Source organism: Amblyomma maculatum, chromosome 11 (genome assembly GCF_055883805.1).
Source record: "Amblyomma maculatum isolate TAMU_Amacu chromosome 11, ASM5588380v1, whole genome shotgun sequence".
NCBI classification, from domain to species: domain Eukaryota; kingdom Metazoa; phylum Arthropoda; class Arachnida; order Ixodida; family Ixodidae; genus Amblyomma; species Amblyomma maculatum.
Genome location: NC_139354.1, coordinates 44,056,212 through 44,200,390, shown reverse-complemented (window position 1 = coordinate 44,200,390; position 144,179 = coordinate 44,056,212). Strand labels below are relative to the sequence as shown.

The 144,179-nt window shown below is 45.9% G+C and overlaps 4 protein-coding genes across 5 annotated transcripts; 1 reads left to right on the top strand and 3 right to left on the bottom strand.

Annotated features, from left to right (window-relative positions):
- Positions 1 to 58,470: 58,470 nt before the first annotated feature.
- Positions 58,471 to 82,966, bottom strand: LOC146173692 (uncharacterized). 2 transcript variants are annotated; one of them, XM_084584743.1, is made up of 8 exons: positions 82,708 to 82,966; positions 82,436 to 82,570; positions 82,204 to 82,274; positions 76,958 to 77,026; positions 73,940 to 74,024; positions 65,856 to 65,929; positions 64,868 to 64,978; positions 58,471 to 59,628 (listed from the first exon to the last, which is right to left on the bottom strand). In XM_084584743.1, exons 2-8 carry the CDS (start codon positions 82,553 to 82,555, stop codon positions 58,695 to 58,697), a joined length of 1,464 nt encoding a protein of 487 aa, XP_084440869.1. In that variant the 5' UTR covers positions 82,556 to 82,570; positions 82,708 to 82,966; the 3' UTR covers positions 58,471 to 58,694. The 2 variants fall into 2 exon arrangements, with proteins under 2 accessions (XP_084440869.1, XP_084440868.1); XM_084584742.1 differs by having other exon boundaries at positions 82,828 to 82,966.
- A 170-nt stretch (positions 82,967 to 83,136) lies between these two features.
- Positions 83,137 to 120,700, top strand: LOC146173691 (kinesin-like protein KIF18A). Its single transcript, XM_084584741.1, has 16 exons — positions 83,137 to 83,293; positions 86,116 to 86,534; positions 87,320 to 87,410; positions 88,121 to 88,389; positions 92,394 to 92,504; positions 93,074 to 93,274; positions 96,305 to 96,475; positions 99,144 to 99,218; positions 101,302 to 101,604; positions 105,904 to 105,978; positions 106,951 to 107,103; positions 110,313 to 110,543; positions 111,921 to 112,080; positions 113,870 to 114,055; positions 116,280 to 116,399; positions 118,733 to 120,700. Exons 2-16 carry the CDS (start codon positions 86,208 to 86,210, stop codon positions 118,912 to 118,914), a joined length of 2,655 nt encoding a protein of 884 aa, XP_084440867.1. The 5' UTR covers positions 83,137 to 83,293; positions 86,116 to 86,207; the 3' UTR covers positions 118,915 to 120,700.
- Positions 120,701 to 125,316: 4,616 nt separating this feature from the next.
- On the bottom strand, positions 125,317 to 127,656 carry LOC146173690 (uncharacterized). The gene is made up of 2 exons (XM_084585246.1): positions 127,331 to 127,656; positions 125,317 to 125,958 (listed from the first exon to the last, which is right to left on the bottom strand). The coding sequence occupies exons 1-2, from the start codon at positions 127,654 to 127,656 to the stop codon at positions 125,886 to 125,888; spliced, it is 399 nt and encodes a 132-aa protein (XP_084441372.1). The 3' UTR covers positions 125,317 to 125,885.
- Positions 127,657 to 135,775: 8,119 nt separating this feature from the next.
- Positions 135,776 to 143,784, bottom strand: LOC146173689 (uncharacterized). The gene is made up of 5 exons (XM_084584873.1): positions 143,352 to 143,784; positions 142,367 to 142,699; positions 140,702 to 141,165; positions 137,808 to 137,994; positions 135,776 to 136,871 (listed from the first exon to the last, which is right to left on the bottom strand). The coding sequence occupies exons 1-5, from the start codon at positions 143,736 to 143,738 to the stop codon at positions 136,497 to 136,499; spliced, it is 1,746 nt and encodes a 581-aa protein (XP_084440999.1). The 5' UTR covers positions 143,739 to 143,784; the 3' UTR covers positions 135,776 to 136,496.
- Positions 143,785 to 144,179: the final 395 nt, after the last annotated feature.

Sequence of the window (144,179 nt, the reverse complement as noted above, 5' to 3'; positions counted from 1 at the left end):
GAAAACGCCAGAACCGGAAGTTTGTGGTGTTTCTAACAATCAGATGACTCGAGGCCAGGGAGATAGCGACACTTTTGTTAACGACGCAAACTGGAATACGGACTCCATAGTCGCAGTGAGCCACTCATGCTCCAAGTGTACAGTATAAATAGCCGACCAGTATTTTCTTCTGCCAACGCCATTGAGTTGCTGTTTTCAGTATAGAGAGTAATCGTGTCTCTTGTATGCCAGAATAATTAGGCCTGTATTAAGCATGACATCATTTAGTTCACGCTGACGTCAACCTTGAACGTACATCTAAAAAAATCGAGAGCCAACATCCGGGCGCCGATTCCCCTCCATCCAGGCCCCTAAATGTAAACATACGGGCACCGAACGAGATTTTTAGGGGATTTTTCTTTGAGACTTCCGCACCATCAATAAAGATGGCGCCACGGTGCCTCACTCTCGCGCGTAGAGCGCCACCCGACGCCAACAGCCCAGGAGACAGCAGTCCGAGTAGCATCCGGGCATTTGGAGCCGAGTCTGTCACTATGTTTCGTCATCAGCCACATGGCGTTGCTCTCTTAAGCAGATGCTTGTATAAACGCTCGGGAGGAACTCTAACGTAGCTCTTCTACATTCTTGTGTGGCCAGCGGCTCTTCCTAATTTCGTAAGCATCTGCAGCGTTCTGTCGCTGATGATATCGTTAGAGCTGTTTAAGCCGAGCGATGGGGTCTGATGATGATATCGTTAGAGCTATTTAAGCCGAGCGATGGGGTCTGATGGAAGGAGATGTAGGAAACGTCTTTCGGAAAGCTACCATTTTTATTGCGAAAACAATACTACGCGCATTTTCAAGCCCTTCGCGTAACACGGCGTTGGACTATTTTGACCTTTTGCGAAGTGACGTCATGCCAGCTGCAGAGAAAAGGGGCCCTCGCTCGGCTCGTCGGAGAACAGGGCGGTGGACAGCGCCGCTCTCCGGTGGCGCTACTGCCGGTGTGACGTCAAAACAGAATGTGACGTCCCGCAACCAAAAGTAGAGCCGAAAAGGGCATAGAAGCGGAGAAACGCTAAAATGGGTGAACAAGAAGTGAAATACTGGAATGTAAAGGATGTCGCGTCAGCAACCGGAAGTATAGCCGAAAAATGGCATAGAAAGGGATTGGCGCGCAATTTGAAAGTACCAAAGACTACAATGGGCTAACAAGAGGTGAATTAAGCAAATAGAAGCAGCCAGAAGCAACCAACAGCAGCACCCGTGCTTTCGCATTACTCCAATGCAGATTCTGCAGTGCTCTATAATTTCTTTTCTAGTTGTAGGACACCGGACAGGACTGCTCGCCCCTGCTTCAACGCCATGATTATGCGCCTGCTCACGAAGGTGACAAAACCGCCAAGACTCGCAACTGCCTTCCTGACGCCGCACAAATGCAACCGGTCGCTTCGGCGAGACATAATAAAAATTTAGACGGTCAACTATCCTCGAACGAAGTCAAGACCTTTAGCTATCAGGCGGCGCTACATTCACTGCTGCCGCTTCACTCTTGGGTCGATTTCGCGCTTAGTTAGCTTCTCAGCGGTCTGTGCCTTTAACAAAAGTGACTTCCTCTATGTCACACCGCCTTAGGACGCCTCGATGTAGCTCGCTCATTGTCGTGCGCTACATTTTATAGATGTAGCGAAAGAAATGCTGCCGCTGAGCAGAAGATTATCATGACGTAGCAATAGCCCGATGCGGTCACAGGCAAAGCCACTTACTGGGTGGCTTTGTCACAGGTCACCAGCAGCTACCACTACAAGGCGCCGGAAATGTTCGTTGATCAACGGAGCAAATTTCAAAGGGGCCTTCTGTTTATCCTGTGATTTTACCTACTATTTGATACGTGTCACACGTCTGCACAAATTTCTCAACATTATTAAAACACCCTGGGCAAGTAAATTTTCTCTATAGCAGAATTTTTGTTTTCTTGATGACGAGATGACCGGACCATCCACTTGCATAACAGAAAATTGGGATGCTTGCACGATATTTTAGAAGCATCGCACGCTGGTCGCTGTGCATGCCTTTGGCGTCTTTGTACTGCCATTAAAGTAGTCCTCCACGCTCCTTCAGGACAACCTTCTTTCTCGCCAATCCTTCACTGGCATGACACCTCAGAACTTAGAGACTGCGATCGCTCGCCTCGTCAGCTGCTATGACATCCCGGTCTAACCTCTTCAGCTCAGAGAAACTGTCCAATTAAGGAGGCAATAGAGATATTTCAAATTCCTCACAGGAGTCACTAGGCGACGAGTAAGATGACTCTTTCTTTTAAAGAACAGTCATTTCGTCTGCGTCAGGATTTCCTCCGGAGGGTGCGTGCTCTTCCTCCTCCTCCGAATGATTCAAATTTGCCGTAATTTCTCGGGCTTTAGAACGTTTAAGCGCGCGTATCGAGCGGTGCCCGTAGCTCAAGCACATCATCCTTAGCTGTATCTGAGAGCGGTTAGAAAAGAGGTAAGGCACTGCTCTGGCAAGGTAACAACACGGCTTCCGTATTCAGTATTCCAAACGGGCCCTCGGTTGTGACGCGCGTGATCACAAGGCACGCGCAAACATGCTGCCCCACCTGTCTGACCCAGGCACATTGGCCAGTAAAATCTTGTGGTATGACGAGCGCTGGGTGTGCCACATCCATTGCGGTGGCAGTATCGCGGAGGATATGTTGAGGGTGGTGAGTGAAAAACTACCTTTTCAATTCGACAGCCACTCACGATATGCCCGGGTTCGTTACAGCGAAAACAGACTGCCGGCTTCATCGTCTCAAGGTCTTTATCTCGGTCCAATTCTCCCTCATTTCTTGGTCAACATCATTCGCCGTCTCGCTGGCTTATCCCTTTTCCTGTCGGCGTGGAAGTTTCTCTCTTCTCGTTCCGAAATGGAAACATCACGAACTCACTGTGGGGTTTTGCGACCGCCCGCATAAACTGCGTACCAGCATCGTACTTGAGCTGAAACTTTTCTGCGAGCTCGGCGGCGCGCTCCGAGCTTTCTTTTCGACCCTATCTTGCACCCAGAGCCGCATTTCATCATTAATACTTTGTAAACCTCTTCGAGACAGATTCATTTTACAACTTTGTCCCGTCATCGTAGACCTATTCACGGAAGGCATCGGCCGAACGACGGCATTTTTTAATCAATACAGCCTTTACTTTCTCGTAATCGTGGCGCACAAACCTTCGAACACTTTGGGGAGCGTGCTACCATTCCCTAAAGATCGACCGTCAAGAAAAAGAGCCCAAGGCATTGTCTACTAAATTCCCTGCGCTGACTGTGATGTAGCTACATTGGCGAAACAAAAACCTAAAAGAAAGAATTCGGCAACACTGGAACGATGTACGAAATTTTTCAAGAGAACACAACCCCGTAGCTGAACATTCAGAAGATTCCAACCACACAATAAATTTCGAAGAAACGTTCATCCTGGAGACCGAGACCAATTACCGGATACAGTCGACCGCAAATAACATCAACCGGACAATAGGCAACCTTCCTGCTGTATATTTGCAAGGTCTTCGCTCCCTCCAGGCTAGCTACTTCACAGACGAAGAGAAAAAAGTCGCCAGCGAGCACCCCTGAACCGGGGACACCGTAACTCGTCTTAACCCCCTCCCCTCCTTCCTTCTCCTTTCTTTCACCCCCATCTAACCCCTTCCCCCTTCTCCTCCCCCTCGACCATTCCTTTACTTATAGCTGCACGCAGCCCCGCGTCATGCACCTTTGAATAAGGAGCCGAGCCGGCTCCGATACTTCGGGTTTTGTAAAATAAAAAAGTGTTGGTTGGAGAAATTTCAAGTTTCACTTAGTTATCAACCCAACCAGGAAGGCAAATCTATTGAAATGTTTAGCTTCCAGGTTGCCGTTGTATAAATCAATTCAATCAATCAAACATTTATTACCTTATAATTGTTTTTAATTAGGGGAAGAGGAATTAGATGCTTATTGTTCTCTTGGGAACGCCCCCCCCCCCCCCCCTTATCTGAATAAAAACGATTGCGAACATGATTGCTATGTACGTAGACGCCGAATACAAGACCTGGGACGAGACAACCAGAGCGACCCCGTTCAAACTTATACACGGCAGGGAACCCGTTAGAACTCTCGATACTGTGCTACCGCATATCACAAAGACAACCTAGGCGTCGTCGCCTACCTGCAGCGTGCACGGGAGGCCTTACGACTCGCCCGGCTGCGTATTTAAGACCAGCAACGCATCGACGCTCGACGATAGAACTTGGGACAACGCGACGAAGAGTACAAGCCATCCCTACTGAAAAACGAAAAGTTCTACGGAGCAATAACCTCATACAATCTCATCTAATCACATAGACTCTCATACGGTGCACGTCATTATCATAAAATATCTTCCATAATTTATGTTAATGTACAAGAAACTATGAGATCTTACGCAATTATATGCGACTTGTATGTGATTTCTTATGTGAATTGAGTGAAACTGTGTGAAAAAATGTGAGGTTATTGCCTCATACAATCCTTTTCAGTGAAGATGTGACCAAGTGTGGGTTTGGACGCCGATTTGCCACCGTGGACTCAGTGAAAAGGTGTTAAGCCAACACTTTCACCCGTACAAGGCGATACCTTTTAAAGGATGGAGTAATGCAACGGACCTTTGTTGGTTTTCAAGAGACACCGGCACGTGGCCTTGTAATTGAATTTTATTCTGGCGGACAGACCGTTTTTAGGCTCTTTATTTATGCTCGGTATCGCGAAACTCTCTTCGTTGCTGCGCGAGATGCGCCAAGATTAGCCTGGGATGATCGCAGGCAACTGGTTTAATTAGATGTTTCTGGGCCGACCTAAATTGAGCACTGCCGAATGCAACGGGCATTCTTATAGTCCGGCGGTCGAAGAGCTCGTTTGCTGTTATCACCGCAGGAGAGTTGATTAGTTCTTTGCGGGCGCAAGTCACTAAAGAGTTCATTCAAGTGTAGTGCCAGTGTCTTCGTTAGCGGCTACCGCACTTGTCACGACTACGTGACAATATTTAAATGTTGTACTCATTTTGCATTTCCGACCCCTCAAGTTGGCACTTTTCTCGTGATGTGAAAGTGTATTTCAACAAGACGCAGGCTATGGGGACAATAAAAAAGCAATTCAAAGAACGCTTAGTCTTCCCACAACACTATTCGAATTTGTTCCCGCCACTCGTTCACGTGCCCACAGGCAGCAATAAAACAGAGCTGGAGCGTATACCATGTGATAACGGACGACTTTAGCGTGTTTTTTAACCTATTCATAAACGCGACGTAAATAAATTCGAACAGCGAGAACTGTACTCGCCGAGCTATTCGAATTTATTTGTATCGCGATAAATTATTCTCCGCAGTATACAACAAGGTTCCACTTTTAAGGCATCGAACACGCGATGGCCTTCCAACAATCAGTGTGCTTTCCATGGTGGTGGTGGGCAATTAAGGTACAGATCGAGGACATCCAGATTTGAGACCGCATTCTGAACCCGCGCTCTTTCTGTATGCTGCCTAGTGAAACATGTCCCGAACAAACGCACTTGCCGTGCATGCGCTAAAGAGGATTTCAACACTGCTAGCATAGCCGGAACCTAGAATGGCACCGACGAGCGCCTGCGTGTTGGCGGCACCTCCGTTGGTGGTGTGGATGTCAGTGCGCTGGTGGCGACGCCCGAGGCGTTTTACCATTTATGTATTTGTCGATTGCTGGGTTGGCAGAGAGTCTAGTTCAAAACATCTTTTATGTTCTGGAAGGCAAGAAGTAATGACTGAACTTCAGCCCGTAATCAATGCGCGCTGCTTCAGGCCCTGAAGAATGGGCCGCAAAAACAGTGTCAGAAAACGCACGGGCGGGGAGCGGAATACAGGGAGATGGCGCATGTGCCATGGCATCCTTTGGAACATCGTTTCCGCTCCTTTTATCTCACTGCTATTTTTATGACGCAGCACGTATGACATTGCATTGAATAGAGCGAAAGACCTATATACCGTAGCGGATATCGTTGTGCGGTTTTCAGTGAAGAGGTTATTCAGAAGCAAGGCATGTCCAGCCAATTCGCTCAGGTCAAGGGCAACTTAGATTGGAGACGTTGTTCAGGAAGAGGAGTGCCGTGACGTCGTGCCACGCCCGGTCACTTCGGATTTGCCGGCCAAGCGTCCGCTGCTTCAGCCGATTATTCCGAATGCATCGCACGTGACAGGTCACGACACTTCCTATTGGTAAGTCGCAGACCGTTCTCAAAGACGGTGGCATTGTTTGGAAACCTAAAGCACGGCGCTAGGACGACGCTATCTTCAGTCACAGACCGAAGTAAATCGCAGAGTCGGAAGGCGAAAATTGCAGCATGTGAAGCTGGCCTGAGCCTTATACCTAGCACATTCTGAGCCATCACGTGGATGAGGCCTGCGACCGAGGTAACCAGTAAATAATTGCAATGGAACGGAGATCGGTGGCAACAAGAAAAACAAAAACATTAGGTTAAAGGGCAACTCCGGTGGCTTTTTCATCATTTTGTGTTTTTAATTTAATTACATTCCTCGGCATGTCCCGACTCCAACACAAAAGCCATTTCTCGAAATTCCATTTAGAAGTATATTTAAAAAAGAAAAAAGCAAATCGAAACCGAAACTGTTTTCAAGGCCAGAAACAATGTCCCAGTTGACGAAATGGTGACGTCACACTCAGTATTAGAAAAACACTCGTACGTGTGTTGGATGGTGAAAATAAAGTATGGAAATCATGACGAACTGCATAAAATGTCTGAGGTAGTTCAATATAAGCTTCACAATTTCATAATCACGCGGGAAGTGGACAGTAACGCCGGTATACTGTTTATGACGTCAGAAACGCAGTATTACCGTATTACCCGCAGAAATACTCTCAACTTAAGTCATGAAAACGGCATATTGTAAAGCCGAGTTGCGCGTGAACGGATTATCGTACGGCGCTCAAATTTTGTAGAATGCGTCAGGACGGAGAGAACCTATAATAAAATTTTTACTCGAATATTCAAATGTCAAGAAACCTCCGGAGTTGCCTTTAAGATACAAGCAATCGCGATCACTCAAGCGTTTTAAGCTCCTGAGCGTTCCGTAAGTGGGAAAACGTTCATCCCAAGGGGGGATATTGATTCTCAAGCACGTTTATGAGGCCTTTATCTGCGCAGTGCAGATGAATGCCAATTTAAAGTTACGCGGGAGCTCCCATTTCTTTCAAGGGGGTTCCCCCGAAGAAAGGATTTGCCAAAACTCTATTTGAAATGTATTGTATTTACTTCATATTAGTTCAGTATTTTTTAACCCGGTACTTAGAATGTAGGATGAACACATTATAAATATACCAGCAGTATAACACTGCATGCTTTTCTAAATATTTTAAAAATACATTTTTCCTGTATAATGTATTTATAACATATATTTTTACTTTGTAAAGTTCGGCTTGTTCTGCAAAAATGAATGTTCCAACAACAGACTAACAAAGTACTTTAAAAGCATTACCAATGTACGTAGCAGAAGGTATACAAATAATGTGCCAAAAGTATATTTACAGCATGCTTCGAATGTACTCAAAATGCATCGAAAATGGAATGCACTTTTTGAAAGGGAAACGTATACAGAAAATGCGCCACGAATATACTGATCAATGCTCTAGGGAATTAAAAATACGCGAAGCATTTTCAGAGCTTTATAGGGACCGGACAGCTGAACGGGTGGCGCCGCCTCTCGGCGCATCGCTCAATCACAGGAATGCGCCGGCCCGGCCGGCGCATTGCCAGCGCATTGGAGGGTACTGTTTGTCGTTGGTTTGTGTGGAAACTGGAAATCCTAAGGTCTAGATGACGTTGTGCCTGAATATATCCTGAAGAGAACAGAAAGTTGGGCTAGTTAATTGTGTGAATATGTTCAGTGAAATGAAGTCTGGTCGAACAAGGCTGGCGAAACGCGGTGCGTTGTTGGCTCCACTGGCAGCTACACAAACTCGTCGGACGTTTTTAAGTCGATTCATTTCTACGGGTTTCCACAGAAGCATGAGTGGCGGGTGACCTAAGCATGGTTCTTTGAAAGGCAAAGACACGAATCTACGTATTTGGTTACTGTGTGGTCATGGAAAGCTCCGAATTTTTAAAATTCCGCTTGCTACCGGATGCTCTGTGCCTTCTGTTCCCCACGAGTGACGGCACGAGAGTCTCGGAGCCGAAGCCGCACTCCTTCATCTGTAGTCACTTTATTGACAATCGGAAATCGAAGTAACCCAACAGCGTAAGTTACAACGCTAGCATTTCCCCGCCTGTGTACAAGAAAGCCCCAGCACGGAAAAAGAAAAGGCAGCTCCACCATCGTCGTTGGGGCTGCGTTACGACCTTCAGTGATGGGTAGAGACAATGTTTGTGCGCATACTTACGCTGACATAGTCAGATAATTTACTTTTTTCTCTTAACAGAAAGAGCAGATAGGAGACATGAACAATCCCTGTTGCCATGATCTTGTCATTTCTCCTCTTTTCGTTTGTCAACCAATGAAAATGCGCTGAGAGCTAGCTCTGCGTTGATACTCTTGGAATTTGTTAACATTTGTTTGTGGCATGTCCATTTCACCTAATAAAATCACTCATTTCACAGCTCAGTCAATACCGTATGGTCACAAAATCTGCTATCGGCTTCATATAAAAGTCGAACAAGAAAAAAAAATACAATTTAATTTGTGGAAACGAGCATAAACGTAGCATTTTTTTTTTCGCATTCACGTTGCATCTGACACGGCTTTACGTATTTTCTCAGCAGTGTCCATTTCCTGGCCCGCCTAAATACACGTGTTTCTCATCGGCGTTTTAGTGAATGTGAGATTTCCTGATTGTGGCGTAGTATATGACAAGACCGTTTTACCTCTCTCAGAAATTGATTCTAGGTATGGCCAATATAAACCGATTTAGCAACAGTCCGGCAAGCTGCAGTGACAAAGTTGTAAAAGGAATGGCTTTCAGTTATCCTGATCCCTTTACGTGCAAATAGAAAACTACATACATGGTCGTGTCCCCTCACACTCATCAGGTATCGTGGTCAGCTAGGTATCGGCCCCTCAAGTTCGTGGTACGCTGAGAAAGTAGACCACCTTAGCGAACGAGCCATCAGAGGGATTCATTTAACAATAGAACGCTTTCTTAGTTGTCGGTGGCTTATCTTACAACACATTACACTGTGTTTTTTTTTTCGATTGTATTTGACAGTTTAACAGTATTGGACTATTGCCTTCAGATGTTCAAGGCAGGTGCGGTCAATCGCACTGAACTTCCTGCGCTGAGAGAACGCTAGCAGGAAATTTAATTTTTGTTTCTTTTCACAACCTCCGCAGCATGTCGAGAGAAAGGCATGCATAGTATAATATTTTCTAAGTCAATTATATGTAGCAGCTCCGACGTGTTCAACAAGAGCATTGCCGTATATGTGAAAATGATGCTGAGGTGGTATTACTCATTTGGCTTATATTATGATTAAGTTTGATGGTCTCAAGGCCGGGTTCAGTGAGCTATTGTAGCGTTATTGTGCAGGAAGTCCTGGAACTATATGTGTGTTTGCTATTCCAACCATAAATAGGATCCTACTTTTGTCTTGCTTGTTTATTTTTCTCCTTTTACAGCTCTCGTTGCAAGGTTGAAACTGGAATGTCATTTGCTATTATTCTGCTCTGAATCGTTTGAGCCTAGCTATTACCAAAAAAAGACAGGTGCAGAATCTTTTTCATTTTACATGAACCCTTACCATTACAACTACCATGCTACACGGCTCGGCGGTATTTGATCTTCAGGCAGATTCAGACTATACCTAATATAAGATAGACGCGCAGTGCAGGCGCAATTCCCGCCTTCGAAGTCGCCTTAACAAGTGCCTAACGAAGGTGTTCCTAGCGCATGGTGAAATCACGCGCGTGGCATTTTCGAGTATATAACAGAAATACCATGCGCCGGGCGGTTTCAAAAAAAAAAAAAAAAAAAATCACGCACGCCCTGCCGAGAACGGCCCTTTTCTTTTTCAAGATTTCCCGGTCCAAAAATACTCCTTGCGATTACTCAACGCAGCTCAAAGCTCTCATTGCCACACCGCAAAACGACGGGTATGGACAGGCTCAAAAACGCCTCGCAGGACGGAAACGACTGCGCCGCTCAGCTGCCTCGCCATTCCGCTGTTTCGGCACTCCGCCGCGGGCGGCGCTGTTCCACCGAGGCGACGGTGGCGCCATACAACGGGCGCCCGGTCCCTATATAACCATGAATCAAAGAAGGGTATTATTCACTATTGTCCAAATAAGCGTACCCCTTGCTATCGAGCTTTGCAGTTTACGTGAGTTCGCATTACAAGAATTTTCAGGCGAAAGTCTATATTAAGCCTTGTTAGCCCCTTTGGCCATTACGCGATAAATCATCCACCTGTTTGCGTGCATGTGGGAACTTTATGGCACATAGCGGGAGCAATAGGCATCGTGCAAATATAGATCACATCCCTGGCGGATGTCTATGTCGCGCCAGATGTTGTTGTTCTCATCTAAATTGTTGGCACATGTCGCGCCAATATATGAGATATTTATTCCTCAAACACTCTTAGCGCCGCCTTCCCAGTATTGTCACGGTTACTCGTCTAAAGTAGCATACAGCTGTTAGTCAATTAGTCAGACGCTGCTACCGAGAGAAACTAGGGCTGAAGAAATTAATGTACATTTTAGAGATAAGTTCTAATGTGGAGGAATATTCGAAATGTACTTCGCACACATTATTTATAGTTACAAAATTACATTTCATTTTCATTTCATTTATTTAATATTTTTCAAATTACAATAGTGAGAGGAATACGTAGTCAAAAAGCCAGATTAAAGGGTTGACTAGGGCTATGCACCTTGGTCAGGCAGCTGTGGCAACGAATGTGTTGCTACAACAAAGTAGTTAGGGACGACTGACAGTACTGAAAAAAAAAAAAGAAATCCTCGCGATATATGAGGAGAAAGCAGTGCGAAATACTTATGCAACACATTAAATGGTAGAAAAGTAGAAACATGATCAGGAAGAGCACTCAAACGTCATCTGTAAATGCAAACAATACACTCAGACAATGTTTCACCTAGAAATACGCTTGAAGCAATTAGCAAGAAACAATGGCGCGTTAAAACTTTTATGCACACACGGTTGATCAAATGTAGGAGTAATACAACAGAAATTGAACTTGAAAGATAACATAGTGATACATTTTAAAGCACCTGTTAATACAAAGACAATTGCAAACTGTTTAATAATTGGGGAATCCTAAATCGAAGCCTTTGATACCCGTAGTTCGTTCGGCAATGTGGTATGTTCCAAACTTCAGCGAAGCGTACAGATTAGGGTTTAATACAACGTGTTAGTTGTGCAACGTCGTCAATGAATGGGTGGTTGTGTTTTCGGTTCGCTTCCTATCGGCATATAAGCGTTGGGTTGTAAATATCAGTGGCATGGTAGTACTCCCCTGATGGGGCTGGGACAGGTAGGTCACCGCCGCTTGCGGCGGGGGCTTGCCTGCCACCAAATTTTTATCTGTTGTAGGCCGTCATTGCACCCGCCACCGCTTCGGTGGTGGACGACGGCTGTTGTTGCGGCGCGCGTATTTCTCTCCCTCTTCCTTTTCTTTCTTCTCTATTTTCTCTTCTGTCTGCACGAGGCAGCGGAGGTGGCTCGGCTACAGAGCCAGTAGCAGGCCCGTGCATTTTCTTTTCCTTCTTCGTACAGCCACAACAACAACAACAGTAGCTGGTGTTATACCGAGTGAATTGGAAAGCGGCGATCTGTGACTATCAAATGGAGCATTAGCGATTACTCTGACTACTTTTTTCTGCAATTTATGCAGGTTAGATATATTAGTAGACGTCGAAGGTGCCCAGATCAAGTGGCAATACTTGAGTTTAGATAAAAACATGGAGTTATATAATAACTTCTTGACGCCAGGAGGCAAGCGTACTCTGGAAAGCATACCAAGCAAAATGCTCAACTAGTTAGAAGGCAATTCATATGGCTGTCCCAGGACACGTTTTCTTCAAACAATATCCTAAGACATTTTATAGAAGAAACTATTTCTGTACGCGCAGTTCCAAGTGTGGGGTAGACAAAGGTTCAGGGTGCTTATTTTTTGGTCGAAAAAAAAACTGCTTTCGTCTTTGTAGTGTTAATAGAGAGTTTCAGCTTACCGTGAACCGCGATCCGCTACCGTGATCCGCCACCGCGCATTCCACTGCGCACGCCCAGACCCCACTTGACGCCGATAGATGGCGCCCCATACTGGATGTCGGCACACAGACCTGCCGCGTCAGGACTAATCAGCTTGAGCACCCCGCCCACGCGCGGTAGAGAGTCACGGTAGCGGATCGTGGATCACGGTAAGCTAAATCTATCTAATTTTTAGTGATGCGGTTCTGCTCCATGTTAGTAGTTTACTCAGTGTTCTGTTGGCACAGGTAGTTAGCTCTGGAATGGTTGGCGCTGTGTACAGTACAGTCGCATCATCTGCGTAGATTACATATTTATGACCGTCGTCTATGCGAGTAACGTCGTTGATATAGAGACTAAACAATAAGGGGCCAAGTACATGATTCCCTTCGGTACACCTAACTGGATGAATTTTAGATCAAAAAAGCAATTGTTAATTATTACTTTTTGTTGGCGGTGCTGTAGGTATGTTTTAATCAGTGTAACCAAAATACCGCGGAAGCCATAATGTTAAAGTTTTTTTTAGCAATATGCGGTAATTAGGACTGTCGAACGCCTTAAAAAAGTCAACGAAGATCCCAAGTGTAAAGCATTCTTTCACAAATGATTCCAAACTAGACCCTTTTTGAGTTAAAAGAACCATTTCAGTTAATTTGCCTTTTACAAAGCCAAACTGAAACGTGATATTATGCTGTGTCTCTTAATAAAATCTAACATGCTTTCATAGATTAATTTTTCTATGCACTTAGAAAAGCTAGAAATTAATTATATTGGTCGATAGTTCGATAAGGTATGCTTCTCTCCGTTTCTAAATATAGCACTTCAGCTATTTGTAATCTGCTCGGAAAGGTGCCAGAAGGAAGCATTAGGTTGATTATATGTTCCAGAGGTGAAGCTATTATACTTTATACATGCTTTCTTGGATCTAACTGCAGCCCATCGGCATCAAAGCTACTAATATTTCCTAGTGACTGGACATTCTCATGAATTTCTTGAGCTGTAGTGGGCCGGGTGAATGCGCTTCCTAAAGCCTTAGGGCAGTTGTGCCGAAGGGAGTATGGCCCGTAGCTCCCATAACCCGTTTCGAGAACGAGAGCTGCCTGCTCCCTTGGCAACAGCGATGAAACCGAGTCAGCGTCGAGGAGGGAACACAAGTCGTTTTTATACGTTATACACAGGGCATATTTACAGCAAAATCGGCACGGGAGCCGAGGACTAACAGCTATACACGAAACTCTAGCCCCAAAGTGACGCGTAATTCCGTCTCCTCAACGGTGGGTCCCGCAGCTTCTTTCTCCTCACTGGTTGCCTCTGAGCGGGTTAAATGGTGTTTGTTACCAAGAGGTGTCTCTGAACGAAACCTAAAGGTAACATACACTCACTCAAGGCAAGAAATGATTACGGTTAAGCTAATTGTATAGTGTTACCACTGTCATGCCGTCCCCTCAAGGCACGGCTGGTTTTGCGGCCATTAAGAATTAAAAACATCACATAATACAACCTAAAGGGCAACAGCTCCCTGGAAAGATCTAGGTAGCGTATTTTAACGTTGCAAATTAAAAAAAATCAGAGAATGTTGAGTCAGAGAATCAGAAAAATAGGACTAGAACAGATTTTTATTCACTCAGTGCGAAGGTAAGTAGTATCATTGCATTGAGCCACTGATTTTTTTTTTCTTTATTGCATGAATTGGTACATCATCAGTAAAAGATCGTGATTGCGATGCCCCTTGGCTGACAACCGTGTCTAATGGACTTTCATTACCACAAGTTCGCCAATCAGACTCAAGACCTCCTCCGCAGGGTCTTGCTGCTTCAAAATTTAAAATGCATTGAGCCACTGAAGCAACGGAACGGCATGTTTTAAATGCGCTCTTATTCATTTTTACAATATTTGCGCTATCTGTCGCCACGTGACGCTGCTCAGAGAACCCTACCGTTGAGAGAACGGAATCTCGAGCCGGGGAGACTGCGACGCGTCCCCTCCTGGCGAGCGGCACTGCACTCGACGAACGCTCCTTGATGTCTCGCTCTCCGGAAGCAATGCGCTCGCTGTGCTTTCGTTTTTTCTACTAAGAAATTATTTAAACGCTTCCAGACTACATTTGTTTGTTTGTTTTTCCAATACTTTTTCATTGAACAAATTATCAGTATAGAGCATTTTGCTTTGCGAATAATGGCGCTGGTCTTATTTCTACATTCCTTAAACTTTTCAGGTGTTCTCAATTTGAACAGATTTTAAAAATATATTTTGAATATGAGCTAAACTTAAAATGTACTTGAAACGAATTATCATATTTACAAAAGTACATTTTCAATACACTCCCGACATGCTAAAACACGTATGTATTTGGAACGTATTCGAAGTATCCACGAAGCGTACTATCAGGTCTGGCAGTTTCGACAGGTATGAGCAATATATTTTTAATATCGAGCAAGACTTGGAATGTACTGAAGGCGAAGAATTTTATATTTATAAAATTACTTTTAATGCATTGCCAACATGCTAGAAACGGGCATGTATTTTCGCCTATTTCGAATATGATCGCAGTGTACGTTCATATATGGTATTTCTGGCATATTTAAAAAATATATTATGAATACTGACTGACGGATTTAATAGACCTATTTACATATTTTGAGCGTATTCCTGCATGTAACTTATATTTGAAAAACATTTTGAATATACCGCCGTACATTCCAAACATATTACTTTTGCTAAGGGTGCGACCAAGCACGGGAAAAAATTTGACGCTAACCGACCTTGCTGCGGAACGACCGCGTACTGGGTTCACTGATTCCGTCCACAATACTCATCAAGAATTGTGCTTTAATATTCTAACGCAACAAAACGTCAATGCCTATCAACGAGCTTTTGAGCCATGCAAAGCTCCTAAACTACTTTACACAAATAAGAGTCCCACAAGCAAAAAATTAAGCTTCAAATTGATGCAGTGAAACCGTTATTTCTTCTTCCTCAAGGTAAACTGATTTTGTTATCAATCAACGAAGCCGACTGAGAAGCTAGCTTCCTTCGCCTACAAATGTACTGCTTGGAATATTTCTGCGTGCAAAGCATAAAACAACTTTATAAAGGTCTACATTGCCAGTATCAAAAATATTGTCACCTTTTTCTTCTCGATAGCAAAAGCGATTTAAAATGAGAAGGACGAATGGCTTGCACCGAATAACTTGGGTTACACCGGCGAAGAAGAAGACTTTGTTCGTACCGAGGCAGAAGCATAGTTTCACGGCGGCTCCCAATTCGGTTGCTTTTGGCACTCGTTACTTCAATTCGTCCAGAAAACGTCGACGGGAGCTTCGCTAGGATGGACGGGGAGTGGTACTTTCCAAAGACACAAGACATTGTGGAGGAGATGCCTCTGACGACTCCACCCGAACCTCCACCGCCCCGAAACATACTGAGTGGCCGTTCAGGACGAAACGCACCACGGAAAAGGCAACCGTCACTTGCCCGAAAAAATGTTACGTCTCCACAAGTCCATCAGTCGTCCGATCAAGAGGCACCCGAAAAGACTGGTTCCAAGCCATTTTTAAGCCCTAACGAAGAAACAGCTGTTCGAAGGTCCCCAGACGTCTTGATATCTGGAGCAGGCCAATCGTTGAACGTCTCGGTCCTCCGTGGGCCATCAGAAGAGCAGCGCAGGAGACGCTCATCGAGCGGCCAGAAGAGACAAAGTGATCCTCACCCAGTAACGGCATCAAGCCCTCAGGACAAACAAGAAATTGCCACGAATGTGAGATCACCACCGGATCCCAAGTTTCGAGTTCTGATTTTCTCGAAACAACGAAAATCGTCCACGTCACCGCAGCGCCACGCTGGCTTCCCAGGCATTCCAACTAATGCTGCAGAGCCAAACGTTATTCTCTTTGTGCCGCGGTCGCCGACTCAGGAAGCGCAAGAGCGACCGGCACCTGCACACGTTCAAGTCAACAACCTCCCACGAAGGCAACTGGAGTCAAGCTCGGATAAAGCAGGCATGAGCTCACCCTTCTACTCCGCGGCTCCTGCACAATCCAGTGAAGATGAGCAGCCTGAAACTATTCAGCCAACACGCAGAATCAGTTCTCTTCATGCGTGGGTCTTCTGCACAGTGTTGACCGGGACTCTCATCTTGCCAACCGGGCTTACTATCGTGTCTTACTTTTCGACCCCTGGAGCGACACCAAGAATGCCATCAGTGAGTAGCAGTTCAGGCACATTACAATATGTCTTAACGATGTCCAATCTGCCACCCACGACGCCTACGGCCGCACCTGCATCTGCGTCTTGCGTTGAAAGAGTTCAGGTACAAGATGTGAACGTCGTGAATTTTACGGCCAGTGAACCATATCTTTCCGAGCCACCAGAATTCAGGAACATGTTCTGCATCTTTAACAACTCCCGTGTAAAAAAACGAAGCGGCCTATATTTTACGCCGGATAACATCCCGCTTAACTATTGCAAAAATATTATCTACTGGTCCTTCGCAATCAGGGATGGTAATATTGAGAGCCGAACTCCACTATTCGATGAAACGCACGGCCTGGCCAAATTACGCCAGCTGTTGAACACCGGTAACCCCAGCGGAAGTATACTTCTAGCCATCGGTGGCTACCAGCAAGACAGCCCGGAATTTTCAATCTTGGGCCGAGACACCACTGCCATGTCGCGCTTCGTAGCCGCCACTTTGAGTATCATAACTAGATACACATTAGACGGCATAGCCATCCACTGGGTACCTCCTGAACAGCAGTGTGTGGACCCCGAAGACTCTGTAACGCTATGGCACATTGTGAAGACGACTCGGAGATTCTTAGCGCTGAACGGCAAGTCTTTCACCATTGCCGTCTTTCTGCCGCCAAATGCTTCTACGGCAAAGAGTATGTGGACGTCTCTTGAACATGATGTCGACTATTTTTTTGTTGAAACACAGGCTTTTCAGCCCCCGGCACAGTTAGACTTGTCAGTGTGTGCCAATTGGACTCGGCGAGCAGTGAATTTGCTGAAAGCATTGCCGAATGGAACTTACAAGTCATCAAAGTTGTGCATCGGAATCTCCTTGGCGCCCTGGAAAGTACATGTGAACGGCACTGAACGTGCTCATATATTCCATTCATATTGGCCAAACTTTTCGGACATATCCAGGAGGCCTCCGCTTCGAGGTGCTGTTTACGATCTCTGTAGAGGGCCTGTCTGTACTGCAAGGCCTTACCGTTCACAATGCCTCATTATGTCCCGCCAATCCGAATACGTATTGAATTGGCGGGCGGTTCCCCTTTATATCTTCATGCATTCGTCTTCAATGTACAATCTCATGAGTTATGCACGGCTAAAGAACACGTGCTTTGTTATGTACGATATTGATCAGGACGCCTACAATATACCATGTACCAGTGGTAAGCGAGGAAGAGGTTGGTTTGGTTTGTACACCATCCAGTACGCATTCTCGAGACTTCCCAGGAATGTATCGCACATTGACATGCACGTTCGGTGCCCAAGGATTTGACTCGGACCCCCATGGCAAAGTATTGGCGTCCACACGTTCTGGATAGTGGTGACAGTGTAACCACAAACTGCACGGCAGCTTTTCGATTACCTTCTGCCTTGTGGGGTAACTTGTGTCGCCATCTGAGACCTGGGGATTTTTTTCATTCGAGCTTTCTTTCGCTGCCCAAGATAAACTGTTAATCGTTGGATTATTCGAGAGACTTCGACGAGCGTTGACAAACATTTGCATGCTTTATAAATGTGAAATAGATCTGATTGGCTCAGGTATCGGTCTCACTACGGTCTCAAATTCCTGTCATTGAGGGAGATGAGATTATGCTCGGCAATAGACTGTAGTACTGAAGCTAAAATGGAGGGCTTATTTTATACAAAAAAGAATAATTGCTGATTTTTGTATGAAAAATGTACAACAGGGAAATTGTAACAGCAGGATGATTTTTTAAACAATCCAAATAAATTAATGGCATAGTGCTATAACGCCGGATGTCTGTTACCTATCGCCGAGAGTGAGAGAAGTGTGCTTTTATGGTACTCTTTTTGGATGTCGGTAATACAGGTAAGGAGCAGAGGTATCGACTGCAGGGGTGATGTTAAGAGGAGTAATTGCATTGACAAATATTCCAGGGGCATTTCACGATAAAAACTATCATTCATTAGAAAATGTTTTAACATTTTCCTGTATTGAACTAATCTAAACGCAAGCAAACTCGCTGCATTCCTCCACGGAAAGGAGCAAATGTCGAAACTCGATCATCTGGATTGAATATGAAGGACATGTGCTAGATAATCATGGGCTGCAGTGGCGATATGCCTATTGGCGTTTACAAATTTGAATCCCCCACAGTAAAGAATGAACGTGCAATGGAGAAGCGCCGCCTTGCCCCAGGGCTCTCGGTTCCGGTTTAAGCTGTTTTTGATTGCTCGAAGCTCCGACCATTGTTTCACTAATGACTCGACTTGATTTCATTGTTTCTCCAAAACGACTCGCCGTATTCAGCCATAGCCATGAACTGATCTTTCCTGGACCAGTTCGCGGAAGCATTTGTTCTTTACTATCTATGTCTTCATTCGGCAGCGCGCTTAGGTTTTCTCTTACTTTTTATTAAATTGTCGTTAACGCCACACGGCACTCCACACGGCAGCCATTTTGCCCCCGGAGAACTCGCCCGAGAGATTTGCGCTGCTTTCTGCCTAGAGAGTACTTGGTGTTGTCCAATGAGCGCCGTGGGGAACGAAAACCTCATCAGCTCATTATCCTCTTATTCGTAAATTGACTAAATGGAAAAGCAGGCAAACGGCCTTGCGTTATTTCCGAAAAGAACGCAGCTTTGGGTGCACACACTGTGGATTGTCAAGCCAGTAGTCGCGGCGACATTAGTGTGTTTGGCAGGCGAATACTATTATTAATTTGTCTTTACTGGAGTGAAAGACTGCAATAAAAATCGTAGTGGCTAGTTGTAAATCACTGTCGTTGTAATATTGTATGCTGCCGTACCCAAAGCCGTACCTAACCGTCATCATTTATACTTTTGCCGCTCCGCGCTTTTTAATTTCACATTGAGGCATTGTTATTCCGACAATTCTTGTTTTATGGAACCGTGAATTTTTTTTTTATTTATCACATACTGCGGACCAAACATGGTCCAAGCAGGAGAGGCACGGTACAAAAGAAAGTACAAAAAACTGACCCTGGACAGCAATGGTATTGACAGAACACGCACAAAAAAAAAAACGAACAATGAATACTTATACAAAACTAAATGGGGTGAAATCATGCATGAAATTATAACATGAAAGCGAACAGGCCTGAACAGCGCGAAATAATGCATTTAGGGAAGCTTTCGAAAGGACCGAAATAAGTGTTACTGCGAATGAGACTGAATTAAATCGCCACAAAGGGATAGTTTTGAATTACTTGTCACTGTCTGACTGGCATTAAGTTTCACGGTAAGGTCTCGCAGTTCCAAACTGAAGTTACACATTGATTATTCGGTTTACACTTTGTGCCGCATTTTTAACTCTTGTATTTGCGACACCGTGTTCTGCAACAGTTCTTTGTGCTGGGTCCGTATTTTGAGTTTGCGACGTTCTGGGAAGTCCCATTCTTCCTGACTTCGAGCCATATGATTCGTGGAAACGACGGAACCGGAAATGGCTATTACTTCCGGTTACAGTGTCCCCACAAATCAGATTACTCCAGGCCAGGGAGATAACGACATTTTTGTTAACGACAGAAACTTGGAATACGAACCCCATAGTCGCAGTGAGCCACTTATGCTGCAAGCGGGGTAATATTGTCACCCTGTAATTTTCCTGGCCAACACGATTTGAATTGCTGTTTTCCCTATGGAAAGTAATCGTCTGTTGTAACTGCCAGATTTATTAGACCTGCACTAAGCATGAAATTATTTACCTCCTGGTGACGGCGACCTTCAACGTACGTCGAAATAAAATCGAGAGCCAACATCCGGGCACCGATTCTCCTCCAGCTGGGCCCCGAAATGTAAACATGAGCGCACCGAGATTTCCAATTATTAAACTTTTATTCATGAGGATGCCCGTTTTACCGCAAGCATCGCGATTTCTCTAGATTTTTTCGTCAGGCCTCCGCATCTTCCTAAGGATGGCACCACCACTATGCCACAATCTCGTAAGAACACCATCAGACGTCGTATGTGTGTGTTGTGGCTGTAGGAAAAAGGAAAAGAATATGCACAGTCCTGCTACTGGATCTGTCGCTGAGCCACCTCCGCTGCCTGATTGATATATTGATATATAGGAATAGAAAAGGCGGAGTAACTGTCTCACTTGTTTTCTGTGGACACTGCAACCGCGCCGTTAGGGAAGGGAGGAAGATGGGAGTGAAAGTGTAAAGAGAGAAAGAGGAGCCGTAGTGGAGGGCTACGGAGTAATTTCGACCACCTGGGGATCTTTAACGTGCACTGACATCGCACAGCACACGGACGCCTCTTCGTTTCGCCTCCATCGAAACGCAGCCGCCGAGGTCGGGTTCGAACCCGGGTACTCCAGCACAGTAGTCGGGCGTCTTACCACTGCACTGCCTCGTGCAGATAGAAGAGATAATAGAGAAGAAAGAAAAGGAAGAGGGAGAGAAAGACGCCTGCCGCAACAACAGCCGTCGTCCACCACCGAAGCGGTGGCGGGTGCAATGACGGCCTACAACAGATAAAAAATTCAGTGCCAGGAAAGCCCCCGCCGCAAGCGGCGGTGACGTACCTGTCCCAACCCCTTCAGGGGACGCTGGCAGTCGAGGCGCCAGTAGCTCGAAGAGCATCCGGCCATTTGGAATCGAGTCAGTCACTGTTTTCGTCTTCAGCCACAAGATGTTTCTCTCTTTAGCAGATGGTTGTATAAACGCTCAAGAGGAACTCGTACGCGGCTGTTCTACATTTTTATTAGGCCAGCGTCTCTTCGTGAATTCGCACGCATCTACACCGTTCTGTCGCTGCCGATATCGTCAGAACTGTTTAAGCCTAGAGAGAGAGCCTGATGGAAGGAGATGTACGAACTGTTTTGCGGAAAAGAACCGCTTTGTGAGTTATAAGCCACGCGCAAGACTGGTCACCCCTGCCTGCAAAGCTATGACTATACGCCCGCTCATGAATGTGACAAGGCCATGCCCCGCCGCGGTGGTGCAGTGGTAGGATGTCCGACTACTGCGCCGGAGAACCCAGGTTCGACCCCGACCACGGCGGCTGCGTTTTGATGGAGGCGAAACGAAGAGGCGTCCGTGTGCTGTGCGATATCGGCGCACGTTAAAGATCCCCAGGTGGTCGAAATTACTCCAAGGCCCTCCACTACAACTACTATTTCTCTCTATCCACTTTCACTCCCCCCTTCCTCCCTTCTCTTACTTCGCGGTTCAGGTGTCCACAGAAACAAGTGTGACAGATACTGCGCCTTTGCCTGTCTGTGAAGCAATTATCATTAAGGTGACAAGGCCGTCCTGGTCCGCAACTGTCTGCCTAAGGCCCGCACATTGCAAGCGATCGCTTCGATGCGACAAGATAAACGCGTAGAGGGTCAACCGTCCTTAAACAAAGCCAAAAGCGCTAGCCATCAGTCTGTGCCGCATTTGCAGCCACTTCGTATTTTGTTCGATTCCACGCTTAGCTTCTCGGCAACGGGCTACTCTGGGTTCTCGTTGTTCGATGGTCCCGGCAAAATCTCTGGCAGGGGTGTGGACTCTGTCATTAATAAGAGTGCCTACCTCTACGCCACGCCACCTTAGGGCCCCTTGCTATAGCGCGCCGACTGCGGTGCGCTTCATCAAAGAAACCTAATGCCGCCTTGTGGATTCACCCGACACTACGCTCGTGTGCGCCGGAGCCGATCGCGGCGGCCACGGTATATTTGTCACGCTCGCCGTTGTTGTTGTGGCTGTAGAAAGAAGGAAAAGAAAATGCACGGGAATGCTACTGGCTCTATAGGGGAGAAAACCTGGGCCAGGGGGCGCTGCGCCGCTCTGTGCGTCAGCGCCCTCCATGGAGACCCCGTCAAAATCTACGCGCAGCCCGGCCGCGTCGTCTGCTAGCCGCCGCATAGAAAAGCATGTTGTCGTCTGCTCCGCGCTGCTCTCCAGCACGTGTTTGGGCGCGCGCGCTCGGTTGTTTCTCTCTTCCTCCGACCGCATTGTGGCCACCGTCGCGCTCTAACAATGAGGGGGGAAGAAGAAAGAAAGAAAAGAACTAGAAGGAAAATAATGACGGCGCACTTTTTTCGCGAAGCTTGTGTGGAGACGGTAATGGGATGGTTGTGGGCCTTTCTTTTTTTCTTTTTTTTTTTTTTTGGGGGGGGGGGGGGATATCTCGTACCGTTCGTGTGTCGTACTTAACTGGCGGTGCTGAAGCAGCCATCGTGGAACCGGGTCGGCCTCAAGAAACAGATATTCGTCATTAATGCGATCACTTTACGTCAATCATCCTATCCTCATACGTGATCCTGCTTCAGGAGCTCAAAACTGCGCGTTCGCTATAGGAGATAACTGAACTAGGAATTGCGCAGCGTAACAGTGGAATTAAGAAGACAAAGATTTCCGTGGAGAGATGTCCCCGTCTGCATGGAAAGTCGTCAGACATTTCCTCGCTGTTCGTCTCGTGGAGAGGAAACCGCCGCAAAAATGGCATGCCTCGGCTTCTGGGGAATGACCCAGGTCGTTAAGAAACCCCTCATCGTTAACGGTAGCTAGGTCATTGATTTCGGATGGCAGCGCCGCAGCAGTGAACTTCCCCTGGCCGGTGTCGGCAGGAACCAAAGGGTAAGGCGGCATGCTTTGTGCCTTTGTAGGGAACGCATCCTAAACGCGCCGAAAACAGGCCCCACGGCGCCGGCAGCACTGCCTAAAACGTTTGTCCCCAAAGAGCTGAATAGGCCCCTTTCAAGTGACCAGTTACAAAGGGAAAGGAAGGAGCACTCGAAGGCTGGACCCTTCATTCTGTGAACATGGACAGAGGCATCAAGAGGTGCCGCCTCAAGTCCTTCAAGATACCTGTCGTTTGCCTCCCGCCTCCAAGCAGCGAATTCGCGTTCTTTTTTTTTATGTATGTCTGAGCCTGCCAACAAGCGCTCTTTGCAAACAATGTCTGGCGATCAATTAATCATAATTTCTTGCTTCCAAAAGCACCGATAAAAAACATGCCTCCAGCCAGCCTCTATGTCAGCCGGGGCACAGAAAAAAGCAAAATTAAGAAATCCCACTGGCAAAGAGCGCCGGCTTTGCGCGCGAGAACGCGCCACCAACCCCCCTCGTCCTCACTCTCCTTCTCCCGCTCCGCGTGCACGCGCGGCTGAACGTAGCACGCGCTCTCGAGCGAGCGGGCTGCGCAGACTCCGCAGACAGCCACGCGCAGCGCGGGCGCGGATGCGCGTAGGTTTTGTAGTTCCTCTCCGCTCCACTGGAAACCGAGCGCTGGCGTCGCGGAGCAAACTCCAGCTTTGGTTCCCTATAGCTGAGCCACCTCCGCTGCCTCGTGCAGAAAGGAGAAAAAAGTAGAGAGAAAAGGAAGAGGGAGAGAAAGACGCGTGCCGCAACAGCAGGCGTCGTCCACCACCGAAGCGGTGGCGGGTGCAATGACGGCCTACAACAGATAAAAATTCGGACAGGCTAGCCCCCGCCGCAAGCGGCGGTGACCTACCTGTCCCAGCCCCATCAAGATGGAGTACGTGAAGTCGTATTTAGCAAGTATCTAGGTTAAATATAGGAGCGGCATAGATGAAACATCATGAAGAAGACGCTGCTTGCTGCTTAGCGCGAGCTTGTGTTCAGTTTATACGAGTCGACATCATCGTCTTGACGATGTTTCATCTATGCCGCTCCTTACAACAATACATAGAATCTTATTCTCATGCGCCGCAAATAATAGCCCTGCAAGAAGTGAATGGAGGCTAAGATCAGAGGATACTCAACACATCAAACAAACCCCTCGACATGCATTTTGGTCCACAAATCATGGACAGCAACCACTGTAGACCTCGATCTACACAGCGACATTGAATATACCTTCATAAAGTTGATGCCACAACACCGTAGGGCACCTATATACTGAATATATATAGTCGCCCCAAACACCGCCGCGTAGCCTTTGACGCTATCTTTATTAAAGCACTAAGAGAAGCTCATACAGCTCCCCTAGCTATAGTCGGCGACTTTAACGCTTCTAGCCCATTATATAGGGATATCCAAAGGAAAACACTAAAGGCAAGAAAATAGCTTCCGCCATCGCTGACATGGCACTTATCTTACTTACTGACCCGCAGCATCCGTCTAGATGCAGGTGCTTTCCAGCTTCTGATGATGGCACCGACGCTGTCGATCTGCCTAGCCTACACACTGATCACAGAGTAACCTTGCTGACTGATAGCGGGGCGTCATCTTAAGCGCGCTGAAGCGGGCATTCAAGGGGCATTCAAGCGGAATGGCGTCTCAACGCAAGAGGCCTTGGCGTCTGTCCAGCCCCTTGGAGTACTGGATGTCGATCACGCTAAGCCGACGCTGGCCTCCAAATTTTCAACTGAGAGGCACATGCCGAGCGACGAGCTACATCGTGCTGTGGTCATCATTTCGGCTTCTTCAACTGTCACGACTTCGCGTATTACGGTGTCCCTGCCGTTCACGGCCCGGGAAAAGACATGGATCAGCTGCCCGTTCTTGAACGCGGACGCCACTTTATGCGTGTTGTATCCCCTCCTTGTGGAGCAGAGCATGCGCGCAACTGACCTCTTGAACCAGAACATGCGTGCAACTGATCGCCCGTACCAATCATACCCTATCCCCGTTTAGTGCTGCTATGAAAGAGAACAGTAATGTCGAGCAACCAAATTGTTAACTTGTTCGTCGCACTTTACGACTCAAGAACCAATATCGTGGCGGTGACGATATTGCTAGACGGAAGGGTACACGGCACGATCCATGCCGCATGCTTTCAACATTTTTTTGGAAGGCAGCCACAGCTCTTTTTTTTTTAATGTTAGGCTATTGCCAGTCCAAATTATGTCAGTGATACATATGACATGTTATTTTACGATCCCGAAGGGGCAGAAAGAATCGCGATTCAACGTAGAAAGCCTGCGAGATACGCGCTGCAATAAAGGCAGAGCCGCCGTTGTACTACCCAGTCATGTTTTTTTTATAATTCGCCGGGAGGCGGCGTCAGCCTATTCGAAACTCCTCATATAGGCGGGTCCCTTGCTATCGAAATTTGCAGTTTACGTGAGTTGGCATTTCAAGCATTTTCAGGCGAAAGTCTACCTGCTACCCTGCCGAAAATACTCTAAGTGTACTTCCAGCAAATAATTTACATATTTACAAAAGTACATTTCCCAAGTACGAAAAGTATGTATTTGAAGTATCCTCGAAGCGCGCTTTCTAGTCTAGCATTTTCTATAGACTTTAAAAAAGCATTTTGAATATCGAGCAAAACTCTAAATGTACTTCAAACGAATTAAGTATCAAAACTACGCATTCAGAGTATCCCAGAAGCATACTTTCAGGTCTAGCATTTCTTTTCTTCGTGTGGAAGCGTTATGGCAATTAAGAACAGCAGTAGGCAGATCGAGCAGTGGACGAATATCAATGTGGTGCTAGTTATGAAAATTATGTAGGAGATACTTGTTCCTTAAATACACTTAGCTCCTCATTCCGAGTGTTGCAGCGAGGTTGTTCGTTTAGAGTAGCATATAGCTGATAATCAAGTTACTCTCTACTTGCTGGAAAAGATTACAGCTCAAGAAATAAGTGCACATTTTAAAAATAAGTTTCAGCATGAAGCAAAACTGCAAGTGCACTTCACACAAAATAATTTAATATCTACAAAAGTACGTATTCGAAGTATTCTTGAAGCGTACCTTCAGGCCTACCATTTTCTACAGCCTTTACAGAGCATAATGAATATCAAGCAAAACTCTAAATTACTTCAAACTAATTAATTTTATATTTAAAAAGTACATCTTGAATACATACCCAACATGCCTTTTTAAAAACGCATATGAATTTTTAACGTATTCGAAGTATGCACGAAGAGCACTTTCAGGTCTTGTATATTCAACAGAATTTAAAAATACATTTTGTTGTAATATAGTTCAGATAGATTGCCTTGGTCAGGAGGACCTTGCAGCAGAGCGCTCTGCTTTTTTCTTTATCTTCGTCTTCGTCGCTCCTACACACCGGCGAATGTCGGTAAATATTCGATTATAGTATCCATCAAGACTAGAATAGCACTTCAGAAATATTCATTTTATATTGACAAAAGTACCTTTCCGATGCATTGCCAACCTCCTAAAAACGCATATGTACTTTTTACCTGTTTGAAATATGCCTAAAGTGTACTTTCATATATGGTATTTTCGACATTTTATATATATATTTCGAGCATTGAGTAAGGAATTTAACAGACATATTTTAATATATTTGACCAGCTTCCTGATTACAAACGATATTTAAAATACAATTCCAATATGCCGCAGTACATTCCAAACGTATTACTTTTGCTAAGGGCGCGAGCAAGCACCGGAGAAGGCTCCAGGTATGATGCTAGCCAGGTTGCAAAAGGGCGAGCGCGTAGTGGGTGCACTCATTCCGTCGATAAGATATCTCATGATGCGAAAACAAAGAGAATTGTGCCATAATATTCGAAAAAAGAAAATGTCAATGCCCCTTAACGAGCTTCTGAGCCATGCAGTGTTTCTAAATTACTTTCCACAATTGAGTTAGCCTATAGCAAAAATGTAAGCTTCAAATTCAGGTAGTGAAACCTTTACATCTTCTTCCTCAAGATAAAACTATTTTGGAATCAATTAGCGAAGCAGGTTCAAAAGCTATCTTCCACCGCTAACATATGCACTCCTTCAAGTTTTTCGGCGTCCAAAAGCAGAAAAAGCTATGTCTGCATCGCTAGTATAAAAATATTGTCATCTTTTCCTTCTCGACAGCATGACCGACTTGGAATGAGAAACATATGCACCTGGCCACGTGGACTTCACGGACGAAGAAGAAGACTGTTCACACCCAGACAGAAGCACAGTTTCACTGCGGCTCCTAATCCGAAGCTCATCAGTTGCATTCAGCACTCGATCGTTACCTCAACTCGTCCAGAATACGTCACCTAGAGCTTCGCTAGGATGGACGAGGAGTGGTACTTTCCAAAGACACAAGACATTGTGGAGGAGATGCCACTGTCGGCTCCACCGGAACCTCCGCCGCCCCGAAATATAGTGAGTGGCCGTTCAGGACGAAACGTACCACGGAAAAGGCAAAGGTCACTTGCCCGTAACAATGTTACGTCGCCACAAGTCCATCAGTCGTACGATCAAAAGGCGCCCGAAAGGACTGGTTCCGAGCCATCTTTAAGCCCTAACGAAGAAACAGCTGCTAGTAGGTCTCCAGACTTCCTGATATATACGGTAGGCGATTCGTCGAGCCCAGAATCAGTCCTTCGCGGGCCATCAAAAGAGCACCGTAGGAGGCACTCATCGAGCGGCCGGAAGAAGCTAGCGGATCCTCACCCAGTAACGGCGTCAAGCCCGGGGAACCAACAAGATATCACTGTGAATGTGAGGTCACCACCGGCTCCCAAGCTTCGAGTTCTGGTTTTCTCGAAGAAACGAAATTCGTCCCCGTCACCGCAGCGCTACTCTGGCTTCCCAGGCATTCCAACTAATTCCGCAGAGCCAAACTTTATTCTCTTTGTGCCGAGATCGCCGACTCAGGAAGCACAAGAACAATCGGCACCTGCTCGCTTTCCATTCAACTCCCGCCCACAAAATGAACTAGATCCAAGCTCGAGCAAAGCGGGTGTGACCTCACCCTTCTATTCCGCGGGTCCTGCACAATCCAGTGAAGATGAGCAGCCGGGAAGTATTCAGCCAACACGGAGAGTCATTTCTCTTCATGCGTGGGTCTTCTGCACAGTGTTGACCGGGACTCTCATCTTGCCAACCGGGCTTACTATCCTGTCCTACTTCTCGACCCCTGGAGTGACACCAAGAATGCCATCAGTGAGTAGCAGTTCAAGCCCATTACAATACCTCTTAACGCTGTCCAGTCTGCCATCAACGAAGCCTACGGCCGCACCTCCATCTGCGTCCTGTGTGGACAGAGTTCAAGTAGAAGATGTCCACGCCGTAAACTTTACGGTCAGTGAAAATTATACTCACATAGCATCGAGGTTGAGCAACATGTACTGCATCTTTAACAACTCCCGCGTAAAAAAGCCAAGTGGCTTATATTTTACGCCGAATAACATCCCACTTGCTTTCTGCAAAAATATAATCTACTGGTCTTTCGCAATCAGGAATGGTAATATAGAGAGCCGAACTCCAGCATTCGATCAAACGCATGGTCTGGGCAATTTGAGTCAGCTGTTGAACAGTGGTAACCCCAGCGGAATTATACTTGTTGCCGTCGGTGGCTTCCCTCAAGACAGCCCAGAGTTTTCTATGTTGGGCCGAGACACCACTGCCATGTCACGCTTCGTAGCCGGCTCTTTGAGTGTCGTAACTAAATACAATTTACATGGCATAGCCATTCACTGGGTACCGCCTGAACAGCAATGCGTTGACCCCGAAGACTCTGTAACGCTATGGCACATTGTGAAGACGACTCGGAGATTCTTTGCACTCAACGGCAAATTTTTCACCCTTGCCGTATTTCTGCCACCAAATGCTGCTACGGCTAATAATATATGGACGACCCTTCAATATGATGTCGACTACTTTTTTGTTGAAACGCAGGATCTTCAGCCTCCAGCACAGTTAGACTTGTCATTGTGTGAAGACTGGTCTCAGCAAGCATTGAATTTGCTGCAATCATTGCCGAATGGCACTTACAACTCACCCAAGTTGTGCATCGGAATCTCCTTAGCACCCTGGACTGTGAAGGTGAACCGCACTGAACTTGTTTTCATATCCACTTTATCATCGCCACAATTTTCGGACATATCCAGAAGGCCTCCAATTCGAGGTGATCTCTTCGATCTTTGTGCTGGGCCCGTCTGCACTGTCAGGCCCTATGCTGACGAATGCATCATTATGGCGCGCGAATCCATATATACGAACGATTTGAATGTTTTCCTTTACATCTTCATGCATGCGTTTTCAATGTACAATCTCATCACTTATACAAAGCTAATCAACCCGTGTTTTGTTATGTACGACATTGATCTAGACGCCTACAATCAACGATGTTACGCTGCTTCTTCAGGAAGAGGTTGGTTTGGTCTGTATACCATCCAGAATGCATTGAGTTCAGCCCCGTATACACCATACCATGACTGGCACGATATCTGCCCAAGTGTATAGTGCCCTGATACCCATGCGAAAGTATTTCCGTCTACACTCTCTAGATAGTGGTGACAGTGTAACCAGAAACTGTACTTTACCTCTTCGGTGATCTTCTGCCTTCTAGGTGAAACTGTGTTACCATCGGAAGCCTGTTAATTTATTTACGTTCGAACTTTCGTTCAGTGTCCAGGATTAACCTTTAGACACCAGATTATTCCTGCGACTTCGTAGAGCGTTGACAAACGTTTGCTTGCTTTATGAAAGTGAAATAAAGCTGTTTGGGTCAGGTGCCTGGAAAACGTCTTAGATTCCTGTCATTAAGAGAGGCGTGAGATCATGCGCGGCTGCAGACTGTAGTAATGGAGCTACAATGAAGGGCTTACTTTTTTACAAAAGAATACCTGATCTTTTTTATAAACTATGTGCGACATAAAATTGAGCAGGATGGCTTTGTCAACTTAAATATGTATCTCATACTGCTATAACGCCTGAACGTTCTACCTATCACCGAGCGCGCGAGAGAATTATGTATTTATGATACTCTTTTTGGATGTCGGTAATACAGGTAGGGAGCAGCGGTATAAAATTCAAATGATCGACTGCAGGTGCGATTGTCAGAAAAGCAACTGCATTGACAAATATCCCAGGGACAGTTGACTACGGATTCGATTGTTCATTGGGAAAAATGTTTTAACAAATGTTTTAACACTTTCTTGCATTGAAGTGATCTCTATGGAAGGAAGCTTCACTGCTATCCTCCTCCGGAAGAAAAAATTCGAAATTTGGTAATTCTGGATAGAATAGAAACATCACGGAGACTATTTTCGCTCGCATTGCCCATACTAAAAAATCACCATGACAGGGGAAAGCTCCGCTTTCTCTCAGCGCTTTCGGTGCAGGTATTAGATGCTTTTGATCGCTGGAAGCTCCGACCATTTTTCCACCAATGATTTGACTTGATTTGCGTATTTCTCCAAAGCGACGTCATGGTCCGCCATTGCAATTGTCGTTCCGGGACCAGTTCACGAAAGCATCGGTTTCATATCGATTCCAAGTATTTATTCGGCGGCGCACTAAGGCTTTCACCGCTTTTTATTACATTGTCGTTGACGCTGGACTGCGACAATCCTGCCACAGGAGAACATACCCGAGGTGTTCGCGTTGCTTTCTGCGTAGCGAGTACTTGCTGTTGTCCAGTGAGCGTCGTGGGAATCGAAAAGCTCGTCAACTCATCATCGCTTTTATTTGTATATTAAAGAAACGCAGAAGCAGGCAAATGTTTTTGCGTTTTTTGCGGCGCACAGCTAGAAGCCGAAGACAACATAGCATTGGATACTGCGCTGCGGATTGGAAAGTCAGTCACCCCAACAATCGTAGTGTGTTTGGCAGGCGACACCTAGTATAGTTTTCTCTGCTTTGAAGGCTATGATGATACTCGTAGTGGATAGGGGTGAATTGCAATCGTTGCGATATTGTACCCTGCCATATCCAAAGTCGCAATTAAACCGTCATCACCATTCTGGAAAAATTATATGAAGCAATAACCTCACATTTTTTCACAAAATATCACTCAATTCACATAAGAAATCACATACACGTCGCATATAATTGCATAAGGTCTCATAGCTTCTTGTACATTATCATATATTACGTACGATATTTTGTGTTAATGATGTGAACCGAATGAGAGTGCATGCGATTAGATGAGATTTTATGAGGTTATTGCCACGAAGGACTTTTGGTTTTTCAATAGGGCATTTATGCCATTTTCTTAACGCACTTCCTAATTTCGCATTGAGGCATCCTGATTCGAGCAATTCTTGTTTTGTGGAACCGCGACATGAAAGCGAATGTGAAGACATGAAAGCGAATGTGAAGACATGAAAGCGAACAGGCCTGATCAGCGCTAAGGCATTTCGGGAAGCTTTCGGAGGGATCGAATAAAATGCAACGACGAGTCATACTGATTTAACTAGCCAGAAAAGGCTAGATTTGAATGACTTTTCACTGACTTACTGGCATTCAGTTTCACAGTCAGTTCTGGCAGTTCCGCACTGAAGTTACGTATTGATCACATATTAGGTGCACGTTTTGTATAGATTTTTGTAACTCTTGGATTTGTGTCATCATGTGCTATAACCGTTATTTGTGCTGGGTCCGTATTCCGAGTTCGCGTCGTTATGGAAATGGCCCCTATCTCCCCGACCTCGAATTATGATTCGCGAAAACGACGCAACCGGAAGAACGGAAGTGGCTACCTCTTCTGGTTGCTGTTGTTGTGGCTGTAGGAAGGAGGAAAAGAAAATGCATGGGCCTGCTACTCGCTCTGTAGCTGAGCCACCTCCGCTACCTCGTGCGGACAGTAGAGAAAATAGAGAAGAAAGGAAAAAGTTGGCTGAAGACTTAGCTTGGTTAAGCCTGGAAGATTGCGAATACAATACCCTTGGCTGCGCCTTGTTCGGCGGCTGCGCCCCGACTACTGCGAGGAGCTGTTGTTGTTGTGGCTGTAGGAAGAAGGAAAAGAAAATGCACGGGCCTGCTACTGGCTCTGTAGCTGAGCCACCTCCGCTCCCTCATGGAGCCAGAAGATTGATTTATAGGAAGGGAAAGGCGCGGTAACTGTCTCACTTGTTCTTTGTGGACACCTCAACCACGCCGTAAGGGAAGGGAGGAAGGTGGGAATGAAAGTGGAGAGAAAGAGGAGCCGTAGTGGAGGGCTGCGGAGTAATTTCGACCACCTGGGTATCTTTAACGTGCGCTGACATCGCACAGCACACGGACGCCTCTTCGTTTCGCCTCCATCAAAACGCAGCCGCCGAGGTCGGGTTCGAACCCGGGTACTCCGGCACAGTAGTCGGGCGTCTTGCCACAGCCAGAAGAGGAAATAGAGAAGAAAGAAAAGGAAGAGGGAAAGAAAGACGCGCGCCGCAACAACAGGCGTTGTCCACCACCGAAGTAGTGGCAGGTGCAACGACGGCCTACAACAGATAAAAATTCGGTGGCAGGCTAGCCTCCGCCGCAAGCGGCGTTGACCTACCGCCCCAGCCCCGTAGGGCCAGGAACAGCCACCCTTCACCACCTCTACCACCCTGCTTCTTTTGGTTGTTGTGGCTGTAGGAAGAAGGAAAAGAAAATGCACGGTCATGCTACTGGCTCTGTTACAATGTGGAGCAATACTCGAAGTGTACTTCGCACAAATTATTTATGTAGTTACAAAATAACATCTCATTTTCATTTCATTAATTTAATATCTTTTTTTTTCAAATTACAGTGCTGAAAGAAATACGTAGCCAAAAAGCCAGATCAAGACTTGACGCACCTTGGTCAGGCAGCTGTGACAGCTAATATGTTGTTACAACAAAGTAGATAGGGACGACTGACACACACAAAAATAAATAATACATATATGGTGGGTACTGCAAAAAAAAAAAAGAAATACTCGCGATATATAAGGAGAAATCAGTGCGAGATACTTATGCAACAAACTAAATGGTAGAAAAGTGGAAACATGATCAGAAAAGCACTCAAAAGTCATCTGTAAATGCAAAGAATACACTCAGACAAAGATTCACCTAGAAATACGCTTGAAGCAATTAGCAAGAAACAATGGCACGTTAAAACTTTTATGCACACATGGTTGAGTAATGCACACATGGTAGGAGTAATATAACAGAAACTGAACTTCAAAGATAACGTAGTGATACATTTTAAAGCACCTGTTAATACAAAGACAATTGCATACTGATTAATAATTGGGGAATCTAAATCGAAGCATTTGATACCAGTAGTTCGTTCGGCAATGTGGTATGTTCCAAACTTCAGCGAAGGGTACAGATTAGGGTTTGATACGGCGTGTTAGTTGTGCAACGTCGTCAAAGAATGGGTGATTGTGTTTTCGGTCCGCTTCATATCGGCATATAAGCGTTGGGTCGTAAATATCAGTGGCTGGTGTTATACCGAGTGAATTGGAAAGCGGCGATGTGTGACTATAAAAAGGAGCATTAGCGATTTTTTTTACTTCTTTTTTCTGCAATTTATGCAGGTAAGATATATTAGTCGACGTCGAAGTTCCCCAGACCAAGTGGCAATACTTGAGTTTAGATAAAAACATGGATTTATATAATAACTTCTTGACGCCAGGAGGCAAGCGTACTCTGGAGAGCATGCCAAGAAAACTGCTCAACTAGCTTAGAAGGCAATTCACATGGCTGTCCCAGGACTCGTTTTCTTTAAACAATATCCCAACACATTTTATAGAAGAAACTATGTCTGTACGTGTAGTTCCGAGTGTGGGGTAGACAAAGATTCAGGGTGCTTATTTTTTTGGTCGGAAAAAAAACTGCGTTCGTCTTTGTAGTGTTAATAGAGAGTTTTAGCTTACCGTGATCCGCTACCGTGATCCGCCACCACGCTTTCCACTGCGCATGCCCAGACCCCCTTGACGCCAACAGATGGCGCCACATACTGGATGTCGGCACACAGACCTGCCGCGTAGGGGCCAATAAGCTTGAGCGCCCCGCCCACGCGCGGTTGAGAGTCACGGTGGCGGATCGCGGATCAGGGTAAGGTAAATCTATCTAATGTTTAGAGATACGGTTCTGCTCCATGTTAGTAGTTTACTAAGTGTTCTGTTGACACAGGTAGTTAGCTCTCGAATGGTTGGCGCTGTGTACAGTACAGTCGCATCATCTGCGTAAATTACATATTTAGGACCGTCGTCTATGCAAGTAACGTCGTTGATATGGAGACTAAACAATAAAGGGCCAAGTGCATGCTTCCCTTCGGTACACCTAACTGGATGAATTTTAGATCAAAAAAGCAATTCTTAATTATTACTTTTTGTTGGCGGTGCTGTAGGTATGTTTTAATCAATGTAACCAAAATACCGCGGAAGCCATAATGTTATAGTTTTTTTAGCAATATGCTGTAATTAAGCCTTTCGAACGCCTTAAAAAAGTCAACGAAGATCCCAAGTGTAAAGCATTCTTTCACGAATGATTCCAAACTAGATTCTTTTTGAGTTAAAAGAGCCATTTAAGATAATTTTCCTTTTACAAAGCCAAACTGAGAACTTGATATTATGATGTGTCTCTTAATAAAATCTAACATGTTTTTATAGATCAATTTTTCTATGCACTTAGAAAAGCTAGAAAGTAATGATATTGGTCGATAGTTCGATAAGGTTTTCTTCTCTTCGCTTCTAAATATTGCATTTACTTCAGCTATTTGTAATCTACTCGGAAAGGTGCCAGAAGGAAACATTAGGTTGATTATATATGTTCCAGAGGTGAAGCCATTATACTTTATACATGCTTTCTTGCCTCTAATTGCGGCCCATCGGCATCAAAGCTTATCATATTTCTTAGTGACTGCACATTCTCATGAATTTCTTGAGCTGTAGTGGGCCGGATGAATGCGCTTCCTAAAGCCTTAGGGCAGTTGTGCAGAAGTGAGTATGGCCCGTAGCTCCCGTCACCCGTTTCGAGAACGAGAGCTGCCTGTTCCCTTGGCGGTAGCGATGAAACCGAGTCAGCGTCGAGGACGTAACACAAGTCGTTTTTATACGTTATACACAGGGCATATTTACAGCAAAATCGGCACGGGAGCCGAGGACTAACAGCTATACACAAAACTGTAGTCGCACAGTGACGCGTAATCCGTTTCCTCAACGGTGGGTCCCGCAGCTTCTTTCTCCTCACTGGTTGCCTTTGAGCGGGTTAAATGGTGTTTGTTACCAAGAGGTGTCTCTGAACGGAACCTAAAGGTAACATACACTCACTGAAGGCAGGAAATGATAACGGTTAAGCTAATTGTATAGTGTTACCACTGTCATGCCGTCCCCTCAAGGCACGGCTGGTTTTGCGGCCATTAAGAATTAAAAACATCACATAATACAACCTAAAGGGCAACAGCTCCCTGGAAAGGTCTAGGTAGCGTATTTTAACGTTGCAAATTAAAAAAAAAAATCAGAGAATGTTGAGTCAGAGAATCAGAAAAAGAGGATTTGAACAAATTTTTATTCGCTCAGTGAGATAAGTAGGATCATTGCATTGAGCCACTGAAGCAACGAGAACGGCATGTTTTAAATGCGCTCTTATTCATTTTTACAATATTTCCGCTACCTGTCGCCAGGTGACGCTGCTCAGAGGACAATGAAGATGACGCATGTGCTGTATGTGGAAACTCCAGTGAAACAATTAACCATATTATACTCGAATGTAATGGTATCCATCCGGAAGTTGGTGCAGGCGCAATCACTGTTCCCGAAGTTCTGGGGTTTAGAGATAACAGTGGCCGGGTGAATAAACCGGCGGTGGAAACTAGCAAAAAACGACTGGAAGATTGGTGGCTTAAAAGCGGAGAAGTGACATAATGTTAGTAATGTACGAACAAAATTTAATAAATAGAATGATGGTTTAGTTAACCATTCTAAATCAATAATTGAGATATAGGGAGAAAAATGAGCATGATAGCTACTGCTACCACCCCGTTTCAAAGGGGACGCTTCTATATTCCATCCATCCATCCATCCATACCGTTGAGAGAACGGAATCTCGCGCCGGGTGACTGCGACGCGGCCCCTCCTGGCGAGCGGCACTGCACTCGACGAACGCTCTTTGATGTCTCGCTCTCCGGAAGCAATGCACTCGCTTAAATAGCGTGGGAAAGTCGTTGGTAGTCAAAATGTCCAATCCGGAGGCAGCACGTGAGGGGGGTCCGAGAGGTCTCGCAGCCAGGGAACCAGCGCCCAGGTGTCTGGCATTCCCGATGTGTCTGATCACGCGTGCCTCGAAGTCAGCACCGTTGCATCGAGGCACCCGAGTCTGATCATGTTCACCGCCCGATGCTTCCTGGCTATGCGCCGCAACATCAGAGCCAGCAAAGCGGGTGTCAGCTGGAGAAGCTCGACGCTCGGCTGAGCGCAATCCGGATCGCTCGCCCCGTCACAACAGGGCCCATAGTACTTAAAACTGTGCTGTTGAATCGAAAGAAGAGTTTTGAGCAACAATGATGAAACAGTCATTAAATTTATTTGCTAAAAGCAAGCCGGATAGTTTTCCACCGCCTAGTTGTATCTCTTCAGTTGTGCTTTCGTTTTTTCGACTTAGAAATTATTTAAACGCTTCCAGACTACATTTGTTTGTTTTTTTTTTTTTTATTACTTTTTCATTGAACAAATTGTCAGTATAGAGCATTTTGCTTCGCGAATAATGGCGCTGGTCTTATTTCTACATTCCTTAAACTTTTCAGGTCTTCTCATTTTGAACAGGTTTTAAAAATATATTTTGAATATGAGCTAAACTTAAAATGTACTTGAAACGAATTATCATATTTACAAAAGTACATTTTCAATACACTCCCGACATGCTAAAACACGTATGTATTTGGAACGTATTCGAAGTATCCACGAAGCGTACTATCAGGTCTGGCAGTTTCGACACGTATGAGCAATATATTTTCAATATCGAGCAAGACTTGGAATGTAATGAAGGCTAAGAATTTTATATTTACAAAATTACTTTTAATGCATTGCCAACATGCTAGAAACGGGCATGTATTTTCGCCTATTTCGAATATGATCGCAATGTACGTTCATATATGGTATTTCTGACATATTTAAAAAATATGTTATGAATACTGACTGACGGATTTAATAGACCTATTTACATATTTTGAGCGTATTCCTGCATGTAACTTATATTTGAAATACATTTTGAATATACCGCAGTACATTCCAAACATATTACTTTTTGCTAAGGGTGCGATCAAGCACGGGAAAAAATTTGACGCTAACCGACCTTGCTGCGGAAAGACCGCGTACTGGGTTCACTGATTCCGTCCACAATAATCATCAAGAATTGTGCTTTAATATTCTAACGAAGCATAACATCAATGCCTATCAACGAGCTTCAGAGCCATGTAGTGCTCATAAACTCCTTTACACAAATAAGAGGCGCACAAGCAAAAAGTAAGCTTCAAATTGATTCAGTGAAACCGTTATTTCTTCTTCCTCAAGGTAAACCGATTTTGTTATCAATCAACGAAGCCGACTGAGAAGCTAGCTTCCTTCGCTTACAAATGTACTGCTTGGAATATTTCTGGGTGCAAAGCATAAAACAACTTTATAAAGGTCTACATTGCCAGCATCAAAAATATTGTCATCATTTTCGTCTCGATAGCAAAAGCGATTTAAAATCAGAAGGGCGAATGGCTTGCACCGAATAACGTGGGTTACACCGGCGAAGAAGAAGACTTTGTTCGTACCGAGGCAGAAGCACAGTCTCACTGAGGCTCCCGATTCGGTTGCTTTTGGCACTCGTTACTTCAATTCGTCCAGAAAACGTCGACTGGAGCTTCGCTAGGATGGACGAGGAGTGGTACTTTCCAAAGACACAAGACATTGTGGAGGAGATGCCACTGACGACTCCACCCGAACCTCCGCAGCCCCGAAACATAGTGAGTGGCCGTTCAGGACGAAACGCACCACGGAAAAGGCAACCGTCACTTGCCCGAAAAAATGTTACGTCTCCACAAGTCCATCAGTCGTCCGATCAAGAGGCACCCGAAAAGACTGGTTCCAAGTCATTTTTAAGCCCTAACGAAGAAACAGCTGTTCGAAGGTCCCCAGACGTCTTGATATCTGGAGCAGGCCAATCGTTGAACGTCTCGGTCCTCCGTGGGCCACCAGAAGAGCAGCGCAGGAGGCGCTCATCAAACGGCCGGAAGAGACAAAGTGATCCTCACCCAGTAACGGCATCAAGCCCTCAGGACAAACAAGAAATAGCCACGAATGTGAGATCACCACCGACTCCCAAGCTTCGAGTTCTGGTTTTCTCGAAACAACGAAAATCGTCCACGTCACCGCCGCGCCACGCTGGCTTCCCAGGAATTCCAACTAATGCTGCAGAGCCAAACGTTATTCTCTTTGTGCCGCGGTCGCCGACTCAGGAAGCGCAAGAGCAATCGGCACCTGCACACTTTCAAGTCAACAACCTCCCACGAAGGCAACTGGAGTCAAGCTCGGATAAAGCCGATATGAGCTCACCCTTCTACTCCGCGGCTCCTGCACAATCCAGTGAAGATGAGCAGCCTGAAACTGTTCAGCCAACACGCAGAATCAGCTCTCTTCATGCGTGGGTCTTCTGCACAGTGTTGACCGGGACTCTCATCTTGCCAACCGGGCTTACTATTGTGTCTTACTTTTCGACCCCTGGAGCGACACCAAGAATGCCATCAGTGAGTAGAAGTTCAAGCACATTACAACACCTCTTAACGGTGTCCAGTCTGCCACCCACGACGCCTACGGCCGCACCTGCATCTGCGTCTTGCGTTGAAAGAGTTCAGGTACAAGATTTGAACGTCGTGAATTTTACGGTCAGTGAACCATATCTTTCCGAGCCACCAGAATTCAGGAACATGTTCTGCATCTTTAACAACTCACGTGTAAAAAAACGAAGCGGCCTATATTTTACGCCGGATAACATCCCGCTTAACTATTGCAAAAATATTATCTACTGGTCCTTCGCAATCAGGGATGGTAATATTGAGAGCCGAACTCCACTATTCGATGAAACGCACGGCCTGGCCAAATTACGCCAGCTGTTGAACACCGGTAACCCCAGCGGAAGTATACTTCTAGCCATCGGTGGCTACCAGCAAGACAGCCCGGAATTTTCAATCTTGGGCCGAGACACCACTGCCATGTCGCGCTTCGTAGCCGCCACTTTGAGCATCGTAACTAGATACACATTAGACGGCATAGCCATCCACTGGGTACCCCCTGAACAGCAGTGTGTGGACCCCGAAGACTCTGTAACGCTATGGCACATTGTGAAGACGACTCGGAGATTCTTAGCGCTGAACGGCAAGTCTTTCACCATTGCCGTCTTTCTGCCGCCAAATGCTTCTACGGCAAAGAGTATGTGGGCGTCTCTTGAACATGATGTCGACTATTTTTTTGTTGAAACACAGGCTCTTCAGCCCCCGGCACAGTTAGACTTGTCAGTGTGTGCCAATTGGACTCAGCGGGCAGTGAATTTGCTGAAAGCATTGCCGAATGGCACTTACAAGTCATCAAAGTTGTGCATCGGAATCTCCTTGGCGCCCTGGAAAGTACATGTGAACGGCACTGAACGTGCTCATATATTCCGTTCATATTCGCCAAACTTTTCGGACATATCCAGGAGGCCTCCGCTTCGAGGTGCTGTTCACGATCTCTGTAGAGGGCCTGTCTGTACTGCAAGGCCTTACCGTTCACAATGCCTCATTATGTCCCGCCAATCCGAATACGTATTGAATTGGCGGGCGGTTCCCCTTTACATCTTCATGCATTCGTCTTCAATGTACAATCTCATGAGTTATGCACGGCTAAAGAACACGTGCTTTGTTATGTACGATATTGATCAGGACGCCTACAATAAACCATGTACCAGTGTTAAGCGAGGAAGAGGTTGGTTTGGTTTGTACACCATCCAGTACGCATTCTCGAGAATTCCCAGGAATGTATCGCACATTGACTTGCACGTTCGGTGCCCAAGGATTTGACTCGGACCCCCATGGCAAAGTATTGGCGTCTACACGTTCTGGATAGTGGTGACAGTGTAACCACAAACTGCATGGCAGCTTTTCGATTACCTTCTGCCTTGTGGGGTAACTTGTGTCGCCATCTGAGACCTTGGGATTTTTTTCATTCGAGCTTTCTTTCGCTGCCCAAGATAAACTGTTAATCGTCGGATTATTCGAGAGACTTCGACGAGCGTTGACAAACATTTGCATGCTTTATAAATGTGAAATAAATCTGATTGGCTCAGGTATCGGTCTCACTACGGTCTCAAATTCCTGTCATTGAGGGAGATGAGATTATGCTCGGCAGTAGACTGTAATACTGAAGCTAAAATGGAGGGCTTATTTTATGCAAAAAAGACTAATTGCTGATTTTTGTATGAACAATTTACAACAGGGAAATTGTAACAGCAGGATGATTTTTTAAACAATCTAAATAAATTAATGGCATAGTGGTATAACGCCGGATGTGTGTTACCTATCCCCGAGAGTGAGAGAAGTGTGCTTTTATGGTACTCTTTTTGGATGTCGGTAATACAGGTAAGGAGCAGAGGTATCGACTGCAGGGGTGATGTTAACAGGAGCAACTGCATTGACAAATATTCCAGGGGCATATTTCACGATAAAAGCTATCATTCATTAGAAAATGTTTTAAAATTTTCCTGTATTGAACTAATCTCAACGCAAGGAAACGCTGCATTCCTCCACGGATAGGAGCAAATGTCGAAACTCGATCATCTGGATTGAATATGAAGGGCATGTGCTAGATAATCATGGTCTGCAGTGGCGATATGCCTATTGGCGTTTACAAATTTGAATCGCCCACAGTAAAGAATGAACGTGGAATGGAAAAGCTCCGCCTTGTCCCAGGGCTCTCGATTCCGGTTTAAGCTGTTTTTGATTGCTCGAAGCTCCGACCATTGTTTCACTAATGACTCGACTTGATTTCATTGTTTCTCCAAAACGACTCGCCGTATTCAGCCATAGCCATGAACTGATCCTTCCTGGACCAGTTCGCGGAAGCATTTGTTCTTTACTATCCATGTCTTCATTCGGCAGCGCGCTTAGGTTTTCTCTTACTTTTTATTAAATTGTCGTTAACGCCACACGGCACTCCACACGGCAGCCATTTTGCCCCCGGAAAACTCGCCCGAGAGATTTGCGCTGCTTTCTGCCTAGCGAGTACTTGGTGTTGTCCAATGAGCGTCGTGGGGAACGAAAACCTCATCAGCTCATTATCCTCTTATTCGTACATTGACTAAATGGAAAAGCAGGCAAATGGCTTTGCGTTATTTCCGAAGAGAACGCAGCTTTGGGTGCACACACTGTGGATTGTCAAGCCAGTAGTCGCGGCGATATTAGTGTGTTTGGCAGGCGAATACTATTATCGATTTGTCTTTACTGGAGTGAAAGACTGCAATAAAAATCGTAGTGGCTAGTTGCGAATCACTGTCGTAATATTGTATGCTGCCGTATCCAAAGCCGCACCTAACCGTCATCCCTTATACTTTTTCCGCTCCGTGCTTTTTAATTTCTTATTGAGGCATTGTTATTCCAACAATTGTCGTTTTATGGAACCTCAAATTATAAGATGAAAGCGAACAGGCCTGAACAGCGAGAAATAATGCATTTAGGGAAGCTTTCGAAGGGACCGAAATAAGTGTTACGGCGAGTGAGGCTGAGTTAAATAGCCACAAAGGGATGTATTTGATTACTTGTCAATGTCTGACTGGCATTAAGTTTCACAGTAAGTTCTCGCAGTTCCAAACTGAAGTTACACATTGGTTATTAGGTGTACACTTTATGCAGCCTTTCTAACTCTTGTATTTGCGACACCGTGTTCTGTAACCGTTCTTTGTGCTGGGTCCGTATTTCGAGTTTGCGACATTCTGGAAAGTCCCATTCTTCGATGGAGGCGAAACGAAGTGGCGTCCGTGTGCTGTGCGATGTCAGCGCACGTTAAGATCCCCAGGTGGTCGGAATTACTCCGTAGCCCTCCACTACGGCTCCCCTTTCTCTCTTTCCACTTTCACTCCCACCTTCCTTCCTTCCCTTACGGCGCGGTTCAGGTGTCCACAGAGCAAGTGTGACAGATACTGCGCCTTTCCCTTCTTGTGAACCAACCAACCAATCATCCTGACCTCGAGCCATATGATTCGTGGAAACGACACAACCGGAAATGACTATTACTTCCGGTTGCGGTGTCCCCACAAATCAGATTACTTGAGGCCAGGGAGATAACGACACTTTTGTTAAAGGCAGAAACTTTGAATACGAACCCCATAGTCGCAGTGAGCCACTTATGCTGCAAGCGGGGTAATATTGTCACCCTGTATTTTGCTTGGCCAACACGATTTGAATTGCTGTTTTCCCTATGGAAAGTAATCGTCTGTTGTATCGGCCAGATTCGTTAGACCTGCACTAAGCATGAAATTATTTACCACCTGGTGACGGCGACCTTCAGCGTACGTCGAAATAAAATCGAGAGCAGACATCCGGGCACCGATTCTCCTCCAGCTGGGCCCCGAAATGTAAACATGAGCGCATCAAGATTTCCTATTCATAAGCCTTTATTCATGAGGATGCCCGTTTTATCGCAAGCACCGCGATTTCCCTGGATTTTTTCGTCACGCTTCCGCAACTTCCTAAGCTAGATGGCGCCACCACTATGCCACAATCCCGTAAGTAGAACGCCATCCGACGATGGCAGTCGAGGCACCAGTAGGTCGAGGAGCATCCGGCCATTTGGAATCGAGTCAGTCACTGTTTTCGTCTTCAGCCACAACATGTTTCTCTCTTTAGTAGATGATTGTATAAACGCTCCGGAGGAACTCGTACGCGGCTGTTCTACATTTTTGTCAGGCCAGCGTCTCTTCGTGAATTCGCACGCATCTACACCGGCCTGTCACTGCCGATATCGTCAGAACTGCTTAAGCCTAGAGAGAGAGCCTGATGGAAGGAGATGTACGAATTGTTTTGCGAAAAAGAACCGCTTTGTGCGTTATAAGCCAGGCACAAGGCTGGTCACCCCTACCTGCAAAGCTATGATTATACGCCCGCTCATGAAGGTGAAAAGGCCATGCCCCGCCGCGGTGGTGCAGTGGTAGGATGTCCGACTACTGCGCCGGAGAACCCAGGTTCGATCCCAACCACGGCGGCTGCGTTTTGATGGAGGAGAAACAAAGAGATTTATTTATTTATAGGAAGGGAAATACGCGGTAACTGTCTCACTTCGGGTTCGAACCCGACCTCGGCGGCTGCGTTTCGATGGAGGCGAAACGAAGAAACGTCCGTGTGCTGTGCGATATCGGCGCACGTTAAAGATCCCCTGGTGGTCGAAATTACACCGCAGTCCTCCACTATAGCTCTTCGTTCTCTCTTTCCACTTTCACTCCCACCTTCTTCTCTTCCCTTACGGCACGGTTCAGGTGTCCACAGAGTAAGTGTGACAGATACTGCGCCTTTGCCTCCCTGTGAAGCAATTATCATTAAGGTGACATGGCCGTCCTGTCCCGCACATTGCAAGCGATCGCTTCGATGCGACAAGATAAACGCGTAGAGAGCCAAAAGCTCTAGCCATCAGGCTGTGCCGCATTTGCAGCCACTTCGTACTTTGTTCGATTCCACGCTTAGCTTCTCGGCAACGGGCTACTCTGGGTTCTCGTTGTTCGATGGTCTAGGCAGCCTGTCTGTCAGGGGTGCGGTATCTGTCATTAATAAGAGTGCCTAGCTCTACGCCACGCTATTTATAGGGCCCCTTGATATAGCGCGCCGACTGCGGTGCGCTGCATCAAAGGAACCTAATGCCGCCTTGTAGATTCACCCGACACTACGCTCGAGTGCGCCGGAGCCGATCGCGGCGGCCACGGTATATTCATTTGTCGCGCTCGCCGAGATGGCGTACGTGAAGTCGTATTTAGCAAGTATCTAGGTTAAATGTGGGAGCGGCATAGATGAAACATCATGAAGAAGATGCTTGCTGCTTAGCGCGAGCGTTTGTTCAGTTTATACAAGTTGACATCATCGTCTTGACGATGTTTCATCTATCCAGGCAGCACTTACAACAATACATAGACTCTTATTCTCATGCGCAGCAAATAATAGCCCTGCAAGAAGTGAATGGAGGCTAAGATCAGAGGATACTCAACACATCAAACAAAACCCTCGACATGCATTTTGGTCCACAAATCATGCACAGCAACCCCTGTAGACCCCGATCTACACAGCGACATTGAATATACCTTCATAAAGTTGATACCACAACACCGTAACAGCAAGGGCACCTATACTCGCCCCAAACAGCGCCGCGTCCTCTGACGATATATCTTTATCAAAGCACTAAGAGAAGCTCATTCAGCTCCCCTAGCTATAGTCGGCGACTTTAACGCTTCTAGCTCATTATAGGGATATCCAAAGGAAGACACTAAAGGCAGGAACGTAGCTTCCGCCATCGCTGACATGGCACTTATCTTACTTACTGACCCGCAGCATCCGTCTAGCTGCAGGTGGTTTCCAGCTTTTAATGATGGCACCGACGCTGTCGATCTCCCTAGCCTACACACTTATCACAGAGTCACCTTGCTGACTGATAGCGGGGCGTGATCTTAAGCGCGCTGAAGTGGCATTCAAGGGGTAATCAAGCGGAATGGCGTCTCAACGGAAGAGGCATTGGCGTCTGTACAGCCCCTTCGGGTACGTCGATCACGCTAAGCGGACGCTGACCTCCAAAATTTCAACTGAGAGGCACATGCCGAGCGACGAGCTACGTCGTGCTGTAGTCATCATTTCGGCTTCTTCAACTGTCACGAGTTTGCGTATTACGGTGTCCCTGGCGTTCACGGTCCGGGAAAAGGTATCGATCAGCTGCCCGTTATTGAACGCGGACGCCACTTTATACGTGCTGTATCTGCTCCTTGTGAAGCAGAGCATGCCTGCAACTGACCTCTTGAACCAGAACATGCGTGCAACTGTTCGCCCGTACCAGTCACACCCTATCCCCGCTTCGTGCTGCTATGAAAGAGAACAGTAATGTCGAGCAACCAAATAGTTAACTTGTTCGTGGCACTTTACGACTCAACAACCAATATCGTGGCGGTGACGATATTGCTAGACGGAGGGGTATACGGCACGATCCATGCCGCATGCTTTGAACATTTTTTTGGAAGGCAGCCACAGCTCTTTTTTTTAATGTTAGGCTATTGCCAGTCCAAATTATGTCAGTGATACATATGACATGTTATTTTACGATCACGAAGAGGCAGAAAGAATCGCGATTCAACGTAGAAAGCCTGCGAGATACGCGCTGCAATAAAGGCAGAGCCGCCGTTGTACCACCCAGTCATGTTTTTATTAATCGCCAGGATGCGGCGTCAGCCTATTCGAAATTTCAGCGCAAGGCTCATATAGGCGTGTCCCTTGCTATCGAGATTTGCAGTTTACGTGAGTTGGCATTTCAAGCATTTTCAGGCGAAAGTCTACCTGCTACCCCGCCAAAAATACTCTAAGTGTACTTCGCGCAAATTAATTACATATTCACAAAAGTACATTTCCGAAGTACGAAAAGTACGTATTTGAAGTATCCTCGAAGCGCGCTTTCAGGTCTAGCATTTTTTATAGACTTTAAAAAGGCATTTTGAATATAGAGCAAAACTCTAAATGTACTCCAAACAAATTAAGTATCAAAACTACGCATTCGGAGTATCTCAGAAGCATACTTTCAGGTTTAGGCATTTCTAGTCTTCGTGTGGAAGTTTTATGACAATTAAGAGCAGCAGTATGCAGTAGGAGCAGTGGACGGATATCAATGTGGTGCTAGTTATGAGAATTATGTAGGAGATATTTGTTCCTCAACCACTCTTAACTCCGCATTCCGAGCGTTGCAGCGAGGTTGGTCGTTTAAAGTAGCATAAAGCTGCTAATTAAGTTACTCGCTACTTGCGGGAAAAGATTACAGCTCAATAAATAAGTGCACATTTTAAATATAAGTTTCAGCATGAAGCAAAACTGCAAGTGCACTTCACACAAAATAATTTAATATCTACAAAAGTACGTATTCGAAGTATTCTTGAAGCGTACCTTCAGGCCTACCATTTTCTACAGCCTTTAAAGAGCATAATGAATATCAAGCAAAAGTCTAAATTACTTCAAACTAATTAATTTTATATTTAAAAAGTACATCTTGAATACATACCCAACATGCTTTTTTAAAAACGGATATGCATTTTTAACGTATTCGAAGTATGCACGAAGAGCACTTTCAGGTCTTGTATATTCAACAGAATTTAAAAATACATTTGGTTGTAATATAGTTCAGATAGATTGCCTTGGTCAGGAAGACCTTGCAGCAGAGCGCTCTGCTTTTTTCTTTATCTTCGTCTTCGTCGCTCCAACACACCGGTGAATGTCGGTAAATATTCGATTATAGTATGTATCAAGACTAGGATAGCACTTCACAAATATTCATTTTATATTGACAAAAGTACCTTTCTGATGCATTTCTAACCTGCTAAAAACGCATATGTACTTTTTACCTGTTTGAAATATGCCTGAAGTGTACTTTCATATATGGTATTTTCGACATTTTAAAAATGTATTTCGAGCATTGAGTAAGGAATTTAACAGACATATTTTAATATATTTGACCAACTTCCTGCATACAAATGATATTTAAAATAGAATTCCAATATGCCGCAGTACATTCCAAACGTATTACTTTTGCTAAGGGCGCGAGCAAGCACCGGAGAAGGCTCCAGGTATGATGCTAGCCAGTTTGCAAAAGGGCGAGCGCGTACTGGGTGCACTCATGCCGTTCATAAAATATCTCATGATCTGAAAACAAAGAGAATTGTGCCAAAATATTCCAAAAGAGAAAATGTCAATGCCCCTTAACGAGATTCTGAGCCATGCAGTGCTTCTAAATTACCTTCCACAATTGAGTGAGCCTCTAGCAAAAATGTAAGCCTCAAATTCAGGTAGTGAAACCTTTACATCTTCTTCTTCAAGATAAACCGATTTTGTAATCAATTAGCGAAACAGGTTCAAAAGCTATCTTCCACCGCTAACATACGCACTCTTACAAGTTTTTCGACGTCCAAAAGCAGAAAAAGCTATGTCTGCATCGCTAGTATAAAAATATTGTCATCATTTCCTTCGCGACAGCACGAGCGACTTGGAATGAGAAAGATTTGCACCTGATCACGTGGACTTCACGGACGAAGAAGAAGACTGTTCGCCCCCAGACAGAAGCGCAGTTTCACTGCGGCTCCTAATCCGAAGCTCATCAGTTGCATTCAGCACTCGATCGTTACCTCAACTCGTCCAGAATACGTCGGCTAGAGCTTCGCTAGGATGGACGAGGAGTGGTACTTTCCAAAGACACAAGACATTGTGGAGGAGATGCCACTGTCGGCTCCACCGGAACCTCCGCCGCCCCGAAATATAGTGAGTGGCCGTTCAGGACGAAACGTACCAAGGAAAAGGCAAAGGTCACTTGCCCGTAACAATGTTACGTCGCCACAATTCCACCAGTCGTCCGATCAAAAGGCGCCCGAAAGGACTGGTTCCGAGCCATCTTTAAGCCCTAACGAAGAAACAGCTTCTAGTAGGTCTCCAGACTTCCTGATATCTACGGTAGGCGATTCGTCGAGCCCAGAATCAGTCCTCCGCGGGCCATCAGAAGAGCACCGTAGGAGGCACTCATCGAGCGGCCGGAAGAAGCTAGCGGATCCTCACCCAGTAACGGCGTCAAGCCCGGGGAACCAACAAGATATCACTGTGAATGTGAGGTCACCACCGGCTCCCAAGCTTCGAGTTCTGGTTTTCTCGAAGAAACGAAATTCGTCCGCGTCACCGCAGCGCTACTCTGGCTTCCCAGGCATTCCAACTAATTCCGCAGAGCCAAACTTTATTCTCTTTGTGCCGAGATCGCCGACTCAGGAAGCACAAGAACAATCGGCACCTGCTCGCTTTCCATTCAACTCCCGCCCACAAAATGAACTAGATCCAAGCTCGAGCAAAGCGGGTGTGACCTCACCCTTCTATTCCGCGGGTCCTGCACAATCCAGTGAAGACGAGCAGCCGGGAAGTATTCAGCCAACACGGAGAGTCATTTCTCTTCATGCGTGGGTCTTCTGCACAGTGTTGACCGGGACTCTCATCTTGCCAACCGGGCTTACTATCCTGTCTTACTTCTCGACCCCTGGAGTGACACCAAGAATTCCATCAGTGAGTAGCAGTTCAAGCCCATTACAATACCTCTTAACGGTGTCCAGTCTGCCATCAACGAAGCCTACGGCCGCACCTCCATCTGCGTCCTGTGTGGACAGAGTTCAAGTAGAAGATGTCCATGCCGTAAACTTTACGGTCAGTGAAAATTATACTCACATAGCATCGAGGTTGAGCAACATGTACTGCATCTTTAACAACTCCCGCGTAAAAAAGCCAAGCGGTTTATATTTTACGCCGCATAACATCCCACTTGCTTTCTGCAAAAATATAATCTACTGGTCTTTCGCAATCAGGAATGGTAATATAGAGAGCCGAACTCCAGCATTCGATCAAACGCATGGTCTGGGCAATTTGAGTCAGCTGTTGAACAGTGGTAACCCCAGCGGAATTATACTTGTTGCCGTCGGTGGCTTCCCTCAAGACAGCCCAGAGTTTTCTATGTTGGGTCGAGACACCACTGCCATGTCACGCTTCGTAGCCGGCTCTTTGAGTGTCGTAACTGAATACAATTTACATGGCATAGCCATTCACTGGGTACCGCCTGAACAGCAATGCGTTGACCCCGAAGACTCTGTAACGCTATGGCACATTGTGAAGACGGCTCGGAGATTCTTTGCACTCAACGGCAAATCTTTCACCCTTGCCGTATTTCTGCCACCAAATGCTGCTACGGCTAATAATATATGGACGACCCTTCAATATGATGTCGACTACTTTTTTGTTGAAACGCAGGCTCTTCAGCCCCCAGCACAGTTAGACTTGTCATTGTGTGCAGACTGGTCTCAGCAAGCATTGAATTTGCTGCAATCATTGCCGAATGGCACTTACAACTCATCCAAGTTGTGCATCGGAATCTCCTTAGCACCCTGGACTGTGAAGGTGAACCGCACTGAACTTCTTTTCATATCCACTTTATCATCGCCACAATTTTCGGACATATCCAGAAGGCCTCCAATTCGAGGTGATCTCTTCGATCTTTGTGCTGGGCCCGTCTGCACTGTCAGGCCCTATGCTGACGAATGCATCATTATGGCGCGCGAATCCATATATACGAACGATTTGAATGTTTTCCTTTACATCTTCATGCATGCGTTTTCAATGTACAATCTCATCACTTATACAAAACTAATCAACCCGTGTTTTGTTATGTACGACATTGATCTAGACGCCTACAATCAACGATGTTACGCTGCTTCTTCAGGAAGAGGTTGGTTTGGTTTGTATACCATCCAGAATGCATTGAGTCAAGCCCCGTATACACCATACCATGACTGGCACGATATCTGCCCAAGTGTATAGTGCCTTGATACCCATGCGAAAGTATTTCCGTCTACACTTTCTAGATAGTGGTGACAGTGTAACCAGAAACTGTACAGTAGCTCTTCGGTGATCTTCTGCCTTGTAGGTGAAACTGTGTTACCATCGGAAGCCTGTTAATTTATTTACGTTCGAACTTTCGTTCAGTGTCCAGGATTAACCTTTAGACACCAGATTATTCCTGCGACTTCGTCGAGCGTTGACAAACGTTTGCTTGCTTTATGAAAGTGAAATAAAGCTGTTTGGGTCAGGTGCCTGGCAAATGTCTTAGATTCCTGTCATGAAGAGAGGCACGAGATCATGCGCGGCTGCAGACTGTATAATTGAGCTACAATGAAGGGCTTACTTTTTTACAAAAGAATACCTGCTCTTTTTTTATAAACTATGTGCGACATAAAAACGAGCAGGATGGCTTTGTCAACTTAAATATGTATCGCATACTGCTATAACGCCTGAACGTTCTACCTATCACCGAGCGCGCGAGAGAATTATGTATTTATGTGGATGTCGGTAATACAAGTAAGGAGCAGCGGTATAAAATTCAAATGATCGACTGCAGGTGCGATTGTCAGAAAAGCAACTGCATTGACAAATATCCCAGGGGCAGTTGACTACAGATGCGATTGTTCATTGGGAAAAATGTTTTAACACTTTCTTGCATTGAAGTGATCTCTATGGAAGGAAGCTTCACTGCTATCCTCCTCCGGAAGAAAAAATTCGAAATTTGGTAATTCTGGATAGAATAGAAACATCTGCTATATGATCACGGAGACTATTTTCGCTCGCATTGCCGATACTAAAAAATCACCATGACAGGGGAAAACTCCGCTTTCTCTCAGCGCTTTCGGTGCAGGTATTAGATGCTTTTGATCGCTGGAAGCTCCAACCATTTTTCCACCAAAGAGTTGACTTGATTTGCGTATTTCTCCAAAGCGACGTCATGTTCCGCCATTGCAATTGTCGTTCCGGGGCCAGTTCACGAAAGCATCTGGTTCATATCGATTCCGAGTATTTATTCGGCGGCGCACTAAGGCTTTCACCACTTTTTATTACATTGTTGTTGACGCTGCACTGCGACAATCCTGCCACAGGAGAACATACCTGAGGGGTTCGCGTTGCTTTCTGCGTAGCGAGTACTTGCTGTTGTCCAGTGAGCGTCGTGGGAATCGAAAAGCTCGTCAACTCATCATCGCTTTTATTTGTATATTAAAGAAACGCAGAAGCAGGCAAATTTTTTTGCGTTTTTTGCGGCGCACAGCTAGAAGCCGAAGACAACATAGCATTGGATACACGCGCTGCGGATTGGAAAGTCAGTCACCCGGAGTAGTGTGTTTGGCAGGCGACACCTAGTATAGTTTTCTCTGCTTTGAAGGCTATGATGATACTCGTAGTAGATAGGGGTGAATTGCAATCGTTGCGATATTGTACCCTGCCATATCCAAAGTTGCAATTAAACCGTCATCACCATACTGGAAAAATTATATGAAGCAATAACCTCCCATTTTTTCACAAAATATCACTCAATGCACATTAGAGATCACATACACGTCGCATATAATTGCATAAGGTCTCATAGCTTCTTTTACATTATCATAAATTATGTATGATATATAGTTTTCTCTGCTTAGAAGTGAAGGGCTATGATGATGGACACCTCACCTCAATCACGCCGCAAGGGAAGGGATAAAGGTGGGAGTAAAAGTGGAAAGAGAGAAAGAGGAGCCATAGTGGAGGGCTACGGAGTAATTTCGACCACCTGGGGATCTTTAACGTGCGCTGACATAGTATTGCTTTCGCAATAAAAGAAGAGGGAGAGAAAGACGCGCGCTGCAACAATAGTTGTCGTCCAAGCGGTGGCGGATGCAATGGCGGCCTACACCACATAAAAATTCGGTAGCTGGCTAGCCCCCGCCGCAAGCGGCGTTGACCTACCGTCCCAGCCCCGTAGGGCCAGGAACAGCCACCCTTCACCACCTCTACCACCCTTCCTCTTCTGGTTGTCGTTGTGGCTGTAGGAATTGAAGAGCCCCGCCGGGGTGGTGCAGTGGTAAGACGCCCGACTACTGTGCCGGAGTACCCGAGTTCGAACCCGACCTCGGCGGCTGCGTTTCGATGGAGGCGAAACGAAGTGGCGTCCGTGTGCTGTGCGATGTCAGCGCACGTTAAAGATCCCCAGGTGGTCGAAATTACTCCATAGCCCTCCACTACGGCTCCTCTTTCTCTCTTTCCACTTTCACTCCCATCTTCCCTTCCCTTACGGCGCGATTGCGGTGTCCACAGAAAACGAGTGAGACAGTTGCCGCGCCTTTCCCTTCCTATAAATAAATCAGTTTTTTTTTTTCAGAATTGAAGAAAAGAAAATGCACGGGCCTGCTACTGGCTCATTAGCTGAGCCATCTCCGCTGCCTCGTGCAGACAGAAGAGAAAATAGAGAAGAAAGAAAAGGAAAAGAAAGACGCGCGCCGCAACAACAGCCGTCGTCCACCACCGAAACGGTGGCGGGTGCAATGACGGCCGACAACAAATAAAAATTCGGTGGCAGGCTAGTCCCCGCCGCAAGCGGCGGTGACCTGCCTGTCCCAGCCCCATCAGGGGAGTACAAGCAGCGTTTCCAGGGATGTATTGAACCGTTTGTCAACGATAAAATATAAATAATTGGTTCAGAGGAAGAGAAAGGCGCAGTATCTGTCACACTTGTTTCTGTGGACACCTGAACCGCGCCTTAAGGGAAGGGAGGAAGGTGGGAGTGAAGTTGGAAAAAGAGGAGGAGCCGAAGTGGAAGACTGCGGAGCAATTTCGACCCCCCTGGGGATATTTAACGTGCGCTGACATCGCACAGCACACGGACGCCTCTTCGTTTCGCCTCCATCAAAACGCAGCCGCCGAGGTCGGGTTCGAAACCCTTGCTCTTAGGACACTGTGGACACCTGAGCCGCGCGTTAATAGTGGAAGTGGAAAGAGAGAATGCGGAGCCATATAGTGGAGGGCTACAGAGTAATTGGCGGTCTGTAAGGTGGTGGTAGAAATTGTCTTATGCAATTGAATGTTTTATGGCCATAGTTGGTGTGACTGGGGAATGACTTCGTTCTTGACATTTTTGAAAGTGACTTTAAGATCCAAGGCCAGGAACACCTTTGTCATTGTGGCAACATTTGACAGGGTCTAAGATGTTTTGGTGGAGCTACAAAAGTATATCCTGTGCCGATTGTTGAGGGTGGAAACCGAAATGGTGTCCGCTAAAATGTGCTGTTTCAAGAAATTCGTAGTCGGTCACGCACAATTGCCACCATCAGCTTGCCGACACAAACTTGAGATAGGGCGAAGGTTCCCCATAGCAACAGGTTTACCGGCCTTCGGGATAACGGACACCAGAGCCGACTTTCAATCGAGCGGGAGAGGAGCTTCTACGTCCCAAATACTATTGATGTATTTGAGGATCACGGCATAGGCAGCGTCGGGAAGGTGGGCAAAAAGTTTGATAGTAACCTTGTCGCGCCCGGGTGCCGGAACGGAGTGCCCAGCTCCATGTTTTCTTTGCCTGCATACGATCCCGGCAGGGGGTCCTTGGTGGTGCATAGGTATCGGTCCCCGAGTGTGTGCGCTAGCTGTGTTGTCGTTCCTGTAAAATTGTGCATTACCTTATGTAAGTGGCTTTGGGTTTCCATGCGCGTTGGTGTTGAATCGATGAGCGCGCGGATCAGGCGCCAGATGTTGCGGTCAGACATCTGGCGAGCAGCAGTGTTGCATCTGTCCACCTAGGTAGTGTCGGCCAGCTGAGCAGCATATTCCGCGGGTTGATGTGTGAGTTCGAGGATGCGCTTCTTGGGACGCTTGCTATGCTTCGTTTTCTTTCTTTTTTTTTTCATATTTTAGTGAGGCTGCGGCGGGCCTATCATGTAGGAGGTGGTTTTCCACGTCCGTTTTTGTTTCTGTGAGCTACATCTACCTTTCGGTTTTTTTTTTTTTTAGTGCAGGCGTGAGTGATTGTTGTTGTTGCGGCTGTGGGAAAAATGAAAAGAAAATGCACGGGCCTGCTACTGGCTCTGTAGCTGAGCCACCTCCGCTGCTTCGTGCGGCCAGAAGAGAAAATAGACAACAAATAAAAAGAAGAGGGAGAGAAAGATTTGTGTCGCAACAGCCGTCGTCTACCACCGAAGCGGTGGCGGGTGCAATGACGGCCTACAACAGATAAAAATTTGGTGGCAGGCTAGCCCCCGCAGCAAGCGGCATTGACTTACCAGTCCCAGCCCCGTAGGGCTTGGAACAACCACCTCCCCCCCCCCACCCCCCGACGTGATTCATACGAGACGTCATATCCAGACAGGATGTGGTCTGTGATAGACAGAAGTGCGGAAAGTTGTCGTCCGGGACACAAGCTTGTATTTATGGGCGTTTCAGCCAACGTATGCAGATGATTGCGTGGATTGTACAGTGATCACTACCGAGAGTATCGTCTGTATTCAGCCAGTCGGCGTGGCGTATGTTGCGTGTAAATGTGAGGTCCGGGCAAGTGTCTCTTTGAATGGAATTTCCGAAATGTGTTGCGTTGGCGAAGTCAGTATGGAGGGTGAGTCCAGGTGTGGGAAGTAGTTCCGCAAACTTCCTCCCACGTGTGTACTGTTCGGAGCGTTAAAATCACCGACAATCAGAAGGGGGTCTCTTCCAGCCACCTGCAGAGCTTGTTTGAAAATTTCGCTGAAAATAGCGTCCTTAAGTTTTGGGGGACAGCAAATGTTTAGAATGTGTGCAGATGGGTCAGAGCGCTTTAGGGGCAGTACCGACACCATCGTGTGCGAAAATGGTGTTGAGGAGAGCATGACCTCTTGCGCAGTATCTTGTGAACAAGTATATATGTCTGCCTGTTGTGTTGAAATGTAATTTAGTTTGTGAGCTTGACGCCTGCGCCGGGTTCCTGAAGGGCAACCGCAGCAACGAGGAATTCAGTGGTCTCAATTTAGAGGCGGAGTTCAGCCCGCTTCTTGTCGTTCTTGACGCCTCTGCAATTCCATTGTGTTAATGCAAGCGGCTGAGTTGTTGTGGCTCTCGACTTAGGGTTGAGGGCCATGGTCAGAGATGGAAGGTGGGATCCCGTTAAGACTTCTCAGTCCGCTAGCACATGTGCAGATATCAGAGTCTTCAGAAAGGTCCGACTCATCGGGATTGACTGTTAAATCTTGGGGGTCGGTTATCGTCCCTTAAGGCGGATTTTCTTGTATCCATTTTTGGATAATGTGAGTTACAGCTTGTGTAAGCTGAGCAGTGTCCATCTGACACGCGATTGTGTCATGGATCATTTTGGACAGATCATCCAGTTGTGTTTCAATCGCGGTGCATGGGTCTCCAAGGTCGCAAAGTGACTCTCTGTAGGATTAGGAAACTTGTTTTCGTCCTCGTCGGTCGAGGGCAGAGTATAGCGATTTTGGCGTTCAGCGAATTAAGCTGGCAGGCTAGTTTTTCGTTTTGAGTTCGCATAAGGGCGAGCTTGCATTTAGGTTATGAAGGTGCGCATCGGCACTTGAAGCTTAGCCCGCTGTGTGCATTTGGCACTACTTGCATGAACACTACATTTGCACACCATAGTGTACACTTGTCAACTCAAGTCCAAGCATGGCGCGAGACCTGAGTAAACGAGGCGAGCAGTAATTCTAGCTTCGCAAAGCTTCAAGTTCAGCTACCTCGCGGCCATGTCCATGGGTGAACTGCAATGGATGGATGGCGCATCTCGTACCTGACCAGGCTTTTCAGTGGAGAGAATGCCATGGCTGTACACGGTACAATTTAGACAAAGGGAAGGCTGATCGAGTGCCTAGTCTGGAACGCAGTTAGTAAAAGCCGCTTACCACGCTCTTTGGCTTCGTTGTTCCTCGAGGTCCGAGCTAGAAAGTGCCACCTCCCAGCCCTCCCACGTTTAGTCAATACTGCTGTTTTTCTCGCAAGCCCATATCATACGGTATATGATCACCTTCTTGCCAGAAAATATCCATTGCACTGAAAAGAACTCGGGCTCAATGGCGCGAAGTGTAGCTCGGACAGCTTTCGAAAGTGACACTTTTGATTATTAAATTTATTAGCAGGCCTCGGGAATGATGGAATATCTCAGAATATGTTGTCAACGGGGAGAGGCAATCAAAAATCTGTAAAAAAGACACTGGAGGATTTCGGGAAAGATAAGCTCAGGCCCAAGCATGTGAGCGCCCGTTTTCTTCAACGCCCATGCGACCAGCTGGCACCCACATCAGCTCCTTTCCCGCAGCTAAGTCCTACATCGACTCAAAAATTTGCAGGCTGTAGAAAAATGGTCCTCGCAGGCCCCCAACTATCGTCCCCAAGAGAACACTCCAAGGATGCCATAAAAAAAAGGCGTACATCTCGTGTTTAACAGCGCAAAACATCGGTTGAGTGCACCATCGAGTGCTTTATTTCTCAACGTTTGATACTTTGAGCACGTAACAAAATGAAAAATAAAGTATTACCGTCGTATGTGATGTAATCTCGAACTTCTGAAACGCATTATCCGTCTAGTCGCACATGCTTCAAGTGGAGCACCCATTTCAGAGTACCCATTATCAAAAAGCTTTTCAAGTTTCAGAAAAGCTTTCCGGAAAAAAAACTGAATGCCTTCAGAGCGTGCCCATAGGGGCATGGGGTTGATTTTTCGGAGGCAAGCAATCGCACCCTCTTTGGCGAAGTATCATGTCAGAGCGGGGTAGCTGGGTCCTTTCAATGCAAGGCAGTGTCCACAAGCAAAGAAATAATTTGTAGGACTAAGCTAAGCACATAAGCGCAAGCCGAGTGGAATTTGCAGGCGACAGGTATAAGAGCAATAGAATGCTCCGGATGTGGGCCAGGAATGCTGGTGGTAAGCTTTGCTCTCTATCCCTGCTATTTCCCACAGCAACGAACGACGTAGAGCAGTTCGAAATAATTCTAGAAGGCACAACCTATCATTGAGAAAGTTACATCTTTCTTGTAGCCGTATGACTGATATAGCGACCAATTTTCTGGTTGACGTTAATGAGTAATTTCAGATCAGCTCCATCTAGCGGCATTCCCGTCAAAACAAATGACATGATGAAGGATACCAAGAGCTTTTTGTGAACCCGACAAGCATGAATGTGAAGCTTGGTTGCGCCACGCTTCCTCTTGTACTTTATTGTGCTTTGTTTCACTGCTCCCACCCCCTCTGTAATGCGGAAGCCCTGAGGGTACAATAAATGGAATGCAATGGCCAGGGAAGCTGACCTGCACACTTCACCGTAGTTTGAACCGTTAGAATCAGGTTCGAGGCCTTCTGCCATCAAAGCGACTCAGGCACGCCGTAGTGGAAGGTTCTAGAAATTTCGACCACAGGGGATTCTTAACCCCTTAAGGGCCAAGTAAATAAAAAAATTATGTCCCCAAATTGCCAAATTGTTTTATTACGTAAAATGTTTCAGTAACATGTTTGAAACACAAAAAAAATCGCAGAAACAATTTCTGGCAGATAATTATATTTTATTAGTCATTACCTGCCCCCTTGTGCAATACTCCATACCTTACACCTTTGAGGAGCATTGGGAAATAAAAAAAAAATTCTTGAAAGTACTTAGAATTGCCGTGCAAAAGATACACCATTGCTTCCAGATGCATTCAAACTAGATGAGACCACTATCTGTGTGGTAGCGTTAGAAGCATGGCACTGTGCAGAGGGCCTTCTCGCACCACCTGCACCAGACACTTGTTTCCTTGCGGATGTTTTTCCCATTGCAGTCATCACTGCTGTCTTCTGCTTCTGACTCGCTGCCGGTAAAAATGTCATCACTCTCCTCTTCACTTCAAGAACAAAAAACGGCATCGTCATCACTTGCGCTATCATCAGACGCAGAATAATCTCCTGCACCAGATCCACGCACTAATGATGCCATGTTTTAGAAAATACAGGAAACGGGATGCAGCAATTCCGCCATCTAGTGTTCAAAATCGCATTCAAGAAAAACGACAACGATGGGACCCGTGCTGCCATCTATGTTTTATGTGGTAAAGTACCGTTTCAAGAGCTGCCAAAAGCCCCTTGAAACATTGCAGGAAAGCTATGACCACCTTAGCTCGTCACAAGCAAAACAGTGCCGATCGCTTGTGACGAGCTGAGCTCGAGCTCGTCATAAGCCCTTAAGGGATTAACATACACTCATGTCGCACAGCACACGAGCGCCTAGCTTTTCACTTCCATCGAAAAGTGGCTGCTGGGCCAAAATTCGATCCTGCATCTTTGGGTACAGCAGTCTAGTGCCCTAACCAAGGCGCCACTACGGAGGGGCCACAACATGGTAAGTGACGTCCCTCTCAAAGGCAGAGTGGCTTCAATATCTCGGGGCTTCATACCAAGATGTACCATGGTGCATGAGAAGAGCAAAAGATTGTGCTTTGGTAAATGTCATGTAGGCATCACTGATTTCCCAGGGGAGCTCCTTAAACCTTGAGATGCACCCCATGCTGCAATAAAAGCCTTTGTTTAGCGATTCCAACTCTCTTCCTTTCGATGTCGGTCTGTAGAAAATTGTTTCTGAAGTAGTAACAATGCTTAGCGGCTTTTTTTTGGAAGAATAAAATATCGCAGTGGGCTTCACCCCCTATAATGAAACATTCACTGCTAAAGCAAAGATGCCGCACTGACTTTTCGTCAGCTGAGTCGTGTGCGCTTGCCGTCCGGCATGTGATCTACTGCAGCAACTGTGAGAAACGAAGCCGGTTACATTTGGCCACTAGGCGCTTCGTTCAAGTGAATGGGCCTTTACTGCCAATGCTGCAGTTGTAATGAAGCATAAGAGACGAAAATGGTAAATTTGAAGGGTGAAAAAAAAAACTTTTTTTTTATTGATGAGCAAAGCCACAGAAACCTTTTCTTTCTTCACCGTTAACACAGTAGGTACAAGACTCAAACTGCAAATGTGCGAAGCACGGCTTGCATAAACGAGGTTGGCGTTAGACACCAGCGTTCGCTTTGCGGTGGTGTGACAAAAAAAACTGAGAGCAAGACTGCACGGTACTTGATGATGTGTTGCTGCGCTACTCGTCGCCGTTTTCGCGGTGGCTGGCTGGGGAACCACTGCGACTTCGCGACCGCGACTCTCGCCTCGGAGGGGACTGCGACCGACTTCCGCCACTGGCAGGACCAGCAGAGTTCGACCGTGACCGGCTTCGAGAGCGGCTACGGGACGAGCTCTTTTTCTCGTCCTTCTTGGTGGCTTTTCCGTTCTCCTCTCCCCGCCTGGGCGAAGCCGAGCGTGACTTCCCACGGCTACCACTGCGACTGCGGCTTGACTTGTCTGGCGACTTGGATTCGTCCTTTGACTTCTTCCGGCTCTGGCGATCCTTAGACGGCGTACTCGAGCGACTGCGAGACTCTGCCTTCTTGACGGGTGACTTGGAAGAACGTGATCCGCTGCGTGAATTTCTGCCCTTGCTTGGTGACTTTGATCGGCTTCGGCTAGAAGACTTCTTCGCTTTGCCCGCGGACCGGCTCCGGCTGCGAGTCTTCCGGTCATTGCCAGCAGACCGCGATCGGCTCCGGCTGGCCGGCACTCGCTTCTTGCTAGCCGAACGGGAACGGCTGCGGCTCTCTTTGCCATCCTTGCTGGCAGAGCGGGACCGGCTGCGGCTCGCTGGCTTGCGGCCCTTGCTCGCGGATCGGCTTCGACTGCGGCTCTCTGCCTTGCGCCGTTTTGGTGACCGGCTGCGGCTGCGAGACTTCCGCCTCGGAGCAGGCGACTTGGAGTGGGACTCGCTCGAACGACGGCGCCGCGAAGCACTGCGGGAGCGGCGCTTCACCGAGCGTGAGCGGCTACGGGAGCGCGAAGCGCTGCGCGAGCGGGAACGGCGACGCTTCTGCGGACTGCGGCTACGGCTCCGCCGGCGCCTGGAGGCGGAGCGTGAACGTCGGTTACGCCGTGGCGAACGCGACCTGGAGCGTTTTCGACTGAGACTACGGCTCCTTGAGAAGCTGGAAAGAGAAAACAAAGGTGGCTTTCAAACCGCTGCTCCTTGGCAAAGCTCTCTGATCACCATCAGCCCAACAACATCCGTGCAGAACAAGAACCATTCCCATATCCCCAATTTATCAGTGTCATGTGGCAGCTATGGTCACCGCACCCCTGCGAATTTTCTGATTTCATCTCCTCGCCTCATTCTTTGCCACTGGCTTCCTTCGCTTGGAATCTACATTATCTTTCAGGACTGACGATCCCCTCACCTTTGGATTACATGCCCTGCCCATACTCATCTCAAATATCTCTAACTCACGCTTCTTTCCAGTAAGAATGCTCTTTTCTCACTTCCTAACATTGCTTTCCACAGCTTACCGAGTCTCCAGTTTCAGTTCAGCCATAGCCCTTTTCGTTGGCATCCATATTTCTCCCCTGCAGGTACCGGAAAGGTACAGCTGCTTACATCCCTTTTGATAGATAGTGGCATCACTGCCCGCCTGGCATGATTTCTTATTCAAGCAACGAGGGGAACTACTCAAATGCCATTGTATTCCATAGGTTGCTGACAGCAATGCTTGCACTCTGTTGAAATCTGACTAAGACAGCTGGCACTTTTGGGGAAATTTGGATACCTTCCCTTGATACACCGTCTATCCCAGTTCAATGTACCACTGCAAAACATGCTGACGTCAAATCCACACACTGTGCAAAATGTTCGCTTTTTCTCGGTGTCACCAAACACGAAAATTTAAATATTGAAGACCATAAAAATTTGTGCAGATAGCTTGTCTTGGGCGTTTGATCGCGCCATGATTTCAAGTGCATGAGAATTCCAACTTTACACTGTTTACTGCATGCAGGTGGCCTAGCTAACTCTAGACGTATACACAAACCGCTGCAACAGCAAACGTGAAATGCAAAAAGCCACAGCTAATTGGCTTTGTAACGATTTCGCTCTTGTTACCTGCTTAACATGAGACACAGCTGTTTACGATGCAGCTGCAGAATTCATGGTGCTGGTTTCACAAAAACCATTCTTACAGAGACAGGGCACTGGTCATACAATCGAAAAAGTCAGTAAAGAATTAGAAGGCTGCTCGGCAAATCCAGAGGGTTGGCAAACTGCTAGCGGTAAACTGTTGTCCAACACACCAAACAGTACCTGTAATATGAGCTCCACTCCTTACTTAAAAGGAAACTTCACCAGTTGTAGATTTTGATGAGTTTCGAGGAATCGAATGAGCTCAGCTTCTAGGTTAGGCATGCGAAATATCTTTGCGCTAGCATTTCAAACCATGGCGCAAATAGCGATTAAAACCGCTTCGGCTATCAGGCCTCACTGCACCGCACAGGGACGCGGGGGGGAGGCACATGATGACATCACTGACGGTACCGGTAAGTAAAATCAAGCCTACCAAAAGTAAAGGCCTAGAAACATTGTTTGGTGGCATCAGAAAAGGCACCACAGGATGTGGGCGAAGGTAACGAAAAGGAGAAATATTACTGTCAGTGACGTCATCACCGAGCTTCTACACAGTCCTTCAGTGCTGTGAGGAGAAGCTCGAATTTTAATCGTCGATTACGTTATTAATTTTAATGATAGCGCAAAAACATTTTGGAAGTATTACCAACAGCTTATGGAGATTTGAATCCTTGAATATTGCAGAATTCTCGAAAAGTGATGCAGCTGCCCTTTAAGGGGAGACGCGGGTCGAAAAACGGCGATTTTCAGTAAAAAAGTCACTTTTGTGATTTTGACTGTTTCAGCAACACTGATCCTTCCTCTTTAATATATAAAAAAATCAGAGCCGAAAACAGTCGCGAAATCATTTAAAAAGTCTGTTAAAGCACGCAAGGTGGCTAAAGAAGGGGCAGATACGACCCATGTTCAAGCGCGTGACGCGTCAAATCGCGGCGTCGCACGCCACTGAAATTTTGCAAGGCGGCAGGCCTACGCTTTTTCTCCCTAAAGCTGGCTTTGCCGCTTCACAAACCCCCAGCAAGTAATAAAAAAAAAAAAGTTTCGCCGCCCAAACCTAGCATTTTCACTGGCCATTTAAATCACGTGGTGCGATTTCGACCACGCCATTGGCTGTCAGTGTGGGAAGCGGCCATAGCTCGTCTGCTCTTCATGCGACGCGTAGCTCGCTGTCACGCTTGCCCGCTAGTTTTCTCTCGGCGTGTTTTCAAAATTTCACGCATCTTCGTGCTCGTCACTGCGATAGAATCCGAGAAGAAACGTGACTTTCGGTGTCGAAAGTACCGATCAAACCACGCGTTCAAGGGAAGTCACCGGCAAAGTGAAACGGCGTGCAGTGGAGACGTCCGCGGAAGCTAGGCCTAACCTCGGCGGAGGCGACACTTTTGACAGCTCGAAGCCGGCTGGGCACTGAAGTTTCAGTGACAGCTTAGACGATTTCGTCAGTGCATTGGATAAGAAGATAAGGATCTTCGAGCGTTGAGGAGACCTAGTACGGCGAGTGCCTTTATCGGCGAGATCGGTGCCGCGAACGCACTGGCGAGCGAGCAGCATGTCGGGAGCGCGGACGGTGCTAACTTTCCGTTTGCGAGTTGGCCAAGAAGTGAAAAGGACTCTCGTCGTTTCTAGAGCTGCGTTGCAGCAGTGTAGCGTGTGCCACGTCCGTTGTGTCGTAGTCGTGCGCGGTGTGCAGCTCCGGTGGACGACGCCCTTCAGCCAGCCCGAGGGAGATTTTTGCCGTGAACGTCAATGCAGCGGTTGCGGCGCTCGTTATTGGTGCTGGATACAATCAACTTTCCCGATTTTGTGTGGTTCTTGGTTTGCCGAAACGAGTGTACCATAAGGAGTTTAATGCCATAACAAAAAATGTGCACCTTGTGGTTACAAAGCAGTGGCTGACAGAAGCAAGGTCTCAGCATCACTAAATAGCCAAGAAAGCACGCCTTGAGAATGCTGCTCACAATGTCACTGTGGGAGCAACATATGATGCTGGTGAATTCTAAAACTGTGCACTGTATCATAATACCCTGGCCTGCATTGTGTGCAATTTTCATGCAGATAGTGCTGCTACAACAGCAATAAACAGCTTTTGTATTTTTAAATCGCATTTTTCTCGAATTCGTATTTTGGGCCGAATATGAGTTTTGTGCACAATATTTTATGTCGTTATTTTAGTTCAATCAACACCAAATTTGGCATGCATAATCTTTAGGATGTGTAGAATGCAAGTATCTAGGTTTAAATGCAATCAGCAGTATTTTTGGGCATGCAAATTAAAAAAATTACCTGGTGCTAGCCACTAAAAACAAGGCACCAGATATAAAATTGTCTTAAAACATTGCATGCCAAGGGAATGTTGCTATGTTGCTTATTTGCACTCAGTGGAGTGTTGGGGACAAGAAGAACTAGTTGGCTCTGCCCTACCATGCTTGCTGCTGTGTACAGCAGCTGCACAAACATGCATTGTTTTTCACTTATGCATGGCATTTAGAATATGAAAACATTAAGCTATTTTAAAACTAAAAGCATATTTAGAAAGAGGAGATCAATCTCTATAAGTGGTGCAATTTTCATTCACCTAGCATCAATATTAAGAAAAAAATGTTTTTGAGTAGCATCACCCCTTAAGGGGGAACACCCCTCTTAGAACCATTTTTATTTATGGGTGGATTTTCGCCAGATTTGCACGTGTACATTTTTTTGTGCTCATTCCAAAAGTGCAGAAACTGTTTTTACCTAATTCAGGTAGTTTTGTACATATTAAGGAAAACTAATCTTTTGTTTGGAGAAAGCACAGTTAGTAAACATCAGATCTTGAGAAGATTTTGATCCTTAACAAATCTAGACTCACAAAGGACTGCAATAACGCCAAATGAGCATTATAGGATTATTTGGAAGCTGTGACTTGTCAAACTTGCCAAATGAAAAGGTCATTTTGGTGACTGGGAGAAATGATTTCTTTTGATAATTTCAGCAAAGTGTGGTTAAAAAGCACTGTTATCGCAGAACTTATGGTTTCATCTTTCTAGCAAAAACAAAACTAGCGATAACTCCTACAGAAGCCAGGATATTGCTCCTCCAAAATGGTGACTGTCCAAAATTCAATTTTCAGAAATTGGCGAAAAATGTTTTGCCGTATTTTTTAATTACCAAGGCTAACAGCAACTCGATAAAATGAATTATGACTGGTTTTTGGTGTGAATGCACAGTTTCCCATTGAGATAATTGCACCCGCAACTCAGAAGAAAATTTATTCGACAAAGTTTGCGATTACGCTTGCCGCGCGTCACGCCGTTTCGCAATCACTGCTGCCGCCGCCTCACTAACTTTTCGAGTGCTCGATATGTCGCATCCATGAACTGCTTAGGTACCCCTTTTCATCTGTATCATCATGATTACAATGTTCGTATGCGACAGGAATCGCCTTAAGGAAATCGCTCGCTCTCCTATCTGTTGTGCCATGTCGTGTTGTGCTATGTCCTTATCATCCCATCGCGTAGCATCGGCACTTCGCCTCTGACTGTGCATAACAGGATGCTGTGTTGCCGCGTCACTGGTGCACCTCTTATCTCTTCGTTTTTTAGGCCAGTATGATGCTCAAACCTAAATTTTCCATGTTTTACGCCGTAGTCGTGACGACAGAATGTCAATAAACCAGCTAGGCCTAACTATGCAACCTTTTCAATATGGCACCAGTCCGCAAGCAGTCGACGTCAGCAGCCAACCAAAAGTGGTCATTTGAGTCGCATGCTTTCGGAGCCCAATAGCAGGGCGTGTTTTGCGCAATATTGTCCCTTTGTTTTCCGCTTCGGGTCTTCACTCATGGACGCCAATCGTGACATGGGAATAGCCTGAATAGCCTGAATCACAATCTTTTGAACAAGACCAAAATGATATCAATGGAGCGCGTATTTCTCTATCTGCGGCCGATCAAAACTCAGCGCAATTTAACCTCAATATAAAAGGCCAAACGTTCAGATTCGAATCTTTGGAACACCTAATGTGCTAAATAGGTGGTATTTTTCAACCAAAATTTGCGGACAGTTGCGAAAACGTCTCAGGACCGCGAAAATGAAGAAATAAAAATCAATTTCTTTTTGACCAATTTTCGGCCACAACGAGCCGTGTCCCCCCTTACCATTTTTAGAATCCCCTTTGAGCTCAATATAACCCGGTTCGACTGCATATGCTAGGTGAAGCCTGCAAGACTTCACAGTTCAAAGCAAATGCTCAACTCAGCAGCCAACAAGGTAAAAATCAAATATACAACCTCCTACCTTCTAATGGGCTTTTCTTCAATGACTCGGATGCGACGACCGTTGAGTTCAGTGTTATCCAGCTTCTCGATTGCCCGCTTCATGTCACTATAGGATGCAAACTCCACCACTCTGAAAGACACACATTCATGAACCACAAGGCCACAATGCTACTCAATTTTCTCAACGCTTGTACAAACCGCCGGCATCTGAATACTGTAAGGCAATGACTTGGAACGCGTTTCTACGAGTCAAAAGAGGAGAGCACCAGTTCTTACTCACAACCTGCCAGTTTGTCAATTTACTTCACAAGACAACAGCCTTTTTGTGACCACTCAGAACGAGGCAGAAAAATGTACCACCTCAACACCTGGAAATTAAATTCAAAGGCCAAACGAATCTTTAATGGTTCCTCCCGCACTTACAGGGAACACCGAGGACAAACTGAAGTTTGCTCATATCAACAGCTGATCTTATTCTACTGAGGCTAACTTTACTACAATAAAGGTCTGAAATAAGCTGAAAGAGAGCCAGAAACCAAAAAAGATGTCCCCAACAGCAGCCATTTCTACAATGATGCCAAGATCGCAACTCCGTGCACCAACCTGCTAGGTTAGACTACACTGCAGTACACTACCTAATGCCCAACAATGATCACAAAGCCCTTTTCTTGCTGGAATCACGAGTTTGAATCAAGCAAAAAAAGACATTTTTTAATCTATTTTTCTCAGCAATATAAATGCGCCTTTTGCTGCGAACAAATGAGCATAAACATAGCCAAACTGAACCTAACTTAATTTTACAGAACACTAAAGCAGGATGAAGCTGTCCTTAATGCCTGCAAATTAAATATAAATAAATCAGAAGTACAGATAATGAATCTTTAAATTTAAACAGTAAATACAAAGCAAAAAAAAGTGCTGCATGTTAACCACCGCCATTACCACTGCAAGTGCTACACAAGCGATCCACATGAAAGTCTCTGGTAGCATGATCAGCTCTTACTAACCCTTCGTTGCGCCTATGTCGGTGAGCGTCAGCATAGGTCACATCGCCAACTTGCCGCATACGATCCTTCAGGTCCTAAACAAAGAGAAACCCACAAGCATGGCGCCCCCCAAAGAGGATGCACACGCTCTCAATCAGATCGAGCTCTCCAGAAGCAAACAGACAAAAGTGACATTGCCGCAATGTATAAACAATAGGAAGAGACGCACAGAATGCAAAAAGCACACGCCACCTAACATACAACAGAATACACACACAGATGTGCTAAAACTCCTTGCCAGCCAGGTCTCTCTGTTCTCAGAGCAGTAACGTGCACAAACCCTGCACAGTTTTTGCAAGCTTACTTAACCACCCAGTAAAATCAAAGGCTTGAAAATGGATGAAAAATGTCACAAAATCACACTGCCATTAGTAGGAGCAAGGATTGGATGTCCGCAGTGTTGCACTACCGAAAGAAAATAAAAAGCGTCAAGTCTTGCACTGCTCGGTAGTGCCTACTAGAGCTCTCGCAGTTGCTATTCTAAAAGCTGCATCCCTTTAGACATCTATTGTCGACTCCCCGGGCTTCCATATCGACACCGGTGCTCAATTACGCCTTTCTAATGCAAAGGTTTCAGAGAGTTCACAGTGATACTTCACACCCTTCAAACGGTTCATTGCAGAAAAGGTGACAATAAAAACGCCATTAAAACGATGTCTAGAGAAAAAGTTCTACTACTCACAGAAAACACCCTTTAGGGTGCTTTCACTGAAAAGGTGCTCTTTTGCTAACAAATCCCTTCCACTCGCCAACTTCTCTGTCGTATTGCTAAAAAATGCCCCTTGAAGACTATGGACTGCTTGATGCCTCCACAAGTACTCCTGATCTGTACCTCATAGGGTACAGCACTTGTCCATAGAAGGACTAAACGTCCACTGAAAAAGCAATACAAAAAGCCGTGTGTTTCATAAAGATAATACTAGAAAAGAAAAAATCCTGGCTAGCAAGGGCTCCCAGCAAGCAGCACGAATGAAAGTAAAGTAAAGAAAAACCGAACGGTGTTGTTCATACAGCAAAGCGGGGGTGAATGCAATGGCACAATACAAGCAAAGATGGGGAAAGAGAAGGCTTTTTTTTTTCTTTTAAAGATGAATTAAGGAGAAGCAAACTTCGCCACAGCTGTTGAAACCAAGTAAAACTGCAGAACTCAATGCAATTGTAGCCAAGCTTAACAAAGCAAGTATAGGGTGGTTTGCTGAAGGGACCAGCACTGCAAAAGCCAATGCAAGCCATCAAAATTTAACATCCTCATTTTTTCTTTTTTACATAAGCACCAGCAGCAAAGAGAATAGGAAATGTCATGCAGATGCAGAAAACTGTTCCAGCACCTGATGGAATAAAAAAAAGTTTGTTCACGATGCAGAAGTGCAGGTTAGCCCGTAGCTACCTAGAAAGGCATGTAGCTACCATCATATAGCTGCTCCTCAGGACAGAGTTTACAAAGGAGTTTATGGCAATCGTTACATTACTCGATAAAGATTCGCAACCTCACTCTAAAATGTAAAAGTGTGCACAATAAAAAAACATGAATAGTTAAGCAGTGGCAATAAACATTCCATCCTATGAAATGCTGATTCCTGAGACTGCAGTCACAAGAGGAGAGAAGGAAAAAAATTCTTACAAAAGATGCCATGCAACAGGCAGTGCGCTCACGAGAAGGCAGGTCACCCCACAAGAGGCTCAGGTTGATTGCCGATAGAATCAGATCAGGTGCCGTAAGAAAGGCATAGCCATCCAGAAGCCGACGAAGGAAAGAAGCCGTGCCAAACAAAAGGGATGAGAGCAACACAGGGCAACGAACAGCACACAAGGGAGGAGGAAGAAGCAGAGTTCAAGGATAAGGAAGGTGATGAGGACGAGAGAGAGAGTCTTTTTGTTTCCCAGCTCAATCATCATCGCAATAGAAGGAGATCGTCAACAGGTCAGTCCAAGTGTACACGTGGTCATCACTGACATTTCTTGGTGGGGCAGCAAAATCCCCCGCCGCACAAACACCCCCCATCCGACGGCGGTGTGGAGACACGGGTGGTGGCGGGTATTTACCTTGACCAGTGTGCCGGCAACCCCGAACGCACAGTCCGAGAACAACAGACGATGGATGGGGAGGAGGGGTGCAGTGCTGCTCGAACACCACCCACACCACCGAGGGGGGGAGGAGGAGAGAGCGCCACGCTCCGTGAACCGTGTGGGGGGCCCCCGAGAGACCGAGAACATCATCGGGCCGCTCTTACCACCACCCTCCCGAGACCATCGACCATCGACCACCGACGGCCACGCTCTCTTCTCTACAAGCAAACAGCCCGGGATGTGGCCCCCAGACCCGTGGGTCAAAAAGACGAAGGCTCAAGTGATTTTCCCCCACTCACATTGTGCCAAGGTATTGCCAATCGATGGCTTTCAGACAGATGGCTGCCGGGCAGCTCACAATAACCTGGCACTAAGCGAACGGTGACCACCAGATCACTCAATTGAACATTTTTTTTTTTTCTTACAGGCTAATAGTTAGATTTAGCAGAGCACATACCGCCTGCCGTGGCCATCCACAATAAGCAGTATGCAGTACACACTACACTAAATACCTCTGGTGTATTAGTGACAAGAGAAAGCTGACTCAATTCAGAGTTACAGTCAGTTAACGCTTAAGTCGAAATCATTTAAACCCGTTTTGACACAATTAATCCGCCAGATGGTTTCAACCCAGCCATAGATTAAGCTTAACTGAGTAGCACGTAGAGAAAGCAAAGCACAGGTAGCAATTTCGGAGCAATGACGTTCTCAAACAGCAGAATGTTTTTTCACTAAGAGACATCGAGCTGCCATCAATTTTGCGAGTTACTTAGCAAGGTAAACACTGCAAATAATGCTGCAAGTAGTTAGTGGTTATGCTAGCTGAAAAAAATTAACCTTTCCGCAGTCACTTTCAATGTAGCCCAGAACAAGTTAGAAAAAACACTTGTTGATAATGACTTCGAAACACTATGTTCCCTACCACCGACAATAGCAATAAAGCTCATGGCCAACTGCGTCTGCATTTAGCAGTGCAGTATTTCATGAGTTGCAATAACACCAAGAAAGGCAAAGCTGCCTATGTGTTCGATCACTCGACCGGTGAACCGAAACTTCTTAACATTTTTCTGGATTTATTATATCTAAAATTACATCATGCTGGCCTGAATAAAGAGCCTCAATTCAGTGTTATCCGAATTTTTTAACATTAAAAACAACAGGTTTGCACAACCTAGATATGTTAGAGTTCCTGTCCTCATAAGTACTAGCACGTAACTACACTGAAAGCTCGTTAATTCGAACCTCAATAATTCGAATTTTCGGATAATTCGAACTACACAACTTGGTCCAGCCAAGGTTCATAGAGTTCAGTGTATAAAAAAAGCCCATTAATTCGAACGCAAGTTGGTTCCACCACGGATAATTCGAATTATGCGCCACCGTGCCTGGGCAGTTTGGCACAACACATGGCCAAAAAAAACCCCCGCGAAAGAGTGGCATAGTTAAGGGGGGACACGGGTCTTTCGGACGAAAAAATCGCGAAAAAATCACTTTTTAGAAAATGTGATTTGCGAAATCAGTAGCTCTTTATCTACCTATCTGCTAAGTTTTTCATCTCTAGGGTCGGTATTTTAGTCACAATGCCAATTTATATAATCGATGTCGCCCAAATTTGGGCCGAAAACGACCCCCGAAACAACCATTTTCCGCGAGGCGTAGCTCCCATTTTGTGCGCGGCACCGTAGCCATCTTGGTCTCATTCGAAAGAGCCGCCTTTCGTCTTCAAATTGCCGCCTCTGCTGTTTACATTCGCCCATTGGTCGCATAAAAAATAGCAAAAAAGAAAACGTGGCATTTGCAATCCCATTGGCTTTCGGGGTGCACGTGACGATAAGGCGTCCCCGCATTGGTGGAGCTGGCTGACGGCGTCTGCTCGGCGCGCCCGAGCCGCGGGGAGATGGCGGAGACGTGACGCCGGCCGCGCTTGGTTCCGAACCGCGAGGTGCGTTCATGGCAAGAATTTGTGAAAAAAGTGAAAAAAATAGTTGAATAATCATCTCAAGTGATGCCCTGCCCCGGCTGTGCGCGCTCAGGCCGACGAAAATCGTGCGCCGAACGATCGTGTGTATGAGCCTGAAGTAGGCCTAGCGTGTTCCCCAGCACGGGGGACTGCTACTGCCAGCGGTCGCACCCGCCGCGACAGTGATAACGCAGGCCGCAGATGAGCAGAAAGATAAGCTCAAAACAGGAAAAGCTTGAACTCGCGCCAACTCCAGCAACGAAGCGGTAGACGGATCGTGTTCGTAACGATGACGGCAGCGCAGCGGACAGTCCGCTTGGCGATGCGGAGTTCACGATCGTCAGATCTAAACAGTTTGCCGAGATTGGCGAAGCGTAAAACATACGGCGGCGATATTGGCATTTAGAAAAGTGAACGGGGATAAGGAATCGCCGTCAAACTTATTCTCCAATGCGTAAACTGCGGGACACGTCGTCTTCGTAGAGCTCGCCGCGCGTTTGCGCCGATCGGACCTCGTTCATAGTCCTTAGGGAATTCACTTGCTTCCAGTGCAATGCAGAGCACTGGGAAGCAGCAAACAGCTCCAAATTACATTTCTTTTCCGCAATAAACGTTCCTCACCGCGGTCTTGATGCGAGGACGTAACAAAACGACGTACGTAAAAAAAAAAAAAAAAAAAAAAAGACAACAGAATGTGCTGCAACTGCAAATCAAAATGAAAGAGGCGACACTTGGACGTTGGAAAGCAAAGAGACTACATTCCTGGAGGTTTATAGCCATTTTAAGTTGTAAACGTGTGCATTGCACCAGTGAATGTCTGAGAGCAGAGAGGAAGCGTGCTTCCTCTGCAGCTTTTCAGACTGCAGCAAAACGAAAGCAGAAGGGCAAACCCAATGCAGATTACTGTCCAGGAGCGCCTTCTAGGCCACAGTGGCCTGCATTTCTACAGTTTTTATTTGATTAAATTAGTGTTTGACATTGCAATTCGTTTTTTTCCATTTTTCTCAAAATGAAAATTTTGCCTACCCTTCTATTTGCGGGTGGCATTATTGTGGCTCTCCTACTCGTTAGATTGCAATGATTTTTTTTTTTTACTGGCTCGTGAGTGTTAAAGGAACACAATAAAGCTATTATACAAGGTCTCAACTGCATGAAAAATTTTTAAACATAAGAAGATGTAGAAAGGAGGTGGTTACACTTGTGAAGCTGAAACTTAAAACTTCCATAACTTTGGCTTGTAGTAAGGCAGGAGCACAAAACTTGTTTTATTGTGTTCCTTAGACATTCAGGAACAGATCCATGTGCATTTTAGCAATTTCCCTTCAGTAGATATTTTTACAAGCTTCCCGCAAGTCTGGAACAGCAAAGTTGCTGTAACTACTCAGCAAATTTATGTAGAAGAAAACTAACAACATATTTGAAACCAGCACAAGAATTTACATAAACCCTGCAAATTTCATACTGACAGGACAAATATTAAGAAAATTTTGCTCAAGACCCATGTGTCCCCCCTAAATTGTGGCCCATTTGGGTTTTTCTCATTTTTCTCACATTGCTAATTTTGGATGCCCATCAGGTTTGGGACATTGATATCTCTGCATCTAGAGCGGATAGAGGTGTAATTTTTTTTGCTAAAGGAAGCTGAAGGTGCAGGTGTAGCAATGTTCAAGGCAGAATTACTCTATCGGGCTTCAAAAATTAATGATTATGCAAACTTTTGAATGCTTCACAAGCACATCTTGAATGTAGATGTTCAGTGTTCCATTAAATTACACAGATAGATAAAATGGAAAAACTGCCTTGAACATTGCATTCTCTACTGATTAGACTATGTAGCCACGCATAAAAATTTAATTTTTACCTTGCCATTCTCTCTCTAGTGAGGTATTAATTAATGACTAATTAATATTGCCTAACATCGGTGCTAATTAATGTGGAAAAAAAATAAAGGCATATTTGAAATCTGCACAAGAAACTGAGCAAGATGGTGCAATTTCATTTTAATTGGCTCAGATTTAAGGAAAATAGCTTTAAGACCAGTGTCCCCCCTTAAGAGACTGCACACGTCCGAAAAAGGGACAAAAGATGGAATCAAGTAAAACCATGGAAGAGTGGGTAAAGCCTAAATGGCGGCATGACAGGCTTGGTGGCTGCTAACTCCCTCCTCCGCGCAACTTCTGAAGCTTGCAACTATAAATACTCGTTAATTCAGAAATACGGATAAGTATTGTCGTCACGGTCTCAGCCAACGCCCATGAAAGGCTATAATTTCGGATGGGTGCTACGAATAATGCGGGAAAAACTTTTTTTTTTTTTTTTTTAGAGAATCGTCCAATCTTTCCACTCATCAGTTGTCAACGGAAGCATGCGATCATGACGCTGGCTTTTAGCGTCATCCGCTTCAAAAGGCATTTGCTGCTATCGCATGTTCCAATAATTAAGTGGCAGTAGACGGCGTCAGCCCCAATACCCATGGCATGATAAGGCGAACATACCTAAAGCGAGGCTTGCGGGCACTTTACCAAGGTCGCTTCCTCCCCCACCCCCTGTTAGAGCTAATGTCAAAGGGTAAACACATCATGACGTTATCGCTGCGTAGCATCTTGGCACACTGCAGAGAAATGCGTTGTAGACAGTAACAGGGTGCCTTCTTTGTTTCTTTTTCAAATTCTTAGGCAAAAATCGGGGGTGGGTGGCTTTGTTATGCGAGTGGGTTTGTTATGAGAGTAAATATGGTACATTTACCATAATGCAACTAGTTCTTGTCAGTTTTTTTTAGAGACCATTCAATAATTCAAACATTGGATAATCCGAACTTCTTTCCCGGTCCCGTGAAGTACGAATTAACGAGCTTTTACTGTATTCCTAGAAGAATTCACACGTAAACCGTAGCAAAAAATGACGAGATGTAGTTGATCGCAAGCCATCAACAAACAACAGTGATCAGAAACCCTATCTGATATCTTTTTTACCTCCTCAAGACCAAACTTTACGGACACTACCACTACTCCACCACCAAAGGAATCTGCCTCAAACATTACCAGTCCTATACCAACTTCTTCAAAAAAGGGCCAAACTGTTCTACATCAGATTTACTCCAGAACAACATGACCACAACACACACTGCAGGGGGACGCAGAACAGCAGAACGGATACATAAAATACAAGCCAGCACAACATCAAGCTGCCTCTGTTGCATGTTATACTACCTTCAAAGACTTGTGTCACTACGTGGGCTACTCTAATTCCTATCAGGACTTTGGCAGACATTTTGCCACACTACACGAGGCTGGCCGGTCTTGTGTTACACCTTCTCTCTCTCATATTCAAAAACACACACAAAAAAAAAATAAGCGTCCGAGATGAAACAAGGCTACAATGTCACCTTGAATACCTTGCATGTTATATTCCACTGTTCCCTCTCGCTCCCTGCCTAAACACAGCAAAAACATACTCATGTATACGTACATTCTATTAGGTCGCTTTTGGCACAATCAATATAGGCCTCATATCATGAGTATGTGAAGAGAAAACAAAGTAGGAAGGATGCTCTGAACCCGTGACTGGAGATAAACAAATGACAATGTAAGACAAGACCGAACTAATATTAAGATGTTTCAGTACACAATAAAACCCACGAAAATTCAAACTCAGCCAATTTGAAACATTAGAAGAAGCTCAATTTTGCAGCAAATAAATTTACCACAACCCAAGCAGCTTCCGAGAGATTTTTCAGGGTCACGTGATAATTCACGCTTACTTTTTCCAGTACATGGAAATTCAAACTACCTCCATCTATTGTGCTTCCATCTATTGTGCCTCGATATATTTTTTTATACTTTGGCTAAAATTATCTAGAACACATGGCATAACATGCACTCCTCGTGGAGGGAAAGGAAAAGTAAGTTTAAAAATTACACACAGCTTCAACTGAGAACAGACCTCAAGAGTTGTGCAAAGATCGAATACAGAGGCATGGAAGAAAAAAAAATCGGGTAAGAGTTCTTGCCCCCTGTACCTGCCAGCTGATGCGGCTGCTCAAATTCTCGATGATGACCCGGTAGTCCGTCCGTGTAGGTGGACCATACCTGTTGGTGCCACTGCTATATTGGGAGAGAAAGAGATGTTTAGAGGCAGTGTGGGCACCGCAGTTGCACTAGGCATTTGCCACTTTAATCCCTTTTTAATACCAGGTCAAGACAACATCCCTGTGCTCCACAAATATGTTATTCACATCACACCAAACTGCGTGACTTTTGTCATTGTCATCGTCATTTGCCATTATCATCCAGTTAGGTTCAGGGCAGAAAAAAGCCCAGTCATACTGACCTCCAACTAGACGCACAATGCACAAGCTCAGCACTGCCATCTTTTCTAGGCCCTTGAAGAAGCGTGCATCAACCCCATATACGCTTTCCTCACACGAGTGAACCTGCAAGTGAGCCCCTACTCAGGCTAAACAACACCAGCATGCTCCAGACTACACCCCTCAAAATAATGCAGCACTGCTATTGTTCGCAGGAATTTTTTCCCCACAGGGGAAGCCTATCTAACTAGGCTCGGTGCTTAAAGGGCCCTTTAAATGCTACTTGCAGTAATATTTTTAACACAAGAAACCCACAGAGGCGCTCCTTATGAGTATTCGAGTCAAATTTGAAACCTTTGAGTCGGGCGTATAATTTACAAATAATTGTTAAAAAGTGCTCCTGGCTACTGCGCGCAACTGACTGGGGTGACACATTTCTTCGCGAACCGCGTGCAGACCACCCTAGTGACGTCGCATGGGTTTGATGGGCGCAACCACTCATTGGACGCTCCTAAGTTATGCAGGTGGGACAGGACATGATGGAGTGCCGTCGTGATTGTTTACTTTTTTTCTTGAGTACTGGTGTGGGACAAGTTGAGAGGGGAGAGGAGGAGCGTCATTTTCGATCACCCATATCTTCAGCGCTAACAAAAATAATTAAAAAGTTTTTGCACTGCAGTGACAATTGATGAGATGCTTATTACTCGTGCGTGTTTTCTAGTTGTCGTAAAGTTGCTTTTCATGGGCTCCCTAAGGGAAGCCCATGATTGAGTTCATCAAACTCACCTCAAGGCACGATCCACAGAAGTTTGAGCGACAGTGCACAATGATCTCTCATTCAAAGTAGCCTATAAATAAATTTACATGTGCAAAAGGGGTACAGCTCATATTTGCTCTCTACCTGACGATGCCACCTCATTGGCCTTTGGTGTTAACCTTACCAGTTCCAGTTGCAAAGACAGATAATAAACAGAAAACATAGATAATGCACAGGTAAGAATACAAAAGCTGCACCTCAGGGAAACGCAATCATGACTAGATACAAAGGCATGCAGGGCATCCCGCACATGGGTATGCCACATTATGCTTACGCGTAATCATGTCTTGCCCTGAAAGGCAAGTCATAAACAGCAAAATCAGGCAGTTGGACAGCATAAGTCTACACGATGCACAAAAATGCCTGGCAATAAAAGAAAACATGGGAGCAAAAGCTCCATGGGAACTTTCTCAACACTGCAGTACACCCCTCGACACCACTGAATGGAAACCACAAAATGGGTGTAGCTGTGACAACATGCAAGGCACTTGAGATACCACTAAAGCCTGGTTCACATGCAAGCGAAAACGCTAGCAATTTCTGCCGCGGCGACGCAAAAACCTGTTCTGAGCTGTCGCGGCGGCTCAAGCGGCGAGCGCGACATAGTTCCAACTCGGAAATTTTTCGCCCTTGTCGCTGCCGCTCGCCACTCAGTTCGCTCAATCGCTTGCATGTGAACCAGCCTTAACAGTTTTTACTTATACAAAAACGATATTAAAGGTGAATGCAGCTAATGAAACCATTTTTATTTATGAATGAAAAGTAGTCAAATTTGGCCCAGTTACACAACTCTTTTGTGATTAGTTCAAAACTGCATTTTATTATAAACCAGCTGGTACTGTTGTTTAATAATTACTACAATCAGCATTCTTGTAATGTCATCCTTGGCACGCAATAAGAAGGAAGTCAGCAAATGTTGGATACACGCAATTTCCAAGTATCTATTACATACAACAAAATCTTACTTGTTTCTTTAAATATTCATGTCACAGCTCTTTTTAGAAAATTAAATATTAAAGTCACATAAAGGGAAATAAGAGCTTCTTTTACATTATTCTATCTCGTGCAGTAATCGTTCTACAGCTACTGGTTACGAAATGCCGCAGGCACGACTGAACAGCTGAAGCTGGAAAAATCGACTTACAGTTTATTCCTGTGTTTGCCCCATTTGTCGCTTCATACGCTTCACATTACGGACACAGAAGCGCGGCACTGCAACCAAGGGAAGCTGTGATTTCTGGCCTCTCCTATTCGCGGTAACACTAAGATGGTGCATGTTTAGGAGTATGCGAATATCTGAAACTTCGAATGCAATTCAAATATGCTTCTTATTCGATTCGTGTTCGAAAAACCGATATTCGAGATTTGCGAACATTTGAAAATTGCCAAATACACAGCAGTTTTTCCCCGCACTGCGTGCTTCACTGCAATGCCGGACCGTGTGGGCTCTGCAGTGAAGCAACTTCAAAACGGTACAGGGGTATATTGTGAAGAGGAACCTTCTGTTTTGTGAACAGGACCTCCCCGACCGTGCCCGCAAAGCGAAGCATTTAAGACACCGGGGAAAAAAATGTCACTTTCGCTTCAGTTTCACCTCAAATGCAGGCATCCATCTTACAGGTATTCATGCGATAAAATTACCGCAATGCAAATAGTTTTGGGCAGTTTTATCAGGCCTATTCAATAATTCAAGCTTTCAGTTAATTCAGAATTTCTTTTTTCAGATCCCTCAGTTAACGAGAGTATTTACTGTGCTGGTAGAGCCGGCGGTGCCATCTACCTAACAATCGCAGCACTGACAAGATGCCAGAACCAGCTATCGCACCACACAGCCACGCAAATGGTGCAAAACTAGACAGAAAAGCACCTTCCAAACCCCACCAGTAGCCAGCAACATAAATATGAACGCTTACCTATCGGGCCACGCGCTTCGCGGTGGGGGAGCTCGGCGCGCCGTCCCGTGTGCCAGCTCGACAACAACCCTGGGCAAAGAAGGCACGAGGAGAGAAAGTTGGCCAAGATCCCCAAAAGCCTTGTCAGCACACTCCTGGGTGCAGCAAGCACCATGCCTTTCTTCTTTTTTTGCAGTGTGAGCTGCATCTCTTTGAAGATTTAAAGGGCAGCTGCATCACTTTTTAAAAAGAAAGAGTTCGGAATACAGATATACAGTTTACGACCCCCTGAACACGAATACGACGTTAAATTTAGTCATAAGTGACCGCAAACTACTTTTTAATCAGAAAAACGTGCACCAACGCCGTGGGGCGTTTTGAAAGTGGCGCTCTTGCCTGTGATTGGTCAAGCGCGCCGTGACGTCAATGACGGCGTGTCATTCAGTGGTAGCGGCGGTCCAAGCGATTGTACATGCACGAACGTGCTTTTCTGTGGATGTATGCTGCTGAACATGCAACGATCACGCTGCTCAGGGGAATATGATATTGAGCCGTACTTGTTCGAACCAGCGGCGGCTTCGGAACAAGGTGACACTGGCGGCAGCGGCGACATGACGAGAGAGGAGACAGCGCTAACCTTTTCCCGCATGGGAAATTCACACTGGTACGTACCGCTGCGCTGCAATGCTGTATGCGCCTGTGATCCGCTCTCAATTGAACATATCTGCGTTACTCGTGCCCTAAATTTCCTGCCAGACTCGAACGAAGCAATGTCAGGTCAATGCGCTTGATGTGACGATTGTAAACAAATGAACTCATCCAGACGAGCCGTCGCCCCAGTTTTGTTGCGTGAATTTAGTCGTTTATATGTCAGCAAGAGCAGCAAAAGTCATGCTCTCAGCTCCCGCAACCTCGAGTACGTATACATTTTAATCTGGCGGGATTTAGCAAATTAACGCGGGAGCGCGGTATCGACGAGAAGCCAGGCCGCTACCTTGCTGCGCGCGCGTAATCCCATTTAGAACACCGGTAAAAATACCGAAACGCTAGGACAGCTATCGGCAGTCACGCACTGCCATGTCGCGAGTTTAGCACACTTCATTTAGCTGCGCTTAATATCGCGACTTCGACCACAGACATCATGCTGCCCCGATTTCTTTTCTTAATTGGGATAGTTGAATTTCCCAGGAGCTCTCCAAGAACCTGAAAATAAGATATTGGCCATAAGACATAAACATGACATAAGAAACTTAATTTAACAAAGTAGAGGCGAGTTTAGGATGTGCCTTCTCCTTTATGACATAGGTTTCTGACTTCCATTTTAAAAAGTTCATACTTGGCATGTGCAAGCAGAATCGGATCGCCAAGTGCAAAACGTATAGAGGTCCAAAACTGCTCGTTTTCCTGAACAAAACTTTTCATGAGCAAATAAGGGCTGCCTTTCCATTCGTCGATTCAGCAGTGTGATGACTCTTTCCGCATCGCACCGATAGCCTAATCATGAAAAAAAAAAAAAAAAAAAAAAGTCCTACTCTCTCACAGTTTTCCAGCCGCGTCAGCGGGCGCCAATGCTGAATAGTTTTACTTTCACCTGTGCCTTCATCTGCCCGGCCACCCATCTGCCCCACAGAACAAAAACGTAAACAGAAGAGCAATATGATGTATTGGGCCTTTTACTTCGAGTTTTCTTCTTTTTGCGAAAGCAGCTCTTGGCGGCGGAGAGGTGCTCCTGTGTGCGAAGATAGAAGGCACAGCACCGGTTTTTAATCGCGCAGATTTGATCGGTATCCCAAAACATCGCATCAACGACAAGCTTTGGTGATAGTCACTGTCGCGAAAATGATCTGAGCAGATCACCGACGATTTTGTAGGCGTGAAATCCTTCCTCTTGACCGCGGCAACCCACTGCGCCGATAGCTTGCGCTCCTTTGCGAATATATGAAACGCGACATCCTCTCGGCCGCCAGTGTTCGTGCAGCCATAGGCTGCGCAGAACCACGGCATGGTCGTTATTTTCGTGAAGAACGGTGCAAGATGCACTGAAAAAGTTTGCGGTAACGTTCGCAAGAAGAAAACAAGCGCGAGACAAGAAAAAGGTTGCACTGCGTAACCTGCAAGCGACAGGTGATGCACGGCCTGCTCGGGCAATAGAAGCGGAAGAGAGGTAGACGCCGTCCTTGACGTCACTACCGCCTGTCGTACTCCTGTCGTCTGCTACTGACATCCCCCCCTCCAGCGCTGTGCACTGCGGAGAAGCCTGAACGGGGTAGCAACTTTAATCGATGATTACGTCACTATTTCAAAGGCTAAAGCCAAAATATTTCGTGTACTTAACATACAAACCCTGCAGATTCGACCCTCTGAAGCGCATCAAATTCTAAAACCGGTGCAGCTTCCCTTTAAGGAGGCTCTCCTGGGGAAACCAGTAAGGCATGAGGAATGACGGCACGAAGCCATGGCCCAGGGAGGCACACGCGGATGCGTTCTTTTCCACCCCTGGCACAGGGGAGCCACTTAAAACAAACCCCTCATTGACTGCAACTCTCAGCCTGTGGCCCTGTGAGGAAAGTTTATAGCTTCCGCCCTGCTATGATCCACCCCTTTAAGTGCTCACGCTGACCCCCCCCCCCCCCCCCCCCCCCTTGCTCTCCCTGCATACATCAACTAATGACATAAGCACATCCAAGAGGCCGCCACATAGCCCGCCTTCTTTCAACTCAAATACTAGTCTCTCATTCTGGGCAAATTTTGTACTCGATTACATCTGACGAGCTTTCCTGTTTGTTTATCGCAATTTATAGCCATAGTTGTTTGAAAACAACTTATGTCTGCAATAGCTTTCTGCAAAAACTTGCAGCTTTGCATTTAGTACACTGTCCCCCCATGGTGCTTACAGCATCCCTGATGGCTGAAGGGCTTTTTTAGAGAATCGCATAAATGATGGCATCTGCTTACCCGCAGAAAGTAAAGAAATGCTATGGCTGAGGCACTTGCTTGCTTTTTTACCGACAACACGGGTCTCGGAAATTTCACTTACAAAGAAAGAAAAAAAAAAAAAAAAAGCTGGAGAAAATGGCTAGAATAATATTACCAGGTAAAGCAGCAAAAAAAACTGCAATTTCACCCAAATGAGCATAACAGGATGCTACCTGGCTCACTGCCTCACAACTTCATTTTATGTGCCGGCCTTTTTGTTTTGTTTTTTGTTTTTTTGTTTTCCCTCTCAGATTCAAAATGATTGGCGGACCTTAAGCACTACTGAGCTAAGGGTTTTTTCCTTCATCCCTTCCTGTATAGACTGCTCAACCTTATCAATAAATGCTTTTAGACTGTTCAATCTTATCAATAAATGTTTTGTTGCAAGTAATGTGTGTTTACTCCACCCTTGTCCTCTTGTTCACATGTCATGTTAAGTATAATTATGTGCCAACTAGCCATGCTTTTTGCGTGAAAAAACATGCTGGGTTTTTTAAACAAGGTGTTGAGCCACGTTAGATCCAAATAAAGACGCAAGAAAGCAAGGCCAATAATCAGAGCAACAAGCACGTCGTTTGAAATGCGACATGAGCTATAACTAGAGCACTACAATGGTCTCAACGTAAGGCCCAAGGCCCAAAGTCCATGCCCAACCCTGGCCCATGGATTCAAGCTCAGGCCTGCTAAATTACTGTCCTACTAAGCCAGGCCTGGCATGCAAAGCTCTATGTGAAACGAAGCTCAAATCAAGGTAACACTTGATGAAACTGATTTTTTATGAAAGGAAGTAGTCATGACATGTGTTCACCCGTTCGACTTTTTGAACAATATTGTATTGTATACAGGAAGGCAACATAGAGGAACTTGGGAAGTTCCAAGAGCCAAATGTAAAGGTTTGCATACAAACATAACAAAACTACTTTGGATTTTCTTGTTAATCAGTAATATTTCACGGCACACCATGTCTGTAAATTAAAAAGGTTTAGGTTTTAGGCTTTATGGGGTTTGGCATCCCAAATCGACTCAGGCTATGAGAGACGCCGTAGTGGAGGGCTCCGGAAATTTCGGCCACCTAGGGTTCTTTTGACATCACACAGCTCCCGGACTGTATATTAAAAAGTCCTCGCAGTGAGTGTAATGACATTTCTAATGAACAGGATTTCAAGGGTTGAATTCATGTCCCAAATGGCCGCCTTTCAATAGAGACAAGAAGCAGATGGGCTTGCATACGTCCCAAGTTGACTAAGGATACGAGGGATGCCCCATTTGGAAGGCTCCGGATCATTTCCACTCAGTGGGGTTCTTTGACATACACTTACACTGCAAAGTACAGAGATGCCCTGCCTTCCACCTCACCGCAGACAGGAACAAAGCCATGTACTATTAGTAGTTAAGTACAAAAGGTCAAGTACACTCTGTGCCAATGAAGCGGGGTAATAAGCAAATAAATAAGTTAAATACACCATTTTTTTCTCAGCATCAACATGCCTTTATTTTATCAGCGTTGCTGCTGCAAAACCCAACTGCACTTCACTCTACAATAGCAATTCAAACGCCGGACATTGGACCTCTATGTAAAGCTATGTTCAGAGTCGTCCATTCTTAGGCTGAACAGGCGGGCGCATGGCTGCTCCCTTCAGGACATCACAGCGTCCGATCTGATCCAAGTTTTGAAGGTAAATGAAAGCCCATGCAAAGCCCCACCTCCACGTCCGTCTGCACCTGCGTCACTTTGCTGCAATGTGTGGTCATGTCGAACATAGCAACGCTTCGAACGTTCACCCTAAGAACGAACGACCCTGTACAGACAAAGCCCGAGCCGTGCTTTGCCTGGGCCCGTATTGAGAGTTTGCGTCATCGAGTGTGTCGCTGTCTCTCGTGACCTCGAGTCATCTGATTGGAGGAAATCTCACGTGACCTCGAGTCATCTGATTGGTGGAAACGTCGGAACATGTTACCACCTCATCCGCTTCCGTAGTGGCAAAACCCGGTTCCGGCATTTCGACCAATCAGATGACTCGAATTCACATGAGATAGCGGCACTTCGATAGCGAAGCAAAATTGGAATACGGGCCCTGCTCTAATCGCAGCGGCGACGTCACGCCCCCTCTCACCCTATGCTAACAGCGCACGTAGCAGTTTCCCGCACTATCCCATCGTCGCACACCGCACCATGCTTATCAAAGGCCACGGGAATCGCGTTACCGTGTTTCAGCGCATTAAAGGTATAGCAGCCATGCGCGAGGTCTGGAACAAAACAGACACCAGGGCATTTCGCCTCCAAAACGCACCGTTCGCCGTCTAGTTCCCGGCCGTTCAGTTCATAAACGGCGTCGTCGGCGTCCCGGTAGTCATCGAACTCCTGAATAACAAAAAATAAAAATGCAGAGGAAAATATAATTAAACAAGATCAAACGGCACCGCACTGGCGCGCAGCTGTGCTTTCACTCGCCCTTTCCTCCTTTCTCTTTAAAGAAAAATCCAGTGCACACATCGCAGAGAGGTGCGCTCTAAACTGCTTACCACGAATCCGAATCCATTCTTCAGGAGAACTTCACGAATCTTGCCAAAGCCGCGGAAGAACTTCTCCAAGTCGCGCTCGCGGACCCGATAGCTGAGATGACCGACGTAAACCCTCGTCATAGCTGCTCAAAAATCCTGCGTCACACACACACACAAATAAAACATAGCGGCGCCAATTTGAGCAACCCGACAGATTATTAATAAAATCTCGAATTATATACACGCCAGAGCTTCCCAGATCGTTTCCAACCACGAGTTGCGCAAACACGCACCAGCGTTCTAACAAGACCTTGGGCCGTCGACAATCTAGAATGGCGTGATGAACAGAACGTTCCAGCGGGTATGATTCGGAAACGCAACAGCCAGAGTTGCAGAAAGAAAAACTAATTTACCAGGAGAAGCTTAAGGTGATTAGAATGTAGAGGCTCAGGAACTGTTTGGGCCACTTCGAATGTTTGGGCAAATTAAGTCTTTACGGCGTTTACGGAAAATTAATGCCAGTTAGTTCCTGTCGCCATATTGAAGGCTGCAGCCACGCGCACGTGCGAATGTTTATTATATTTATACATAAAGTAATATTACGCCAATATATTTAAAAAATGCATTTTAAAATATTGTTTTTATTTGTATGTTTTTGATTATTTTCCAATAAATGTATTGTTATGTCACCCACTAGCCAATCGCAGCGGAGTGTTTCGGGTGCGTGAGCATTTGAAAACTGCCTGGTGTGCTCGTGATGTGGGCCGCGTGAAGTCCTAGCCCGTATGTACCGCGGTACCCAGTATTTTGCTGGCAGTATCTGCGACCAAGCTACTGCCGCACCGTCATTGGATTCACTACGAAGGACCACTGCAGGCGGTGAGTTTTGTTGCATTATTCGTTAAGCATGCCGCACGGAGTTGGCAGTTTACGTTAGGAAGGAGCCCTTTTGTGCTACGCCCGACTCCCGGGCCGTCGCAGTCCCTCTGCCCTCAAATATCGTGCATATGCGCCAGCACTCCCTAAAGCAGGCTTCGACGTCGTCTCTGATAAATCTACCTGAAAAGTTGATCTTTCGCTTTTGCGTCCTGCTGCAACAATTGGCAACGCCCTTAGCACTAGGACCATGGCGGAACTGATGCCGGCAGTGGAAAATGCCTTGCGCCGCCATTCTAGCCGAATGGTGGCCTGCCAGTGGTGATTTCGGCCGTCGCATTTATGTAGTGTGCAGTCGCTACTGTTAGGCTGTGCAACGGCCTCATTAGATGTCTGCTGCCAAGGGTTTCCAGTGTGCTTCCAGCTGCATCCGGCCACTCAAAACGAATCTGTATTACTACACCTCTGAGTTAGCAAGCTGGTTTTGGCAGTGTTGGCACCGGCGCCACGGCCTGGGGTGTGAATAGCTAAGGTTTTAGTCTACGGTAATGCGGCAGTTTATTCGGACTGGCGTGGTTCCGCGAGCGGAGTTCGTTGACATGTTTCAGCGCCGTCAAGCGAAACGGGCTTTGTTCGAAGGCATCACGCCAAGTGGCACACCTTTCACAAGAGCGAAGGTAGGCTGTAAACTTGCCTTCCGATCCAAGGCCAAAGTGACTTCGTGAGTCTTCACTCCTGGTTCTAGTTTCTGGTATAATGTTCAGGAATCTTCACTCCTGGTTCTGGTTTCTGGTATCATGCTTGTTCCTTGTTTTCTCGCTTCCTCAGTGTGGCCTGAGCACAAAGTTTAGTCTTCGTGTCAATGTGCTGTTTCCAAGGTCCAGGCCTTCTCAGCTCTTGAGAACAGAGCTGAGCGGCTTTCACTGCAAAAAGTCTGTCATTTTGGGGGAAATTGATTCCGGCTGACTTGTGAATATGAAGGACAGCATTTCTCTTACGCTAGCAGGTGTTCAGTACAGTGTTGATGCAAGACTGAGCATGTTTATAGTGTGAAGCTCGTTGTTTATAGTTGCTGACCACGTGACACAAGGAGATGGCATGGCATAGAAAAAGATAGACGCACATCCACAACAGCTTTCATGTTCCTACCACCCTGCCGTTTTGAACTTCTAGGCACTCGCATATTTGTGCATGAATGAGCAAGCATGAGGAACTTATGTACTTGGAGCCTTTTTTTCACTCTTATCATGCCTCTTGACTGCTGTATATAAACATGGCCATTTTATGCTTGTTAAAACATGATCAGTTTCATTTCACTTACAGGGTCACTTCGCATTCGTTTTGGTTGGCGTGTCATTGTGAGACTGGCAGTTTCTTTTTTTTTTTTTTTTTCCTTTTTTTGACTCCAAAATTAGGCACAACACATTCGATGTACCTGCTTTGCCTTCTTTATCGAAAAGCGGTCATTCCTGTTCTCATCACTCATCACAGCACACTGTCTCTTCAGTCCTGTATCAATCCATGATAACTCGTAGACTGCCTACCATCCGTAATGTGCAAACTGTGCACGGCTGCTCATTGGTCTCGTCAATACAGCCGAGTTGTTCATTGGAGTCAGACGTGGGTTTTATTCCCAGCCTTATTTCGTTCTGAAACCACTTGTGTGTTTCAAAGTCTCGGGCACCTAAGGATCAACTAATTGCTAGCACTGTTCTCGGTAGTTGCCTGCAGCCTGTCAGCGCAGAAACCTTGTTTTGTACTTTCGTATTTATTGTATTTATTCTTATTAAAACAGCAGATAGCGCTGCGAGTAGGAGCAATGTAAAAACAGGCATTGCTGTTGTCTTAGAATAATCTTTTGTTGGGCTAGTTGGTGATCCATTGAGATGTACTAGTAGCGCAGACAGACGTGGATATAGGGAGGCAGGCGACAATCTGTTGTCTGCTTGCTTCTATATTTTTTTAATAATGTTCTTTATTGCCCCAAGGCATAAAGGGAGTTAAGAAAAACACAGGAGTTGTTAAATAAACAAGAAAAGGTGAGCCGATCAAATGAAGTCGAGGAGGGAGCAATGATGAGGCCATGCATCCAGCAATGTATAAAGATGGGTTGTGGTTGTTGTTATTGTTATTATTGTTGTTATTGTTGTTAATATTATTATTATTATCATCATCAACACAGTACATAGGATCACTGCCTGCATACTTAGTCAAAGGCTAGTCATGGATCCATGCAATAAACGCAACGAGATTATTGAGGACAGATGTTTATTACTGCATGTCAAAATTAAACATATATAAATGGTAGGAAAATGCTAAGCGTACAAGAAAGCTAGTTCAAATTACAGAAGCAAAGAAGGGCTAATGACTGAATAATAAAATAAGACATACAAATGCTGAAAAAGAAAAGGAAAATAAATGCAGAACCCGCAGGTAATTGCAAATTAACATAAAATCGAAGAGTGCTGTTCAGCGAGAGACCTGCTGCTGCTAGGTTATTCACATTTTCTGTTCTTACTCATTTTTTTAAACCTTTGAGCCTAATTAAGCTCCAACGCTGAACATTTTTTTTTGGGACGTGCTCTTGTATGAAGGGTCAGCTCCAGCACTCTGTGACAACTAGAATGTATTTTAGTGCTTCATGTCACGACTCTTGCCGGAGTGAAAAAAACTTCATTTCCGTCTGTATTGTTGTGTCCGTTCTGCTAAAAGCCATTCGATCCCGGCTGAAACAAATCTCACTTCCAAATAAGAAATTTTCACTTGCTCCAGCTGGAAATTTTTGTCCACTATAAGCACTTTCCAGTCTCGTTGTTTCTTGCCAGGTGACACCTAGCTGGCCGATCCCATGTTCACGGGCTCCAGGGTGGGTGTGTGGTGACAACCACAAGAGCAGTAGAGGAGAGAACTCGCCCTGATGGCATCGAAGATGGTGCCCACCACTGCCACCACTTCCCGACCCCTGCGGAAGCGGCGATCCAACGAGCCCGCCCCGAACACCGCAACTCCCAAGCGCCGCCGATCGGGCAGCCAACCATCGCCAAATGGGCGGGTGAACGTTGCAGTCCGAGTGCGCCCTCTCCATGAGCGAGAGTCTGAGACCGCCAGCATAGTGCGTGTGGTGGATGAACGGTGCCTTGTCTTCGACCCCAAGGTCGAAGCCGATCCCTTTTACTTTCATGGGCAGAGGTCGTGCGGGGGCCTTGTCAGACCCAACAAGGATCAAACCTTCATGTTTGACAAGGTAAGCTCAAAGTAGAAACAGTATAAACAAGAAGGTAATACGAAAAAAAATGAGATTCAGAAAGGGCCAGGCAGGTTACAATGGGTAGAAGCATACTAAAAAATGGCAAGGTGGGACATTACCTTACTCGCAAGCAACTTTGTGTGGCTCTTCAGAGAAGGCTAGGCAGGAAAGGGAACGAGATGAGTCTTTGTACCCGTGCCGCGGGTAGTGGACTGCATGTTCATGTCAAGGTTGCGGAAAGGTGAGGGGAGACATGCTGTGGGATCAGTCGGCAACAACTCCCCTAGACACGGGCACAAAGGTCCAGCTCTTTTGTGTGTCTGTCTAGTCACTGGTTGCAAAGCCATAGAATGCTGTCTGCGATTATAAGAGGATAAGAATGGGATGCGAAGTATTTGGCAGGTATGCTGAGATCGCAAGTAACAGTTTACCAGTGCCTATCGGGGAAAAAGTTAATAGTTGTAGCTTGACAACACTTGTTTATGGACCAGAAATTTGGAGGGTATCAGCAAGGCTCAAGATTAGCGATTCAAGGGAAGATGACAAAGGAAGGTAACGTTGCTGGACACACAAACAGCAGAGTGAGTCTGGGAACAAACGAGTTTTAGCAGAGTTCAAAATGAGGGCCCCTTAGGGTGATGGAAGGGATTTGCCAAAGAAGGGGCCAGAACTAAAGTGATTGAGAGCGCCTCGTTTAGAACTTTAGGTACGGATTCATTGCCTTAGTACCAAAACTGCCTTTTTGTCTGTTTCATTTTTTTTTTTAATTTTTTTTTCTCCAGGTTTTTGATGAAACGAGGGACAACACGTACGTCTTTGAGAACACCACGAAGGAGATGGTAACGACGCTCCTGGACGGCTGCAATTGTTCAGGTAAACTCCGTTCGTAAACGGAACTAGGGGTTTCTCAGTGCGCTATCCATCGTTTCAGCAAGTGGATTCTTTTTCATCTCGCCAACATTGTCATTACTGGCAGGGTTTATATGGTCTTGTGCTTCCAAAGAAGAAAGGGAGTGAAGAGGAGTCAAATACAGTGAGGAATAGGAGAATGGAAAAATGTCACCTTGAAGATTGCTTTCTTTGAATTTGAACAGAATAATACAAAAGTAGCGGCAGCAGGGAAAAGAGAATAGTGTGAATTGTGTGGGACAGGATGCAGGCTCATGGTGGGCATGTGTTTGTGGGAGAGTCTGTCTCCTCCCCTCCCCTGGAAGATTTGAAGCTGCTGCAATGACGAAACCTAATGGTGTAACAATCTTTCTGTTGTGCTAACTTTCACTGCAGAGATTTGGAAACTAAAAGGCTCATGCACCTCTGAATTTACGTTTCATTACTTCAAAGTGCTCCAAGTTTAAATTTTATTGGTCAATAAATTTCTCTAAATGTAATTTTGCCAATAGCGTCACTGAGGGCTAGCTTTGTTTGACGAGTGGAATGTTAGTTTCACCTGTGTTCTTTCTTTTTCTTTTTTTTTTTTCTTTTCAGTGTTCCTACTCTCTTTTCTTCGGTGTTCCTTCTTAGTGATGCCATTAACCCTTGCACCGCTTCAAGTGTTTCGCGGTCTTCCCTCACCTTTTGCGCAGTGTTTGCATACGGTGCGACCGGTGCGGGCAAGACGTTCACGATGCTCGGCACGGAACACTGCCCTGGCGTGGTGTCCCTCACCGTGAGCCACCTGTACGAGCGCGTGGACCAGCTGCGCTCCGAAGGCCAGTCGTGCGACGTTGCCGTGGCCTATCTCGAGGTGTACAATGAGGTGGTGCGCGACCTGCTCTCTCCCGGTGGAGCACCGCTCATTGTGCGTGACGACCCCGCCAAGGGCATCGCCATCTCAAACCTCTCCATCCACAAGGTCAGGTTCAATGGTTTTAAGGCGAAAGCCTTTAATGCCTCATCATCGTTGTCAGGAGGAGCTGTCAGAAGAGGCTGTCGGCAGAGGGTGTCACGCTTTCGAGAGAGAGAGTTAAAAATAAACCATATCTCCACCGGGAATCGAACCTCCATCCCTTGGATCCCCAGCCGAGCGCTTTAACCAACTGCGCCACGCCCCGGATCGTGAAACGTTCATAATTCCCCTTGTCTACATTGAGGATTATGGGATTCCGCGACTGACTAATACTGCACCTTTAATTTTCCTCTAAACGAATTATAGAACGCCGGTGAACTTTGATGCGTTCAATGGAATTTTGGTTCTGTTCGACAAGGGGTGTGCCATGTACCAGGCGATTCATGCATAAACGAAGCTGACCCCACTGGGCGTCCGATCCAGGCTTCCGTGCGGCGCCTTTCATTTCGAACGCCGCACCACACAGCAAACAGAAGCAGACCAAGATGTCTAGGAGGCATTAGTACACCAGGCGTCAGCGGCATTTCAAATTGATTTACGGGATAGAAATGGCGCAGTATCTGGCACAATTCTCTGCGGACACAAGTACCACGCAGTAAACGAAGGGAGGAAGGTGGGAGTGAAAGAAGAGAGGGAGATAGAGGTGCCATAGTGGAGGGCTACGATCCACCGCGCTATAATAGCTTTCGCCTCATCGCACTTTAGTGGTCCAAACTGCCCTCTAGAATTTTTCTTTCTGGGAGCTGTTAGCAGAGGGAGGTTAGGCATTAGCCAAGCTCTCGCAGGCTCTTGTGTTTCAGAACTACTGCGTTTTGGTCAAGTCTAAGATCATGCAGCCTCGGTCAAAATTGGGGCACAGAAATGGTATATCCTACTAGCATGCTCTATAACTGGCACGTTTGCGCATTGCCAGTGTTCCAAATTTCGCGGGATTTTGAGGGCAACTACCCTTCTAACTTTCCACAAAGGATCAGCTTTGCAGGTTGGAAAACTATCAACACTGTTGATTGTTAATATTCTTTCAATTATATATTCTCCCATGCACTATCCTTGCATTGTGATTTAGTTTTCGCTGGATAGTGTGTGTCCTTGTAAATCTCACGGTATCGTTAAATTGCACAAAAATGTAAACGTTTTAATAGTAATTTATTTCTGTTTAGTTCTTAGCCAGACGTTATTCGAACTCTCAGCTTCTTCCTTCTTCTTTTTTTTTTTTTTTTTTTTTTTTTTTTTTTTTTTTTTTTTTTAGCAGCCTCCCTCAAGAAAGGAACTTAATAAATTTCATGTGAGAGGAGACATTATTAGCACTTTTTTTTTTCTTTGTTCTTGTTTATTCCTCACCCCTCTTTTTCTTTGTGTGTGAACTGCCTTCAATTTCAAGCTTGGAAGTGAATGAATGGATTTAGCTAAGGCATCGTCCTATGCCCCTTTCATGAGTAAATTTAATGTCATTTGAATCGAATGGCATTAGCATCAAATGTCACTTTTCGGCTACTACACAAACATATTTAATGCTATGTTCACATGGCATTCGCCATCCAATAAGTTTGGGAAATTCATTCGCATTCAATCTCGAGCCGAATGTATACTGTAGACACCAGATGTACATCACAAACAAGCAATGCGCGCAGGCAGTTTAAGGTTTTATTTTTGAGTTTTGCTAAAAGTGTTAATTCTGATGTGAAACTACGCATCGCAGGCTGTCGTAGAAAGTCATAATTCTCGGTCACAGCAGCAGTCCTGCTGCCTGCGAGTGTCTATCATTCTGGGTTCTAGGTTTCTTGCTGGCTGCTTCTTCAGTTGTGTTTACCTCAGAAGCAAAACCATGTAATATTGAGACTTTCACTGCATAAAAGTGTAGATTAGCATTTTTAAACATCCAGTATGCATAGCTACTTTTTTAGCTCTCTTAGAATTCAGTCCGTATTTGCATTGACCTAAACGCGGAAGAGATTTAGTAACATCCGGTTCGTAGAAGGAAACATGAGCCGGGATCTCTTCCTTGATTATTTCCAGATGCTTCACCCCCTTACGTTAGTGACTCGTGGAGAAGCTGTCACAGCGGCTTATAGTTGCCACATTTCCACGCATGCATCGTCCCTTAGACCTGACCCGCTTGTATGCAAACAAATAGTTGTAGTTATCAAATGGTTCACCCCTATGCCCTAGGTTACCACAAAGAAACCATCGCGTTTCTCCTCATGAAGTCATGTTTTCGTGGCAACTGGCGTTTCCCTCGTATGTAGGCTTTCTCCGATGCTTCGCCTCTTTGCACCTAAGGCTGCAGCAAAGCAACTGTGGCTGATCAGTTTATGCTGCGAGTGCTCGTTACCACATGTCCGGCTGATCACAAAACATATTAAACGACCACAATTTGTCAAAATTTTGAACATAGTAACTAGGAAATTGTGTTATCCAGGAACGTCTTAACATAGAAAAAAAGTGTAACTGTACGGGAGATGTTTCACTGCCTGCGATTTTGAGCATATGAAATGGAAAATCATATGAACTGGAAACATATCTAGGTTCCACTGTATTTGATGAATTTACTATCACACAGAAAAGCCTTAATCAGCTTTGAAAGTCTACACGATGCCAAATGCATTTTATCATTTTATGCACGCTAATGTCCCATAACCTTTCTTTTTTTTTTACTGATCATAATTTTTTTTCATTTGCGAATGGCTGTTGTTGTTGTGTAGGGCCAAAAGAAACCAAATGACATTTGATGGGTAATTATTTAGTAACTCAAATCTACTCCACCAGGGGCACTTCTGAATACATTGGTATGAAGTTCCCTTGTTTCATCAATACAGTGCTATATGCATTATCAAGTTAACTTTGAACAAACGTGAAATCGGTGCTTTTTTGTTGTTGTTGTTGTTGTTGTTGTTGTTGTTGTAAATTAGATTTCAGTTAGGGAGTGCAGTGGTAGGGACTGGTCATAACATAACTCTAGTAGAAGACCAGGCTCCATTCTACAGTGGCTCATATTGCATTAGCGAAGTTCTTATAAAGAGGACAGTTCGCTATGGGCCAAATTATTTTTCTTGAGCATATTTTTTCAAAACCAAAATATGTGCAGTGAAATCTCGTTGATGTTCCCTCACAACACGTTTTGTTTCCATTCATGGCTGATGCCTTATAGAGATGATGCATTTTCGAGCGGCCGATGCAGTGTTTTCTGTTTTCACGTGGTTTTAGATAATGCGATCGCGAAAATGTATGAAACTCGGGGGTTTTCAGTTTTGCACCAAAGGGCAGCAAAAAGGCCTTAGCTGTATTCTCATAGCTCGTCCCCCAGTTTTGCGCGGTTGTTTTTACAGCCCCCTGTGATGACCTTGGCAACATGCCAAAAAGGTCAGCATGCCAACATGCTGGACACTAATAACATCTTCCATTGCTTGCATTTTGACCAGATCTCCTGCTACGATGACTTTCTGCCAAAATTTGCAGTGCACACCAAGTTTTAGACGTTCTTGGTTGCTTTGATATGAACGTGGGGCGAGGCAATGAAACTGCAACTTGTTTCTGAGAGTTTCAAAAAAGACTTTGCTTCCAGCAATTGATAAAAAGAAATCTAGCCCAAAGTCACGTATTATTTCAAAGCGCTAAATAAAATTAAGTTCTATGTGGTGTATATACCATTCACAGCCTTTTACAGTTTGTTTGGATAATACAATTCTAGTATACAGCTAAACCTCTATGCTCCAAGGGGCAGCAAAAACGTCTTAGCTGTATTTTCATATACAAAGACTTTTTTACTGATGTGCCAGACGCAGCAGTCTCCATTTTCTTGCACCTTTGGAACGGGACACTACAAAAGTTCATGTTCAAAAGCAGCAAAAAAATAACACAAGGAAAAAAATACTGAGTGAACAGCGTGCACTCATGGCCGCTACGCGGTTGCTCATGAGATTCTGGCACCGATAGCTCTTTTACGATTATACGATTTCATTGCAACTGGGTTTAACTATGCTCCCTCTGCCTCTTCTTCCTCCTATGTGCAGGTGAAAGAGGCTGATGCCCTTCTAGACCTACTGCTGAAGGGCAACAAAAACCGAACTCAGCACGCCACTGATGCCAATGCTGAGTCGTCGCGGTCACATGCTATCTTCCAGGTGCGAATCAAGTCTTCGCTCAATGCATTCTCTTGATTAAGGGAGGGCTCTCTTTCTCCCCGGAAGTCTATTGAGGGATTTTGGGCATGGCTCTTCAAAAACAGAATTGGCAGAGTCATTTGGTACACTGCTTTTAAATTAATGATGCACTGAACAAGATGAAGCAGTTAGCGTGCCAGTGTTAACATTGTCTTTCAGTACTACTCTCTCCTGTCTAGTGGGCTGTTGAATCTACAGTGCGACCTCTGATGGTACAATTGTGATGGGTACAAATTTCGGGATAAGATTTGTAATAGTCCCTGGGCGGTGTAGATTAAGCCTGATATTACTTTAATGCACAGTTAAATTAACGAGCACATGCTCGGATTGAGACCACAAACTAGGCTCATATTATGTGCATTCTCAAAAGTCTCAAGTACAGTAAGCTTTCTTTATCTTTCCAAAAGTTTTTTTGCTGGGATAGGGTGGCTGAAGCTGCCACAGGATAGATAGGGCTCTTTGGGTGGATAAGGGGATTCCTTTATCCTGCAGGGGGTATAGCTGGGCTGAAGAGGGTGCTACGTTTCCAGGTGTATGTGACTCAGACAGAGACGGTGACGGGCACCAGCAAGGGCATCCGCGCCTCTAAGATGAGCTTCATCGACCTTGCCGGCTCTGAGCGCGCTGCCGCTGTCAACAGGAACATCGGGGCTAGGCTGCGAGAGGGCACCAAGATCAACCTGTCCCTCCTGGCCCTCGGAAATTGCATAGATGCCCTCTCCAAGAATGGGGTGAGCATGCATTGCTAACACGTTTTGTTCCTGTATGTCTTGAAGCAAAGCCAAATTTTTGCTCTCGTGATTCCTTTCTCTCTCTCTTTGCATGATTTGCAAGGCATTAATGTTAAGCTTCTGCGTGTAATGATTCTTAATTCGAGGAAATTGTTTCAAACAGTTGCAGCACACATGGCTATACTATATAGGAAAAATGTCCATTAAAGCTTTTTTGCACTGCCTCCCTTTTACGAAAGTGTTAGGAGTGTGTGATTATTTGAAATTGGAATTGTTTTTAGATAGTATTTGCTATTCAATTCAATTTGCACCACACTCTCGCTATTGGAACTGTTTGCGAGTAGTTTGAATGATGAAACTGTGGCTTACGAGCCTTCCAATATTTAGAAGTGACCGATTTCTAGTTCTCAACTGGCAGTGAAAAATTCTGATGTTTCCAAATGGTGTTGTCTTTGGCCCCATCGTTGAGGACATCGCAGAGTGCTATGAAATGGAAAATGGTAGTTGTAACGGTAAGAGATGGGAAGCGTGCACAGTGGGTCAGAGAAATAACTCGAGTTACTAACATTCTGACGAAAATCAAGAAAAAATGGGCATGGGCAGGGCATGTAGTGCGAGGAGAGGATAACCGATGGTCGAAAAGAGTAACAAATTGGATTCGAAGGGAAAAAAAGCGTAGCAGGGGGCGGCACAAGAAATTAGATGGGTGGATGAGATTAAGCAGTTCGCAGGGGTCAAGGAGATGCAGCTAGCTAGCACAGGACTGGTTTAGTTGGAGGAATATGGGAGAAACCTCCACCCTGCAGTGGGTATAGTCCGGCTTTTGATGATGGTAATGAGCCCCATCACTGAGGTTGCAGTCTGGGGAAATCGATACACGAGAGCTCAGCGAGCTACCTGTCGTGAATGCTGTTTCAGGCGGCATCCCACCACAGATGGTTTGTCTTCGGGCATCGCGAGGGAGCATGGAAGGGATTGCGTTTTATTCCAGCACCTTGCCACACCATTGATTGACTGCTCGTGTCACTCCTCCAGTAGAAAGGCATCCCATGATAGGATGCTGTAAACTTTTTTTGTGAGAGCAAGAGGTCACTTTGATATACTGTATTTCACTGATAGCAGTCTTTACCAAAAAATTTTAAACAGGGTATCATTGAATGATTCCTTGCTTTATTTAATGTTTGGAAGACGTGGTGTAACATGTATGTACAGTTAGTTATCACTAAAAACAAAATTTTAATGCAGTAATGTTAAAGGTGCTGTTCTCTACATATTCAAGCGGCAAGTTTTAAAGTTGCGCTAGTTGAACTGGGTCATAGTGAAGCGCAAAAGACAATGACAAATGGAGCGCGTCGTATCTTGCTTCATTCATTGTCCTCATCTTATACGCAACCTACTCTATGAAAGAAAATCTAACTTTTTCGGCATAGCGAGGGCATGCTCTGGCAGGAGATAGTTCGCAGGCGACATGTCCACTCGCTGATTGGTCGACAGGCTGCGTGATGTCACAAGATCCCATGACATGGCCAACTTGGCTCCTCCTTCGAATCAAATGAGAATCCAACCATCCAGCTGTACCCTTAGATCCAGAGTCGTGCATTCCATTCCTATGCCACGCCAGGGAGATTTGTGGGGCCTGGTAAAAGTGGAGCTTTTTATCTATGCCGGGTAATAATCATTCACTTGATGTGGTATCTAACTACTAAATGCTGGTGAGTATGAGTTATGAAATATAGGCACAAAATAAAGGCTTAATGATTTTAGCGGGTCATTAAGTGCATGTACGCGAACGAGAATTTGCAAGAACTGTCAAGTTGTCATCACAAGTCAAGGGGTGGTGTTTTAAGAATCCTCACTGGTTGCGTGGTGCGTTGTAACTCTCATACCTCTCAAGTACACATAACAGTAGGCTCACGTGACTGGCAATCGAAGGACCCCGGTCGTGGCCTAAAAGCACGCTGGCAATTTCAAAGTTTCGCCGCTAGCCCACGCTTTCCCTGGTCTCGTCCGAACCGAGCTTCTCACTGCCTTCCCACATAGACATAGACATAGTCTATGCGAAACTAGTTGTTTCTTTTCAAAAATAGTCTCTCCTATCCGTGATGCCAGGGGCGCCATCTTTTTCCCTACGCTTCTGTAGTATTGGAGTTCTGGTGTACTCGTGTAGATGGTGTAGGTCAAGAAAATGACTCTAGTGTGTGTTCCCTCACTTACCTCTATGTTATTCTTTGAAGACGCTGAAACTGCGCATTTGTTGTGGGATTTTTGCCGTTTGTGCAACGGCCCTATGCGTTGACATTCGAAGGAGTGAGGGAAGCTGCCCACTTCACTGTTCTACCAAATATTCAAAATTGTTCTAATAATTGTACAAACGTAATTATAGTGTAAATAGGCCTCACTGTGGTGTTCTGCTGTAGCCACTAAAATGGGTTTTCTCTCTCTCTCTCTCTCTCTCGCTGGTTTGGTTTTTGAACCTAAATACTAATGACTTTGATATCTTAAGTCTACTTCGGTGACATAACGCAAGACAAACTGCTGCAATATACTAATTGCTGAACATTCTTTTAATTCCCTGCAATACTTAAGCATGCCCGCTTCAATTTCTGATACAAGAACTATCAACATATCAGCAATTGTACTGGAGCATTTTTCGTGACCAGTGTGAACAAAGTATGCCTATTTGGGATGCACGAACAAAAAATCTGCACAGTAAATTGCACAGTATTCACAGGTATACTCACAAAGGTGAGCAAAATCAAATTTATTTATGGTGGAGGGTCTCTAGGAAGACACTAGTAACTTGTTTGGCTTGGCAATATAAGGGATGTTTCCAGGCGAGTTTATTTCCTTAAATTCTTGGTTTTGTGAATTTGGAGTTGTGTTAATTCACACTCCCTTAACTCTTGCTGAATTTTGTCAGCAGTCCTAAAACAATTTACGGTTGCCACATCCAGCTTTGAGACGAGACCAAGTTTTGAAAGTGCATGACGACCCTTCCTCGCCCTTTTTTCCTCTCCACCTTTTGTGCAGACGCAGCGAGTTCCCTACAGGGGCTCGAAGCTCACTCACATTCTGAAGGACTCCTTGGGTGGGACGTGCCGCACACTGATGATCGCTGCTGTAACTCCGTCCAAGCTCAGCTACACAGACACGTACAACACACTCAAGTACGCTGAGCGGGCGATGAAGATCGAGCTTCAGGTGAGCCTCAATATTTTGTGAGCCTCGATACAATTTTTCGACGAGATTTCACCTGCATTGTCCAGAATGGGGATGTTTCATTTTACGAATTTTCACCGAAATGTCTTATGCACAGAACTGTGCGGGTTGGTTCCGTGGCTTTTGCTTCAGTCGTCTGCTGTTTTTTCTGCTTGTGAATGAATAATTTTGTTGATTCAGTGGTGACTGTGCAAGAATAAAGGCACAGTTGCAAAAGCAGCGCAGAAGAACTTGCTAGGACTGGGCCATTTGAGAGATACCGACAATACTACGCTTACGGAACGATAATGCCTCGTTAGTTCCAGAGAAGCATGTCGTGCTTGCAGGACATCAAAAATGGTTAAAGAAAATGCACCAGACAGCTGCGTACTGTAGAACCCTGCTATTGTCAACTCGAATGTAGTAAAATGAAACAGTGGTCCTATTTTTCCTACTACAGCTATTCATGCTTTTTTATTTTTTTCATTTATAGTAACATATTTAACAATAAAAAAGTGTTCATAATAAAGAGTGTCTGGCTGAGGTGACATATTTCCCACGGAAGGATGACTTCGCATCCCGTGCGCAGTCTGGAATCGCGAGGCCTGCTTTAGGAAGCAAATCGATGGCGAAAACAAAAAATGCCGCTACTGGAGTTGGCTCAACCTCTAGACTTCAAAGCTACGGGGGCAGGCCAGGTTACCGACGACCCCTTAGAACAAGACAAAGTATGCAGCACGGACAACAGAAAGAGTAAGGTTGGCTATGAATGTAGATATTAAAAGTGCAGCGAAGAAAGGAAGGGAGGAAGAAACTAGTCTTATGTTTGCAAGACTGAGCAGCGGCAACATGCGTGCATAGGTCTTCTGCAGTAGGTTTTATTGGGGTAGGTTTTATTGCAGCATTCTTAACTATCACGTTCTCAGTGACGTTAAGGCCGCAGAAGAATACAATGTTCATGCGGAGCTTTGGTTTTCGAATGAAATCGCTCTCATCTTATCGTTTTGAAAGCGTGATAACGAGATTATTGATAAATGGACTACGAGAGGTGAACTGAAGGTATTTCTGAGTGCTATATGTTTGGAAAGTAGCCATTGGGCTGTATTTACCCAACAGCATAGTCAGATCCATTCAATCACCAACCGATATAGGAAATATTTTTGTTCATCCAAGTGGCTTTACCATAGTGGGGTGCTACTCTACTGCCATTTTTTTCACGCGTCATATTCAGCTAAATTCTATTTCTGGCTGGTGTGCTTTTTAGCATACCTGTGAATAATGTAGCGTAATATTCCTACAGAGCGCCTCTTTTAGTGTCCTTACTAGGGGTGTGTGAATATTGGAATTTTCTAATTGGATACGAATATCTAAAAACAAAATGCCTTCGAATACCAAACTGAATATCTGATAAGTGAAGAAATGTAAAGTTACATAACAAATGCTGTTTGTCTCGTTTATTTATAAAATTTGTCTAGAAATGCATTGAACTGTATACCCTACTGAAAAATACAGTATAAGTTGTATACAGAATTTTGTTTACATGCGGGGACCTTACCCATTATGCCATTATACCGGGCGGAGCTATCAAATTCCTGCTGGATACGATAAAATCTTGTTAATTTGTCCTTCAAGGGACTAGGAAAATGCTCGAAATAACTGAAAGCTGAAATTGTGTAATGGAAATTTAAGAAAAAGTGCCGAAAACTTTTTGCAACACGCAGTAACATTATCTGATGAGCACCCATGCGATGTCCTAAGTGCTTCGCTTTGCGTGCACTGTCGGGGAGACGCCCTGCTCACAAAAGGGAGGGTCCCGTTGCATTTTGAGGATGCTTCACTGCACAGCCCACACAGTCTAGCGTGAAGCGTGCAGCACGAGAAACTTGCCATTGTGAATTCAAAGATGTTCGGTGTATTCAGTAGTTGAAAGTGCATTCACACGCACCCAGTCAGTTCATTTTGAACTCTCTTTGGAAGAAGCACAGATCATGTGGATGCAATTAGCACGAGCTGATAAAAGCTTCATGTTGTGCTTTATTTGCATCCTCCTGTTACGCGCTTTTACGGCGAAGCCCACTCCACCGTGGTGGTGCAGGGGTGAGACTCCAGACTACTGTAAGGGAATATCCGGGTTCGATCCCAACCGCCACCGGCTGTGTTTCGATGTAGGCGAAACGAAGTGGCATCCGTGTGCTGTATGATGTCGGTGCATGTTAAAGATCCCTAGGTGGTCGAAATTACTCTGGAGGCGCCCCTTTCTCTCTCCACTTTCACTCCTACCTTCCTCTCTTCCTCTACAGGGTGGTTCAGGCGTCAACAGAACAAGTGTGACAGATACTGCGCCTTTCCTTTCCTGTGAACCAGTGATTAATATTATTACGACGAAGCCAGTCCAACCCAGCCAGCTTTCCGCCTCTTTGAAAGCTCCAAGCTGTCTTAAAAAGTGTGTAAAGTGCTTAGACGCGAACAAATTTATCTGTTGCCAAAAAGCTATAAAAATTTGCTGCTCTCCACAGGTTTCTTTTCTGATTATGCATTACATGCATAAAAGAGCGTCTCAAAAAGCGTAAAACCAATGTGTTCGCTATAAGCCTTTGCCGATTAGAGAAAGTGTTTCTAGTCTGGATTGTGTTAGTAAGTGTTTGCTTTTTCTTTTTTTTTTTCTCTGCAGGCCAAAAAGAACATTCTCAATGTGAACGTGCACATGTCTATGTACGGCTCACTCATCGAAGAGTACAAGCAGAAGGTGAGCCGTGCATGCCTCGATCGTAATTGCTCAACATAATTAATTGCATAACACCGCGGCGATCGATGCACTTGGTACTGCGTGCAAAACTGTGCCAGTCATTGCCATCCCAGTGCCATTGTATGAATTGACCAAACCGATCATTTGCTCATGTGATGAAGCCATTCTCATAATGAACCTACCCCCCTGTTGTTGTTGGGCTTGCATGTTTTTTTTTTTTCAAAGCCTCTCCTTTTGAATACAGAATAGACAGCTTATAACGTAGATCGTGAGGGCTGCGAAAATCTGCATTATGAGTGGTACCGCACTGTAACCAAGATATAAACTTTTTCGTGTCAAAATACAGCCAGATAGGTAACTTCTTTTCAAAAATGCTATTAATCGGTGAACAAAATGTAACCTTTTAAGTGCACTGCATGCTAGATTAGTTGCAGCATGCCGCGAGCAGCGTAACCGCTGCTGCGAAACTGGATATGCACTTGTTATCAGCGCATGACCAGTTCCACGACGGCGGTCTCGTTGACCTCTGTAGTCTCGCTGCACGCGATAGCTAAAGCATCACTTGGGTCTTTTCATTCCCACAGAGAATGCGAGAACCTCATAGTTTGAGTTGCTTTGGGACGTTAAACCCCACAAACCAAACCAAACAAAACAAAGAATGCGAGGAGTCTCGCCTTTTGGGTTGGAAAACAAGCGTTTGTGGTGAGGCTGACAGAGGAATCCTCATTTAGCGTTTAGTGCAGTGTTGTGGCGGCCCGCGACATTATACCTCAGTTTTCTGCTTTCTCGATTGTATAATTTTTTCTGAAATCTTATCTCACTTTTGCTCAGCTTTGTAAACAAACTCCTTGGAAAAAGTAGGAGAAATACAGCAACTTCATGCATTTTTATGCTGGCAGTTCAAAAACAGCCGTTTTACTTTGGGAGTCCAGTGCTGGTATGACGAAAGTGGGAGAAAACAAGTCTCCCACAGTGTGCATTCATCTTCACCGCTGAATGTTGCGCCTTCTTTAATGCCTTGGGAAAAATAGTAAATGGGAACACTGCAGGCAGTGTTGTCTACGCAGACTCTCTCAGCTTACTCGCAGCAGTTCATCCCAGCAATTTGGAGAATCATTCACAACGTAACAGCAGTCACTGCTTTCAGTAGCGTATGAAAGGTGGCGCTCACTGCTGCAAGCTAAAACCCCTCAATAAACTAAAAGTAGTACCATCTCCTCTCCTCCTCTGGTGCCACCGCTACTCCTCTCTCATTTCGACCGTGGCTCCACCTACGTGATGTACGGTTAGCGCGCGCTCTCCGGAGCAGGCGCCGGTCACGGCCGCCTCGATCAGCGCATGCGGCGGGGCCACGCTCGCGCCGCGTCGTTTTGCATCGGTGGAACGGAGGCAGTGAACACAAGCAAGAAAAAAGCGTGCGCAAACACGTGACGGCGCTCGGCTAACGGGAGGATAGAACGCCGAAGCAGAGTGCCAGAGAGGAGGCAGGCGGCAATCTTCACAAATAGGCGCTACTTTTAATTTATTGAGGGGCTTTACTGCAAGCAAACCTTTTTTTTTTCTTCGTCTGCTGAGAGCAAACACCCCCCCGCGCTGCCTTGGGTACTACGCACTGCCCAAGCAGTTTTCAGCGGCGCCCACTTCACTGATGTTCGATCGGTGTCTCAAGAACCACCAGTCGCGTGGCACTCAATGGGAGCAGTTTGCAGCAGTGCGATATCGCAGTCTGGCTTGCTGTACTTGTCTGTCGCGCCACACGTCTGTTGGCTGTACATGCCGAGAGCGGCAAGCTCTAGCCGTGCTACTTTCATAAATCATCTCGGCTGTAAACAGACCTGCGCCTTTTGCATGCTTTGCATACTGATTTTTGTTTGCTTTGATGATACAAATTTTTTCCCATCCCCGTGAGATACATATCGAAATTCTACCGTACTTCACTATTTGCAAGTTTGTTCCATTCAATAACACCTTTGAAAAAAAATGTGTTCCCAAGGGTTATTACTTGTTTGAAAAGGGCACCAGTGACAGGTGTTTCGGAATTGAACAACTTCGGTCATTGATGCATTCTTGTCGTTTACCACAGGTCGACTGCCTCCAGAAAAAGGTTGACTGTGCGGAGGCGGAAAAGGCAGCACTATCAGCCAAAGTGCAGGCGCTCGAAAGGAGCCTGGAGTTGGCGTTAGCCAAGAGCGACGGCTTGCCACCGCATGCCTCTCCGGCAACGCGCAGCAACGAGAAGACTGGACCAGCCACACCAGTCATGTCACCCGAGAGGAGTGCAGCCGACACCGACTACTACATCAACGCGGCACGGGCCATCTACGAGATGCGAGCGAAGCTCATCGCCCAGATCTGGGAACAAGAGGCAATCATTCGCACAAGTTTGGTGAGTGTCAGCCCCTCATCCGTGGGAAACTTATCTCAGGTGTGTGACTGTGCATTACAGTGCAGTTCACTTATGATGTGGAGGAAACCGGAAAAGCTGACCATTACAGCAAAACCTCGTTTATCCGGATCTCATTAACTCTGAAATTGGGTTAACTCTGACTCGCTGCGTGGTCCTGGCAAGACTGTGTATAGTTCAATGGCGGCAGACTCTCATTATCTCGGAGGCATTTACCCGCACATCGGTTAACTCTGAGAACTCCAAGGATTAGGGCTACCGACTTTTCTGCGCTACCGTGCGATACAGCATGGATGTGCATCCACAGCGGGCGGGCAAAGACGAGAGTCGGTCTGCGCGCTGCTCTGCAGAAACAAAAAACAGTGGGGAAAAAAAATAAAAGCTGAAAGGCACAAAATGTGATGATGATAGCGGATCATGTGAACAGTGGCTAGGAGGCGCCGGTGACCACTCCCTTCAAAGGGAGAAGCCTTATCATCGTCCCATGCTGCTGTCCCGTGGCTGCAATGGCTGCACTGACTGCACGCCTGATTTCTTTGTCCCGGTTGTTTGTCATGCAACGGTGACAGCGCACGAATCATGAAAATTAAGCACCCATTGCTCTGTTAGACTGTTTGGGGCCTGTTGCCGTTGCGCTCCACAACGATCGCGACCGCCACTTCAGTGAAGCGACGACGATGTTGCCGTCGATGACATGCTGACCGATGACATTTTATCGGAGGAAATTGCCCCGGCAATGAAAGTCGTGAGCAGTCGCTGCCGCGATGTCGCACTGTGCAAGAGGCCAACGAGGCTCTCGCTGTACTGGGGGAATTTTGCGTTGGATCGCGTGACAGTGAGCGTGCACACGACAACTTGATGGGACTGAAAGATATTACCCGCTATAACGAAATTCACGGTGCACGAAAAAAAATTCGTTCTCGCGGAACTTCGTTATCGCAAAAATTTGACGTGAAACGCAGAAAGAATTGCCCAAGCAGCAGCAAAGGCGTTTAATGCCAAAATTCTGTAAGCTTGGTTTGCTTACGCTTCACGGCGAGCAACGCCGTCACGCGATTTTCGCACTCGGTCAGCAAACCCATTGCAACATCGTCGTCTCGGACAGCAACGAAATTCCTGATGACATCAAAAGCGTCCATCACCTGTACGGCGGTTGCCGCAGCCGGCGCTTCCTGTACGTCGTCGTCTTCTTCATCGGAAGAGTCCTTATCATTCCGGGCAGCTTTTATGATCTGCTCATCACTCACATCTTCGTGAACAACAACACAAGCGTCAGCGCCGATGTATTCGTCGAGCTCGAGATTAGGCGGCACGGTTCCTATTTCTCCCAGCGTTTTCCAGGCGGCCGCGATCCCCGGAGCCGGTGACGCCTCTTCGTCGTCGTCTGTAACGCCTGGTGTTAGGCCAGCAGAGTGTACGGGTCGACCTTCGGCAAATCCGGCGTGCCTGAAACAGTTCACAATTACTGAGCGCCCCAGTGTGCTCCAGGCAGCAGACATAATCTGCAGTGCCACGTACAAGTCCACCTTCGTGTCTCGGCCGGTTTCAGTGTTAAAAAGCAGCCGCTGAATTAACCTCCCGCGGTAAGCGCGCTTCAGGCTAAGAATCACGCCCTGATCGAGAGGCTGTAAGACAGACGTGCAATTGGGAGGGAAAAACCTCAGCTCCGTGTTAGTGAGCTTGACTTCGTCGGAGTGATGCGCTGAACAATTGTCCAAAAGCAAGCAAACTTTACGGCCCTGCCGCTTCATGTCGCGGTCGAATGCCATCATCCACTCGGTGAAAATAGCGCGGGTCATCCATGACTTGTTGTTCGCCTTGTACTGCACAGGTAGGCTACGAGTTCCCTTAAAACAGCGCGGCTTGGCACTTTTGCCTATGACTAACGGCGGACGCTTGTCCGAGCCATCCATGTTTGTGCAAAGCAGCACTGTGATGCGTTTTTTGCTGTGTTTGCCGCCGTGACAGCGCTGCCCCTTGAAGTCGAGCGTCCTAGCCGGCAACATCTCGTAGAATAGCCCGGTCTCGTCGGCGTTGTAAATGTCTGCAGGCGCGAAGTTGCTTAAAATTCCGGCCATGTTACTCGCCTTCCAAGCAGCTGCTCCGTCCACGTCTGCTGACATTGACTCGCCGCACAACACTTTTCCAACGATGTTATGGCGGGCCTTGAAACGGTTTAGCCAGCCAATGCTGGCTTTAAAATCATCAATGCCAAGTAGGCATGCATAGTTCAAGGCTTTCTGCTGGACGATGCTTCCGGACAGGGGGACGTTGCTGGCTCGTGCTTCCACAAACCACGCATGCACTGCTTTGTCCAACTCTTCATGGAGGGGCCGCGTCACCTTTTTGTGCTTCGAGGATGTGCCTGAAGCAAGTGCCATTCTCACGCTGTCCTTATTGCCTAGAATCGTTGACAGCGAACTTGCAGGAATTCCGAAGTCTTCAGCAATTGCCGCTTTCTTCCTTCCGCTTTCTGCTTGGGCGATTATTTGAGCTTTTTGCTCAAGGGAAAGAGTTTTGCGTTTTTTCGCTTGCGTTGCCATCGTGTCCTGCGGATGAAAACTCGTCGTTGTCGAAGAGAAAGGCAGCGAGTGAACAACGCGACCACGACACAAAGCCAAAATGGCGGAACTGCAATCACGTGATTTCATGCTTAATGTGGCTTTGGATTTGACTTGGACTTCTCGCCAATAAAACTAGTTTCGGTTTCGATTTTGAACGCGAAAATTTCGTTGAAGCGGAAACGCTCTGCAAAAATGGTTCGTTGTGCAGAGAAATTTAGGCCATTAATTCTTATAGGATACTCGCGGGGAATAAAAAATTATTCGTTGTCGCGGAAATTTCGTTGTGGCGGTATTCGTTGTGGCGGGATTCAACTGTATCGCGCAAATTCTGATGAAGGAACAAAGCGCAGTTTTTCATGCAATAAAGGTACAGTAAAACCTCGGTTATTCGGAAATTCGGATAATTCGTCCTGCTCACTCCCTCCCTTAAAAAATTCGTTAATTCAGTGCTAAATTTTATGCGCACCGGTTACCGTATAATGCCAATTATAAGTCGATCCCCCAACTAGCGACCCCCTTTGGGCAAAAAAAAAGTTATATACTCCAAATTTAGGTCGACGCTGCCGCACCCTGCGGTCCTAGCTCGCCCAAAATGTATTTCAGAAGGCTGAATCATAAAGAAACATTTATTCGTTCACGAGACATCTGTCGTCGCTTGCGAGGACACAGTCGCGATCATCTTATGACCCACTGCTGCCGCTGGTCGTTGGAAGCGGTGCCGAGATGCCGCACGTGGAGAACTCTGCAGAGACCATGTCTGTTAGTAGTCCATACCAGGCATCGTTGAGCCATTTCGCCCAAAGAAGCTCGCTTCAGCCGCCCTGTTGGTGTCTGGGTTTTCTTGCTGGAGCCAATCGTTGTAGAATGCACTGATGCGGCCTTTGAATGGCTTGAGCAAGGATGAGCATGCTGCGGGGCTTCAGCAGTGCCCCTAGACGCCTGCGCAACACGAGAGGAAACCATTCGAGGACCATTTCGTCATTAAAAAAATTCCTTCTCACTCACCCGCACGATGACTTTTGGTGGGAACTTTTCCTTCGTCGGGATCATTTTCCTCTTGAACAGAAGAAATGGCGGTAACTTGTGCCTATCTGCCGTACAGCATAACATGACTGCGAAGCAGTTGTGCGTGTTGCTTGTTGTCAGCAGGCGGACCTGGCGCTCCCCTTTTGCGGACACGGTCCTATTGCTAGGCATATCAAACCAGACTGGAGTCTGGTCACCGTTGCCTATTTGACCAAGCAGCCAAGTAATGGACGCTTTGAACAGTGAAGACTCTTTGTCGACGTGCTATTAGCCATGCTATTATTGCTTTCGCAACCTACCGGGCTTAACTAAAGCTAAGCCCCAGCTAACTTTTTTTTTGTAGTGCAATTATTTTTTCATTGTTCCCACAAATTATGAACAATTTCATGTATCTTTTCACCTAATTGGCCAATCGGAAAAATAGTTACATATTTGAAATAAGTGCAAGGAACTGAATCAGAATACCAGATTTTATCAAATTCGCCAGGAGCACTTTTCAAAATTAATTTGAGTGATGGGCAGAGTGGATCTTCGCTCGTTAAAAGTAACCAAAAAGAAAACCGTGGTCCAGGTGGATGACACGTAAGACAGTGTTTTGCGCTCATTGAAGAGTGTGGCTCGTTGAATACAAGTGAAAAAAGAAAATGATCAACTTTTGTTTTATTTTTCTTCCTTCTCTCTTTCTTTCTAGGCCAAAGACAACTGGAAACAGCAGATTGTCAGGGCCCTTAGGATGCTGCAAGGGAGCAACGAAGAGTCATACAAGGTGAGCGAGTGTTTTGCTCGGGAGCTGTGCACAGTTACTTGTAGGGCTATGGAACGAAAAATGGTAGGGATAACGTTAAGAGATAAGAAGCGTGCAGAGTGCGTCAAAGAAATAACTCGTTACTGACATTCTAGTGTAAATCAAAAAGAAGAAATGGGCATGGGCAGGACATGTAGTGTGGAGAGAGCATAACCGATCATCGCTTAGGATAACCAATTGGATTTCAAGGGAAGGAAAGCGTAGCAGGGGGCGGGGAAATTTAGGTGGGTGGATGAGGTTAAGGAGTTCGCAGGGGTCAGGTGGATGCAGCTAGCACAGGACCAGGACCGGGTTAATTGGAAGAATATGGGAGAGGCCTTCGCCCTGCAGTGGACATAGTCAGGCTGATGATGATGATGATTCGTGGAGGCAGAGTGTAGGGATGTGCAGCTGAAGCTTTACACATAGCGAACCTCCTTGATGTTAAACTTTCTTGATTTTCGAACATCGCCCATGTTGTAGCCCATTTATTTGATAACCCCGTGTGACGAGCATTTTGTGACAGTCTTACCCCCTTCCTCATTGGCATGAATAAAGCCTTGTGGTGATTAATTTTGCATTAAAGTGAACTGGCACAAAGAAACAAGGGCAGCGCGCAGGACAGATGGCAATGGTTTTCGGCTTTCAAATAAAAATTGAATGTTTGTTATTAAATTCGTATTTAAAAAAAACTGGCATTCGGAATTTTCCGATTATATTCGAAAATTACCCAAGTAGTACAACAAACAATTTCAGTGTTGCCGCCTCAATTTCACAGAGATGCTTGACGGTGGCACTCTCACTTCGGTTTCATTTTATGTGTGGGCACCCATTATGCAGGTGTTCATTAGATGCAATTGCTGTCGTGCGAGCGGTTCTCGGGAGATTTTTCAGGCCCATTCGGTAATTCAAGGTTTCAATTAATTCAGACTTGCACTTTTTTTTTTTTTCCAGGAGGTTGAGAAAGTAGACAACTTCCTGCAAGCTGAGGCATCAAAGCGCCTGGCGGCCCAGGAGGCACTGAGTGACCTGCATGCACAGCGGCGCAAGAACTTCGAGGGTGCCCAACAGCTGATAACTGAGGCTGCAGCTGCGGGCTGCGTAGAGGTTAGTGCCTTCTTCCGCATCAACGTGCCTGGCAACTGGCTTCTCTCTAGTCAGGTGCCTTCCTTGAGGGGTTTCCTAAGGGGCAACTACCCCGCCGGTGTGGCACAGTGGTTAGGGCGCTCAACTACTGTGCCCAGCCAAGGAGATGCAGGATCGAATCCTGGCGGCTGCTTTTTGGTGGAGGCAAAAAGCAAGGTGCCCGTGTGCTGTCCGACGCCAGTGCACGTTAAAGAACTCCAGGTGGTGATTTCCAGCACCCTCTACTGCATCATCTCTGATAGCCTTGAGTCGCATTTGGACGTTAAACTCAATTAATCAAACCAAACATCCTGCCCTAAAAAGCAAAGCTTAAGGGGTCAGTCCACTGCTGAGGACGAGCACAAAGATATTGCCATGTTTTAGTAGTTTGGGATGGAGTGTTCAAATGACCAAAAAAAAAAAATATGGAGGCGTATTTGATAAGAAAAGCCGGGCAGATGTGCATCAGCGCGCCTTCTATTAATTTACTTGACAGTGAGGTTGAATTCCTGGACGGACGTCTGTAGGTGTTAACCATTTCTTCAACTGTGTTTCTTTCAAGAAATTTTCCTTTTGTATTTGAACTAGGATTGTCTTCACTTTTCTTTCTCGTATTCAATGCTTTTATCGCATTAGAATTCATGTTTTAGCTTTTACATTTCCCTTTTGTTCTTAATCTTCTTAGATGTATATCTCATTCGACCCTTGGTGGTTTGTCCCCTCGGCACTGTGATTTTTTTTTTTTCGCATGCTGTCAGCCTGATTGTGCTATTCTTTACGCATGCTCACTAATGGTGGTGATTATCAGCTCCTATATTTTCGACGTGGTGGCTTTTCCTAAAGTAAAGTTGTAAGTTAGCGCCTGTCCTGCTACTTCTGTGTCGTCCGTGTCTTTTTTGCACTATGTTTTCGAAGAGTACATTAGGGTGGATGTTAGCTGTGCTAGTTTTACTAGGAGTCTGTGATGAGAGACCTGAGTAAAGTTTTGGAAAATCCTGAGAAACTGTGTTGGCCTGAAAGCTCGCTTTAAGTGATGATTTTAAGTCATTAACAAAGTCAACTAGTTGAGTGTCACATGAAAAACCGTGCTGATATTTGAAAATAATGTTATGATCTTCGAAGTTTACAAAAGTTGCTGGTTAATGAGATGGGTCAACAGTGAAATGGGGAGGAACGTTCACCTGATTTGAATATAGGTATTAATTACCTTGGCTACACACCAGTCATTAGGAATTAATCCATTCAATAATGACTGCGAGAACAAACAGGACAGGATAGCGGAGAGGCTCTGAAATGTATTCTTTAGTATCTCATTGTTAAAGCCAAAGTGACCAGAGCTACTTGTAAATTTAAGATTGTTTAATAAAGCTAAAAATGTCATGAAATGTATTTAATACAGGAGGTGAGCTTATGTCTTCTTTTGTAAAAACTGATGAGACGGTAACATTAAAAACCTAAGCACAGTCAGATTCATTATGATGCTGATACTGTCGGAAAGGAAAATGTCAGGATGAAAGGTAGAATTTATGATGCGACAAAATTTACTAGGGTTTTGGTTAGCAGAGAGGACAAGTCATGATTCAAAAACTGACGCCAAGTGGATTTTAATGACTGGTATTCCCTGTTGCATTTCTTAAGTTTTTTCCACGTGTCGAAAGTATTTTTTCTTGCCTGCCGGTTAAATCTCGTTTTCTTTGTTATTCATACACCGCAGCTTGTGATTTAAACCATGGTGTATTGCTGCTGCATCTGATGGACATAAGAGGTGCAAAGTTGTCGTACGGTTAGAAAGGATAGTTTTGAGTAAATCCCAATTTTGCTCAACGGTGTGCAATCAATATTGATTCTTGAACTGGGCAGAGAAATAATCTAATTTAGTGTTAATTCTTTCTTAGTTAGCTCTGTTTTAACATCCGATTTGGTTAACAGTAGTGTTCTTTTTTTTTTAAGGAACCAGTAAAGTGTCCCGTTATTACGTCATGATCCGAAATACCGTCTAAATGTATTATGCCTGAACGAATATCAGGATTATTTGTTAATAATAAATCAAGAATGTTGGCAGTGCTCGATGTGCAATGCATGGGATTGGTCATAAGTTGCAATGGCAAAAAATCAAGGCATGATTGGAGAAACGTGAGCTGTGACTTTTTGTGCGTGGCCGGGGCCAAAGTTAAGGGCAAAGCTAATAGATTCAGGGAACAGCGAGCAGGAAGGACATAAGGGGGGGTAGTAATAATACTAATGTTTGATCCGGTTTATGTAATACAAAAACCGAAGACATACAGGCTAAAGTTACAAACACCTGACAAGGGCCTGTAGTCCTGCAAAAAGGACATTCAGCAGCAAGCAGCAACATTTTTAAAACTGTGCACAAGCCTTAGTTAACAAAACAAGCAGTTATACATGACATAGGTATACATAGCAACATGGGTATACATGAAAAACAAAAGACAAATATAACAGGCAGACAGAGCTAGGAGGAGAAGCAACAGTTATGTATAACCCCGCTCAGTGGTTACAGCGCTCAACTACTGTTCCCAAGGATGCGAGATCGAATCCTGGCCTCAGCGGCCACTTTTCGATGGAGGTGAAAAGCAAGGCGCCCGTGTGCTGTGCAATGTCGGTGCGCGTTAAAGAACCTCAGGTGGTGGAAAATTTCTGAGTCCTCCTCTACGGCGTCTCTCATAGCCTGATTCGCTTTGGGACGTTAAACCCCACAAACCAACCAAACAGATACCTCTAAAGGCTTAGAGGTGGGTTATTTTTTGTTCATCTATGATGTCAGTATGGCGTGAACTTCATGGTTAAATTTATTTTTTGTGTTGTTTTTAAGCGCTAAATTATAATCTTATGTTAAGTGTTTAATAAATTGGGTATCACTCGGAAATGAATGTCGGCACGTCTCAAATGACTTAACTTCATAGTGTCATTTAATATTAAGTCAATAAAAACTAAGCCTAATTAAGCATGTTAGGCTTAGTCAAGCTTAATAGGCCTAGCTAAGCATAAAGCCACTTAGCACTTCCGCACATAAAACGTGGCTTTAGTTAGAGCTAAACCACCATCTTTTTTTTTTTCTTTTTTTCTTGCAATGACTCATTTTTGCTACTGCCAAGAAGTTCTGTCGACCTATTCCAACCAGTGTGAACAAAGGTTGGAGTTTTTGATTCAAACTTCTCGTCGTACTACAGGTGGTTAAGTCCGAGGTGGCAGTGCTGGACCGGGCTGTCCAGTTGGCCGAACTCCGGGGCCAGAAGGAGACGTTTCTGCAGCTGGCTGAGGCTCTTGGCAAGGAGAGCAGCCATTGGGAGGAGTTCAACGCTGAGACACTACCCCATCTGCAAAACCTCTACTCAGTCCTCAACGGGAGGGGATGTTGCAGCTTGGACCTGCGTGATACCCACGCACTCGTCATCAAGAAGGTGGGCTTGTGCAGTGTTGCAAGCATTATAGACGTTACTCTTGTGATAATGCTACAAAGAGGGTAGACGCGGAAGTCTCCGTCTAGCCCCAGTGTGCTAGTCCTAACAGACAGAGCTGTGAACCCCAACCCGCGGTGAGAGAAGCCACCGCTGTTGCGGGTTTGTGCCAGAAGGGACCAACACGAGTTGCACTCGAAGCAGGCTTTAATTGGCCCGAGTAATTATACACGGCAAAATAACGTTCGAGAAACAACCGCCGTAGCGAGCGAACAAATCCCGCTCACATGCGGAGATGAAAGAACACCGAAAGGGGGGAAGTACGTGCAAAATAGTGAAAGGAGCGTCCTGCTCACCTGGCGTGTTTGCACTCGTGGCCCGCAGTGGTAAGTGCGTACCGGGCGGTTAAGGGACTTGGCGGGGTGCCAGCTACCTTAAAGGGGTCATGCAATGCCTAAAATGAGGTAAAGCAAATCGGTCGAGAGACAGGTACTCCCTCACAAGTCAATTCACCGCAAGAATTTTTCAGCTAGCTTCATTAACACCGGAGATATTGGCAAACAAAAATGGCGCTCCTCCTCTATCCCCTCAACTCAACACTCAGAGACACCAGAAAAAAAAAACAAAAAAAAAAACATCTCGGGATCTCCGCCCCGCTAGCCCTGCCCACGAAGCATCAGGTGAAGCTCTGTTCTCAAACTTCCGGTTGCCACCCGGTTTTCCCGTGCGGCGCCCACATATTCACGGTCTCTGCCTTTCCAGTCCCGTTTGCGTTTGCATAGCTTTCAACCTTGTCTGCTGTCTTCTTCAGCCGCCGGTTTCTTCAGTTTCTTCAGTGGGTTCATTACGCGAGTAAGCACGATATTTCCGATTAGCGTTTTGCCGTTCTGACTGGCCGGTTACATCATGGCGTGACACGTCCCGAAAGTTCTGCACTGCGGGTTTTGTATGCACTTGGCCGATGGCGCGGCAGTACGCCCGTATCGTCGTCATTTTGTTTCGCTGGAAGATTCCAGACTGCCAGCAAAATCTGCTCATGAAAGGCCAAATACAAAATGCAGTCTGCTGCTGATATATGCATGCAATGCGCGAGGACTTTGTTACATCGAAAGTTCGGCACAAAATTACTTCATTAAATCACGAAATATGATGCATGGGTGTCTCTCATATCCCGAGTTGCTTTGGGACATTAAACCCCAATTATCAATGCGGGGTTTTCAATAAGACAGAGATTGGGAAATGAAAAAAATATATCCTAGTTGCATCTCGAATTTCGTTACATTGAGGTGAGCAAGCATCGGGCAGCCACTGATTCAACAGGAAAGTGTCCGTGCGACGAATGTGACTGTTCATTGCTATTATTACTATTACGCATTGCAGGCCAAACGTCGAGTTGTCAGCTGGGCTGACGAGAAGGAAACTGTGGACGAGGCACCAAACCTGGCAACACTATTGGATGCCCCAGAGTGGCGGCTATCAACCACGGTTCGGCGCAAGTCTGCACCGATGCCACCCAAGAAGACCGAAGATTCATTTGAAGGTGGGTTTTTTGCATTTTGCATGGACCCTTCGCGATCCAATAACCCTATGATCCTTTTGTGAGCCGATAAGTGGATAAGTAAAGAAATGCACAAGGGCTGCCCGGGTGGAATAATAGGTCACCTACTCTAGCATGTTATGTATGTTATCTACACTGTCTTGGAACACTTCTTATCTTCTGATGTTCCAAATGCTCCCCACTGTCTTGGAACACTTCTTATCTTCTGATGTTCCAAATGCTCCCCTTCACTGCCGCAGGTGATGCATGCACCTGTGAGTACAGAGTTGAATGTTCGAAAATTTCCGAATACACTGCAATTTCACCATGCTGCGTGCTTGACTGCAATGGTTGACCATGCGAGCTTTGCAGTGAAGCATCCTCAAAACGCAACGGGACTGTTTTGTGGTGATAGCCTTTCCGCGCGCGCGCGCGCGTGTGTTTGTGCGTGTGTTTGTGTGTGTTTGTGTGTGTGTGTTGGGGGGGGGGTGAGATGAGAGAAATGGCATGTTAGTTTCATCTTGTATGCAGACAAGTACTGTGCAGGCGTTCATCAGATAAAATTACTGTGATGCAAATTGTTTTCCTTTTTTTCTGTTTTTCTACGATCATTCAATAATTCGAGCTTCTGGTTAATTCATACATTTTTCTGGTCTCTTGACGGCCGAATTAATGAGTTTACTGTATTCAGCAGCAATTTGATAGCTGCACCCAGTATAATGCAGGTCCATGCTATCAAAAAAAAAGTATATATATCCGGAATCCTGTATAATTCGTCAGGGTGTCTAGCAACCGGGAAAACCGGGAATTGTCAGGGAAATTTTATGCACCGGGAAACTATCAAAAATTTCGCCAAGTCAGTGAAAATGGCACGATATATTCTGCAGTGCATTTACATTTTAAGCTGGCACACAGCAAGTATGTTATTTATGCAGATTTTTGTTTGAGTTCGCGGCCCCCATCGCGGCCCGCAAGGCGAGGCGTGATGTATAACTTTGATGCCAGCGCATGGCTGAGCCTCCACAATAGAATAACCAGAACGCGCGTGGGTTGGGTACTGAATAAAATATGCGGAAGCACTGCGTAAGAGTAGTAGGCGACAAAAAAATGGGGATAATTGCGCTGGCAACAGCTGAGGTCCGTTGTGACACTCCAAAGGTTCACCGCTTACGTCTTCGTGATCTCGCCGCAGGTTCCGTGCTTCGTGTGCGCAATAAAAATTGCTTAACACTTTCATGTCCACAATCACGAGCTCTGTACCGGCATCGCATTCCGCGCTAACGCCGAGGTGAAACTTGCGTTGGATTGTGGACTTTCCCGATAGAATGGACTTCCGCCATATTTTTGAGCCACTTCACTTGTCAGGGAATTTGATCCGAAATAATCGGGGAAAACCTGGAAAAGTCAGGGATTTTGAAAATAGTGGTTTGCTAGACACCCTGTTTGTGTACTTGGTTTTTCAAGAGGGTATGAACTTCAGTGCTATTCTGATTTAGTTTTATTTGCAGATACCATGTGAATTCTCTAATAAACAAGATAAACGATGTTTTCTGTTTTTTTTTTTTAATTTTTCTTTTTTGCTCATCAGATGTTCAGTGTTCAAAGGCATCTTTTTTTCCCCCTTAATAATATTCGATTTATATCTGAAAATTTTGGTATTCGCACACCCCTATGTGACACGCGTCGTGACACGTGGAAGCCACCACTTTTTAGGTAACAGAGCCAACTACCACTTGTCACATCACAGCAAAGTCTGCTTCTCCGTGTCACACTGCGGAATTGTTTGTCCCAGGCTCCCCTGCCAATACGACGTTCGTTAGCCTTCCGCACGGCTCTCCTCATCCACGCCGACACCGCCGCAGCAGGAGCAACCCCGGAACCCCCGTGCTGGGCTCATGGAGCCCTTCCAGTGAGTCCATGTCGGCAGCCAACGAGACGTTTGTGAGCCGGACGCCACGGCTTCGAACATTTGAGCCTGGTAAGCACCTGTTGCTGGAAGCTGCATACAGGCGTTCGTCATACAGGTGTTAGTAGATAAAATTGATGTCACGCAAACAGGTTTTGGCAGGCTTTAGGGCCATTCGGTAATTCAAGCTTTCGGTGAATTCAGCATTTTTTCTGGTGTGCCCCGCCGTGGTGCTGTGCGATGGCAGTGCGCGTTAAAGAACCCTAGGTGGTCGAACTTTCAGGAGCCCTCCACTATGACGTCTCAAAGTCCAGTCCAGATGTCGGAGACCTTCCGCTATGCGGCATTCACTCTTGAAAGCGGAGCTCTCATAGCAACATGCTGGGTAAATGAAATCAGAGCAGAATAATCGCTGAAAGGTCATAAAACTTTAGGATGTCAATCATCTCGGTAGTGATTAATGTTATAGTAAAAATGATAAACATTTCTTTTCTTTGACCGTTCCATGCTAACCTTCTAGGCCTATTGCTTGCATTGACAGTGGCGCCGTAGCGTCTCAAGTAATCTGTTGAAAAATTAAGTTAAATTGAGTTACAGGAAAGGAAAGACTCAGTATCTGTCGCACTTTTTTCTGTGGACACCTGAACAGCACTGAAAGGGAAGGGGGGAAAGTGGAAGCAAAAGTGGGAAGGGAAAAAGAAGAGCCGTAGTGGAGGGCTACAGAGTAATTTTGACCACCTGGGGATCTTGCATGCACTGACATCGCTCAGCACACGGACGCCTCTCCGTTTCGCCTCCATTGAAATTCAGCCGGCGAAGGTTGGGTTTGAGTCCCAGGTACTCCGGCATAGTAGTCGGGCATCTTAACCACTGCTTCACCGCGGCGGGGCGAATCTGTCGACGACGGCTGAATTTGCCTTGAGCATCTCGAATATTCTCGACTCAATAGCCTTTGGAAGTGCCTCTGTGACATTACATTGAGCCTAAGGAAAGAAGCAAGGGCATGGAGATATGGCTGTAGTGACAGAACAAGAAACGGAGTTTACGTGTTCGGGCACTGCTGTGCCACCTTACACGCCTCTTCCGACTGGAGGCTCCGCCTCCTCACTATGTGCTAATCACCAGCTTGCGACAGCTGCTTGCTTAGGCAGGTTTCCGCACTATGTATCTGTTCACTAATAGGAAGCCGTGCATCGTGGATATGTGGCACATTCTAGCTACCACCGCAGTTAGTGGCAGTTTTATTGCCGTCGTATTGTTGTTGTATTGTCCAGCTTATTCTCGATATTTATTAATACTGACAGCACACGGTCAGCTCTAAGTACAGTTACACCTCGATATAGTGAGGTCGGTGAAATCTGCCGTTTACTTCGTTAAATTGAAACTTCGCAGTTTCAAAATTTGTCGTGTGGCACGCGGAAAACCCACTAGAAGATTTCACGAGCAAGTCAGAGGTAAAGCTTTGAATTGTGGTGCAACTGGACGTTATGCAGACGTGCATTTTTGGTTTCACCATCATCGTCACTGATCTGAAATTTGAGTTCCTGATCATGTTGCCGATTCGACGCCACGTTCGGCCGCCGCCGCAGTGCAGGTTCCTTTGAGTATGTGCGCCACAACCTCATCCTTACTGGTCCTGATGGCTTACCTTCGTGTACACTTTCCAATGCACGCTACACTCAACCTTTCACGCTCACGGCACATTGTTTCCACTGAATCGTTTTGAGGTGGCAAGAAATATCTGCATAGAAAGTGCAATAAAGCTTACTTCGTTATAGCGAGGCTGAAAATGTGTTCTATTGATACGAAGTTGTGAAAACCAAAATACTTTGTTACAAAAAGTACAAAAAAAAAACATGCTCAATTGTTGGCCAATTTCAGCATGCATTGAAGAAATCCTGGTGACCTAAGTTAATGCAGTCTTCCACTGTGGCATCTCTGATATGTCATGTGTCGCTTCGCAAAGTGCAGCTTGCATGATGCATTATGCGAGAGACTTTTTACCCCCACTGGAATACCACGCTGTGTCACTGGGAGAAAAAAAAGCGAGAACTGCATTATGAAAAAAAAATGTACCTCAATATTTCATCTGCTGACTTTAAAAAAAATAAGAACCATAAGCTGCTTATCCATTCTACAAAATCTTGCCTGCATCTGTGCTGCTCAGACTGCACGAATCAGTGCTCATGGGGATTGCAGAAACCTTGAAACTTTTTCACAGTCTCGCTCTTCATAACAGAAGTGTGGTGTTTATTGGCGATGCCACTTTTTCTTTTTTCCTTTTTTCTTTTTCCAGTCTCGCCGATTCGTCATGGAGCGACTCCTGGGTACTCTGCGGCGCAGGGGCAGCGAAAGTTCACCAAATACAGACCTTCCGGGAGCTACAAAGAGAACAGCAGCTTACGGACAAACTTTGGTGAGTGCCAGCGCGCTTCCAAAACCGCGTTGCACTCGCTCGGTGCTGTAGCATAAAAAATGAGACTGCGTTCACTCCCTCAGACAGCACGTCTCAGCCGTGCAGCCGTCATGGAGAAGGTTGGTGCAAACTTGCAGCAAGTCGATAGAGGGCGCCACTTCGTGTGTCAGGCCTGCATCCAGCTTTCACCTTAGACCTCTGCGCGGGATCGTCATGTCAGTTGCCAGCTACCGCTTATTGTGAAGTGCAGACTCGGTGAAGCTTGTTTAAAATGGGTCTTTGTTTTGGCTATGACTCAAAAAAGAAATAAGATCCGGGCTCTTTAAGAGGTAGCCCTCTTCGGCTGCTGGCAGCGTTTCGAACACCGCGGTCACTAGACCCAACAGCAGGTTCCAGGAAAAGTGATCCTGGGGTACCAAGCTGGGACCACCGGGTATCAGAAATATGTCAGTATCTGAGCAAGGTGCGTTTGCTGCTAATAAGAGTACCACGCTTTGGCAAGGCTGGCATCTTGTGATGCCACTCGGTGCGCTTGCAGCACAAACGATTCCTGGAGTCTGGGATCCATACACCACCAGCATCTTGGAACGTAATATTGTGCTGTGGTTAACGTTTGTCGTCGTTCTTGTCCTCTTCACGAGAATCGTCGCACAGAGAAGCGATTATTTTCACTGGTTGTTAACACGATGGAAAAGTGACAGCATGGGGAGAAAGTGCTTCGTTCCTGTGCCCTCATGTAAGTCCAGTTGCAAGACATGCTCTGAGAACGTGTGCAGGCTGCTCCAAAATATGAGGACTGCTTAATAGCTTGGCAACACGGCATACCGCGGAGGGACTGCTTGCTGCAGCCCACTGGCAATGGCAGCGAGAAGCACGCATGTCATTTTGCATATTTACATTGCTGCAGCCTTGCATGCCAGTGTTGGCAAAACATTCACATTTTTTGGTAAACTGCGGGATTTGCGGATGGTACTTTTTACAGTACATCATTACCGTCTTGGTAAGACATGCTCGCATTACTGATAATTACTTGTTGAAATTAAGGAGACTTATACATAGGCGGGGATGCACGGTGGGTGGACAGCAAGTCATCATCATCAGCCAGACTATACCCACTACAGGGCAAAGGCTTCTTGCATATTCCTCCAATTAACCCGGTCTTGTGCTAAGTGCATCCGCTTGACCCCTGCGAACTTCTTAACCTCATCTGCCCACCTAACTTTCTACTGCCCCTGTTAGGGTAACAAATTGGATTGCATGGTAAAGAATGCCTAAGCGACAATCAGATATCCTCTCTTCGCACTGCATGTCCTGCCCATGCCCATTTCTTTTCCTTGATTTCTACTAGAATGTCATTAACTTGAGTTATTTCTCTAACCCACTCTGCACGCTTCCTATATCTTAACGATACACCCACCATTTTGCGTTCCATAGCTCTGCTTTGTCCTGAGCTTAAACTCTTCGTTAGCATCATATGTGAGTACAGGTAAGAGTCAACGGTTGTACACTTGCCTCTTGAGCGATACCAGTAAGCTGCTAGTCATAATCTGTGGGATGGAACGCATTTGGCAAGTATTCAGTCTTATTCTCCTAGTTATTCCACTCGGTGGATAGCAGGTAACCAGTGGTTACCTGATGTTTAATGTTATAAGCGGCTCACATTTTAGCAGCATGCAGCTGCCATGTGGCAGCTCTCCAGGAAGTGTGCAGTGCGAGAAAATGTATACGTTTGATGAATTTTTTTTTTTGTTTCCTCTATCCATCGGGTTTCAAGTATCCCAAGTTGTGCAAAACAGCTCGTACACAGGTGTGACCCTTAGTAAATATGTATGCGACATGTTTTACAGTCTCAACACACATGCTGTGCATGTTTTATGTTAGTAAGTGTTGAATGGCTTTCACGATTAGAATTAAAGCATCGGTTTTAAGGCGAAAACCTTACTTGGCTCATGGTGAAAATCTCGCATGGGCAAATGTGTCCGCGAGATTCCGCGGGACATCGATGGTGTTCTGTCTAAGCTTTAAGAAAAAGTGGTAGTCTGGGGTGGTCAAAGGTGGTGGCAGGGATGATGGTAGTTAATTTAGTTACTGGTATAGTGTGGCCGATGGTGATAGGCAGGGTTGAGAGAGAGACTCTTTCTCTTGTGAAGAATCGGGCGTTCCAAGGATAGCTGCAGGGCGGACAAAAGGCCCTTAATTTTTCACACATTGTGTTACCTAAACGTCTCGCAGCCATTACTATTTGTAAGCAAAGTTTCCCCACGAAGCTTTCCGGCTCAAGTGGTATTTCTAACTGGTTTGTGTGTTGATTTTTGCTCGCTTCTAACTTTCAGCCGTGCCAAGTGTGCCTGTCAGTAGCCAGCGGCAGATGCGAAAAGGCCAAATGCGCAAAAGCCTGAGCACGTCGAGCATCACTAGGCTGACGCCGGCATCTCGGGTCGCACTGCTGACCGGTGACCGGGCTCAGCAACAACAGCAACGATACCGCTATCTGCAGGGCAGCAGTGTTCAGTGAACGCCTTGCCTCGCCAGTTTCATTCTGTGCTGCCGGAGCTCCTTGTGGCCGTGCCGCTGTCGCCACAAGTCATGAAAACGGGAGCTTCGTTGTACTCGTCTCGTCGGGGACTGCCTTAGGACATAGCAGCCATCAGGACTGGTACTTCGAAGATGCAAGAAGATTCCTTGAACGCCCGCAAGAGTCGCAAGGAGCGTCAACCTCCGGTTTTCATCTACACTTACATGAGTGTGGCAGTAGCGCCAAGACGTCACTGTCAGACTATGCCCAGGATCCCGTGACGCTACTTCGTGAATGCTGCACGAGACTCGCCAGTTTTGGTTTTGGAGGCAGCTGTTCCATTGCAAGACTAGGGGATCGTTGCTAAGAGCTGGCTGCGTTTAAATCGCAGTTGTTTTATCTTAGTGCTTTTACCCTTGACGACAGGTTCGCGCTTTTACCTACCTTCAGAACGTGGTTACTTGGGTGAAGATGCAGGTGTGATGGAGAAGTAACGCGCACCTTTGATCTTGCCTCAAGTAGTGGTTCATGTTTTTAGGTGTGGTTCATATTTTTAGTGGACAGCTGATGGTACCCAGTATGAAAGGACAAGCTAGAAGGACAAGGATTAGTGCGTGGTTTTGGTGTGTGTGCCCTGAGTTATTTTTCCTTTAGAGTGGAACTGTCGTCTTGTGAATGCGTTATTCAAGGTCAAGAACTATCCTACAGCGCCAAGCACAGACGGATGCGAGAGATGTGAAGAATTGTATTCGCAAAGACTGACTCCAAATTGCATTCATGTGTCCGTTTGGTTCTTGGTTTGCTGTCCAGTATCAGTGGTGCTTCGAGTGAACTCTTAGTGGTGTGTGCGTGTGTCTTGAAAGTCTATTCACTTATAGCCAGATGCCAGTGCTAGTGGAGAAGGACCCTGGGTGTGTCTTGCAGTCGTGGACTACTTCACATTTGGGGGGAAAAAAAATTTCTGGTGTGAATTGCGCATTACAAGTACATTGGCATGTATTTTGCAGATCAAAAGAGCATATGCTTTACATTAGTAACTTGGCCAAGCGTGTGTTACATTAAAGGCATGGGCTCCAAAAAGGCTTCAATTAAATATTATTTGCCCTTCTTTCTTCGTGATTTATTATGCAGTTAGCGCAAAAAAGAAACAAGGGCCAAGCTAAGAGAAAGGCGCAACACGAGTACTGTTTTTCAACTGAAAGTTTAAAATAGCGCTCGTATTGCCTTTCTTCTACCTTGGTCCAGATTCTAGTCTCCCAATTTTATACTCTACTATCCCTCCTCTCTCGAAGGTGCTCTTCAAAGCCTTATTATGAAGCTTCTCTATAAAATAACTGTTAGAAAGTGGGCCTAACTACTGATAGGAGTGTGAAAAGTGAAGTGGGTTGTGTCGGTAGTATTGTGCTGGGTCGTGTCACTCTTCTGCACATTTCTCTCTTGGGAGTTGGTGTTTTTTATTTAATGACTTTTGTAATTTTAATCTTTGCCTTTCGTGGTTTACATTATTCAAATGTTTACACGTTTAGGCTTAAGCACATTTAAGTTGGTCACTGCAAGAATTACTGTGATGTTTACGTTATGAGAGATGACGCACAAAAGTGTAGCTTATAGAAGTCAGTTTAGTAAAGTGAAACCAATCAACATCTCTGTATGCTAGACTGGGTGGTTCTTGCCACATTGGAAGGTGCTGCTGAATTTGTCTTCCAAACTGGGTCTAAAACTACTAACCGGCAGTGTAGTGCTCCTAGTACCATAAAAACCTGCGTATAATAGGCTTTTTTTTTTTTTCCCCGATTTATGTCTGTTTTTCACCTCGTATTATGCGCACATTTTACAAATAGCCTAGATTCGCAACTCCGGCCACGTTATTAATCGGCGCTATCTGCCTCAAGCTTCCATCAAGAGGAGGCGCTATCTAGCGGTGGCGCCTAGTGGTATTGGCCGACTGTTTCGATGGTTTCGATTTTGTCACGTTTGCCCCATGACACTCTCAACCACTGTGCCTGCGACACTTACGCAACCAAAAGTAGGTCGATCGCACCTCTCATGATGTAGTGATGAAGAAAGGATCACGCAGCACATTGCACGGGTCTCTGCAGCCACGCTGACCGCACCCTGCAGCCAAATCCTGGACGCTTGACCAGTATTCTCAAGGGGCGCGTTGGTTGCGCTTTCGAGAAATGCGGGATATTGAACGTGTTTACAAGTACAGAGTTTCTACAGATAGATGTCTCTAACAAGGGATTCTTAGCAGATCATACAAGTACCGGATGGTGATAACTGCGAAGTGTCAGATATGAAGGTCTATTCACACTTGAGACTAGATGACGACGCGCGACCAGAGGAGAGGAGCTCGCCACTACCGATGTTCACACTTGCGACAGTCGCCTTCTCGTTCTGTTCTCGTTCCGAACGAGTTAGGAGTAGGAGAGCTGCTAGGCGATGACAGCGAACGTCTGTAGCAGCCGCTTGTAAGACTCTTCAGCTTTTTCAAGCGAGCCGGTGCGCATGCCGCACTCTCGTGTTTCCAGGAGAACGCCGACGATGAATAGACGGTGTCAATCACCGTGGTGTCAATATAAAATGTTGCGCCTGCGTGAAAAACCCATTTCTCAAAAGTTCATGGTACTTACCGCATAGTCTGAATATCTTTCCAATCTCCTCCCAGGCCATATATTCCTTCTCCCTGCCTTTGAATTCCGGGTGCCGTTTGTTGAAAAGGTAGGGGTATCTTTAATTGCATTGAGAAGGTGCTCGATCGAGTATTCCGGGACCTCGCCGATTGGTGAAATGGTTTGAGACTAGTAGTCGCGCGACTGGAAATGCAGTGCCCAATCGGCTCGCGGCAGTCGCTTTTCGACCGATGCGACCATTTGCGACTGTCGCTTTTCGACCAAAATGGTCGCGCGACCGCTGCCAGTAGCAAGTGTGAACGGGCCTTGAGAATGCGCACTATGCGCGTCTGCACACAATGCTAGACGCGAAAAGGCGCGAGCGCAGTGCGTGATGGCCAGCAGCTCGTACACTGCCATCCCGCATCTGAGCTGTAAAGCTACCTACTGGTTTAAGAACAGCTGGAAGACCATGTGGCTTCCTCAATAACCGAAGCGAATGTGCGCTGCTCATCTCGCGATGCGTGGATTCTCCTGATCATGTGTGTTGCACTAGTCTACACCTGATGCAGGGTTGCGTTGAATTCAAAAGCGCGGAGTGCGTACGATTTGCAGCGCAACCGCTAAATGCCATGCAAATAAGTACTTTTGCTGATCTTTCCTCGCTCGCATTATATGGGGATGAAAATTTTTTTTTAGTTATCCCGAAATTGCATCTCGTATTATGTGCGTGTATATTATATGCAGGTTTTTACAGTAGTTAGCAATTCATGTTCCATCCTTTTTGCATGTACAGTCGACGTCACCCTTGTGTAGAGCGCTCGGGCAGTGCTCATCGCGCAATAAAAAAACAAATTAAAAATGAACCCACGATTTGCGGACAAAGTGCTCATGCTCATCTTCCTCATAGGTCTGTGTGGATCTACTTCCTTAGAAGCATTGCTTGTAACATGTAGAAACTGTGACGAGCTATCGATTTTTATGCAGGGAAGTGCGCCGATCGAGCGCTCTACACAGAGGTGACGTCGACTGTACACCTTGGTCACCATTTACTTTGTAGTACACATCAACATTGATCTCTGCCGCGGTGGCTGCTTTTCGATGGAGGCGAGACTACGCGCATATTTGCTGTGCAATGTCAGTGCTTAAAGAATCCTATGTGGTCAAATATTCTGAAGCTCTCCACTATGGAGTCTCTCATAGCCCAAGTCGCTTTGAGACATTAAGCCCCACAAACCAAACCATCAACAGTGTTTTAGTTCCAGTCAAAGTTGATGGGACCACTTACTGTTTAATCGCATCTCTTATTCTGCGTGCCTCAATGCACTGATCTGTACATATTTGAATGTCAGACCACCTCCTGCATTCAAATCAACTGGTCAAATTTGGCCAATGCACAGATGGAGTAGGCATTAAGAGTGCCATTGCTTATTTGTACAGGCCAAAATGAGTCGACAAGAAAGCATTGTCGTTTGGCATTCAGTATAGGCTGTTGTGATCAGTCTGTGCAGTGACCGGGAAAAAGAATATACCAAGATGGCGCATTCAACTTGGTGATCCAGAGTGATGTAATCTATGAATGTGCAAGGTTTCCAGAGCTCTGGATTAGAACTGTCAGCTGGAATTCACCGTCAGCTAGAGGGCCACTCTTGTTTCATTTCAGTTGCTCTCCTCTTTTTTTTTAAGGATTTTTCTGTCTGGTAGGTGTTGCATTTTTGTGACCTTCCAGTAGGTTACATTGTGTATACATGCCTCCGTTTTAAGGGGCACTTGTAGGAGTTTGCATACCATGTGTGTGTCTTAAACTGGCTATGTAAAGAATACTCGTTCACCTTTGGAGCTGTGGACTGTAGCCATTTATCTGTATTGCTCTCATGCATTTTTTTCTGCAATCACCTATAGTTTTACATGACATCCTAATGTCCTCAGTGTTTGCGTGGCATATCCAGTTTGCATTGTAAATTTGTGTATCACCTATGCACTTCAACTGCACTGAACACCTTGCAAGAGCTGGATGTGCAGTGCATTTGGTGCCAGGCTCACTAGTGTCATCCTTATAAGTGTCTGCCAGCACATTGTTCACAGGAGTCCTTTTAAAGAAGCCATTCTCAGTCCTTTTCACTCCTTCCTGCCTAACTTAATTGCAAAAAAAAACACTAGCATGGGCCCGCTAAAAATCTAATTCTGTTAATTAGACTGGCTTTATATTGAAAAAGTCTGCTAAAGTAGTTTAGTGTGATTAGTCCTCAAATAAAGTAGGTAACCAAGCATAAATATTGGTCACTTGGGAAAACTGAAAAACACCCATGGAACTCTATGCCCAGACAACAGCCCCTGCATTCTATTCAGCATCCTTGGGAGCACACTGGATGCATGATCTAGTTGAGGGTGGCATGCTTCAGAACACTTCAACTTTGTCTACAGTGAACTGTGGTACTATCACAAACTGAACAATGTCTTTCTTTTGAGATATCCTTTTCTTGTTTTTGCTTGGCAAAACTGCATCTGCCAGTACACATACTGTAATGGATGCAGGATGCATGCAGTCAGTGAGCCAGCTTAGACAATGCAAAAAGACACTGTTCAAAGTCAAGAAACATGCCCGGGTTGAGGTTATACTGACTGCTCAAGATCTGTGCCTTCTGCGGTGCTGAAACCTAAGTTACACGACATGTGCAGGGGTGCTGTCAACCTGCCTTGCATTTTCATCTGCTAGCCGCATAGTGCATGCTTTGAGGGTTCCTTACACAACACTAAAGCTTACAGCACTCTTATTTGTTTCAAGTCAGTAAAGCAGTTGCAGTGAAAATGCAACAGTGACTTCATTTTATTGAGGCAAGAAGTAGCACTGTTTGCACTGCATCTCTTTGTGGGCCATGCATTCAAGAGAAGTGGAAATATGTGTATAGTTGTGAGGTAAGAGACTTGACAAGAAGCTGCTGTGAACAGTCTATTTGTAATCCCAACGTTGTTTTATTAATGGCTTCGGTGGCTGAACTATGGTCCAACACCAGGGCTTTCTGAAGCCCTCAGGGGTACTGCTGCTTGCTTCATGCTGCTTGTCCAAGTTTCTGTCTAAACTGCAGAAGCAGGTTGTTCCTAATAAATGTTGGCGAAAGATTCTTATCGCTAATTTAACTGTTCCTATTTCTTCGGTAAATTGAGCATACTGCCAGTCTCCACAATCCAGGCACACAAAAACACTAAATATCAATTTTCAATGCCATGCCGCGTTGCCGTCAAAGCAGTTGGAAATTTCCAACGGGAACCATTTGAATTTCCAAATGAAACCAATGGTGCTTTCGGACACATTGCAGCAATGGGTGAGATCAATTTTGCACAACGGGTCACACCCATTGCATACAGTGGTTCCAATAGGCCATACCATTTGGGGCAAAAGGAAAACTGAGAAAACTAAAAAAAAAAAAAAAAAAGCATATTTGCCGCGGCGGGCACAAAATTCTGCAAAACTCTTGCAATTATCCAACTAGTTTGCTAAAAAAACACTAACTAGCTTTTAATTATGGCAGTTTGGTTCATGGTCCCAATGAGATTGAAGCCGTGAACGAGGCGATGCCATATCAGTTTTTGAAACCAAGAAAAACTCGTGTTCTAAGCTTCTACTGTACGAGGACATGCGATGCTTTGTTAAGTACGAAACTAAAAGTGAGCGCAGGTGGCGCGCACAGGAAGCTCCGGTAGAAACAACATCCGGTTATGACACATCATGCTGCAGTGGGTTCGGCGCCAAATTTGAACTACCTGCTCTACTGCGACATGTCGTGTTCTTTATTTCGCTCGCAGCTGGCAATGACTGACCTCTCACTTGGACTAAACTATGGGGCATTCAGTACCGTTTGCAGTTCGAACTGGAACGTCCTGTACGTATTCAGTACAGCGCGCATGCGCAGCAACGGCAGCACCGAACTGCGCGAGTATACACCTTTTATCGGTACAAGAAAGAAAACAAAAACTAAAGAAATCTAAAACGCAAGAAATGAGAAGGCAGAGAACAACACCACCACCCTCCGTTACGTTATTTTTAGCTCGAAAGCACCGATGGTGTATTGGCGTAGTCGTCAGCTTTTTTTTCGCGACTTCACTAGTTTGTTGACATACATATACGAAGTAATGTAGTTATTCCCAAGAAGGAACCACAAAACATGGCGACAAGCATGTGTCTCGTGCTGAAAACTGTCACAACTAAGCGTCAATTTTCCGCAAACCTGACACGTCTTTTCTTTTCAAGCCGATGTGCAGGCTGTGTTAGGCGGGAGCACTTTTCCTCCCATGCTTCCGCTTCGGACTTGCACAGGGCTGGTGTCCTGGAGGTGCTCTCTTTATTTCTGGCGCACTGTGTTACTCAGAAGATGCGGAGCGAAGTGGAAGCGGACTGCAGCAGCCTTGCATGTCTGAATTTGCGTTGGAGTCGCTGGAAGAGAAAGGAGAAAGGCGGGATACGTAATTGGGCAAGTTGGTTCGCGCTTGGTCCGTCCTATTTTTAAGGCGAAAGCCTTTAGTGGCTCATGCTGTCGTGGACAAAATGTATCCCGCTTTTGCGGCGGCTCTGCTTGGCCGAAGCGGGATGACGTCATAGAGGTCTCGACCAATCACAGAGCGCCACCACAGTAGGCGCGAATGCGCGCCATGTGGCAATCAATAATAAATCACTAATTAAATAATTAATCACTAATTTATACCTAATTAGTTAATTGACTAATTAATAGTGTGTACTATATGATCGCATAAATGTTCACATCCTTAGGCTAATTAAGTAATAATGCCCAATTAATTGCTTAACTGCTAATTAGTGCCAGTTGAGTAACAGGATGCGGCGCTCAGGCTTTCGCCTTTCACTACATCAGCCACTCGTAATTTTTTTCTCTTGCACATGCCTTTTGTTGCGCAACGTACTTTTCCATCATCAAGCGTCCGAGAACACGACAGCTGGTAAATTTCTGCTAAAACGTGTCGTCTGAGCGTAAAAACCGACCGCAGACGAGTACTGATGACCGCTGTGTCCCACTGATCATGTTATCTGAGCCGAGTATTTTTACTATACGGCCAGCAAAGAATATGCGATTCTTCGTGAATTCGAGTTGAAATTAAAGGGCCCATGAAAAGCTACTGACTAAAACTAGAAAATTGCGTGCGTTTAATGTGTGTGTGTGTGTGTGTGTGTGTGTGTGTGTGTGTGTGTGTGTGTGTGTGTGTGTGTGTGTGTGTGTGTGTGTGTGTGTGTGTGTGTGTGTGTGTGTGTGTGTGTGTGTGTGTGTGTGTGTGTGTGTGTGTGTGTGTGTGTGTGTGTGTGTGTGTGTGTGTGTGTGTGTGTGTGTGTGTGTGTGTGTGTGTGTGTGTGTGTGTGTGTGTGTGTGTGTGTGTGTGCGTGCGTGCGTGCGTGCGTGCGTGCGTGCGTGCGTGCGTGCGTGCGTGCGTGCGTGCGTGCGTGCGTGCGTGCGTGCGTGCGTGCGTGTGTGTGTGTGTGTGTGTGTGTGTGTGTGTGTGTGTGTGTGTGTGTGTGTGTGTGTGTGTGTGTGTGTGTGTGTGTGTGTGTGTGTGTGTGTGTGTGTGTGTGTGTTTATATAATTCATATTAAGTCACAACGACCAACGTGCACCTTCGGTAATGGATTGCTGTCCATGTACGTGCTATCAGTTTGTTCCTCCTTCCTAATCGATCGTTGCCTCAACTGTGAACACACGCACACACACGCTTCATTTTTTTCTGGTAAAGAAGTGGGAGGTGGGCAGTGCCCTACAGGGGTGGGTGCACAAACTGCAGCAGCGTGATGACCACGGGCTTACGTCTTTGCTTGCTTGGCGGTAGCAACGGATACATGCTCGGACGACTTGAAGACAAAGGCCCCCTGTTCGTCCTGCTCAAGGAGGTCCGCGTCGAAGTCGGGTGGCACCGAGTAGCGGCACGCGTCGGCCATGAGGCCACGGCTGGGCAGGCACGTGGCCGTCACCGCCATGACGAGCAGCGCGGCCAAGTACAGCCGGTACATCCACGTGGCCAGCCGACACGAGAAGCACAGCACAAAGGGCCAGGACAGGGGCGTCAGTATGACGATGGCGGCCGAGGCCGAAAGCTGCGCCAAGAGCGGATAGAGGCGGTTGCTATGAACCATACCTATTGCAATGGTCACCGAAGCACCCGTTGTGGTCTCGTTGATTTGAAGACTTTCGATACAATTAATCTGTACGTAAGCTTTACACTTCAATGACGTTTCGTTTGAAGAACGTGCCGACAGTTTTTGTCGTGTTATAATACGTTACTTATTTGGATGACACCAAGCAGCACATATAATAGTAGGTTTCCGCATGTTGAGGCAGAACTAGTGGGGCATGAGGCTTCTACGCACTATGGCACGTTAAGGCTCAGCGTGCACATATATCGTTCGAGGCACATCAATTGCGTTACGGTAAGCAACAGCACGTGCGTTAATTAGGCTGGTTATAATTAACTGCCGAAAACATGACGTACACACTGCATATCGAAAGGCCACAGAAAACAGTGAAAAGAAGCCACGTTATATACGCGTCTACAGCAGTGCACGATACTTCTCGAATGAATAAGTACACGTGCTAGATTCTATACGCCACTTCGAGAAGTCCTTTTCAAGCAGCGTGATGTGCACGTGTCCGCAATGAGCTGTACTCACTGCCGGATCCAAGGGACAGTAGAGCGGTTAAATGTGCGATTGCTGCCCAACTTCCGCTCAATATTTTTATTAGGGTTAATAGCTTCCGTCTACCACTTTATTTAACTAGCTAGTTGGTTAACAACAACTCTACATAGATCTACAAAGCCCCGCCTCAACCAAGCCGTTACTGTTAACAGTACGAACTTACAGGGTCGTCCGCTTCTGGCTATAACACGGTCACTGCATTCAAAGCGCCATTGGTGTGCGGCCATGCTAGTGGTAGGTCATGCTCAGGATCACCTCCTGGACCATCTATGTTTTGTATCGCTTTGCTTCGATATGCACCTGCATCCAACGCAATGTTGCTTTGAAAGCAGGACCATATATGTGTAACAGCTAGGACTGAATGAGCCTGTACACTGCACGGCCTAGGGTAGTGTGCCCGACTCGGTATCCAAGAGCCCTGACAGGTTGTTTCTAGCTATCCCAGCCGCCCACCTTAATTGGCAGCTCCTCTCAAATTTGTGGCACCATGCACGTGGTATCATATACCTATACATAATGCAGTCAACCCATCGACCGACCAATCAGTGGTCGGCCATGTCATCTGCCAGCTATATACTGCCTACCAGAGCCATGCCCGGAACGGGGAACCTATGATGTCGGTATACGAAACGACTTACGTTGCAGGTACTGGAGAAAATCATGGTGCTGCTATCTCCGGTACGGTGAGCAGGCTGGCGCTATGTAGTAGGTATTTGTATGACGCCGCTGCTTGTATGACGCCGCTGCCTGTCCTGACCATAGAGAACAGGGTCGATCATGCAAAGACCGACAGTTCTCGAGACGCCTGTGCCAGCGGCTGGCACCGAATACCGCGATGTGAGCGGAATTTTGGTCGCGCGCCCGAAAGAGCCCTTGGCGCTAACATGATGCTGATCGCGCTTGCCAAAGACGGCTGCTCGCTTCGGCACTGTCTTCAAGATCGCCACAATAACGCGTAACAGTGAATTTTAAAATTTGAATTATGCTTTGATATTTCCATCGTGATTATGTCAAAAACACAAGACCTTTGAATTTTAAAATTTGAATTCTTCGATATTTCCATCGTGATTACGTCAAAAACACAAGACCTTTTCTTTTTTTACTAGGTCGTCAGTATAGTATAGCTTGAGGTTATGTCAGCCGAGCAGTGAGCCAGGTTGATTCCCCCAATTTCTCGAGAAATGCACTAATCTCATTTCATGACTACACTAATCACTTTAAACTAGAAAGGCGGATATATCCTCCACCAGACAAGAAACTAGACAAAAGGCAAGAAGTAATCTGGCGTCGGCTCCAGGCGCGTGCCTTCTTCAGCCCTTCTAAATTAGTGCACATATATTCAGCACAATACAATCCAAATTGTAAACACTGCTGCGAAATAGCAGGATATGATCACATATTATGGAGCTGCAAAAAAGCGCCGCAACCAGTGGACCTACTACCAGTCCCTTCTTTTGAGCGGTGGGAGGCTATACTAGCCAGCTCAGACCCGTTAACGCAAGTTCGGGCTACTGAGTGGGCTCAAAAAGTCGCCGAGAGCAACGGTCTTGAGGCCATCTAAGTGTAGCGCCCACAAATCGCTCGTTGCTAACAATAAATGTTTTCCAATCCAAAAATTCACGAAAGCGGCAATGGCCATCGAAACACCCTAGTCAGTAGCATTCTTCCTGTGACATCCTGCATATTTAGGCTTGTATCATAATCTCCGACCATACCCACTGCAGGGCAAAGGCCACTCTTTTTTTTTTTTTTTGCCTTTTATTATTCCTCTCAGAATGTGACGAAAAAAATGTAAAAGAAAGAGAGAGGGAGCCCGGACCAGCAAAGCTTTGCCAGGCTTAATCCAATTTAAGATAAAAGAAAAGGAGCTAAATGCCCAAAATAAAAAAAAAAAAAAATTTAGATGAAAAAAAAACATGGACATAAAAATGTAAAAAAAATGTACATTAAAGATACAAAAGGAAACAAAGATTACAACTGCCTAGTTACAATAGATAGATATATGAAATGGAAAAAGGATAAAGAAAGAAAGAAAAAGCGAAAGAAAAGCACAAAAAGATAAATAAGTCCAGGAAAGAAGGAAGCAGAGAAGAAAATGTCCGTGGGTAGCCAGAAACAGCAAAAGAAGAGAGAACAGAAATATAAAAATTGTGCACTAAGGATTAGCCAATTCGCAAAAAATATAACTTTAAAGTGAATATGCGAAACACACTTCAGCCTAGAAAAAATAAATATATAAAGCGGTTACCAAAGTCTGCAATGAAATGAGAAAAAATAGTATTGAAAAACGTCGCGAATACGAAACTAATGGAAGCACAAAGAAACACAAAACATCACGCATAAAATCCTTGACAGCTTGAGAAGACGTCCATTACTATGAAATTATAGAATAAAATTCTGTCCGAATCGGTTGGGAGAAAGCAGTACATTACATACACACAAAAAAAGAAAAAAAAAAACTGAATTCTGAAATCTGAAAATATAATATACCGGTCTACGGAAAATAATTAAGGTAACATGAAAATGGAAAATGCGGATAAATGTATACATAAAAATTGGCCACAAAGAGGTGAACAGAGAAAAGAAAAGTAATAGTAATTACATTAGTAAATACCAAATGACAGATTTACCATTCCCATACCAATCTAATCCGGTCCTGTGCCAGCTGCATCTATTTAATCCCTGCAAGCTTCCTAATCTCATCCAACCTTCCGCCGCCCTCTGCTAGCTTGTCTTCTCTTTAATCCAAGCAGCCGCCCTCTGCGTTCACTGGCTGCCTTACGTTCGCACTAAACGCTCCGCCTTTTAGGGCGATTTCTCTCTTTCCACTTTCACTCCCACCTTCCTCCCTTCCCTTACGGCGCGGCTAGGTGTCCACAGAAAACAAGTGAGACAGTTATCGCGCCTTTCCCTTCCTGTAAAGCAATCAGCAATCCTTTAATGGCTCATGCTGTCGGTGCTGTGCGATGTCAGCGCACGTTAAAGATCGCCAGGTGGTCGAAATTACTCCGTAGCCCTCCACTACGGCCTTCTTTCTCTCTTTCCACTTTCACTCCCACCTTCCTCCCTTCCCTTACGGCGCGGTTGAAGCGTCCTCAGAAAACAAGTGACCACCTGGGGATCTTTAACGTGCGGTGACATCGCACAGCACACGGACGCCTCTTCGTTTCGCCTCCATCGAAACGCAGCCGCCGAGGTCGGGTTCGAACCCGGGTACTCCGGCACAGTAGTCAGGCGCCGGAGTAGCCCTCCACTACGGCTCCTCTTTCTCTCTTTCCACTTTCACTCCCACCTTCCTCCCTTCCCTTACGGCGCGGTTGCGGTGTCCACAGAAAACAAGTGAGACAGTTACCGCGCCTTTCCCTTCCTATAAATGAATCAGTTTTTTTTAAACAAGTGAGACAGTTACCGTGCCTTTCCCTTCCTATAAATCAATCAATCAATCATACTGTCGTGGGCAAAGTGTCCCGCTTTTGCGGCGGCTGTCGCGCGGCGTTCCTTGGCGCGTTTAAGTGTGGGATTGCAGGTGGCAGGATTGCTAGAATGCTAGACAAGATGAGACTTCTGGAGGACGCGTGGTACCTGTCACACTCTCCGACAAGTGTGCGTTCTGACGGTACGCCATCGCTCCTGTCGCGTAGCGTTCCTTGGCGCGGATTCAAATGTGGGATTGCAGATGGCAGGAATGCTAGACAAGAGGCTTCTCAGGCTTTCGTCTTTCACTACTTTAGTCACTAAAGTCCCTCGTAATGTTTTAAGGCGATAGCCTTTAATGGCTCATGCTGTCGTGGACAAAGTGCGTCCCGCTTTTCAGGCGTTCTAATTGGCCGAGGCGGGATGCGTCCCTGCTATCTGGAATGCCACACTTGTACGCGTGCTCTGTGAAAGGTGGCTGTTGCTAGCCCTACGGGGCTTGGACTGGTAGGTCAACGCCGCATGTGGCGGGGGCTAGCCTGCCACCAAATTTTGCGGCGGCTGTCGCGTGGCGTTCCTTGGCGCGTGTTCAAATGTAGGATTACGAACGTTTGGAAAGATGAGATGAGATTTCTGGAGGAAAGGCGCAGTATCTGTCACACTTTCTCCAACAAGTGTGTGTTTGGATGGAGTGTGGGATTGCAGATGGCAGGAACGGTAGACGAGACCTCAGGCTTTCGCCTTTCACTACTTTAGTCGCTAAAGTCCATCGTAATATTTTCTTTATTTCGTCGACTCGCTACGCAAAGCTAGCTCACACCTGTTTTCCTAACTCTGCTCACTTCCTGCCTCAACTTTACAGCTTATCATTTTCCTTTCCGCAGCTCCGTTATCTTCCATTCTTGAGACGCTTTTCGGTATATAACATCCACGTCTCTGCCTCATAGGCGAGTACAGGTAAGATACAACTGTTTCTTCTTCAAGAATAGCAGCAAAAACTGCCATTTACGGATCCGAGAATGTCTCGTCGTCCGGATATGCGCTTGTGTTACCTTGTCACTTCAAGAACGCTGTTGGTCCCTTCTGAAACCGCTGCATTTTATACTTGCGCTTCCTTATTGAAAGTTCACAGCTGTCTTTCAAAGAGCACGGTGGCTGTATATCTGTAGACCCTCTTCACTACAATCTTTAGCAGGCGGCAGTTGTGGCAACCTTGTGGTGCGTAGTTTGGAACTAAAAGCACGTGCACACACACACACGTTCCCAATGCGTCGGCGCCGGTTGCTGTTAGATTCGAGTAATTCGACTTTTCCTGCTGCGCGCTACTCTTGTCGACACCACACTTTGCAACGCCGTCCAGCCATGATGGGGCTGGTACAGGTGGGTCACCGCCGCTTGCGGCGGGGGCTAGCCTGGCACCGAATTTTTATCTGTCTAGGCCGTCATTGCACACGCCACCGCTGGTGGTGGACGACGGCTGTTGTTGCGGCACGCGTCTTTCTTTCCCTCTTTCTTTTCTTTCTTCTCTATTTTCTCTTCTGTCTGCACGAGGTTTCCACTTTCATTCCCACCTTCCTCCCTTCCGTTACGGTGCGGTTGCGGTGTCCACAGAAAACAAGTGAGACAGTTACCGTGCCTTTCCCTTCCTATAAATAAATAAATAAATCAGGCAGCGGAGGTGACTCAGCTACAGAGCCAGTAGCAGGCCCGTGCATTTTCTTTTTCTTCTTCCTACAGCCACAACAACAACGTCCAGCCGTGCAATCAGAGCTCATATTTCAGATACCGGCATCAACAAACCTAGCTATCGGCACTGTCTTTTTTCTCTGATGCATGTGTGTTGCCTGCCATGGTTGCTGATCCCGCAATGACAGGCAGCCAGAGAGAGAGAGAGTTTCTTGGTGCCGGCCTAGGTTAGGCGCACACTGACCGGCCGGCCGGCTAGGCCGGTCGTCTCGGGTGTCCGATGAGCCGGCGCAGTGTTCGGCTCAGGAAATTATGCATTTCGGAGCAGCTATAGAGCAGACGTATATTTAACATTTTGTAGCAGCAATATCAGCATCTTCGAGCTTGAGAGCAAGCGGTCAACACAAATCTTATTGAACTCGTAAAAGCTTCAGCTACCGGCCTCTTCGTAGTGCAACGTAGTTGTAGCCACAACAAACGGCTCTGTCCTAGCTCTGTCGCGTTTTAAGGATGCTTCACTGCACGGACTGCGACCAGCGCCAGCGAGGGAAATATGCATAAGCGTCAGAACGCGTGACACTAAAAATAAACGACAAGTGATGCGCCAAGCAGCGTTCGAAAAGGCGAAATTGGCCGATACGCGCGCCTCTCCAGCAGCAGGATGGCGTTAAGGAAACCGAAACTATGCCACTAAGTACTTCGGAACTACGATTGTCGTTTTGTCTGCCATAGCACGTACGACGTGTATGTGCATCACTCCAATTAAATTCAGTTTGGAAGTATTATTTCGGTGATCGCTGGTTACGCGGAACATACCTTGACGGGACTAAAAAAATCTCATCCTTTCCGTGTCTAACTCACACCCTCCAGAAAGGGTGAACTGCGGTACCCTTTTAAGGGGCGCAGCAAGCAACACTGCACTATCCCTGTCTAGAACTCACCCTCCAGAAAGGGTGCACTGCGGCACTAAGCATCCTTTTAATGAGTGCAGCAAGCAGCACTGCAGTATTAAAGGGCGCATCAGTACCTCACTGCTTCTTTTGCGGCGCTTTCTGGAAATTGCGAGTTAGAGATGAAGTGCACCTTTTTAATAATAATAAAATAAACGCCCCCCCCCCCCCGGGGTGGTGCAGTGGTAAGGGCGTGATTTCGTTTACATGTGGACCCCTCCCGGCACCCGAATTAACCGCGGAGCGATCCCACCGATGCCCGAATTAGCGAATGTCAAAGCGCCATGAATTTGCATGGGTCTGGACCTCGCTCCTCGTCCGATTTACCGAGGGTCGAATAAGATTTTACAAAACTTGTGGGATTTAAAGCGACCGCAGTATAGCGCACGCGTACCTATTTTAAGTACGTTCCGCGACGTTCCCAAAACGTGTTCCGCAAGTGTTGCATCAAAAATGGTCGCAACACTGACGCCTATTCGCCTTCTTCGCCCGTTGTTGATTGCGCCGTGGTACAACACTGTGACGTGCCGCGCCGGCTCTCGCTGCCGTCAAAGCATCGCGTTCTCGACTAACTAGCATTGCCGCACACATCGATTTCCCGAAATATGGACAACTTTATTACGTAACCATTGTGGAATGATTTGGTTTGGTTTATGGTGTTTAACGTCCCAATGCTACTCAGGCTATGAGAGACCACATAGTGGAGGGCTTCAGAAATTCCTACCACCTCGTGCTCTTCAACATGCACTGACATCGCACAGCACACGGGTGCCTTGCTTTTCGCCTGCAGGAAAAAGCGGCCGCCGAGGCCGGAATACAATCACGCATCCTTGGGCACAGTAGGCGAGCATCCTAACCACTGCACCACCCCGGCGCGGTCCTTGTGAAATGCTGTAATAAGTGAATGCCGCTTTGGAATCCGCAATGGCTGGCCACTAGTTCAGGTACACAAAAAATCCCGCTATTTCCGAACATTCACACTGATCGAATACTTACAATATGGCGCAAATGCATTTGGTTTGTTTGGTTTAACATCCAAAAGCTACTCAGGCTATAAGAGACGCCGTAGTGGACTCCGGAAATTTCGACCAACTAAGGTTCTTTGACATCGCACAGCACACGGATACCTCTTCGTTTCACCTCCATCGAAATGCAGCCGCCGGCAGTCAGGATAAGGTGCGAATGGAACAGCAATCGAGATCGCAACTTATTTCGAAAGTTCGGATACCCCTGGAAGCCGCTACATGCGGAAAGAAAGAAAAAAAAGAAAACATTTTTGCTTGCCTTTTCTGGGAGAAATTTCGGTCAATTTAATGCTTTTCGTACAGTATGGTGCATATGTATTGGCATCAAAATGGCGAAATTGCCGCAGCTGTACGTCCTGCCCATTTTCTTTCTCCTTAAGGAATTATTTGGCTCATGACCCTCTCGTGGCTCAAATTTCGCCCAGTTACACTGCCGATGAAGACACAGCCCCAACGCCAGACTGGCGCAAGAAATGCTCTCTGAAAAAAAAATGGCGAATATATGTCAGCATTAGGCTCTGCAGCCGCCATGGCAAGAGATAAAAGAATTGCATTCTTTTCTAAGTCGTTGCTGCTGTGCCCGCCAACCCACAGGCTTCCACATCCCTGGTAGAAGAGGCAGACTGCCTCAATGGTCACCTCCATAAGCAGAAACTTACACACTGTTCAGCGCACACAAGTACAACTGCTTTGAGCCAAAAAAAACTACTCGGCACATGCCCGTCAAAGAGCGAACAGATAAGATGACTGCAGTACACCGCATGTGCGCTCAGCCGCTCTCGTTGGCTGCTGTTCCTTCTCTCTGCAGCTCCCTCCTCCTACAACGTGGAGGTTTTAACGCTGAGCATAAAAACGTACTACGGAGTCTCAGATGCCATGGAGCAGGACATAGTTCTTATTGCTAAAGGCAACAAGTGACGTCGCAGCGCGCCTGGCAAAATCCATTGCCTTTGGTGCCAAGATTGATGGGTTCTGCCGCTGGTCACGCGAGTCACTTTTTGTGAATGCACCATGCGGCAGGCCTTTAACAGTTCACGCTTAGCAACAGTTTGTCGTACACACACGCAAGCAGTGTGCCTTTGGTGCCAAGATTGACGGGTTCTGCTGCTGGCCACGTGAGTCACTTTTTGTGAATGCACCACGCAGCAGGCCTTTAACAGTTCACGCTTAGCAACAGTTTGTCGTACACACACGCAAGCAGTGGTCACTTGTTGGGAGTCCTGAAGCTCCCAGTTCCAACATCGGATATGTCGCCTATGAAGGAATCCTGTCCGGCCAGCAGGGAGTCGTCGTCGTCTTCGTCCTCCTCGACCTGCATGTCTCCCCCGGCTCCGGCATCCTCCTCTTCCTGATCCAGCAGCGCGCGGGCATCGGCCACCTGCTTGAGGAGGCCCCGGGCCTCCTCCTTGGTCTCGGGAAACTCGGTGCACCGGTGCGCATACTCGTACGCCGCATCAAGGTCCCTCTCGGCAAGGTAGAAGCGGGCCAGGAAGCGGCATGCCTGCGCCAAGTCCTCGCGGTCCGCCCGGTAGCCCTGGCTGCCGCACTGCCGCACGTAGTCCCTGAAGGCCAATGATGCCTGCCCCGAATGCAAAAAAAAGTTAAAAAAAAGTAAGAAAAAAAAAAAGTGGACTGTTCAACATTCAGGAGGGCCTCGCCGGAAGCAGGAGGTGACCGCGCAAAAGGCAATGACGGGATGCTCGAATCCCACAACCTCCTCTCCTTGCCGTCGTCATCATCACAGCAATGTTGCTTTTCCAGGACAAAAATGAGGTGGCAGAACGAAGAAACAAATGAACAAGCATATTTCCTGGCCCTACTTGTGAAACAATGTATTCTACAAAGGAATCACTGCATAAAAAAAAAAAGGACAGCCTTTTGTCAAGCTCTGGTTTTCTGGTTTTTCAAGACTGGGCTCGAGCAAGTACACACTTATGTTAACGAGTAAGCATTGTATAGTTATGTAGGCAGATTTCACATGGGCATGACTTAGTCAGCACGGTAAAAGAGGAACTAGCTGGTATACCGGAAAAAGTGTGGTAACATAGGATAGAGTGTCAAGGAAAGGTGTGCAGGTGACAAAATGGTTCATGTGGTTTAATTAGGTAACTAATTACAGCCTATAACAACAATAAATAGTTCACAAAAAAGGAACGGCACAACTGCACCATAAGGCAAGGGAGGAAAGTGGGAATGAAAGTGGAAAGAGTGAAAGGGGTGCCGTAATGGAGGGCTCTGGAGTAATTTCGACCCCCTGGGGATCTTTATTGTGCTCTGAAATCGACAGGACACGGACGCCTTTTCGTTTCGCCTCCTTTGAAACTTAGCTGGAGCCAGTTAAGTGGTTTACAGGATAGGCTCAGTATCTACCACTCGCGGAATCCCACTGACACATCTTGCGGATAACACAGCAACACTTAGGCTTACACATTTCTCCAGTGCAGATTCTGCAGTGATCTCGGAAATTTTTTTATTAGGAAATGAAAGAAAGTACAGCAAAATAGCAGTCACTTACTTGTCGGTTTTCATTGAGTCGCTCGTACACCCTGGCCAGCTTGAACAGGGCCAAGCACTCAAAATCTCCAAGTGTGTGCGCGTGCCAGTAGCATTTCTTGGCCTCCTGGTGCTTTTCCAGCTTTTCGTAGGCTTCACCAAGGGCCACCATCATCCGAGAGTCATTGGGCCGCAGCTCTTGCGCCTGCCTGTGAAAACCAGAAAATAAGCTATATTTAGCGACATCTCCGCTCGTGCTGCGTAATCATACTGCGTTTATCCTATAGAAGGTACCAGGGACACCAAATTTTTGTTGCGTTCTTTGCCTAATGTAACACAAATTACTTAGGCAACGCAGATCACTAAATGGAATTGTTGGGCAACCAGCAAATAATCTAGAACTGAATTATTTCTCCCATGTAATGGTATAATGTCATCACAAGAAGGGTTGAAGTTATGTGAAACAAATAAAAATATTGCAATACTTGCTGCTTCTTTGGTTCAATTTACTGCTACTCTTAAACTTGGCCTGTCCTTGGAACAAGGAAAAGCTGTCTTAGGAACATCAAGTGAATAAACAGTTATTCCTGTTCTCATGTAGTGTATATGAACACAGTCCCACCTGCGATGTTACAGCCACAGTTCGGCAGCTGAAAATGAAGCTATGTAGAAGAAATATGATTACAAATTAATTACTGGGATTAGACAATTACCACAAATAAGCATGCAGCAAAGATTACAACGTCCCACTATTTCAAGCCTGGCAGCGTATTTAGCTAGGCTCACCAAAGCAGTGCAGCTGGAAACATTACTGGCATCGGCCAATAAAGTAGATACAACAAGTCACCAGAAGCAAAACCATAGGCTTCATCATCTAGTTTACAAGAACATGTTGCAAATCACCTTCAATGTTAAATCATCACTCAGTTTATTTTAATGAAATCCCACCCCGTCTGACACAACCCCCCCCACTTCCGCAGGCGGTCTTTAAGGCAATAAAGCTGAGCTGAACCGGACACACTACACACTCAATGCAAAAGCTCATTAGGGGATGATGCTATATGAGAGAGCGTCATTTTGAGGGCAGGCCAAGCAAGAAACAAAATGCACTCTGCAACTCTTTTAGTCACTCATCCTGTAATTTGTACTTGTACTATCTAACACACACTTTTTTACCGTACATTGGTAAGATACCACACTATGTAACAGACAAGTCTACAGATACCTATACAGCCCTGTATTAACCAAGCCATACAAATGCGCTTGTATGTCCTATGGGTATCATGTCTGATCAAAATGCAAGACTCCTGGAGGGTTTGATACCCCTCATCTTCTCATCTTTGTCGAGAGGCCCGAGATGGCAGACCAAATCAGCCATGTGACGTGGTCACGTGACGTCGGACAAGCTTACTACAGATCCGTGCTCAGTTATGTCAGCTGCCAAATACCACCTGACAGAGCCATGCCTGCGATTTTTAGCTCGCAATGCCGACAATGCTAACAAAAAATTTTCTGAAGAAAAAAATAAGAAACAATTAGGGCTTTACTGCTACCATGTTAAAAAAAGTTGCATATATATAGTCAGGTTTGGAAGGGACCAAGGAAGCACGTGCTGCATTGCACCATGCCTGAACTGATCTATCTCGGGATGAGTGACAACGTACATGAAGCTTTTATGATTATCCAACTGATTTATGCTCAGGAACCACTAGGATGGTAATAAGTGAAAAATTAAAGACAATCTGATATCAAGAGACAATGGGACCTATAACAGATTTAGTTACAATGTTACGATGGTCTTCCTACTTCTTCCACTGGCTAAGCTTCATTTACGACATAATCTGTTACAGCGTATCTTTGAAGAGAATGGACTAAATTAGGGGCAAATAAAGTGTCCAAACTTATTTGTGGAGGAATTTTAGCAGTAAACAGTGCTTCATTAAAAATTTCTTCCTGGCATATTGGCAGTGTCAAGCAGCAGCAGCAGTAGTCAGTAATGATAACAATTGCCAGTTTGTAGTTAAAGCTTCCTGCCTTCTTTCAGAAGAGTTTAGACTGAATGAACCAGATCGTGTCTACAACTAAGTACGGCTTGTAGACCACTCTCGTGACGACAGGCTCGCGCATAGTCATGCATCAAAGCCTGTTGTAACAGTATTAACCTCGTGAAATGCTTTTAGCATTCATCGTCAGCACGCAGCCGAAGAGAACTTTCACTGACGAGAACTCGGGGAAGAACATGGCGCCAAACCGGAAGCAAACCTAAATGCTAAAATGAAGTTTCATCTTTCTTCCTTGAGTACTGCATAGGTCCGTCATAATGAGTTTATATAGATCATAGAACCCATAAATAGCTTGCTGTAACTAAAAATGCCTATAACCAGACTGAAAAATCCCTATTTCTGGCCCTTTTTTTTCCCTGCAGCAGTACAAAAATCTACCGGTCTGAAAAAAACTGAGAAAATTCTTCTAAATCAACGATGATTCCCAGTCTGAAAATTTTACACCTACACTGGCACCGATTTTCGCCTGCACAAACACATTAAAAAATAGTTACTTCCCCACAACTGTATCCAAATGGAATGCTTTACCTTCTCATATTTTTCTGTCTAGCAATTTTGCAACAGAGTTGGAATGTCATCTCCTTATTTCATGAGTTTTGGTTTTGGTTGCGATGCCCATCTATATCTTCAATTCTGATAGATTGTTTGACTTCTTTTTTTTTCTTCTCAATGCATATGATTGTCATTCTTGTATTGCAAAATGTTTGAATGTGCCCCTCGTGCTTGGACCATGCATGGTCCGCAGTATATCAAATAAATAAATAAATTCCCCATGGAGAGGTACATTCTACAGATGGAATGGCGTCACTGACCGCACAAGTGAAAAAAAGAAATCTCGATGTAATAAACTGACCTGTAATAGTAGAGGCAGTAATTGGGCATCTTGAGAATCTCGTACGTCTGTCCCAGGCCGTACCATGCTCGGTAGTCACGCCGGTTGACCTCGATGGCTTGCCGATAAGACTGGATGGCGGCATTGGTGTTTTTCATCTCCATGTACTCGTGGCCCATCAGAGTCCACGCGGCAAAGTAGTTTGGGTTGAGGCGGAGGGCACGGCCGAAGTACACAACCGCCTTCTCGTGTTGGGACCGGAGCGAGTAGAAGTTGCCGACGACGCAGCACGTCTCAGGGCGGTACTTGTCGATGGCGCAGACGGCGTGCGCCAGGTGGCTCAGCTCGACACGCTGTTCCTTGACATAGAGCAGGTTGGAGTAAATATCCATGTGGTCCAGCCGAAACGGATCGGCCTTGCGGAGCTTCTGGAACCCTTCGATGGCCTTGTCCACGACACGCATATTTTGGTAGGCAATGGCGACCTGCATTTTAGCAGCGGCATGTAAACAGTTTTGTCAGCTTCAGATGCATCAAAACAAAAAAAAAAAAGAGAGCAGGTAAGAAAAAGGCAGCATTAAATACTGAGCTGACACACACTGCCTTTCAACCGACGAGATGTGCCGATGCTACTGATGATAATAAAAAACACATTCAAAATCAATATTTGGAAACTGTTTAAAAACACGGTCCATGTAGCCTAGCACAGCAGAAGGCATGTGTGCCTGTCAGATTGTCTCAATGGCAGTCATTTTGAATTTCCAATGGTGTCCCCTATAGCCTGCGGAAGATGCGAGTTGTAATGATGTCACAGCACCTTGCACCTGATAAAAGTCACACAGTAGGTGGCCATCACATGTAAGGCAACAAGTGTAGTTTTTAAAAATGGCTGCAACAGTATGACACTAGGTCAACGCCATTGGTTTGGGGGTCCTCCTTAGAGGACCAGTCGTTGCCCTATTTCTGGCTAGCACTCGATTGCAATGAAACTAGACGCAGTCTATCTTCATTGCACTGTTTCTCACGTCCTGCAAGTCTGAGCTAAACTAATCATCTCCATAATTTTTTGTTTCTTTCATGAGTAACGCGAACAAAACATAACCTGCTTGGATTTCTTCAATATTTACTTGGTCAGACATACAACTTTAAAGGTGAGCCACAAAGTATTAAATGCACGACAATTGCCTACACCACAGTTACATTTACATTTTTTCATGTCCAGCCTTCTGCATCTCATTTTTATCAGTGTATTCATCCACAAATGTACACAGATCCACTGTGCAGAGGTCAAAGGTCATACCTCTGTTCAAAATTAGTGGTTATGCAGTACACCTGTGTGTGGGTGCATAAATGTCATAAAATGGCGAACATCCCTCATACATCTAGCATTGCAAAAAAAGACATTTGGTGCGAGCCCACCTCACTGATGCGAGAAAAATTCATCCGGATATCACAGGAGCACCCATGCATTTATGAGGGTAGTTGAAAGCCTCAAAGAGTACATGGGCGGCATCTATAGGAGGCCCATAGAGATCAATGAGAAGGTGCCCTACAACACAAAGGACTGCCCTGGCATTTTGAAATAGGTGTGTATAGCCTGGATTGACCTGTACACCTTTCTACACATCCCATTTATGGTAAACTTCCTGAAAGAGGCATAGGATGTAGGGCTGCCATATCACTGACCTGCGCCATAAGGTATGTGCTCTCCATGAACGGACCCTTCTGTAGCCTGCTGTATGTTTCCAGCACTTCATCGCTGAGTTGCAGCTCAAGGTACAAGTGCCCAAGGAAAAACTGTTTCATCCAATGGTCAGGCAGGTCAAGGCTCTGCAGGTGGTCACAGTCGGTGATGAGCGATGCCAGCTCTAGCCAAGCTCCCCAATGCAAGGGCTCTGAACGTATGGCCTCAACGAAGACGTCAATGGCTTGTTGTTTCAACTGAAGCCGCTTGAGAATCACGCCATAGATGTAGAGACAGAACCCATCAAGCTTAGAACGAAGAGCCTTCAGCTCTACCTGTAGGTTGGAAGCATGAAAATGTGGAAACAAGATTACTTGAAAATTCCTCAAACTTGATAAAAACCTAGCACTTTCACACTACTCATAACTCTGCAAACGTTGAAGCAAATTAAAGAGAATAACATCAGCTTTTGAGTAGAAGCATGTCACAGTCAGCAACTTCGGTTGACTTCGCACCTCGAAACGAAAGTAGCCAAATTTTTTATTAGCCACTATAATCTTTAACCCAAAATTATAATTACTCTACCTAGATCACACATTGGCTCCAAATTATAGCGCCTACTAAATTAATTCCAGTGACCTTCGACTAAACATTAAATGAGGGCAAGGCCATGAACAGGAAAGCGACAGAAATTACTTCACCACTTGTGGGGTGAGATGAAAAAGTGAAGCAAGGCGTTCCGCTGGCACGACTACAGCAACCACCTCGCGAACTTCAGTGTTCAACAGTACCAGGCCGCAAAGCAGTATTCTTAATTCAGTAAAAATCCGCTTCACTGCCAACGAACATTAACGCTGACACTAAACGAAAGCTGGGCACGCTATAAAGGCGGAGCTTAATCCACTAAGCGCCAGGACTCGCAGTGCAGGTGCTACGTTTGAATTTCGTGCGGCTACTCGATGTAGAACAAGACATCTCGGACCAGACCTGCAAATCCTTCATTTCCTGGCTCGCAACGCGGTCCGTGGCAGTGATGGGCTCAATGGTGTCGTCGAGCCGCTTCTTCTCGTCAGACAGGTACCGGGCGTAGTAGTGCAGGAACTGTGCCGCGCCCGTAGAACCCCTGGTAAAGTAAGCAACGCGATCATACTCTTGGAGGTCCAGGTAGCTCTTTGCCAAGTAGTAGGTGTCGTCCAAGTCGTCGCTGACGCCGGGCAGGTCGCTGGGTGGACTTGCCTTGACGTCGCGAAGTGCGTACGCTAGTTCTGACGCCCATTTCGCACTCTGGCGCAGGCCACGCAGCGAACATTCACGTCGAGACCGTAGCAGATCGCGTTTTATGCTCGGAAAATCCAAACTCAAACTGTCCGCCATTTTGTGGAGTCACGGTACAAAAACGGCGCAGAGTGCGGAAAACAAGAGCCGACAAGAGCATCGCGCGCGAGCTAGGTTGGCGCTGCCGTCAGCAGCGATGTTTGTACTCTGCTTTGGCGAGTAGTCACTGGTGGGTCCATGGTAGAAAGGTGAGTCTAGAGAATCCTTGGTGGCCGCGGCGAGCGCGGTCCCGAGGATATTCGAGACCTTGAAACTTCCAATTGGATCATCGTTTGATTGTATTGCAAAACATTTATTTCGCCAGAAAAGGTAGAATGCAGATGACCCGTAATGAAACTGCCGAAACGGTGCACAGAAACCGTTTTCTTTTATATACAAAAATTCCCTATTTTCAAGCGTACAGCGCAGATTGGGGGCAGCCCCATGGCATAAATTTGCGTTGAAAGACCGACGTGATACCTATTTTTTAGTCAAAAACGT

Coding starts and splice junctions, on each gene's coding strand:
- LOC146173692 (XM_084584743.1), bottom strand. CDS start 82,555: ATGACGAGGGTTTACGTCGGTCATCTCAGCTATCGGGTCCGCGAGCGC. Junction 74,025..76,957: donor CGAAGCGCGTGGCCCGATAG/GTAAGCGTTCAT, acceptor CTCCCAATATAG/CAGTGGCACCAACAGGTATG. Junction 64,979..65,855: donor CGACATAGGCGCAACGAAGG/GTTAGTAAGAGC, acceptor TGTGTCTTTCAG/AGTGGTGGAGTTTGCATCCT.
- LOC146173691 (XM_084584741.1), top strand. CDS start 86,208: ATGGCATCGAAGATGGTGCCCACCACTGCCACCACTTCCCGACCCCTG. Junction 86,535..87,319: donor AAACCTTCATGTTTGACAAG/GTAAGCTCAAAG, acceptor TTTTTTCTCCAG/GTTTTTGATGAAACGAGGGA. Junction 88,390..92,393: donor CAAACCTCTCCATCCACAAG/GTCAGGTTCAAT, acceptor TCCTATGTGCAG/GTGAAAGAGGCTGATGCCCT.
- LOC146173690 (XM_084585246.1), bottom strand. CDS start 127,656: ATGGTTCATAGCAACCGCCTCTATCCGCTCTTGGCGCAGCTTTCGGCC. Junction 125,959..127,330: donor ACCGCCAAGCAAGCAAAGAC/GTAAGCCCGTGG, acceptor TTTCTCTTCCAG/CGACTCCAACGCAAATTCAG.
- LOC146173689 (XM_084584873.1), bottom strand. CDS start 143,738: ATGGCGGACAGTTTGAGTTTGGATTTTCCGAGCATAAAACGCGATCTG. Junction 141,166..142,366: donor GCACATACCTTATGGCGCAG/GTCAGTGATATG, acceptor GCTAAAATGCAG/GTCGCCATTGCCTACCAAAA. Junction 136,872..137,807: donor GACTCAATGAAAACCGACAA/GTAAGTGACTGC, acceptor CATTCGGGGCAG/GCATCATTGGCCTTCAGGGA.